Source organism: Embiotoca jacksoni, unplaced genomic scaffold (assembly GCF_022577435.1).
Source record: "Embiotoca jacksoni isolate LCO1_2020_lvr unplaced genomic scaffold, fEmbJac1.0.p SCAF_6, whole genome shotgun sequence".
Taxonomy (NCBI): Eukaryota; Metazoa; Chordata; class Actinopteri; family Embiotocidae; genus Embiotoca; species Embiotoca jacksoni.
The window spans coordinates 22,532,248-22,676,426 of NW_027185414.1; the positions used below are offsets into that span (position 1 = coordinate 22,532,248).

Genomic DNA, 144,179 nt, shown 5'->3' on the forward strand with positions numbered 1-144,179 from the left:
ACCGCGTTTGGGTAAGGTGGGTATGTGACGTGTTGAAGTGACGTCCACACGGATGCCAGAACCCTGTTTTCGCCGGCTTGCCTTCGTTCCCGTATAACGCATCCTGCTGCCATCTCCTCCTCGAGTGAACGCGGTTCATCAGACCACCGCTCCGCGCTCCGGTTCCGACGCTCACGTGCCCGTCGTAGGCAGAAGGACATCTATTCTTTGTCAAAGTCACTCGGATTCTTCCGCTTCTCCGCTTTTCCGGCTTCCAACATCAACATGTAGAACTGAACGTTCATCCCTCCCTTTGACAGGCGTCATAGCAAATCAGTCACTTCATCTGTCAGTGGTTTGATTGTTGCGTCTGATTGGTATATTTGAGACGTGTGTGTAACAACAACTGCCTTTTAAATAGTCTGACTGCATTTACATCGGGTTGTATTTCCGCAGGGCCCGAGATATCCTGTTTAATCACTTTTTTTTTTTTTTAAATGTCTAAAATAATCTTGAACCTGCCTTTTGTCCACCAGATAGCGGAGAGCTTAAGAAAACAAGAAAATGTCAAGATCGCAAAATAATTTAGTTGCTGTCGCCATAAGATTAAATATACAACTTTCGTTATTTATTCACGTCCTGCTTGGGCTCAGGAACAGACTTGTGGCCTTCACAGCTTTATTGTTTTCCTAATGTAAGTCATACGTTGTTCTTTGGCCCGTGACCTTGTGCGATGCCGTTTATACAAGTTTCTGTGTGAATGCAGCCGCACATCTATTGACAGGCTGATTTAATAATTATGCAGCAGCGTGTAACAGCAGAACCTTGAATGCATTTCAGGGCCCTGACACACATCTAAACAGCAAACAGTCAGTCAATGCTGAGTTGTATTATATCTATTATGAAGTTTTTGAAAGGAGCCCCAGAAAGCAGAAGGACAGTGTGATTTCAAAGCCTGTCTGTACTTTGATATAATATGATTGCGCAGAAATCCTTTCCCCACTTTATTTGATCATTAAATGAAATCCGTCTTCAGTTTAAGGATCTTATGATTGATGTTACCTTCCCTGATCCTCCTGCGGTGCCAGATGCATTACCTTCTACCTGACCCCTTTTAAGCATCAATTATTTGTTTGAGGTACACTAAAGGCAGTAATACAACAAAATACCCACGACGAGCCAGAATGCTGCTCGTCCTTGTGTTTCTTTTTTCTTCGTGACATCAATCTCCATTTAGAAAGAGAACTGTGTCTATACTGTTTGAACCTCATGCTGCCAAAGTCCCAGTAAAGTGTTTCATGTTTAAGAAAGTTGTTTAAAGGATGATGAGTGCATTGTCAGCAGTGCACAGTACAGCATCTGTGGAAATCCTTCATTGAGACTCCAGGCAGGAAATCATTTGCTTTTGTCACATTTACTGTAGTATGTAAACAAAACAACCTTGAACACCTGCTGCAGGATCAATAAGAGAGTTGTCCTGCATGCATTGGGTGCACTGCGATGTCGGAGAACCAAACAGCCGTCGTGCCACAGTTCAGGTCGTTTGCAACGAATGTTTTTCCTTCCGACGGTGTTTTTTTGTCCAGAGCTCCAACCAGGTTGATCTGGTCATACTCCTAATATATTTTACAGTTGAATGTTACAAATGGTGAGTTTTTACATCTTTAACACAGGAGCCGTTAGAATTGAAATGATTTAAACGTGTTTTAAGGCCCCGTGAACAAAATCACCTATTTTGTGAGTTTAATAACATTTGAATCAACATGTGATGACAAGTAATTATGTTTCCAAATCTGATCGCAGCCTCTCAGTCCTAAATAGGTAGATCATCTGACCCTGAGTCAAATATTACAAAATAAGAATGTTTTCTCCTGGCTGTAACTTTTATTGTCGCTTATTTGGTCTTGAATATCTCATGTTGGAAAGGTCACACCTCAGATGTGTTGCCAAAGTGTTCAGAGACTTTAAGGATTCAGTATTTTCCCACCGGATGTCCGTTGGATGCTCTGGAAGGCGTTTTTTTTTTTTTACACTGTTTGGTTTTATTCTGCAGACAAGACCCAAATATTAAGAATTAGTCGCGATGTTGTGTGAACCTAAAATCTGACGTGATAACATGACTGCTCACGCACGCGCCTGTCAGACGTGTTGGTTTAACTAAACTGCAGCCCCGCAGGCAGCACTGATGGCGACCAGTCAGTCCGGCAGCGCCGCGGCAGCTCCGCCTGCCATAAACACTTTGTGTGACATGTAAATTGTAGCATCAGATGATCTATGGCGCTGCTTCGTGTGACCTATAGTGATAATATGTCTGGAATGAATATTTGGATGCTCCATGATCTCATCTGGCGGGCCTCTCTCCGGGATATTGACCGCGCTTTGTTTGGAGATGCGTCTTCATTTCTGGCAGTCCGGGACCTTCATATTCCCAAATCCCCACCGAGCTGCGTCCCTGCTTTGTGTCGGCCGATGACCTTTTTCCACAGTAGTCCGACTTGATTAGCACATCAGGCGAGACAATGAGTGGCCGCGTTGTATACAGCCATTACCCAGATCCCTTTATCAATGTCCTGTAATTAAAATGTCACCGTTTAATTTTCGAGCCATCGCTTTCCTCTCGGCGGAATCTTTCCTCCAATAAAAAGTGCAATCGAAATGCTCTTTTCACTGGAAACAAAAAAAAAAAAAAAAGGCTACGAAGAAAGCGTTTAAGTGAGCCGAGCATCGGGGGGATCAATAGGCCCTTTAGTCCGAGAGGAGGATTGATCGGTCTCTAAAATGGGATTTATAGGGGTCATGGTTTTATGGGGTGCTGATACAACTGTTAATTATAAAACATTTGGCCTCAATTGCTGCTGTTATTAAACCTGTCCTGATTGAGGCGCGCTTGATTTATCTTTTTTACATCATATGACAAAATTCAAGTGTCGTGCCATTAAAGATGAAACAGAAAAATATGATCATGCTTCAGCTTCAATCCCTCAAAGGCAAATCAAAAACGAGAGGCATTAAAACACTCTCCTGCTGCCTGTTTTACAGTCTGACGGGTTAGTTTTCCATCCGAAGCCTCTTTTTACGCGCAGGTTTTTAGACACGAGTGCATGTTACAATGTTTTGACGAATCCACAGACACGTTATTTTTTTTCCATTAAGTTATTTTTCATTGAACAGTTATAAAATTACAGTCGATTGGACCAAATAAGAAGTTTGAACTTGATCTATCTTTACTGATGAGGCAATAAATCAATAAATCAATCAAGTTTAAAGTAAAAACAAGCAGAATATTTCCCTTTAATCACCAAATCAGCATCGTTATCACACATCTGTTGACTTTTACGATCGTAAAGTAGCAAAATTATTTGTAGAGAAGGTCAAGCAAGGCAAGTTTATCTGCATAATACATTTCAGTTCAAAGTGCAATACACAAGAGATGCTTTAGAGTCACACTTAAACAGTCACGTACATTACAAATTGAAATAAAATGGAATAAATACAACAAGTAAAAATCATTCAGTCCAACATTTGCTATTTTATTTTAAGTGGGATGTGCTCCAGAATTAACAGAAGGGAGGAAAAACTGATTTTCATGCTTTTCTTATCACTTTGAGGCTTGATAAATGAAAACGAATTAAAAAAAAAAAAAAAGTAAAGACGGGAGTTTAAAAGAAAAATTGAAATAAAGAGTTAATGAAGGTAAAATGGCACAAAATAATGGAGCAAATATCTCCCAAAGTTTTCTAAAAAAAAAAAAAGGGACAGGAGAACTTCCAATGTGTGTTTTGTAAGTGTCTCGACCCGGAACTTTCCAGCCTTGTTGGTGAAAATTAGTAACACAAAACGATTATTAAACGACATCTCAAAGGAAGAAAACCCAACTCTCCCGTCGTGGTAAATAATCCATCAGGTCTGGGTTCACCTGGTGAGTTGGGACTCCTAATGACTTAAACCTGCAGCGCATTAATATTTCAGGTTAAAGGTTTGTTTAAACAATTGAGCGCATATCAATGAGGCCTGGTAATTTGTATCCAACAGTAATAATAAAGAGCTCGCCTAAAATTACCGCTGAAATGTCTAATTAAAAACTCCTCGCTGTTGATCCAGCCACGTCAGCTCACGTTTCCCCGGAATAAGCAGCGACAATGGCTGCATTCAAGTCGGCGGTCTAAATAATTAAGAAGAGGGGAATAATTACAGTATAAAATTGTAATTATTGGCGGGGGCTGCAGGGGAAGCCTCTTGATGGTGAAAGAGGAGAGGATGCGCTTAGGATCAGGTTCAGCATCAATATTGCAGGGAGGTGAAACTGGCGAGCTCAGGCTGCACACGGGCTGATGATACTTCATACACACTCACCTCTTACTCCTCATACACGCTTTATACACACACACACACACACACACACACACACACACACACACACACACACACACACACAAAGCTATCCTCGTGTTATTTATGACAAACTGTTCAAAACCTGATTAACCATTTGTTTGTCTTCTCTTGGTCGCCTTTCTCTGACAGATATTTGTTTATTTACACCATCCGTTTGAAGCCAGAGCCGGACTGAAACTTTCTCGGGTCTACTTTGCTCGCTGCCCCTCCCCCCCCCCCCCCCCTGATCCTCCTCCTCCTCCAAACCCTCCACCCCTCAACAGAAACACAGAGTAACCAGCCAATGGATGACAGTGTAACCCCGGTATTTTTCTGTTACTTCCTTATTGTCTGTAAATCCCACAAAAAGACCAAATTCAGTCCGGCTCCGCATACTATGTGTTCCCAGTTTATGTGCAAAGGCAAATTCTTGAAATATCGTTAAGAATAAATCACAAATATACATTTCATATTTCAAACAAAATGGCAGAATTTTTCACTTTTCAGTTTCACGTTGCTGTTTTTAGCGAATGTCACTGAAACAGCTTTATATGGTGCTTTTTTGGGGGGGACTATTTTCAGCAGCGGATTAATATATACAGTACATTTGGTGTACTAGTGAGTGCTTATTTACAGCAGCAGGACGGTTTATGTGGGCAAAACAAACAACAGTTTTGGACAGCAGAAATCAGAGGAACATCAGAGGGAACTCGTTTGGGTTACTTGAGCGTTTTAATGAGATTTCGTGAGAGAAAATGAAAACTATCAGCAGCCTTATCTTCTGTATACTGTCCCGTCTGGTGAATATTGTCTTATCAAAGCACAAAGGGGTGAACAATGAAGTCCACCACACTTTCAAAATGATTGAGAAGTTGGATAATTAGACATTCCTGATGCTGGTTTGAGTCCTCTCTGATTGTTGTGGCTCGACTAAGAAAACGATTGTTCCACATTTTTCACGCCTTTGAAATCAGTGCTGACAGAATACTTTTTTTAATTTTTTTTTTTTAGATATGACAAATAAAATGACAAACATGTCTGCTGTAAATAATGATTGACTCCAGATGCTGAAAAAGCAGCAGGCGTGAAGATGTGCAGCAGTGAGACAGATGTGGCAGATTTTGGGGTTTTTACTATTTTTGATAACAACATCAATACGAATCATGAATAAATATTGCTTCATACCTGTAATGGGTTATTTAGTTAACTTTTTTTTAGTAAATCTCACTAAAATGTGTCTTTAGTGGAAAACTTGATATCGTAAAACAATGTATTTTGGTACAAAGTGCAGTTTCTAAATAATCAAAATGACACCAATAACCCTGGCCTGTCGAATTAGACCACAGGATGAAGGAGAGGGTCTATTTTATTTCACATAGAATCACGCATTTACATTTATTATTATTTTCACCTTTAATACAGCCTCTTTAATACAACCAGGTCACTGCTGCAGGTGGAAACCATGAGGAGAGGATGGGTCCTGCTGGAAGGTGTGGCTGCTCATCATCACACTTCACACGATGTGGGGAAAACGATTAACTCAAATCTACTTTATTTTTTATCTTCCCAGATCCCACTTGTTCCTTTCCCCAAACATTGTTCAGCTCGGTTAACCGACTAGCCATCGATCCGGTTATTCAAAGGACTAAATCCGGGTCTCCAGGGGTGTGTGTGTGTGTGTGTGTGTGTGTGTGTGTGTGTGTGTGTGTGTGTGTGTGTGTGTGTGTGTGTGTGTGTGAGAGACAGTTTGGCCTGAAGCAGCAGCAGCAGCAGCTCATCCCGGATCCCGGTTCATCTCGGTTTTTTTTTAAACGCCTCCATGTCCACGCGTCTTTTTTCCTCATCTTTCTGTCCGATCAGTTCCTCGTTTCTTGCTTCTCCTTTGTCGCCGAGGTCTCGCATTGATTTGCGTGGAAGCCTGACAGATGGCGGCGTAACGTGATAAATGAGCGCGGGCCTTTTGTCATGCATGTTGCCCTCCGACGAGCCACTCGCTGCTGCTGCCTCTGCACGACGGTTCAACTGCGGTGGGAAATAATACAAGATTACAAACGAGCTGCTCCTTAACATACACACCGCGCCTGATGAGATAAGACCAGCAGCGATGTCCAAAAGGGGGTCCGTGGGCCCCCCCCCCCTGCGGGTCCTTGACTGGATTCCGGCCGGTCGAAATGATCGCTGCTCTAATTTCACTCTGTTTTGGTGTCTTTTCGCAGATATTTCGAAGACTATACCTCATGATGCCCCTTAAGTACATTTATAAACACGAGGCCGAAATGTTTCTCCATTCGTGGTCAGCGTGGGGCCTAATTGAGCGTGATTTCTTTTCTAATCATGTTTGCGCGTTTTAGCTGCAAAATTGTGGATTAACCCATCAAAACTGGTGTTCAGTGGCTCAGCATGTCTGTAAGAGAGAGAGAGAGAGACGGGGACAGAGGGAGAGAGCTATTACACATCAGCATGACAGGAGAGCGAGAGGGAGGAGAGGGGGGGTGGGGGGGGGGGGGGGGGGGAGAGAGGTGCCATGTGCTTCCTGTCCTCACGCCATTCACCTCCCCGGGCTCCAACAGGATGGAGGTCCTGTGCGCTGCCGCCTGAACTCGAATAAACTGAAATAAAGGCTCAGCTTCTTCTGTCAGACAGACTTGGGTTTTTTTTTTTTTTTTTTTTTTTTTGCCATCGTCCCGCTCTGGACTGGCCTTAATTTCTATATTTATATTATTTTTTTTATTATTTTTTTCGTCCTGAACCCCGCTGGAGTCTTGTTTTTTTTTTTTTCAGGAGAAAAAGGTACGTGGCCTATTAATTCATCAGCAATTACACCAGAATTAAACGAGAATTTAACAGATTTGTATTTTTTTAATTTTTTATTTCATCTTATTTTTATTTTTTTTATATTTAGCATGCAGTTTGATTTTTCCCGATATTGATTATCAGTCCCGTTAAAACAGTATTTATTCAGGTCAGTTATTCGGACGCAACATTAAAAGCAGCTGCGGGCTGTTTGCGTGTATTTTAGCGGCCTCCTTACAAAAAGTAAGTATGCACAGGTGAACGTGAGATAGCCCTGCTTCAACCTAATTTCGAGCAAGTGGTTGGGGCTAATCTGAGCAGAAGCTTTAATTATATATAGGGCTAGTCTTTTATTAACAATGCGAGGACGCAGGCTTAGATCTGTGTAATTACCAGCAAAGCAGCTTATAGTTGTTCTTTTCCTCTCCGCTAAGCGCATTGGCGCAGCTCAGGCTGCATTTTCCTTCTGCCCTTATCCGCGTATAAGGATCTTATGTGACTCTTAAGTAGTTTCCCCCAAAGTGCTGAGCCGATTTGAAGATAAAGAGGAACAGCAGATCCACCTCCGCGCAGGACACTGCATCACTGAAAGAGGAGATCGAAAACACGGAGGAATGAAGCGATACGAGAAATAACGAACGAGATTTATGATCGATTTCACTTTTTTTTTATTTGTGCATAAAACTCCCGAAAACGACTCACGTTAGGTATATCTGGTCATCTTTTTTAAAATGCTTTCTATATTATTAATAATATTATTATTATTTATTGCACCCAAAATCAACAATAAATCAACATTATTAGAGCCACGTCTACTGCAGCTACAACAACTATATTATACAGTAGGCTATTATATAGTATACTATACGTTATCATATATTTAACTATATATTAATGTTATAATCAAAAAATAATGCCCTAATTAATTATTATCTCTTGTCTGGATTAAAATGATAAATACCCTCATATCATCCTTGTTTAATTTAGACAACATATTTTATTTTAAGCATATTTAAGTTTTTGTTTTGTTTACAGTCACAATTGTTTTCCCACAAACCGAATAATTTGAAGATGTTTCTCACACTTCTCAATCAGGCCCTCCGGTTCACTCCAGTTTCCTCTTTGATTGACAGGCTTCCAGGGATGGAGTCGATGCCCGGACAGCTTCGAGACGCGGGACGAGACGCCAGCTCCTCCCCGAATTCAAAGCAGGACGCACAGAGCTTTTCCAGCCCCAGCTCCCTCAAACCAAACCAAGTGAGTGAGACATCCTTGTACGGGGTGCCCATTGTGTGTCTGGTCATAGACGGGAAGGAGAGACTCTGCCTGGCGCAGATTTCGAACACCCTGCTGAAGAACTACAGCTACAACGAGATACACAACCGCCGGGTGGCTCTGGGCATCACCTGTGTGCAGTGCACGCCTGTCCAGCTGGAGCTCCTGCGGCGCGCCGGGGCCATGCCCATCTCCTCCAGGCGCTGCGGCATGATCACCAAACGGGAGGCTGAGAGGCTCTGCAAGTCCTTCCTGGGGGCGCACAGCCCCCCAAAGCTACCAGAAAATTTCGCTTTCGATGTGTCTCATGATTGCGCCTGGGGCAGCAGAGGCAGCTTCATACCCGCCAGATACAACAGCTCCAGAGCAAAGTGCATCAAGTGCAGCTTTTGCAACATGTACTTCTCTCCAAATAAATTCATTTTCCACTCCCACCGCACCCCAGAGTCCAAGTATCTGCAGCCGGACGCGGCCAACTTCAATTCGTGGAGACGCCACCTGAAACTGACGGAAAAGAAACCATCTGAGGATATCAACCACGCGTGGGAGGACGTAAAGGCCATGTTCAACGGAGGGAGCCGAAAGAGGACTCTGCCCATGAGCGGATCGGGAATGTCCTCGGCGATGAAATCACAGGCCTCGTCCAGCCTGGCCCCGACCAGGTCCCCGGAGATCCCTCACAAAACTTTACGCTGCGACGAGGAGCAAGGGAATAATAACCTGAGTTTGGCGAGCAGCGCGCGGAGCTACCCAGTCATCCCAGTGCCCAGCAAGAGCTTTGGCATCCTCCAGAAAATCCCCCCACCTCTGTTCCCGCCACATCCTTATGGTTTCCCCAGTTATGGGCTGTGTCAAAAAAAGAGCGACGGGTTGCCTGATGCGAACAAAACCAATGTCTCGGGTGTCTTTTGGCCTGGCGCGAAGGACACTCTCTATCCTGCTTTCCCCATGTTTTGGCCTACAGCTGGCGGCCTACCCATGCCGCCCTACCCGGGGTCTCCACCCAAACCTCTTCCAGAGCTGCCCGGCGTCCGGCAGAGCGAGCTCGACCTTTCAGACCAAAGCGACCGGAGCGCGAACACGCCTAAAGACACAAACCACCTCCCTCACCACCAGCAGGACGGCGGAGACCGCTGCAACAGCTCCCAGTCCTCCTCCACCAGGAACGACGAGGACAAGTCCGGGGACGAGACCTCCCAGAGGAAAATCAGCTACATCTCGGCCTTCAGACCTGTCGTCAAAGACGCAGAGACCATCGCCAAACTCTACGGCAACCGGGACGGCTACAGCGTGCGCCCTGGCTACTTGTCCCCGGATTTTATCAGCGAGAGCTCCAGTTACAGATCGATATCACCGGACAGGGACAGCGTGGTGGACGACGACGACGACGACGACCCGGACGTGGACGTGGAGTCCAACCGAGGACCAGACGAAGACGACCCGATCCAGATCTCGCCGGGAGTGGACCACCATGACCCCCCTGTTCCGGACCGGGTGTCCTCGGGTGGTGAGGACAGCCAGGAGCAGCCTGATGCCTCCAGCCCCGGGGCAGCCGCAGCGTCACCAGAGGACTCCGTTCACACTGGGTCATCAGATGAGGACAGGCAGATGCGTAATGGCTCCCCTCTTCATGAAGTAAGATTAGATGAAATGAAACTTTAATGATCCCCGCGGGGGGCAAGTGAAATGTCTCAGTGGTAGAAAATATGAGAAAAGAGGAGGCCAATAATAAAATATGTAATCAAAATCAACTGGCCTGGATTTAAAAACAAAACAAAAAAAAGAACAGATGTTACATGAAGAATTTGGAAAACTTGTCATGAAACCGTTTAATTACCTTTTAAAATCAGTTTGTACAAATGTATGGTCTATTTCCCCAGTTTTTAATCAGGCTAATTGATTCATTATTAGGGATTTAATTTTGTATTTTATTCCAAGTAAAATGCTTTTGGTGTCTTCCAAGATATTTTACCATCATCAGTGGTTTTTAATGCACAACCTTGTGTCTTTCAAGGACCATTTAACCACCTTCATAACAAATTGCAACTCTCCTGGTTTCTGAAGAAAAAAAAAAAAAAGGAGCCATAATTTTGTGAAGAACTGCAGCAAATGGCGTCTAATTGGTGTCCGTTATTAACCACGATTGTCTGCTCCGTTTTACAGGTGTACGCTCATGAAAAGGACGGCCACGTGCTTCTGAACGAGCCTCCGTCGTTCGGGTCCAAACAATCGAGCAGCCCCCGCAGATCCAACGGTAATTATTGAACCGATTTATGCTGCTAGGTTATTCATGCGTGAGTGAGGCGTCCTGCGTCTTTTATCTGACACTGTTTGTTGCTTGTTTGTGTTTAGGTGTTCATCACGTGTCAGAAATGCAGCACCAACGCAACGCAACCTCCTATCAGGAGCCAAAGGACAGACAAGGTTTTTAAATCATCCTGTTAATGTTTTTATTATTTTTTTACATGTAAAATCTACACACTCTCTCTCTCTCTCTCTCTATTATTTGCTTTACAGAATGTTTATTTGTTTTATTTGATCATTGTCATATAGATGAAAAAGAGTTCTGCTGTAAGGACTTTAATATGTTAAGTGCCATGAAATAACCTGCGTTGTGATTTGGTGCTATATAAATAAAATGGAATTGAATTGAATTTGTGGGTTAAATGTTGTGCATTGTTGTTTTTGCGCAGCCGATGGAGCTTTACGCATCGATATCAGCGTGCATGAAAGAGAACTAGAGAACATGGCTAAAGGTAAGAGGCTTTTTTCAGGCTCAAAAGGAAATAATAGAGAAAAAAGTGATAATAATTACCAGCAATTATTCATATTTTGATTGTAATTTGGGCAAATACCGACCACTTATTCATTTTTTAATTAATTTTAACGAACTACATTTTACGAAATGTAAGTCATTATTTACTAATTAGGTTGAATTTCTGATTAACCCTAATTTAACTCTATCATGTGCCCAGGGTTGTTTAGCTATTAAACGTTTTTAAAAAAAATGTATTAAATTAATATTAAACATTGAATTGCAGCTCGTTTTAAACGGAGCTGAATGCCCACGGCCTACTAAAGATGACGTGCCAAAATCTAAATGTGAATTTACTTCTTCTTTTTTTTTTTTTCAGGCCTAAAGTGTTTTCAGAGTTGTTAACCACTTAATCACGAGATGTAGGAGTTTTGACTTATTATTGTAAGAGGAAATCGTTTAGAGGCTATTAATATTTTAACGAACAGAGCCATAACCCCGAGGCACGCCAGCTAATTATTTTACAACGCTTGGAAAAACCCTGGGACTCCATTATTATCGTCTCCACCTCCGGGCAATGCATGGCAATTACTGTGGCAGCGAGAGAGGAAAGCAGTGAAAATGGTTGTTATCAAGGATGGAAACGCACCTGAAGTCGGTTTACTGAGCTCACATCCATCTTTATGTGCACAAATTCAAAATATATCATAGTAAGTGGAATCAAACTGATGGGAATTAGATGAGGGTCGAGTCTGAAGGAGGAAAGAGTGGGATCTCTTTATGATTTCTGGATGCTCATTTGTGTTGATATTAATGGTTATTTGCAGAGGAATTGCAGAAGCAGCTTGTGGAACAAGTGGAGCTGAGGAAGAAGTTGGAGAGAGAGTTTCAGCATTTAAAAGGTAGGACAAAAAGTGAGTGTATTTTGTAAGAGGAAGCCACAGAGAGATTGGAATTCTGCACCTTTGTTTAGACCCTGTGTTGGCAGCCTATAGAACAAGAAGGGAGATGTTTTGCCCTTTAAATGCATGAATGTGCCTTTAAATTTATCCCCACAATGTCAGAGAGTTTCCGTCTGACGCGGCCTTCGGTACTCTTCAGATAATTTTCAGGATCAAATGAAGCGTGAGCTGTCCTACAGAGAGGAAATGGTCCAGCAGCTGCAGATTGTTCGAGGTTGGTCTCTCTCTTTCTCTGTACTCGCTGCCTCCACAGACTCTGACTGTAAAGCAGATGTAGATCAATGCTCTTTAAGTTTATGGTGGGAAAAAAAAACAAAAAAAAAACCTGAGCCACAAAAACATTTAGATAGCATCAATCCATCTGAAGCAACCAGCCTGTAAACTCAGAGAGGAAAAGTGACACTTGCATATTGAAATATTGACGATTTGTGTCCCAGCTTTTTCCTGTAAAAGCCATAATTTTTTTTCTCCTGCAGTTTGAGTAAATTATTCGATTTCAAAAGGTGAAACTGAAACCTCCCTGTTTTGTTTGCAAAGGTTATTTTCTCCTAAATCATGCTCTGGAAAATTGAATAGACAGACCATTATGTAGTTTTGTATCAGTTACATGCAGTAGACAGCAACTAATGCCACCCGTTAAAGGATTGGTTTAATGTTACAGTAGTTTAAATACAGGGTTCAAGTACATGGAGGGGTCACTCTAAATACCATAGGGGCAAACGGCATACATTACACTCCTCCACCGCGGATGCTACGCAGAAACTCACATTTTCTTTTTGTTTCCTTTTTCATCATTTATTTTTTTAATTTTTTTTATTGGTTTTAATTTTTGATAGACACTTTGTGCAGCGAGTTGGACCAAGAGAGAAAGGCTCGTTATGCAATACAGCAGAAGCTGAAAGGTAATTTTATCTGGTCCAGCAAGGAACATGAATACATGTACTTTTTTATAAACATAAATATGCAAGTGCTACTTTTTAAAAAAAATTATTATTAAACATCTGATTGATATTTACAGTAAGACACCATTAAAAGGTACCTTCACCCTTTTTTCAGGTCAGTCTTAAAGCAATACTCACATTGAAAGCTATCGGTCACATTATTGGTTCTTTCTGTTTGTGCTGGCTGGAAAGAAATTGAGTCCTTAATTGATTGGAACAAAGCTGTGTAAAATATTAAAATTCAACCAAAGCTACGTTGATTTAATCAGATCAAGTATCTATTTTATAAATAATGCTGTTGTTTTTTTTTGTCCAAAATTTATTTTCGTTTGTGACCCACCATCACAGCTCAGCAAGGAAACGTTGTTTGTTACTGGTTTTCCATTGACTTTTTTTCTGCACATTTTTCAATTTGTGTAAAAAGAAAAGAATGTGTGGAAATGCAGAAAATAATTAACAAAACAAATTCAAAATATTGTGAAAAAAGTTTCTACAATTTGCTGATACCGACACGATGTATCGACACAAGCAAGATGAGCCAAACTAAAATGGACTTAAACGTTCACTAAAGACAAGAAAATATAATGGCACAAATATGTAAAGAGCAATAAGGAGACTGTGGCCGTGAAACAACAACAACAAAAAAAGCCACATTTCCTCTTTGTTTTCGACCATTTGACGTTTCACTGGTGCTTTTCTAATTACGTCATCTCCTCGCGTCCAAGTCTTCCTCTGCAGTGGTTTAATGGCACCGACTGGAGAATTGGCTCCACCAGCTGTTTCATTTAATTAATGCAAATTAGTTCTCTTTCTGTTTTACTAGTTTTCTGGAAAATCGGGTTAAAATTTGTTCAGCGTTTGGATGCAAACGTAGAAAGAGGACATTTTATGCTTAAGTTTCACACTGGATACGCGTGACTTTGACCGCTGGAGTCTCTGGTGAGCTTCAGTTGAACTTCAGATGTTTTTACTCAGAGCGACTGTGGATTTTATCCCCCAATCACTCACACTGAAATCATGATAAGAAGAGAGCGCTTTATGACCGTGTATATATATATATATACATATATATATATATATATATATATATATATATATATATGCATGTGAGTGTTGTTTTAAGACAGACGTTTTTACAACATCAGGAACAAAATTAGCAACTCACACCTGTTTAATTCAGCCATATTTTATGAGAGTGTCTACGTTTGTCTGCATGTTCTCACTGATGGACTCGTTCCTTCCTAGAAGCTCATGACGCCCTTCACCATTTCTCTTGCAAGATGCTCACCCCCCGTCAGTGCACCGGAGCCTGCACCTTCAAACCCCCGCTGCTGCCTCCCTAGTGCCCGGCCCGTCCCGACCCGTCCCGACCCGCCCCGACCCGTCCCGGCCCGGCCCGGCCCGACCCGACCCGTCCCGACCCGACCCCAGCACAGCCAAAAAGCAAACACACACACCCACACAGGCCCGCCTCGAGAGCTCTCGTGTGTTCACCTGCCACCTGTAAACCCAAGGATTTACCAACCTGCTGTACAGATACACCACTGATTTTAACCACTTGACTTGAATACGTCGAGACTCGGAGGAAAAAGTTCAGGCAGCGACGTTCTCCTCAGAAAGAACTCTTGTGTCGAAGAGATCCGGATTTACCGAAACGCGGAGTTCGTTTTATCACAGGATTGTTGATCTGAAGCTGCACAAGCGAGGAGTCTCACAGAATCAAAGCTGTCTGCTCTCTAGCTACTCTGAAAAGAAAAAAACAACACTATATACACATATATATCATGTGACGATGTGCAATTGCTTGTATACTTGTGATATTAAGTTGTATTTCATGATTTAGATTTCGTTGCTCGTTTGAATATGTTGAGCTTTTTCATATATTTGTTATTTATCTGCATTTGATTTCATTTATTGTTTAGATTGTTTGTAACAGTGTATATGTTGTTAAGCACTTTAAATGGGCAACTTTTCTGAATTGGACCATGCCGTCTTATACCAAATTCTTTGATGAAACATATGAGGAACTTTATGTTTTAAATAGAGCACATTATTATGAGCACTTACTCCGACAGCCCTTCAGGTTAGACGTGAAAAGATTTTCTTTCGCCGACTGGTGTGTCAAACAAACTTGGAAGTGACGACGAGCTATTTATAGAGATCATGTACAGTTTTAACACAAATCATTTTCTCTGTTTCAGGGCTTTTTTTCTGTCATGACATGCGTCTGAGAGTCACAACAGACAAAAATGAAAACCTGTCATGTGATGGTCTTTTTTATAAGAAGACTGAAACACATGTAAACTGTCACTTACACCAATGGTTTCATTTTCTCTCATTTGCTGAATTTGGTTTGTGATTTTAAAATAAAACCCACAAAGAGCAGATTTAAAAGAAACAAATCCTGGTTTCTGACACATTTGACCTATAATTTTCCCATTTATGTATGTACCCATGTCAATATGAATAAAATGTGAAAGCCACTCTCTCTGCTGACCTTTTGGTTTCTTTCATCGACGCGAGCCTGACACCTGCTGGCCTCCGCGCAGAACAACGCCTCCTCACATAGATCATATTTCCTCTTATTGTATTTGAGTTCAACATGATCTCTTTCATTAGGCGGCCACATCAGTGCATGACGTGTCCAGTCAACTTACAATGTTTGACGTGGAGTCGGGGGAGCAGGCTGATCTAAGAGTGAAATCTAATTCTTCTGATGGGAGGACTAATAGATATTGATTACACGGCTCTGGCTCCCTGGATGCTTCATACTGAGACAGATACTCACATAATGTCACTGACACACGATGAATGTTAATTTTCTCTGAATGTAATTGCCCTCCGTGGCAAAGTTCATTCCCACTGAATGCTAACAAGGCCTGCACAGCTCAACACAACTGAACTACAGTGGACATGATTGGCTGCTTCTCTCTATCTTCATTTAGCTGTTTGATACTTCATAAAACCTGATGAGGGCTGAAAGGTGGTGACAAGCATGGATGGATTATGTGACAATGAGACCCTCGATGCAAAACAACTACAAATGACACAGTTGCATACATGTTTTTTTTTTCTTCCCTTTTTGTAATTGTTTTGTGTCTCTTTGTACTAATTTTGCATTTCTTTGTGATTCATTTGTGTCTTTATCATCATATTGCATCTTTTTGAGGTTATTTTGCATCTTTTTGTGGTTTTTCAGTGTCTGTCTGTGGTTATTTTGTGTCCCCGTGCAGTAACTTTGCATCTTTTTGCTGTTGGTTTGCATCTCCTTTGTTGCTGTCCATCTCTTTGTGGTTGTTTTGTGTCTCTTTGTCATCATACTGCATTTTTTGTGATTGTTTTGCACCTTTTTCTGGTTATTTAGCATCTTTTTGTGGTTGTTTTGTGTCTCCTTGCAGTCATTTTGTATCTCTTTGCTATTGGTTTGCATCTCTGTAGTCACTGTCCATCTCTTTGTGGTCATTTTGTGTTTTTTTTTTTTTTATAAAGTTTTGCACCTTTCTTGTGTTGTTTTGTGTCTCTTTGTCGTCATACTGCATTTTTTGTGGTTATTTTGCGTCTCTTTGTGGTCGTTTTCATTTTTTTTGGGGAAGTTTTGCATCTCTTTTTTTGCTGTTTTGTGTCTTTTTGGGGACCCTGTAGCCACCTGACCTCTTGGACTTGTGTCCAGTTGTCCCGTTCAGTAATCCATCCATGGTGATATGTGGAAAAAAAAATGCCTCATTATTCGAGTGATTTTGGTCTGTTGTGAGTTTAAAGACAAAAAGCCTAGATGCTGCTGGCTTCTGTGATGATAAATTATTTCATGATGATTTCATAATGCAACTTAAAAATGTGTAGCCACACTTATGTGGCTTATTAAAAATGTGTCGCGTTCCCATGCTGCTGCACACACTGGTGCCTGTTGTGTGTATGACACATAAGTAATAAACTGCATGAAAAAATACACAATTTACACATTACCACAACAACTTAATTGTATATATTTATATTACCTGCTGAACCTGTAAGTTTATGTAAGAGAAAAAATAAGAATAAAATTAATAAGCAATAAAATGATGATAAAATGATTTATATGCACAAATATAGACAAGAAAATATGTAAATTAAAAAGAAAGTGATTTTTAAACAGTGCAGTATGTTCTCCTCTCTCACATACAATGATCCACTTTTTGGAAAACGTTGCTTGTCAACAGGCAGGACTGTGATAGGACAGAAGTCGATGTTTGTATGACGTTTGCCTCAATATGATAAAGTACTTTTTTTTTTTTTTTTATTGTTGCAGGTTTAATTTGGTGAAATAGCCAACGGTGGACAAAATACATGTAAATACAAGTGAAAAAAAATGTCCTGAAAATATCACAAGTAAACACTTTTTATGTCGAATAGCTGCCCTGTGTGATATTTAACTAAAATTGCTGGATCATTAATATAGATGCATTCACTTGTCAGTGTTGCAGCTGCTCCTTTATATTGATTGAGTAATTCAATCTATAAAAGTTCATCCAGTTTTATAAACTGATCATAATCTTTATAATTATAAAAGTAACTTTTCCTGTAAAATAAAGAGGAGGAAAAAAGTACCACATTCATATATTTTGAAATGTAACATATGATACATAACACGGGTAGTGCCATAATTAAAATAAGAGTACTCCTAATTACTTTGTATCACTGGGGTCACCCATAAATCTTTATTTTTTTAATGTATATTGTAAATTGATAAACCGATATCATCCATCCACATCCAAATCCATCTGCTATCAAACGTTTTAAAAGAAGAACAATATTTAATCCTCCTGTTGGACAATTGTCTCCCAGTATTTGCAGTCTGCCTTGGTGATTAATTATTTGCTTGTATAAACATGTGGTCAGTGGACACCTGTCCCATCACTGGCTGTCAACAATACAACAGATGGCAGCGATACATAATGATATAATGAAACCTCTGTGATTCTCTTCTGTATGAAACAAGCAGCAGAACTAGTTTGTCAATAGATTCTTTGTGTGAACCTCGAGGGAACGAGCATTTTCTGATAATGGATTTGGGCACAAAGCTTAATGTGTTTGGTGTAATAATGATTTTTTTCTTTTATAGAAATATAAAACCATTATATGAAGCAGCATTGCTTAAGAACAAATAGACTACAGAGGAAAATCACTGACGAGGATGTGGAGGATAAACTCATCTTCATTTGAAGTGATAGGGCGCCACCTACTGACTTTATCTGCACTACACCTTTTAATCCGACCACTGAAAACTGATGTATAGAGATTAAAGTGTAATCAAATGAATATGAACATTAGCATGTTTTACATTTTCATTTTCAGATTTTAGTAATTCAGTTAAAGCCTTAATTCTGTTTTCTGGTTTAGTGAACTCTCCATACTTCTGGTGAGAAAAATGTTGAATCCAAAAATGTTTCTCTAGCTGTCAAATTAAAATATGTTGAGTCCAAAAATGTGGCATTTTATCCCACCGTTTCACTGTTTTAGTGCTCTAATTGTAAAATGCAAGGCTGAAATGTATAGAAACAATTTACGAGGGACACAACGCTTGGTTTGTTTTGCATTCTCATTTTTTGTATTGTACATACACTTTACAAAAAAAGGTTTTCATCAAAAGTATTGCTGTTCAAATCTTATAAAAGGGTACGCAACCAAAGAACACATTGACAGTGCTTCATTTTATCCCACTGAAGGGAATGTGCACTTTAGCAATTAAAAAAAAGTTGGCCAAGGTAAGAGACAGATTAATCAAAGATCAGATAAAATCATGCAGCACAGGTTGACATTCAGTCCTGAATACGATCCACTTTCCAAAAGCTTTTCCAACCTTCGGGAAGCTCCTTCCTCAGCCACAAAAGAAAGCATGCAGCTAGATGGTCTTCTCCATCATAACTAAACTGACCTGGATGTGTCAAACACAGGATGAGTTACCAAGGAAAAGATCAGTCAAAATGTAGCCAGTATTCTGTTTACCCACTGCTGTAGCAGAGGAAGTATTTAGATACTTCACTGTGAGTAGAAGTACTTCAATGTTTACTCTACGTACCCTCCATTCAAAATGTCACTTAACCCTCGTGTTGTCCTCGGGTCAAAATGACCCGCACCTGTGTTCAACCAAGTTCCATTTTATTTCTATATTTTTATATTTGTTGGGATCATTGGTCATCATTCTTTAAAGAAACCCTCACAGCCTCCTGTGATCCCAAAAAATATGAAAATAAAATAGAACTTGGTTGAACACAGCTGCGGGTCATTTTGACCCAACGACAACACGAGGGTTAAGTAAAAGCATTATTTAGAAAAATGTACTGAAAGTATCGCAAGTAAAAGTGAGCCCTCTCGATTTCATGTCATTTTAAATTATTGACTCATTACGACTGATGAATTTAGATATGAGCAGTATTTTATTGTTCTAAATTAGTTTAATGAATAGTTATGAATCATATTTTATAACGGGATCATTCAAATTGTGCAACCATAGTTCATTCACACAGGTGTTTTCACTTAAGTTGTCTAACGCTGCGCCTGACCGACATGCTGCTCATCTTTCTGTTGTTCCTGCTGGATGCAAAAACTGATCCGGTTATTGCTCACAAGTGCGTAGAGGATGGTGAGTAATCAGATACACCTAAAACGATTGAAGTCTTATAATCCTGTTATAAATCCAGCCTCCGTGAAGGTTGTAATGTTGTGAACTGTTTTTAAGAAGTGATGAATTTATGGTCATTCTAGAGGCTGCAGCTTGTGGTGTTATTGAAGTGTGCTACATCATACGGGGGGAGGTTTCTGTTATATTTCGCCTACCCTCGCTCCTGTATGTGGACAAAATAATGGAAACACTTGCCAGTAATGTACAGTTCAATACCACCAAAAACTGCAGGTTTTATTTGATTCTCGAAGACATGAAGGTTGGATTTATTGCAGGACTGTTGTATTAGACTGATTAATATTAGCTAGGCCTAATAAACTGACTACTGATTGTACTAATACCTGGATCAGATTCCTTCAGGTTTTCATGCAGTTTTTACGAGCTCAGCAAAAAATTCAGCTCGTGCACACTAACAAAATCAGACTTTTTGATAGAATTATCCTGAAAATCTTTAACCCTCGTGTTGCCGTTGGGTCAAAATGACCCGCAGCTGTGTTCAACCAAGTTCTATTTTATTTTCATATTTTTTGGGATCATTGGTGACAAGGAGGCTGTGAGGGTTTCTTTAAAGAATGATGACCAATGATCCCAGAAAATATAAAAATATAGAAATAAAATAGAACTCGGTTGAACACAGCTGCGGGTCATTTTGACCCGAGGACAACACGAGGGTTAACTTTCAAAAATGTCTCTCTCTTCTGACAGCTTCTTTATGAAAATGAAGTAAAATTACAAATGAGAGCCAGGTTGTATTTGTATGATAGGGCCAACTCTTAAATCTGATTCATCAAGACAAAGTGGAACTAGACAGGTCAAAGGTCAGGGTGCAAGTACAGCAGCTTTTGAAAAGTTCATAAAAATGTTCATTTTGTGTGAAAATAATTCATCTTTGGGAATGATTAATGTTAGGAATTGACAAAAATCAAGTCGTGGTCATACAAAGTACGAATCTATAAACAGGGCTCACGGGATAGGAAATCAGCTAGTTTTGAATTTTCATTTTGATGTGAGACATTCGATGAAGTACGTCAGAAAAATCCTGAAATCAGGAGAATTTAGTACCACATTGTTAAGTACAGACAATAACGATGGACTGTTTGTTTGCACCCCTGATAAATACCAAAACTAAGAAAAAAAGTGATGTAACATCCCATTAAATAATAAAATGCAAATTATTGACTAAAACAACTTTTTTTTTATATGTTATGCTGCATTTTTAGGTCAGAAGAAGTTTGGTATTTTTTTATTTTAATTTTAATTGAAGTCAAAATTTGTACTTTTACGAGTTTGATAATCTCATTAAAAGGTCCATAAAATGAAGTTCAGTTATTGAAATTATATTGTATTGTATTTTAGAGTAAATTAATTCTATTCTATTCTATTCTATTCTATTCTATTCTATTCTATTCTATTCTATTCTATTCTATTCTATTCTGCAACGTTCGACGCTGCCGTTTTTCCTCCCATCGCTCGTGTTCCTGAACGCACCGTTTGTCGCTTGTGTGCGCGCGTTCACGCGGCGCTCTGCGCGTCCCAATCATGTGACAACACCTCAGCACGCCTGCGCAAAAAAATAGAAGATGGCGGAGAGTGCGGAACTGAAGGTAAGGCGCAGCCTGAAATCATTATAAATTTACTCGGTTCCAAAGCGTTTGATTGTCGAGTCCCTCCAGTCGTTGAGCGATTTAAAACCTCGGGGGGCCGCGATCTTGTCGGATTTGGTGTTTTGCGCCCAAAACGCACCCGCGACTTGATTGAATCCGCGAGCGCCAAAGCTTCGCACCAGCGTGTTTATGTTGATATCGAGACGCGCTGGTTCGGGCTGAAGCGGACCGTTTTCTGGAGCTCCTGCAGGGCGGCATTCACTTCAAACCCGTCCTCCGTGTCTTGTTTTCACACCCGGACTCTTCTTCCGTGGATTGACAAAGCTGTCTCTTGTGCGTCTTCTTGAAGGATTCTTTCTCAGGGAAAATTGAGTTTTTTTTTTTTTTTTAAATTTTAAATTTTTATTTTTTTATTTTTCACGGTTTGAACGTGACGGCGGCGTCACGCTGTCGGTTTCATGTTTGAAAACACGCCACATTGGCAGATTATTTATGACTATAAACTTGATATCGATGCCGCGCATCGTTGTCCCAGCAGAGTCTGTCCGCAGGTGAAGTGACGTTACCCGGTCCGGTGGGGGTGGGGTGGGGGGGGGGGGGGTCCGGGGGAGAGACACCTGTGACTCCCGTTACCTGTTGATACGATATAACGGACCGCTCCTTGTAACGGTGCACCGGCGGCTGCTTCAGGCTGTCGGTCCCCGTGAACATCAGCAGCCGTCAGGGTGAATGCACCTGAATGCACCTGCTTCTCTGGGTCTGTTTGACTGCTGTGGTTTGATTTTTTTTTTTTTTGATTTTTTTTTTTTTTTTTTAGCTTTGTGGAGCACAGTTGGGAGCCTATCTAGCAGTTATTGATCAGAGTCTCGGGGCTATTTTTAGCCTCCTCCCCCCACCCCCTTCCTCCTCATCCAGCGTGCTCCCACTGGCTGTCCGGGATCTACGGATCTATACCTGCTCCTTTGTGCCAGCTGCTGTGCTCACAGTGAATTGAGCAGGTTTGCAGCTGCAGGTTTGCAGCTACACCCTCTGCATCTGTTCACAAGCCAAATGTGGTCTTAGTGTGAAGCTTTCTCTCTCCCCCCCGGTTTCTGTTTATAATTAGCTTTTTTTTTTTCTCCCCCCCCCTGTGCAGTTCTTTGTGGGCAACTTCTCAAACTCGTGCTTTGCTTTTTCTTATTTTCACAGTCTTGTGTTTTCTACTTGGAGGTAGGCTTTAGTATCAGGAGGGTTATTTTCATTGTCAGAACAAATTGTTGTGGCCAGTAAAAAGTCGGAAATCCAAACCATCGACAAATCTGCTTGTTTTTATCTAAAAGCTCACAAGGTTTTCAGTTTACTCCCACATCGAACGCTGAAAGCATTAAATCCTTTAAAACGGAGAAGCTGGAACTCTTCACATTTCTTCTTGGCTGAAACGATGAATTGATTATTGAAATAGCTGCCAATTGATTTCCTGTCAGTCAATGAATTGACTACGGTTGGTTGAATATTCTCACTGCAGGTCACACAAATATACTTTCGAGCTCCAGCAAAGTGCGTTGGACATTTATCCGTTTTTTAATAGAATAATATATTAGATAATAGATAATGAATGTGAGATTTGTAGGATGATGCACCTGTTAAATGAAAGCTGGAGGAGGTTTCTTGTCTAGACTGTTGTTGACTGAGCGGTAATGATAAAGTGCTGATGATGATTCACATACCTCAAGTTTTATAGATGCATATTTTTTTTATATTTCAATGATATATTGGTCGCAGCATCATACAACAGTAGAAGGTGCAGGATGTGACAAAGTGGCCTCAGGGCTTCGTGTCGAATCCAAAAGAAGTGAAGTGTACATTTAATAATTGTCATCTATCACCTATGAATTCCCGAGGACCAAAAAAGCAGCAAACGGACTGACAGAGGAAATTTAACTCAAATTTCAACACCTGGAAAAGCTGTGAGGCAGAAAAGACTCTGAATGTTGTTGCTTGTTGACTTGGTGTGATTACTTTTTTTTGGGGGGGGGGGGGGGGGGGGGTGTCATAGTTTTTGAAGAGTACTCTTTCTTTTTGTCCCAAATGAGAGTATTCGTTAGATCTCTGCTCAAGTGTTAGATCTACAAAAGAAGGCAGTGAATCTGTTTGAAATGCTGGTGTGGACTTTTTCTTCTCAGAGGAATTGATGGTTTGACTGCAGCGTTTCTGGGATCAATATGACTCCCGTGAATTGAAAGAGTTCAACTTAAAATTGAACACCAAAAAAAAAAAAAATTAGTCAGTGCACAGTAACTGTTCAATAAGAAAACAGAGTCTGCAACCAAAAGATTAGGCAATATTTGGATTTACAAAGAGACTCCGAACTGGGGCTCAATATCGTTAAAAGGTTTTCGTTAACAACTGCCGAATGAAACTTTTTTTTTATTACCAATTTTATAAAATCCATTTTAGGAAAAAGAAAATTACAGTACAATATAAATCTTTAGTTTTCATGCATTTTTGAGGGGGAGAGTGTAACCCAGCTCATTTTCTACAACTACAATTTACAGATGTTCCTCTAAACACCTCACAAGCAGACTGTCAATAGATGCTGCGGTTTACAGATGTTCCCAAGACACTTCACATTATGCCACAATTGATCGTCGTTCCCTGAACGTCTCGCATGATAACAAGCCAGATGTTTTTTTTTTGTCTTTTTATTTTCGTATTCTTTGTATTTGTTTGTTGTTTAGCCACAGATAGAAGTCACGTGCAAATTCTTCTTCACAACAGATGTATCGACGTTTTAAGTGTGAAAATCGAAGGACACCTTATATTGACTGAACGCAGTCTCGATGCTGCTGAAGAGAAAGTGAACACACTCAAAACCGTGACGAAGACATCAGACGACACATTACAACGTACTGATTAGGGTGTAAAAATAGAGTCAGCTCACAGTTTGGGTTGATTCACTGTACGCCCACGATAGTTTTGACACAACTTGAAAATAAGACCAAAGTCTTACCAATTTTATCTTTCTTTTTTCCTTTCAAGTTGAAGCTTCTGTTCATGTTTACCATGTCACTTTTTTTTTAATTTTTTTTTTTTTATTTGCTGAAAAAAATGAAAGCCTCGAAAAAGAAAACAAAGCAGCAGACGCGTATCTATATCGGATTAAATTGAAGAATAAATCCTGTCTGGATGAGAACTTTGTCACTTACAGAGCAAATGTCTGAAGCTGGTTCAGTTCAGCTCACTGCAAACCCCAGTTTAAACCTTCACTCAGACTATTTTTAGATTCCCGGATTAGGACAAGGGCACGTTTTAAGACTATAAGCTTGTCATCGTTTTCATGCAGCACGCTGACACACTTGTCAGTGTTGATGACTAATGTGTAATTATGCTTTGTTTCGTTTAACGTATGTAAGCAGAAATGTTGACTTTTCAGTAGGTCTTGAGGCTGTGATGCATTGAGCCAAGATGCATTTGCACACCAGTAAAACTGATCTATCAACGAGAGATTAATGATAATAAAAACAAACATGTTTATGTTCAGAATTATTCAAAGTTATTTATCCCCCCACACCTCTCTCTCCCTTTTTTTTTTTTTTTTTTTTTTTTATGTGGATATACTCTTTGGGACGTAAAAAGATTAAATGAATAAATCAGCCGCAGTAACTCCGGTATATCATCATTTTACTGCTGTTTTACACCTGAAATAAATATGTGCGTTATTTTAATGAAGGAATGTGTCTCTGCTGCACCATGCGGTGATTCGTTCGGTGCATCAGCACCAAACTGGCTGTGATGTCGTGCTCTCGGCTGCTCGTGCTGCAGCTTCTCGGGGTTCAAACACACGGCAGTGAGAAAATTCATGAAAGGGGAAGACGCATGGTAACATTTACTGTTATCGACTGATCTATTTATTTATTTATAGATTCAAAGATCTTCTATTAACTGTCAAGGAAATAGTGTTTCTCCAAAAATGCAGAGATTCAGTTCACCCACAAAGAAAAGCAGCAGAGTTTCGCATAAGATGAGCTGAAACCAGAAGACGATCGGTATCTTTGTGAAAAATGATTGGAGTTTTTAATTTATCATCCGATGAGTTGCTGATTAACTTCCTGTTAATGAATTCGTAGATTCAGCTGTATTACACGATAGTTTTTTGACCTGTCTGCTTTATTGCTTTCGTCTAAAAAAAAAATATGAGAAAATAGTGAAGAAACACCTTCGCTGTGTCCTCAATCTCAAGGTGACTTCTTCAAGCTCCCGCTGTTATCTGATGAACTGTTCAAAAAATACTCCAGAAAGAAGAAACACACAACACGTCTGGAAGTTTTACTTGTAAACCGATCATTTCACCTCATATTTCAGCCAAAACATCACGACCAGTCACTTTTATTAATCATCTAAATATTGCACGCTAAGGTTTCTTATATGCACGTGGAGAACGTGTTGGATGTGTGAGAAGTCGGCAGCTGAGCAACTTAATAAATACCTGATCGTAATAATCAGACGACTTTAAATGGATGCTGACGTCTTGGGGTCGGATACGACGGGCGAGGCCTCCGAATGACCGACGGCATTTTAGGCGCGGGTGGTCATGCTGTTCTGGCTCATGATTGTATATTGCACGTTTTTTTCTTTCAGGAAATCGCAATCAATTCATGCAAATTCAAACAGCCTTCACAATATTTTTGGGGACTTGCAATTTGCAAAGTTCTTATGATTTTGACACGTAAGCTTTCTCAATAGAAGCTCAGCTGATGACATTGTGGTAGACGCAAAAATAACTCTGCGTTTACCGTCAGCAGCCCCCCCACCCCAACCATCACCAAAACGAACCCCCTCGACGGTAAACCAGAGAAAACAGCAAAAACGGGAAGTGGTGGTGGTTTATGGGAAATTCTGTCTTCTCAAGAGAAGCAGGCTAGCAAGATAACCCCCATGGGTCGGTCTCATTATACAAAATGACGTGTGTTTTATACATCCTTCCAGTTGTGGATTGCACTTTGTTTCTGTGTATACAGCACGTGTTGATTTATTATTATTTTAAAAATGATTTATTTCAGAGGATGCAGCCTATTCTTAATGAGTCACAGACGGTCTGTTTTGTAAGGCTAAGTCGCTTTTAATCGCTCAGGAATGATTTTTTTTTTCAGGTTCAGAGAACAAAAAAAAAAAAGAAAAAGATGAGAACTAAAATATTTCCGGCTGTTTCTGTGATGCTTACTTTGCTCATTGTCATAGGAAGTGATAGCATGTGACTCTTTCTTCATTAGGTAGTCGCTAAAAAGAAAATCACGATGTTTTCTTTTTTTTTTCTTGTCAACGTCTCGCAAAAACAATCACATAAAACTTCGCCGATTGAATTCAAGTTTTGAGAGCAGCCGGTGCGAAAACCAAATGAAGCAGTTTGGCGTAAAAACCTCCCTGAAATCACGGCGGCGCCGATATTGGTTTGCAGAGCTGCGCGTTTTGTTCAAGGTTCCCTTAGGCTGTGTATTATTATACTTTATACCGTGAATTGGTGCATAAAGCTGTGTTGCAGTCATCTCCGGCAAAATCTGTGCTCGTGAAAGCCTCTGATGTTGCCAAGCCCCCCAAATGCGTCCTGTTGCATCGCATTTTGTTTTCGCAGGAGCCCCGATCCGCCTCGGCTTCTTTGAACTGTCTTCTCTCTTCTCCGGAGCCGCTGCAGCAGAAACCTGGCAATACAAATAACTGTCTGTGCGCTGGCGGCTTATAGGTGGAGACAGTCTATTTGTAGAGCCTGTGGCTAGGTTAATCCCTAATGATACAGGCCCTCTCCCTGCTCCCTTACATCCTTTCAACACCTGCCTATTTCTCTTATTGTCATTGTCATTATCGCGTCGGCTAATTTTCAGTCTAAAGAGAAGCAGACGCTCACGTGGGAACTGACGAAAGTGGATGATGGGCGTTCTCACATGCTGGTGTGTTTGCAGTTGTGGTGTTCAGGTGTCGATCTGTTCTCGCGCTCGCCCTTAAGAGTTCGATATGGGGCTTTTCGAAGCACCATCCGAGACGTGAAAGTTCCCGGAAAGGTAGAAATCTTGCCAGAGTTGAGATGCACGGCGGCGCAGAGCAGATGGCGTGAAGTCCAAAATGCGAAACATGATACAGATGTTGCACGTCCTGTGTGTTGCAGAGACGTCAGAGGTGTTTAGTGTTGAACCAGCTGGAACAAACTGTTGTAGAAGATTTATTGGCCTTTTCCCTGTTCTCAATATTCAGTGAAGTTTACCAGGTCAGCTGCCAGATAGAGATAACAAACATGCTCTGTCACATCAGGGGACTTGATATATGTTCTGCATGTTCAAAGCCGCAGTCAGACTCTATTATTGTCTGATATTTTGCCCCATGAGAGCACACGTCGTCCGCGGCCATTGACTTTTGTTTGGTTTCTCCGGAGACGGAGCTTTTCTTAACTCCTGTGGTGATTTTGTTACCCGGTCCTGTTGCCGTGGAAACATGTCACATTTGAGATGGACATGGGTAGGCAGCAGTTTGGAGTTCAATTGTGCTTTTCCAACTGGAAGAGGGAGACGTGCATTTCAGTCGCTGGCCACCCTCCTGGCAGGTTTTTGAATATCAGAGATTTAGGTGTGAATTAAGAGCGAAACATGAATAAGAAATGTCTTGTGGAAAGCCAGCCATCACAGAATATTTCTTTATCTTGCTGCAGGCTTTTGGAGTTGGACGTGTTTGCTGGATTCGCCTCGAAGTTAATAAATCTCTCTACCCGCAGCTTTGTTCAATTATTGTGCAGAGTTTGTTACACTCTCACTTTTGTAATTTGTGACTCATAATTCACTTCTGTCCTGCTGCAGCATGGCGTACATTTTTGTGCATAATATTCATCAGGGTTAGCCGGTATTCTCCAATCTATCCGGAGTCTAAATTGTATCTTGGTGCAGTATGTTAGACGTCATAACGCTTGATAGCACCTAAACTTTAGGTAACCCAAATAGAAACAATAATTCAGAAAAGATTTGGGATACCTTCCTGCATACATTTGCAAGTTAATTAGGAAGAAGGTTTTTCCTGAAACTTCTGCCGTCACATAGAAAATTCCTGTTTATAGTTTCTGCAACACAGGACGGAAACATATTTTAATTTACGTTGATAATTAATGCCTAACTGATGATGGTTAATGATATTTTGGTGTGTGTGACCAGACATTGATTATTGCATTATGCTGAGTGTGACTATAGAGTAAAATATCGACATTTAAGATGTTGTATTTCTTGTGTGTATTCAAGGGTGTTTGTCCAGATGTCGCAGCCTTTATAAAAGGAAACAAGAAGTATTCAAGGAAAGTGCACAGAACAATCACGTCCCACCTTTAGATGTCACGATTACGACATTATCTTGAGTATTTGATCTAGCCCCAATCATTTGCACATAATCCTGAGATTCTTTCAATTCAATTTTCTTTACTTGGCGTCAAATCACAGCACAAGTTGGTCCGAGGCACTTAACACCGTAAAGTCCTTACAACAGAACTTTACAACATTATAGAGAGAAACCCAACAAATCACAACAATTGTCACGAGTTCGTCTGCACAAAAACAGCAGAATGAAACGAACACGGATGTCATATTTCCATCACTATTTTAACGTGATTTTCCACAGTTCGAGCTTTGACTGACACCCTTTTAATGTGATTATCTTGTTGTGCCACCTTTTTCTACAATGCTTTAATGGTGCATGATTTAGTGCAACCAGCTGTTTATCTCGAGGCACTTACCTTCGAGCGTTCTGCAGGCAGCATTTTGAGGAGCATCTATTGACATGAATATCATGGATTTAGTTAGAAAGCCAAACAGCACAGTCAATAAATGTCTTCATTAGGTCAATTTAATAAAAAATTTGAATAAAATGTTGTCATTAAGTCATTAACTTAAAAGAAGCCCTGCGGGACTCAGCACAAGCCCAGGTGTGTTCATCCTTTCCTGGAAAACCATTTCCTCTTGCATCTGCTGAATGTCAGTTCAGGACACTCGCGTCCTTCTGTCTCAGGTGTTGACGTGATCGCGGCGAGAGTGAAACCAACTGGTAAAGATGTTTGTGTTGTGTCGCGAGCAGCCAGCTTGATCGGTTAATGGCTAATAATAACAACGATCGCATGCCGTAGCCCCTCCGGTGACCTGTAACCTGAGGAAACGCTTCGCAAGACACCGATTCACCAAACAATCCTTTGGGATTTTCCGTGAGCAGAAAATCCCTCTGAACTTGTAAGAAAACAGATTCGTATGCTCTGATTGAAAGATTGAAGGAAGTGAAATTATTTTGATGATGGTGGTTCACTGCTCACCTGTGGAATCATAGCCCAGTGGTTTATTCTACATTCAGCACATATTCATGTCTGTTATGCACATTTCTGTGCAGTAATCAGCTCTGCGTGGCACCAGCAGCTCAAAACCATGACAAATGAAAACCCCAGTGTAATGTCTTGGAGCCCGTGCTAGCTTTATTACGCCTGTAATAATAATAGATTTCCTCAGATTGCTGTTTGATATTTTATTATTGATATTGGTTGATCAGTGAAAATGGAGACAAGAAGGGACACAAATGGGATAAAACCATTTTATTCCTATCGTCCTTTGATTTGAAGTGTTATTATCGAGTGATTAGAGGTGCACGCATTTTCCAGCAGAGCTGATTGTAGCTGCCGGGTCATACATCCACAGTTATTTCTACTTAGGCTGTTATGAAATGTGTGAAATTTCACACTGTTGTGATAAAGTGGCTCAACATGAGGTATATCTCGAGAGGTAAGTGTAATTATTGGCAGGTAGGCAGAACTCGACATAACACTGGACCTGTATCCAGCACCATTACATTTTTGTTTTTGAGTTTTCTTTTGTACCAAGTAAATGAGTGCACTAAACGTTAGTATTGAAAAAAAAAACAAAACAAGAATTGTGATCTCGGTGAGAAGCCCTAAAAAAAAAAATTGGGATTCTCATTTGGACCAGAATCGTGCAGCCATAGTTGATACTCAACTACCAAGTAACATTAAAACCAAAATAAAATAGAGAAAGAGCATAAATGACAGTTCATGTACAACTGCCACTTAATGTTGACTCTTGTCAGATGTCCATTTCTTTGCAGTTCTAAGTGTTCTCCCCAAATCTACCATCATGATGAAAGTCTTATTACTGTCAATCAGTATTGCCTCAGAGGCAAAGTATTTCCAGAAATGACTTTTACACTTTTCAGTAGATCTGGCAGAGACAGATCAGCTCTGCAGCAGCCCGCCGAAAAACGTGTTAACTTGCGTATTGGGCTTTTTGTGAGATGCCAAACCATCAAGTAAGGATAAATGGATTAAATTAAATATTAAGTTCATATTCATTTTATGTGCTTGTTAAAGTGAGAGAAACAACAGGAATATGGAAATCAGGGATTGAAACGGCTTAAATTCAGAAGCAGATACAACCAAGTGTCAGATTTGACGAGTTTTAAGGATTTTAATTTTATCGTCGTGGGGGAAAGCTGCTAAACAGAGTCTGTATCTTCAGCATGTTTTATCCCCCTTATTATATTTCTCTTCAGAAATCTCTTTTTTTCGCACCGTATTGCACAACTTGCGGCACATTTTCGCCGCCGTGCAGCTGTTGCGAGGTATGAGGCGGAGCGGATTTTTGAATCGGGAGGCTTCATTCAGCGCGCATCGGCCCGGTGCCCCCGTCGAGGCTGCCTCCTCTCTGAATGGAGCCCAGGACCGGACCAAAGCAATGCATTCGCAGTCGTGAGGTGCAGCCCAACATCAGCGAGGCCACTCCGACCGTAGAAATGTGCCTGCGCTCCCGACTCTACCACCGGCGTGTTTGCTGCACAGCCTGCAGTCTGCTGCTACCGTTTCTACTATTCCTCTTCATCTTGTTGTCTGCCGACCCCTGCCAGCTCCGCAGGATTGAAAAGGGTGCAGCGTCGAGGGCGAGTGCGGCGCCTTCGTGTCTTTCGACTCGTCTTCATTTTCTCACCGTGGCGGTACAGAGAGATTTCTGGTGTCTCAGCGTCTTTGTCCTCGGCCTCAAAAAAGCTGCTTGTTCCTTCCTTCTTTCCTCAACAGTGGGGTGAGGTGGGTGATCATCAAACAGGCGTTTTGCTCCTGCTTAAATTGCTGGTGCCACTTTGCCACCACGATTCTTCGTCAGAGCTTTTCCCGCCAGCTGTCTTTGTCCGCCTTCATGGCAGCGAAACCGTGTCGTTTTGGCCGCTACCAGCAGCATGTACCTGCACCGTTTTGGCACCAGATCACAAACGCCTCTGTCATCACAACTTGTGCCATTTCAGCATCGAAGGGGCCCGGTTTCAGATTCACTATCTGCCCCGCGGCAAGCTGGGACGAGACCTCAGTAGTCTCAGGTGTGGTGGCACAGCATTTCACGTACTAATGATTAAAAGAGGAGTCATTCTGAACTCAGTCCAGCCGGGCGGCTTGTTGTGAACCTGCTCGGGGAAGGAGAAGTCTCGGCCATATTTTTTGTCCCAAATTCCGTCTTTTGTTTGATCCACAATGTGCACAGTGGTTTTGATACAACAGAGGCAGGAGGGAGAGAAAACAACGGGCGGAGGTATTTCAGAGTTAAGCCTGAGTCAGAGAAGCTGGAAGGCTAAGAGGTGGGGGGATGGGAGGACAAAGAGGGGAGGAGGATGAGGAGGGAGCTGGCACTCAGTACAGAGCCCTCTAGCCGAGAGTGGGAGCTTTATATAATGGCCAGGTAGTGTGCCCCCTCCCCTCCCCGCCCTCCCTTCCCACTCCCCCCTCCTCCGCCCATCCGCCTACACAACCTCAACACACCCACACGCAAACACACACATCCTGCAGAACCTTTGCAGAAACTGCTTGGCACAACATTATTAGCCTCACCATCTCCCAGTCTCCAGGGACTCCAAAGAACTGCATTACTGTTCACCTCCTCAACACCGAGAGAAGTGCAGCACATTCCCCCCCCCCCCCCCCCCCCCCCCCCCCCCCTCTGCTAGCAAACATGTGGAGCTGAAAGAGAAACCAAGTCGGTTGGCTAAAGGTCCCGATTTAAGGGCCGGCGCCGCCTATGGAGAACACCGGTGGAGGTTTTGAGCCGGTCCGACGCCGTGACACGGGTTAAACCGACGCGGTCTGAACGGTTGGCGCTCACGAGCCGACGTTTGTTTGCGACTCCGGGTCGAACTCTGGTCGGACGCTGCCGGTCTCCGGAGAACAGAGCACCTTTGTTGGGGATGGAAATTTAATTTAATCATATTGACGTTTAGATATCATTTAATAAAATGTATACTGAGGACGGAGAGAGAAACAGAGTGGGCACACGAGCGCTTCAGTTTACTCTTCATTGATTTTTTTTTTCATGTGCGCTTGTGATCAGCTCACCTGTTTGTAATGCAGACCAGCGAGACAAAGGCACGACGGAAAAGTTCAACATTTGTAGTCTTAAAGAACGCTCACAATAAAACCTCTAAATGGGACTCTGTTATCGAAACCTTGACATTTTTGTTATACTTATGAAAAAGCGTCCACACTGGCAGAGAATTTTGAAAACGAGTCCAAGCTTGCATCAAATCTGTTGATCAGTTTTTGATTGAAATAGAAACTTGGATTTTATCCCAGCAAAGCTTTTGAGCAGCAGCTTGTCTTGAGTCAGTAAAGAAAGAAGAAAAGGTTTTTCTATATAACATCTACCAGTTCTCTAATACAGGTATTGTTCTGCCCTAATCTGAGAGTATTTTAAATAATACCCATCTACACCGTACCACACTGTTGTTATTTGAAGGCCTAAAAGGGATGAATAATTTGGACATCTGCTACAGCTTAAACATGAGATCCTTGTCAGAAAGTGTTAGTTTGTACTCCGATGATGCTGATTGCGCTCCGCTTGCATTTTCTTACAGTGTGACCCTGTCCCACCACTGTGTCTGGTAATTGGTAGATTTCCTCATGGAGTTACAGTTGGAGGGTTTGTTTTAGGAAATTGATTGCAAATTGAGCCCTAAAAACCATCCACATGTTTCCCTCCACAGAGATGGATGTTTCAGTGCACCAAGAGGACTGCTGATGTTTTCCTGAAGGTTTAAAGCATAAAATCATCATATTGCTGAAGGCTGTAAGTTTGAGTCAGTATGAAGGCGTGGTCGGGAGACTTGTGTTTCACTGCATTACTTCTCAGTGTCGTCATGAATGGAGGAAAAATATTTAGGGTGTTCTGTGTCACCTCAGGCAGTGTGAAAAAAAAAAAAAAAAAAAAAAAAGCCCCACAAAAAGCATCACCTAAATTTGTACTCCTATGCAGGCTATATTTGTTCCAGGCCTTTTCCATCTTGTAACCTATCTTTTCTTCAGCGTAAGTGGAGTCCATCATCGTTATCAACACTCAGCGTCAGACCCTCCAACACGGAGGTTAGAAGCTGCTCGGCTCTTCAGCTTCTTCGCAGATTTGTTCACACACACATGCAGAAAGTGTCATTGTGCACACGTCATAGGATAGTCATGTGGCTGGACGGTGCATATGAGATTTTACACGCACGCACGCACGCACGCACGCACGCACGCACGCACACACACACACACACACACACACACACACACACACACACACAGCAGCCATTTGGCCAGCACATGCAATCACTGCGAGGTTAATGACCTCCTGTGTTGTGCGTTGCTCCTGATTCTTTCTTTGCGTGTGTGTGTGTGTGTGTGTGTGTGTGCGTGTGCGTGTGCGTGTGCGCCATACCTCTGTGGCATGCACGTCTTTGTGGCTTCCCTCTGCGTGTGTGTGCTCAATTGAACTGAAGTACTTTGCATGATAATTGAAATGTTTAGTGAAGGCTGCTTGTGTGTGTGTGTGTGTGTGTGTGTGTGTGTGTGTGTGTGTGGGGCAAGGGTGTATTTGGTTAATTGTCCTGTTGGCACATGTTGTATCATCCCCTTTGTGAACGTGTGTATTTGCTGATTGTGTGATTAAATTTAAGATAAAACTACTGAAGACATAACGCGGGTGTAAATCTAAAAGTATTGACGGCTGAATTAGGTTTTGTTGAGGCGCCCCGCTTTGCTCATGCTTGCTCCCTGTCACTTTTATGACTTACTGCGACACTTGAATACAACAAAATCTTTGTTAATGTTATTATTATTGAGCTCTGAAAAATAATACGTCAAAACATGAAACCATAAGTTTAAACACTGTAATTTCATGAGGGTAATTTACACTTAATAACAGCAATAAACAACTGCACATATACAAGAAAAATATATTAAGATTGACAAGGAAAAAATAAGACTCAATTATTAAAGAAAAATGACTTTAAAACTAAAAGTCATAATTACCTGTAGACAGAATATATATCAAATACCTTCTTGTTACTTTAGGATTTCTGTTGCATGTTGTTTGTTTTGATATTTTCGAACAGGCGTACAGTCTAGACCAAGACTGATTAGAACTGGACCAATTAGTCAATAAATTACTCAGTTGAACAATCAAATTAATCCGCATCAAAGTTATAGACTGGTTCAGTATTTTAATTGATTATTTGATTAAAGAAAAATTGGCGAAATGCACCCATTCAAGCTTCTCAAAAATACATATTTTCTTGTTTTCTTATTCCTCTGTGATATTAAACTTGATGTTGTTGAGTTTTGGACTGTTGCTGATCATTCTTTGGGAAACTCTGATGGGATTTGTTTCACGATTTTCAGATTTTTTTTTTTTTTATAACAACAGATAAAGAGGAGAGATAATGAACAGACGGTTTCTAATGAAAATAAATGTTGCAACCCTCGTAACCCTCTTCCTGATACATAAGATATGATTTGCTGATTATATTATAATTAGGGCTGCCCCGAATAAAGACTCTCTTTGTCGGCTAATAGTTATCTGTTCAAGCCGATCCGTTGGATTGTCTCTTGCCCGGCTTGTAGCTGCAGAGACACTCTCGTAACGTTGCATGAACTGTATCTGTATTTTTCTTTTCTCGGGCAGCGTACAACATTTGGAGAGCTGTTTTACTGAAACTCGAACTTATCTGCACACTTTATGGCTGATTTCAGAAACGTAATCACCGCTGCAACAACCTGGTGTCACGGCAAAATGTGAAATAGACATGCTGGTCCAGTACAGCAAAACCTTAGACGGCCACGCTTTGGCCTCTCTTGGCTTGACAGCTTCACGTTTTCCTGTAGTGGAGGAAAATAAAACCTTCTGCGTGCATACAGCCATGTGATGTACAGGAAAATAAAACTTTTAGAAAAAAACACATGGTTAGTGTTAGGAAATCACCACATTGTTGGGGTTTGTGACCAAAAACATGGTTGGGGTTAGGAATTGAAAAACAGCTCAAGCTTGACATTGTCACCTCTTGGATTTGAACCTCTCACTCCTGCATGGCAGTCTTTGATTCATGCCATCAGGTCGGCCCTCCTGCCTCCCGATGCTGCTGAAAAATGTCCTCTGTACTTCTTCACATCGTCCTCCGTTACTTTCATTTGCATGTAAGTTAAGTTTCACGCTTACAAAACTTGAAACTGTCATGCCTAGAGATGCCGAAGCGTGGCTATTTCACGTTTTGCTGTCGTGGGCGAGTGTGTCTATTTCACGCTTTGCTGTGATACTGCAGCTACGTGCTGCTAATGTTCCTCTTCACATGTGAGTCGCTCACTTTCCAAATCGAAGGTCTGCTGGTCCGACGTCACCTGTTATCCACAACGCCGCCTTCATCAAAGGTTTTGTAAGTTATATATAACGCCTCTCACGAGGTGCATCTTTTCTTTTACTCCTGCGACTAAACAACTAATCAACACTTGGTCGATTAAGACTTTTCTCATTGCCTAACGCATAGTGGACTACGTGGACACATATTTACTTAGCTGGTGGACAGTTTAGGCTGTTCAGTCATTTTTTTCAGATGAGGTAGAGTTTAAAACAAAACCCAGACAGACAGACATAACTACTGTCCCTAAAATAGAGAAATAAAAGATGAGCGGTGCTCTGGAAAATAAATCATAACACAAGGGAGAGTATGTGGAGCTGGTCACGTGCACTGATCAGGACTTTCTCAGAAAGTGGAGCTCGTTGCCAGCCGGTCTGCAGTTTTGGAGGCGGGTGTTTCTCCTGACAGATAAAACAGCCCATTCAGGGCAGCTCGGCCACCGGCCAGCTCCAACCTGTCTGTCCTCATCAAATGGGCCTCCGTGCTGCCTGTTTCCTTTCATTAGGGCTCCGCTGCAGCCGACCCTGCTAACAGGTGTGTTTACGGTGTAGGTGAGGGTCACTCGGTGTGTATGCGTGAGTGTGCGTCTTGAGAAAGAGAGCGAGAGAGACAAGACACCGAGCATGCAAGAGTTGGTTTGCATGTTGGGGTAAGTTGTGCACGTGTCGGGGTCTTTTAATAACATCTCTAATGATAAGCCTTTTTGTTTTGTTTTGTTTAGTGCTCTGACTGCCTTTTGAGTTAAGAAGTAGGATGTGTGTTATTTCAGGTGTCCAGGAAGTAAAATTCCAGCTAATTTTCTGCAGACAGTATTCGATCACAGACATCCGGGGCACTTCCAAGGCTTGGGCGGGCGTGAAGCTCTTCCTGTTGAATCAACAGTACAAAATCTGAGTAACCTTGTTAAATATATCTGAAGGGACAAGTCTGCAGACATAAAACTTGAGGCAAGTTAACTACAACTCCCAACATGCATTTTGGAAAGGAAACTTCAATCACCAAGCTAAAGATTACACTTATTTGAAATTGGAGCTGCAGCTATTAGTTAACAGAAAAGTAAATCAATCTTTGAGTCCAGCTTCTTCAGTGTGAGGACTTACAAGAATTGTTTTCATCATCATTGCAAACCAAATTTCTTTGGTTTCTGGACTGTTGGGCAGACTGAACAAGACATTTGAAGATCTCAATTTGGTCCCTGAGAAACAGTGAGAGGCATGTTCTTGGTTTCACAGTTTATCAAGACAATAAAGGGCAGTGAGGGCAGAAAAGTTTGCAGTTAAAGTCAGTTTCATTTTAGACTCTGGATCAGTCTGATAAGACATTTCTGTCCCTGCAGAGATAATTCTGTTGCAGCAGCGCTGGCTGGTATCCAGACCATATACTGTAGCTGTGGTGGTTGAGGCTCCTGTCTATCGTATTTATAATGTCACCACCGCCCAGAACAAAACTGTTAAAAGAAGCTGGATTTCTCGGAAACTACGTACTTAAATCAGATGGTCATAACGTAAAATAATCCAAGAAATATTTGTGTTCCTATGTTGGGGAAGCATTAGGTCGTATTATTAAAAGTGTGTCGATGCTGCAAGCAGTTGCTTTGTCTGCAAACCATGCCTGAGTATGTTTACATTATGGATGCACTGTTACTTATTTAGAAAATATATCGTATGAACTGTGATCGTGGCATCTGCTCTTATCCGCACTCTTTTTCTATCTTATATAAAACAAAGCTCAGCGTTTCATCAGTGCAGCATTAGCAGTGTGACCATCACAGATGTGTGGATCTTCTCAGCTGATGTATCCGTCTAAGCTGCCACCTCCAGCTTCACCACCACCCTCCTCCCATCCTTCCTGACCCTCCTCCCCCCACCCTCCTCTCGCCCTCCCTCTCCTCGCCCTCCCTGTGTTTTCACTGGAGCTGTGGAGAATTTCATTCGGTTTGGAGGCTCAGCTGCTTTACTCTCTCCTCCCCATCCCCCATCATCCCTCCATCCATCATTCTCAGCAGCTCTGGACACAGCAAATTATTCCCCCACATACTGCTGTCCAGTCTGACGAGAATCTGCTCGCTGTCTGCAGGTCTTCAGAAGCACTGAATTCAGTTTCCTTCAAAAAGGCCTTAGAAGAGTCTAAAATGTCTCGAATTTAATTTGCAAAATTCATGAATATTTTTTTTCTCTCGCTGGCAGTAATGTTGGTTGTAAAATGTTGTAAATGAGATTCTGCTGAAGGAGGCTGTTCAGTCCTTTGTGTGGAGCTTTATTCTGCCCATCAGACCTAATATATGCATTTAAACTAGTGCCTGCTGCGGGAGTTAGGAAACTCAATGTCTCATAACAGGCCAGTTTTATCAAAATGAGATGAATGATTTTTAAATTGTTTATAAATTCATCCTTTTTATTCTGATAATGCAGGCCCATGTCCATTAATTTAATTTAGTGCAGAGGAATTATTTTCCTTTACCGCTGGGGAATATTAAAACTGTGATATAATAATGCAGTAAATAATTATTTGTCTTACTGTCTATAGTGGCATTCAGTTGCACTTTCACAAGGTCTTGAAAAAGTCTTATATTCAACTCAGAAACTCTGATCTAAACATATTGGGCGAGATGACATTGTTTAGTTGCCCTCATCGAAACCAAGCTCAAACTGAAGGCTAAAAAAATCTCCACGATATAGTGGCTAATTCTATAAAAGACATTTATCGGTTCCATGTTTTGGACAATTAGTAAACCTCCTCTTTCACACTGGACCGCTGAAACAACAGGATACGACTAAATATTATCTTCCTCCTTCTTTTCTAGTCAGCAAACAATCAAACGGCATCACAGACGACATCAGCTCGGTTACTCTTCTGAGTCTCAGCTCATTAAACCTCCTTCCTGCTTTTTGTGGTCAAATGTACTTTTTTTCCAAAACAGCTGAACTCACAATTTACTTATTCTCATTTGATTATTTTCTGTCTTTTATTAGACAACTGCACTGGTAGAAAATATTGAATTTATTGCAGCACAGAAGACCAACCTGTGATCAACTTGTTTTTTTTTTTAAGAGTAATGATATCTGAAAGCTTATATTTTGGAAACTGCCTTAACTAATCCATATCTGAAACACTTTTCTACGACAGAACTGTCAAACAGAGATGGAAAAATATCTCGTAAGACTTTAAAAAAAATTTTTTTTACCTGTGTTAGTTTGTAAGTCAGGTGTCCAGTGTTTTCGTCCAGTGTTTTTTCCTGAGGTCTCAGGGGCAGTTTGGTCAGTCAGCTACAGATGTTTTGGGAAGAGGAAACAGCACGTCTCAGTACACATTACACAGTGCTGCACCTTCTGTAAATAGATTTCAATGTTATTTGTTCAGACAGTGCAGTTGAACTGGGCTTTTATTCTCATGTGGTTTCATCTGTTATTAGCTGTTGAATTTTGTGGTTTAAATACAACATTTGGAGGCACCTCCACTGAGCGTCATGTCATTATCTCTGGAGGTAAATGACACGACGCTCAGCAGTACAAAGATTTAGACGCTTAAACTGGACTTAAAAATATGTGAATTTCGGCGCATTAGACGACACAATGTCAAAGCTAATGACATTTATTAAAAAGAAATACAGCGCAAATATACTTATTCATTGCAAAAAATATAAATAATCCATAATTTAAATGATAAATAGCTCAAATGAAGACCAAACATGTTTGGGACACCTAACAGTGGCTTCAGCAAAGATCACGGTAACGATGAGTTTGCTGTTCTTTGTGCTTGACAACATCTCGGGCTGAAAGTTTCCTCCGTGTTTCATCCAGCACAGCTTTCAGTTAATTCGCACTGGAGCACCAACAAGCTGCCGTTTCTTTTTCCATCACATCCCAAAGGTGCTTTATGGGATTTAAATCAGGGCCTTGGGAGGGACTTTCTCAGACTTTGGTCTAACAGGCAGCTGGTATGGTTTGGATCTTCCTCCTGCTGACAGATGGACTTCTGTCACTTCAATCATATTTTAAGGGATTTCATTGCATCGAACGTTCCTTATATACATTTCAGAGTTGAGGAATTCATTGATAAATACAACTTCACCTCCACCACTGCAAGAAAAACCTCCCCAGAATTTCCTCCTCCGTGCTCTACTGCTCTCCTTTCTCCATATAAATGAATTTGGACTCAACCGACAATAACACATCTCCAAAGCTGCTGTCTTTCTGTGGATGTCCTTTTGCACATTTAATCTATGCTGTCTTATTATCGGAGCTTATCCGTGGTCTCCACCTTGTCCCTGTGTAACCGTACGTGTCGATCCTATTTGAATGGATTGACAGCTGAGTTGCGGCCGGTGAAGCAATCCTTGCTGCTGCTTCTCACCTGTTTTTCTGGTCCTGTAGGTTTCAGTTTTAATGTCACGTGTTGGTCAGATTCGTGCTCATTCTGACGAGAAGTCGACAGCGGTAAATCCTGATCGTTTTTTTTTTTGGGTCACATTTAAATTTACTGGACTCATATTTGTGAAAAATCCCACAGACTGGTAAGTTTGAGGCAACAATTTTCACTTTGGCTTTAAAAAACAAAACAAAAAAAACACTGATATTTGTGCTGTGTGTGTAGTGTATAAGACCTCCCCTGTTACCTCCAGCTCATCTCTTTGTGTTGTATCCTCTCTCCCTCTTTCACTGCCCTCCTTTAGTTGCAGCTTCCCTTTGCACCTACATGTCAAGTTGTGTCAGTGAAACAATACAATGGAGCACATTCTCTCACAAACATGCTTTGTTTAAACCGTGGCTTTTCACCGCAGTCGAAATGGCGATAATGGGATGCTGATGTTTGTGTTTTAGAATTAAGCAAGTGTTGAGTATAAAGTTAAAATGCTTTTCAAAGTTATGTCTTCGAAGAGAGCAGCAAGCAACATATGCCCAATCTTTTACTAATGTTATGACACTGTAATGTCAAAATGCCTCTTTGATATTACTTTAAAACAATGATTTCCTTTCAAATGCTTTGAACAGTGTCATGACTAAACAAGCCACTGCTTCTTTATGAAGTGCATGTAAATTCATGCTTGAGCAGTCAAAACACAGCCTGGCTCCACCTGCCTATCTCTCACATCTTAAATCTTTTCTGTGTTTATAGTCTAGAAACCCTGTTTGCATGAAGGTTCCCTCAGCCACTGTGAAGGGCGGACCAATCAGGGACCAGTGGGCGTGGCTAAGTGTGTTTACGATGCAGTCGAGCATTTGAAGCCTAATATCTAAATAATGATGGGATTATTTTCAGATGGACCGCCACAAAACTAATAATAAGGAGGGACTTAAACGAATGACACCATCATGACATCTGGAAACAATGTGTTGACTTGTATTTCATGAGAGAAGTTGAATGGGAGTCTATGGAGCCGGAGGCTTTCTGGAGCCAACGGGCCAGTTTGAGGGACTTCCACATCGGCAACACTTCTCAGACCCGGAGGCTACGTCCAGTTTTATACACAGTGTATGGTTGTTTACAGCATACATCATATGGTAGCCAGTGCTGATTGGTTAAAGGCTGCTCCAGTAGTGTCAGAATTAACCTGAGGTCTCGGCCCATTGGGCTGCAACGATGGGACACAATCCCTAATGGAGCGTAGCCAGATCCATATATTTATGAAGTTAATGTGGGTCTGGCAGTACCAGGCTAAAACATTTGTTGATTCCACCTTCTTAAATGTGAGCATGTACAGGTTTTCGTTGTCGAGCTTGATGGTAAACTGTTCCGGTCACTTTTGTTGAGAGATGATCAGAAAATGTGGCTTTTGACTCACTGAAGACGACAAACAAAGTTGTATTTTTCCCCTATCAGTTGATCATCATTAAGAAATAGCTTTGTTTGTGTTTGAATAACCTCTCCCCATCCCCCTCCCCATCCCCATCCCCATCCCCCTCCCCATCCCCCTCCCCATCCCCATCCCCATCCCCAACCCCCTCCCTCTCCCCATCCCCCTTCCCCTTCCCCTTAAAAAAATACTTGTCAAATAAATCACTCGGTAAAATAAGCTGGGAGCTACGTGTCATTCAGATGTTGTGTTTGGTCAGTAAAACGGGGGGAGTTTGATGGAGGCCACCTGTCCTGGGAAGGAAAATGATTGACAGAAGAGAGAACAAGAAAAGGAGCGAGTGAGAGGAGTGAACTGGTCATCTATCTCCCCTCCAACACCTCCCTCCACTGTTTTCACTCCTCTGTTTGTTTTCCCTCTTTTTCAGAGGAATGTTACACATCCGCAGTGTGGTGGAAGTGTGTGTGTGTGTGTGTGTGTGTGTGTGTGTGTGTGTGTGCGCGCGCGCGTGTGCGTGTGTGTGTGTTTGTTTGTGTGTTTGTGAGGCAATGTTGGCGCTCATGAGCATTTGCCTCTCTTTTGTGTATTTGCTGTGTTGCGAGAGTGGGTGGGGGGTGTCGTGTGTGTGTGTGTGTGTGTGTGTGTGTGTGTGTGTGTGTGAGTGAGTGAGTGAGAGAGAGAAAAATGGTGGGCAGCCAGTGTCATCATTTCTTCACGTCCCCCCTCTCGTCTTGGACATGCATATTTCATGGAAGCGGTCGTTTCTGTCGCCAGCAGGAGAGTTGCTGGGTCGAACCAATGAGCTGAGTCCCAGAGTGTCGTTCAAATCTTGGGATAGTGACCAAAATAATACTGAATTCAAATCCAGATTATTGTTTTGTGAAAAAAAATAAAAATACGCCCGAATCGTGAAAATGCAAAGACAGACAGCTGCTGCCTGCGTGCTGCACCTGTGATTGAGCTTCCTGCAGCAGGAGCCGTCTGTGTTTGACTGATGTGTTTTTATAACTGCAGCATCGATCAGACCAAAGGCATCAGAATTACATTCACATATGGACGCCTGCCTCCTGGTTTTTGCCTTTACTGTGTGTACTGTGTGTAGTGACAAAAAACAGGTCTACGTCTTGACTGGTAAAATGTGTATTCCTGTGTGTGTGTACTTTTTCTTTACGTAGTGGGGACATACATTTGTTTGCACAGTCACAATGTGGGGACTTGACTTTCTTTTGTGTCCTCTCAACGTAAATCATGACATTTTAGGGTGAAAATGACTCGGTGTATGGTTTGGGTTCGGCAACTAGTCGTTAGGGTTAGGACAAGTCTTCAGGAAACGAATGCGAATCAGTGTAATGTCCTCTGAAGTGCTGGAAACACAACTCTGTGTGTGTGTGTGTTTGTGCGCGTATGGTTATGCATATGTGGCAGCTGTACACAAGATGCAGTGTTTGGTCTGTAAACAGCAGCCTCTGCTCTGTCACTTTGAGCAGTGTGAAGCTTGGTTGGAGCCCAGATTGTGTAAAATGGTCCTTTCCTGCAGCACTAAACACATAAACTGGGTCATCCCAAAACTCTCACCGTAGAATAAAAATGAAGTTTTTGGTTTCTTTTGAATTTGAAATCAAATGAAACAGAAAGTATGATATAACTTTTCATTTCATACTATTTCTATGCAAATAGTGCATATGTATACATGCTTATGCCAAGGTTTTCTATATCCAAAAGTATGTTAACATTACAGTGGAGTTCCTATCTGCTGTTATCATACTTCTGGATGTATTTACTGTACATACCGAGGCAGTGGAAAGGTAAAACCCACGACAAGGAAAATAGCTTTAAGACTACAGTTTTTCTTCTCTTTCTGCCTATTAGTAATTTATTTTTCACATTTTACAAATACAATATATTTTATTTTCTTTGTCTTCATATAGATCCTCTTCTATGTTTAACTAAGTTTAACAAATCCTAAAAAATATCTCTGACTAAAGCTGCTACAGAGCAGAACAAACACAGGTTCTGGATGGCCTCAGATGAAGTGTCATGCTGTTATTTGAAGCAGAAAACGGTTGCACTTGCGGCACTGGCAGGTACCGAAAGCTAGATGTACAAAAGTGAAACAGGTTTTACTGTAAACTGCGACACTTTCGGGGTTTCAGTTCCGTTCAGACTCACTGTTGATATCGTACGTCCGTTTTAATGATCCAGTAGTGAGAAGTTTCTTTCACAACTGGGCCCCTCACACAAAAGAAAATCGAAGTAGAGAACGGCTCTGTCCTCTTCAACATTACAAACAACAGAGGCTCGGCAGCTTTTCAAGTCAAAAGATGATGAAAGTGCTCAGAGAAAGCAAAACAAAAGCTCATGTGTGAGGTAAGGCGTATGTCTTTCTTAATGTATGTCAAATTTGATATGCAGATCCAATATTCATTTCAAAACATTTATTGTTCAAATGGCCTAATTGAAGATATTAAAGGAGAAAAAAAAATAACCTTAGCGGGATCAGTGTCAAACAGGAGGATCGTTAGTTACATGAAATCTGTTCCAGCAATGAAAAAGTGGCCTTTGTGCTTCTTAATATTTATTTTTCAAGTGTAAAAATCTGCCGCTGTGGTTAGGTCACAAGAAATAGCCTACAGCCTTCATATATGTCATTTTAAATGTCAATTAAATGCAGAACCCCAGTGTAGCTCAAGAAGAATATGCCTCATTATAACAAGCAAAAATACAATTTTGAAGGCTGAAAGGCTTAAACCTCTGTATGGACACTGCAGAATACATATTCTGTACATAGAAATTATAACCGCCGTGTGTACATGTGTATATAATTGATTAGCTCAACGGAAATGGACTCACTGGGCACCAACAGTTTTGAGTGCTTTGTCATTTAAGGGGCGTGTGTTTGTGTGCGTCTGTGCTTTTTTATCCCTGCTCTGTCATTACAGGAGATGAAGGGAGGAAGTTTGTCCAAGACTCTCTCAGTCTGCCCTGTAGGTTTGTGTCTGTGTGTTAGTAACAAGAAAGAAAGATCGTGTGCAGATACAGTTTGTGTTCATTTTTGTAGCCCGTGCAATGCAGCTAAGACTTTTCTTTCTTCAAGGTCCGTCTCGTAGCTTTGTTATGAACATATACTGACTGCATGGTTAATGGATGCTACTGATGGCTGCTGAGGGTTCATAAGAACGTTTTCACCCACCTACACCGTTAGATAAAAGAACGTGTGCATAACTCACATTTCAGCTGTATGTCTTTGTTTCCGTCAAATAGTAATGAAACAGAAACAAAAAGAAAGCATTGGCCTAAGCCTAGTTTATGTTTCCTATTTGTGCTCCAGACAAAAATGTTGTATTTATGTTATTGACCTAATTTATGCGTTTACCCGTTTCTTTCTGTCCTCTGATCTCTGCGTGTTTCACAAAGGACAGAGCTCAACACCTGCTCACACTGTGCAGAGCAGACACGCGGTGAAGCAGAGCCAGGGGAGACTGGCCGCTTGTTAGTCGATCATGTTGATGGCGTGCTGCTCTCTGACAAATAACACATTTTTGGGGGGGAAATATTGCTAAAATGGGTAACTAATTATACTTGAGCAGCCGTCAATATACCTCGGCGGTCCACACAAGTTAAGTCAATGTGTGGGAAACACTGAGTGTGCAGTCACTTTTAATCCTCTTAGAATGACTTCAGGTCTGCACCAGGTGCGGGTCCTCTTGTTTACAGGGTGCTGTATTGCACCATTTCTATAGTAGCCTAGAAGGGACAAATCAAACGCCGGCTCTCAGGAGGAGCTTGGGTGGGAGGGTCAGGCAAAGGGTGTTCAGGGGGTTGTAATCTGCAACCTTACTGCTCAGTACTTCTAAAATCAGGGGTCTCCGACCTTTATTCCTCTGAGCTACTAGACTCTTCCAGGTAGATGGTGATCGACTGGTTGGAGACTCCTGAACCAGATCCAGTCCCGATCCCCTTTGTGTTCATTCGTTCACAACTTCCGTCTGTCCCATCCGACGAGCACGCTTCATCACTGAGTCAGCGTTCATTCATTCTGCCAGCTCTGTGCTCACCACACACCTCCTCCATCAGCCTACTACACATCTGCAGCTCATCTCCCCTCCTCCTCTTCCTCCTCCTCCTCCTCCTCCTCCTCCTTCTTCTCCTCCTCCTCCTCCTCCTGCATTAGCAAAAGTGGTTTCTTTGTTCATTTTGTGTTCAATCATTTAAATGTTGTAAACCTTTGGCCCTGCCGGGAGCGTTTGTGAATGTCAGGGACTGTTTGCGTCCTGCCTGAAATCATACACACTGCTCCTTTAAGATTTTTACTTGTTTCAGTGCCTCCCTCTTTTTTTAATTGGGGATGTTCGTGTTTTTTTTTTGCAGGAAATGCTGACGTACAGTTACTGGGGGTTTTACTTAAAGTCTGAAGATTTACCTGACGTTAAAAGTTAGTCTACTTAGACATACTGGTTTATACATACTGCATACCGCTTGTGCTTGCTGTAGTTTGGGCTTGAAGCTAAATACTTTTCCCCCGTGCTCTTGCTGCAGCTCCTCCATCCCACGACCCCCTGGGAGGTGCAGCTTCAGCCTCACATTGAGCTGGAGAAAATCTTTTCTTTGTTGGTTAAAGGTTTTTTTTTCTCTCATTCCAATAAAAAAAAAAAAAAAAAAAAGAAGAAAAAAAAAAAAAAAACTTGCTGCATTGAAACAAAAACTGCACTGTGAGTGCTTTGTGTACTTGTACTTGTACGGGTGCTGTTCTCATACACAGGTTAGAGAATTAAGCTCCTCTCGTACAGAGACTTTTATGGTATGCACTGCGGTGAAATGAAACGCTGTTATGTCAGGAGGAGAACTGTACAGTGTTTGAGGCAAACTTGTCAGCTGTGCCGAGCTCAGGTATTTCAATGTACAGACTCAGCCCAGCCTCTGGTATTGTCGAGAGACAGCGCACCAATGTCAAGCCTGATGAAACCCCAGAATAGTAATGCAACTCATCTAATTACGCTTTTATTTTCTGTTTTTATTTTCATACTTGAACACGTTTGAAAATAAAGCAGCCAAGTGTCTTCATCCACCGTCAATCCCCAAATGTTCCAATGCGAAATGAGCCTAACACTGTTCATGCAAAAGTAGTAGACTGTAGTAGACCGTCTCTGGACTCTCGTAAATCTGTAGCTCTGTCGGATACGTTTAGCGTTTGATTTACGCACTCTGCTCCGACTGGACAGCCGTCTTAGTTCTGCACAGAGCTACTGTACTAACACACAAAGACGTTTTTAATTTCCTGTTGCACGGTTTGTTTCTTGAGTGCAAAAATGCTTCTTTTTTTCCCGACTGTTTATGTTGTTTAACCTTATACCAGACAGCAATCACACAAAAAGTGGGCAACACTGGTAGGCATTGCAGTGCTATATCATGACAGGAAGCGATTCTCCCTCTCCCCTCCTGAAGACAACAACAACATCTCTGTGCTTGTGTTTTTGTGGGAATCAGTCGAGAGCAGTCGACCGTTGCCTGGTTTTTGCTCGCACTGAGCTGTTCTCCACATTCCCCTGTACTGCCACTAGATGTCTTTTAAATCTTGTGGCTCATCGAGCGACTCGGGGCTGCAGCACCAGGTTCACAGTGAACAAGCAACCCAACTCTGCCACAACTTTTGAGTCTGTATGTATGAAAGTCCTACAGAGTAAACCTGCCTAATGTGTCCCGGCTCGGCCCTGTTTCTCAACACGGTAGCTGGAACACCTCCAGAGGGTCGTAGCTGCACAGCATCTTTACTACATGCTCTGAATCACCTCGACTGGCAGAGAGAGGCTTGATTCAGATATTCTCCTGATTTGCTGCACTTTTCACTCAAGTTCCACCCCGTAGAGAAACCTTTCTTAAACAGTCTCACAAGTTTAGTTAATGTTCAGACTTAAAGAGGGAAGAAAAACGCTGGGGGCTGAGTTGAAAGGAGTCTGTTGCCTCAGGGATTGGTGAGACAATGAATTGTGATACAGGAGGTCCAGGCTGAGTAACAGATTTTGGTTTGAAGGATTATTACACACTTCAACTACTTCTCTAAATTTAACTTGCCTGTTAGTTGCCGCTAAGATTGGTATTTACCCCAATTTGCATTAGTCATTTGTATTAGTCATAAGCAACTGGTATTGGCATTGCGACTCAAGAGTTTATTTCTCATCCTGTCTCTCATCCCTTCCTCAATCGCAGCAAATGGTGATGAGCCTGCGGGTGTCGGAGCTGCAGGTGCTGCTGGGCTACGCTGGGCGCAACAAACACGGACGCAAGCATGAGCTGCTGACCAAGGCACTGCATCTGCTGAAAGCCGGCTGCAGCCCCGCCGTGCACATGAAGATCAAAGAACTCTACCGACGACGCTTCCCCGCCAAAATGATTTCCCACTCGGAGCTGGCCCTTCCCGGGCCGCACCACCCGGCCACAGCTGGAGTGGTCGGAGGAGGGGGCGCAGCGCTGCCCGCTGGCCTGACACAGCTGGCGTACGAGGGTCACGCCGGTCACGGCGGAGCCCCGTCGCCTGCTGCCTTACTGCCCCTCACGCTGCTCGGCCCTGGGAAACACGAGTTGACGGGGCTGACGCACCACCTGCCCACCTCGGCCACGCTGCACCCAGTCCACCCAGATGTCAAGCTCCAGCGGCTGCCCTTCTACGACATGCTGGACGAACTCATCAAGCCCACCAGTCTAGGTGAGGAAACGTGTACGAGCGTGTTTTTTTGTGCGAGAGGCGATGTCGGCTTTCAAAATAGTTGAAATGGCTTTATAATTTAGACGTTTTTGTACCGAATGAGAACTGGAATAAAAGAAAAACAGCGATGAGGCTCCAAAGAAGCGTTTAGCTGTTAAGCTGCAACTTTGTCGTTTTGGTTCGGTAATGATTGAGCTGTTGTCGGTCACAGCGGGCATCATTTCAGAAAAAACGCCCTATAAACCCACAGTGCACCGCCTGCTCAGCGCCAAACAGCAGACAGACCAAGTCAGCAACTACCAAGTAAACATAGTCGAGCGTTTAGCAGCTAAAGAGCCAAATATTTGCCTCAGGCAGAGACCAAAAACCGAGCGACAAGGAAAAAAAGTTTGTCCCTTAATGATGTCATGTGAAAATATTGTTTACAATTTGTGTCCGCTGCCCTGGAGGTGTCAAAAATATTGCAAGTTTCTGTGAGTAATGTTGAATTCTCACAAGAATTTGATCAGTTTTTGACAAGATGCCACATTTTTCAGAGCGACCCATCTTTGCTCAATCAATAAAATATCCTTTCATCAGATGTAAATACAGAGTTTTGAAACAGAACCGTGAGTTTATAAATAATATGCTTAGCTGAATTTAAAAGACACTTGTTATTTCAATGTGCCAGATGTATATTTAATCTACATTTAGGTAAATACAGGTATTACATCTCACCTAGTGGTAAAAGTAATATATAGCTACAACATCCATTCAATTTTGGCCAGGAAACGTAATTACATGTCCTATTACCTTCTCCACACATGCTTCCGTTTCGTATCTTTCTCGTCAAACTATCTAATAAATGTGAAAATGCTGGAAAAAAAAAAAAATCTATGAGGAAGTGTGTATTTATATCACTATATTATTGCCATAATAATCATGGCGGCATTCGCCACTGAAAACATTGACATTTTCGTTTCCTCTGTTGCATAAAAAGGCTCCCTGCCTGAGCCGGTGTGTTGTGCTGCCTGCTAATGTGTTGACGGGTCACGGAAAAGTTACTGCAATAATATCTTTTGCACATTTCTCACGAGAGTTAAGAGCAGACAAAGGCCACAGCTAGTTCACAAAGGGTGTGGGGGAATATTTTTAGTGCTTTACGCATTCCTTCATCCAAAAAAGTAAAAGCTGGAAAATGTTCCTTCTCAGATTCTCCTGCAGTTGTTCAAAGACTGAACCTAACAGCGGTAACACTTCACTGGGTGTTTATTTCCATTGATTAGTAAGAAAGCGTACATGTAGTCACAAGCTTCTAACCATCATTTGAAATATTTTTCTTTTTGTGCTTTCTGAGGTCATTATTAGAGTGAACCAGTTGCTGCATAATTCCAGTCTGCATTACCGAAGAATAACGGCTCTTATTTGGATATTTATATTGTTTCATATGAACTGCTAAGATGGAATTTGCTTCGGGACGCTGGCTCATGATGAATTGTCATCACATTTTCATTGTACGTAGATATATCCGGCTGCGAGACCAATTTTACATCAGTGCGGAAACATCGCGTATAAATGAATCACTGCATGTCGACCATCAGCAGCGCGTGCCGGCAGGAACGTAGTTATTTAGCTGAGGCGGCGTTCTCGAGCGCTGCTTGGAAAATAGTTCTTCACCTGCGGTACTTAACAGCATCACATGTTAACTTCCTGCTCGGTGAATCCTGAATTAGAGAAGATCTTTATCATGTGAGTTTCAAAACTGTTTCCTTTCGATTGTATTTAATTATCTTTTATTTTGCCAAAGTGTTTTTTTCTCACAGGCATTTTTATGCCAAAGATAATGACAACTGTGTATTTTTTCCTCGCCAGTTGCTGCTATGTTCTCATAACAAGAACTGCACGCACTGAAAAACTTGTTTTCTCTCCGTTCTATTACATTTACATGTTGAAGTGTGTAACAATCAAAGTTTATGTTTGGAAAATACTTTTTTTGGGGGATTTTTTTTTTATGACAGGTGTAACAGTCAAAAACGTCTCATATCCGCTTCATCGGGGCTGTGTGGGTTTGGTTTGATCAGATTTCATCAAAAGTGGCACCAAAAACAAACAACCAACTGTTCTCAGATTTAGATTCAAATGTCATTATCCTGATTGGTGAACAGATAAATGCTAACTCACCTGTTCCCAGCTGGCCCACACAGATCGAGCCAAAGACAGGAGGCGAACACAAATCACGAGGCTTACATGTAAAATAACCTAAACTGTTCTTCCTCTAGGAGGCCACCACTCAGACACGCTTTAGAAACTCGTTTTTTTCACAGCTTTTAAGTTGAAATATCCAGAATCTTCTCTTGTCTTACTTCATGAAGGTGCAGCGTTTCAGCGTTATGTCATGTTTCCTGTCTGCCCTTTAGTTCACCACTTAAACTGACTTTTAATCTTGGCTTTATCTTGGTTAGATTTGTCACGGCATTAGGTCCACATCCAGCACTCAGCCTGCACTTAGCATAATAACACTCTTCGGGCTTTGGGATATATTGCAAATATATGGAAATGTCTAGATTTTCCTACATTAGCATTTTAATGGAGTAAGAGACCACCTCGTGATTAATTTGCCTGCAGATGTCTGTACAAACACAGCGCCGGCAGCTCTGTCATCACGCCATCTTTTCTCCTCTTGCCTCTCCCTTCCTCGCTCCATCCATTTCCTGCACACGCTCCGTCCTTTCCGTCTTCTGTCTCCGCGGCCGTCCTCGGTCACGATTTGCATGCGGAGGGATGAAAGCGCACAGGCGTACACCTGTGCCCGCAGAACACACCTTCCCCTCATTTGAATCTGAATTGCACGCTCGCGTCGTCCTCCTCGCGCGCTCCTGTCTGCGTGTGTGCGAGTCGAAATGTACTTTCCAATAAATAATGCATGTCGATCGTGTTGTTCTCAGAAGAAGCACGGCGAGAGAAAGAGGATGAGTGATGGGAGGAGAGACCGAGAGGAAGACGCTGCACATCATTACACGAAACTCAGGGCTTAAATTTCACCTCAAAAGATGGAAATCAGCTGCAGCTTTGAGGTGACGACCTTCTTTGTGCTAATAATAATGGAGGGGAGAAATGAAACCACTTAATTAATCATAATTCCCACCGTCATTGGAAAGATTCTTCTTTCTGTCAGCTGTGCTCTCATCACTCAGTGATCACACTCTCTCACAGACTCTGTCTCCTGTCTGCTGTACTTCTGTCTGATCTTCTGATTACTGCTCAGTCCCTCTCTCTCCCCTGTTGTTGTTGTGTCTCCTGTTGCCTCGCCTCCCTTCCTCTCTCCCTCACTCTCTTATTTTTTTCGGACTTCCCTTCCCCCACTTTTTTGCTCGCTTTTTTTTTTTTTTTTTTTTTGCTGGAGAAAGCTGATTTGTTGCCCGGGTACATTCTCAACCAGGATTCAAACAGGCTTTTTAAAGCATCTCAGACGTAACGCTGTGCAGTTGAACAATTATTCCTTGGTCGCTGAATCCTTGTATCTAAAATTGGATTAAATAAATCTTAGTCTGTTTTCACAGCTGAACTGCAGATTATTTCTGAAATTCAGAAAAATGTGATATTTGTTTGGTCTTTGAGTACTTATAGAAGAAATCTGGCACAGGAGGAACCAACAAAAAAATGCAGCAAAAAAGACACTCCTACACTCCTGCACTCCTACACTTCTACCTGTGGGACCCTAAAGCTGCATTCCTCTTTACAAACACAACCTCTCTGACATCAGAGCTATGGCTGCCGTATTAACACCAGTATTATGATCATATATTTTTAATATGTGCTCATTAAATTATTTTTTACATTACATTACATTTCATTTAGCTGACGCTTTTATCCAAAGCGACTTACAATCCAGCTGCAATAGTAGTTATTTAGTTAATAGTTCTGCAACCATTTTCATAACTGATTAACTTCTTTGGGAAAATGCCATACATGGAATCGTTTTAGTAAATTAAAATAGAGCCCGGCTCATACTGGACATTTGGGGCAAATAGAAAAATTCCTATATCAGTATATTGGCCAATGTTATTTATATCTATACATATACTGTATTGACAGTACATGATAACACATCTTTTTCCTCAATGATTCCTCAAATGTGGTCATCAAACACTTTAAACACTTATGAAAAGATTTGTAATGGAGTCAGGATAATTTACAGTTTATTGTTTCCACTGACATCAGTGCACTGAAACAGTAAACTTCACTTATAATTTAATGACAATAAATACTTTTTCTGCCCCCCAACGGGACCTCTCGCCCCCGCTGAACAAAATACGCACGTACTCATTGAACTGGAGTTATGTTCAGTAACAGTTAGTAATCGTGATATATCTGTAATACCAGCGCTATAACGGGCCAGCCGACATATCGGTCGGGCTCTAGAATATACTGTATGTAGGTTTTGGTCGGAAGACATTTGATACCTCAGGCTCTTTTTTCCGACCAAACAGTACCTGAAAAAAGTAGCAGCAGATTAATTAATAATGAAATCTGTTTGAAATCATTTTCTAGTTGCAGCTCTCAATTAATTTTAAGCATTCGTACTTCTTTTTTCCAGTTCTTCACTGCAACTGTTCCATAAATTCACCCCCTCACCAGAGTTATATCCGTATTCCTTTCATGTTGGCTTTCCCTCGTTTTGAAAACTTTTGGACTCTTTAAGGCAGTAATTTATTTTTGACTTTATGTGAATTTCGATGTGCTCTATTTTTAAGAGTTACCAAGTCCTTAAATTTTAGAGCCTTTAATTCAATAAGCAGAGGGTTTGTTGGTTCTTGATAAGTGGATTTGCCTGGAATTCTCTTGGCAGTGTTTAGGTGTATAAAACTGGATTTGTGTTCTATCCATTTCCCACACACATCCCATCACGCAGTCAGTGATGCATGGAAGTGTAGAAACTATCAGTAAATATGAGGTTTGTAATGTAGCTTGATTTCAGAAACCTGACTTGCTCTCGCACTACAGAGTGAGTCCTCTCACTGCAACGTCAGTCCAAATGCTTAAAAACTCTTCGAGCTGCTGCAGAATACATCATTAATGAGATTAAAATATGTCAGCCATGGTTTCGAACATTAGGGAGCGGGGTTGGGGAGAAATATGGTTACTGATCAGCTGCTGGTTTGTCAGGTTTGCAAGTAACTGAAGGAGCTGCGGCGCTTGTGAATGTGTTCTCCGATTTCCTGCCTTAACCTGATTTCTCACAGTAACCGGGTTTTTTTTTTCTTTTTTTGTGCGCATGTAAATGTAGTTATTATCACTCTCACACCATCCTGCCTCCCTATGATTAACCCGCCGCCCCTCACCGGCCCCCATCCTCCCACCCCCCCTCTGTGCGGTCTTGTGTTCTCTGCTGAGTCTTATCAGTCGGGCGAATAAAGGTTAGTCAGCCGAGCCAGTATAAACTGGTCAACAGTCTGCACCAGCTTCTCCTTTATTACCATGGCGACCTCACTGGTCGTGCTCCATTCTCATCTCCATCATTGTCCGTCCTCCATGGAGAACTATGCCTCTGTACTCATAATGGATATCTTTGAGGTGCACATGCATTATACATGATTTAATCACCATATCTTCAGGAAAAGGATGCGAGCTCATTCCGCTTTTGATGAGCATTTGGAGCATAATGACTCGTTATACGAGCAGATTGCTGTGGAGGAAAATCGTGTGGTAGAGATGTCTGATAAAGTCTTTTGAACATCGCTGCTGTCAAAGTTCAGTTAGTTCATGGTTTTATTTTTGTACTCTGGATCTTAAAAACTTCTTGGAAAATTGTTAGGGGGTCATAAATGAGATTTGTTTTTACTGTCAGTATGAGCTGTACTCTACTCAACTCTACTCACTTTTCCAACCGTGTGCTTTTCTGGATTTATTTTCCACTGCAGATGGTGACCCCCTCAATGCAGTGTTGCTGTAGTAACAGCGCTACATGATGCTGCAGTGACGTAATCTTCAGCACACACACACACACACACACACACACACACACACACACACACACACACACACACACACAAATAGAGGAACATCTGCACCTCCTTGATTTACCACAGCGTGGTGTTGCAGGTTGTCCTTAATTGAGCCGTTCAGTGAATAAAAGATACGGCCTGTGTAACCGTGATGAGTTTGCATGGTACTGCAGTGATTGTGTCTACTCTCTCTGACCAATCAGAGGTCTGCATTGTCTTCATGACACCTTACCTTTTAGTATCGGCTCAGCTCGCTTCGAACCTCGTAAGGTGATATCAAAAACAGTTGCCGGTACTATCCACAACTTTCGACCTATGGAAAACTAAAATAAGTGAGCCGAGCCGAGCCGAGCCAGCAGCGGAAATGAGGTTTTAGGTAATAGTCATAGTTGACTTTTTTTAAAGGTCAAGTTGGGAGAAAAACAAATCTACCTTCAGCACTGCCGACAGTTTACTTTGGCGGCAGGACCTGACGCGTCAGTCACACTATAAATAAGAAATGACGCTTACTACAAACTTTACACTTATTAAACATTCAGCTCTCTACATAGGATGATTTGAGTAGATTTTGGAGTGATGAAGCAGCATCTGCCGATGACTTTCTTGATTGGTTTATTGATTGATTGATTAATCATTTTGCTTTGAGGTTGCTTGTTGCTTGTTTTATCCAACTAACAGTCAAAGACCCCTCATTCTTAGAACTTTCTGTAGCTCCACAATTCTTAGATATAAAGTTCATATTCGTACCACATCTGTGTTGTGCAGCTGTCAAATACTGTGTGTTTACTTTAATATAGCTCTAAATATTCATTAGGAACATTAATGGTGTTATTTGCACAACTAGTTCTGCTCCATACATCATATTGATTATCACTGGGTATTATGAAGCTCTAATGCCTCTTCAGCAGAAACAAAACAATTAAATGAATTGATTATGAATACATACAGTTTATAAAAATACATTCCAGTAACTGAATTCAGTTTTGTTGCCTGTGCTGTATTTAGACGATCACAATCTGAATATGTAACCAACAGTAATGTGACATAAAGCACGACCACAGAAAAGTTTATTTGTTCGAGCATTCATTCAGCTGCGAGTTACTTTTTCAGCACACGTCAGGCTGTTTGTATGTGAGCCTGTTTTATATTGTGCGACTGTGAAGTGTGTGAGACAATATGTGTTTGATTTTATACTACATAAGGATGCATTTACATCGAACGGGAACGTGACATAATAACACACACACAGGTATGTCACCACAGCGTTGCCAGTATTTCCAAACTCCTTTGCAATGCCACATTCCTGATTCCTTACTGATTACTGAACAGCTGTACGGACGTTCGAGCAGTCACACTAAAATCCATCCAGTAACACACAGCACATGGTTCACAAAGCACTCGTCTCATCGCGCACCACCAGCTCAAATTGTTAACTTCCCCTCGGTTGTGATGAAATATGCTTTGAATCTCACACAAATTATTTTCACTAGAGTCTGGGACACACTTTTTTTTCCCCTCTTAAACAGTTTTCATGTGTAGTTCAGTGCTTATGGCAAGCCAGTCTGATTAAGTTGATGACTGCGGCCTTAAGATACTTTTTCCTCTTTCTTTCTTTTTATTTTAGTGCCTATTGTTTTGTAAGCACTTTGTCCTTCAATGAATACTTTCCTTCTGTGTAGCTTTTATTGATTCTTGGTTTTTGACCTCTGTGTTTGGGTAGTTTTAGGATATCTTTATATTGGTTTTTATAGTGTTATTTCTTGTTTTTAACTTTCTTGTACGGCACTTTGTAACTCTGGTTTTGTAAAGTGATTTATAGATAAAGTTCACTTACTTACTATTTTCTAATATTACATTTGATAAAGGTTGGTGGACAGGCTTTAAACACCAGCGCAAATAATGGAAGTAAGTCCAGGACTTCATCTCCGTTTCCCCCCGTCATGTCTGATATGCTGCATTTTATAATTTAGTCAATAAACCAAACCAAATAGGAAACAGGTGACCAGAACCACGCCTTGATTTAAGACAGGCTGTCATCAGAGACAGGCTTTCTAATGAAAGAAGCCTTTCTGTTTCCTGATCTGCTCCTCTTTGATGTGTGAATTGTTCTGTGCTGCTGTTTTAAGGTGAAACACTTTCAGTAGTTCAGAAGCAGTAACTCCTGCAATTTACTTGGAGGATTTTATTGTGAAAGATCTGCAGGAAGTGCTTAATTACATGCACACTTTTATAAAGAAGGAACTGTAAAGTATGATAGATCTTGAATAAATAAATGTTTGAGTAAAGAATTTGAGGTATGGCAATCATCTAAGATCACATTAACAATTCCATAAATAGATCGAATCCAGTGTGTCATTCCTCGGCCATCTGGGAATAACTCGGCAAGAGTAAACGTCAAATATACACTTAATTATTTGATTTCATTACATGTCACAAGGCACCACTAACAGGATATCATGATCAGCTAGACGTCCTGAGTTCAAGTCCATATCACAACAGTTATCCACCCTGCTGGAGTGTCCTTGAGCAAGCACATTTAATCAGTTCAAATCACTTGTCTCGTACGTCTTGTTTTGCGCTTCTGCTTGTAAGCAGGAATATGTCTCCTCAGTAAAGATACTGTATCACATACATTATCAGCTATAAGCAGCTCCTTCTGGTGGTGGTGTTCCCAAACATGTGCGCTACAGAAACCGCCGCCTCCTCACTCAACATCAAAACACAACCTGAGATTTACCAGCTCATACTCCGACCCCTGCGTGATCCCGAGTAAAATCTTTATCTCACTGTAAACAACTCAGCCTTCTCACAGCAAATGAACATCAACAAAAGTAGCCTTGGCTGCACTCAACTATAAACACGCTGCACAAAATGGCTTCCATGCCTCTGAGCCTCTTAAAGCAGCGTTATTTCCCTCTCTCTGTCTGAGTTGGTGCATCTTTATATCCACAAGTTCCTTGATTAAACAAACCCAAACCCTAATAACTGTAAACATCCGTGTCTCTTTTAGATCTCAAAACTAAGCGGCACTGTTCTTTCTACATTCAACTCTTCATGTTATGTCGACTTGGGCGTGGCTTATAGTGCACGAAGACATTGTGAAATGCCTACTGCACTGTATACATTGATAGATACAGCAGGGCCAGCTAAACGACCAGGAAAGTTAAACGGCAGTCTGAGCAGCACATGAACACTGGAATGTCTAAATGAGCAGTATGTAACTTTACAACACCCCGATGCGGATTATAAAAGGTAATAACTGTTGTTAGGGAGAGAGCGAGTTACTGTTCTGGAAAGTTTTCACTTGTCACTGGGTGTGTGAGTGTGAGCACGACATCCACATCTGACCTTTTGTTGTGGATCCTTCTAGTTTTGTAGTTGCGCTTTGAGTAACGCTGAAAGGATTTTTGTCATTGTTCTGCCTGTGAATGTTGCTGTGCCTTATGTGTGTGTGTCTTTCTCTGCATACGTGTGTGTGTGTGTTTGTTTGTGTGTGTGTGTGTGTGCCTGCGGTGTACCAAACAGAGAAAAAGTAGCAACGCCACTAACAAGTTAATAAACTCCAGCTGGGCTTTGTTGTGCTGAGGACGGGCCATAGAGCCATAGAGCACATTCTCTGCTGTTTAGCTCACACGTCTTCTCTTCGAACCAGAACTAAACTCAGAACTCAAGTTTTTTAAGTCGGCTTAGTCAGAAATTTCATACTTCATTAACCAGTTGACATTGGGAGCCACAAGTGAGTCTGCTGATTAGTTTAAACCTTTATTTTCACTATGAAATACATTTAGTACAGGCACGTAATTTTGTAGAAAATATAGGAAAATGTCACTGTATTGTAGGACTGCACGATTAATTGTATTTAAAACGCAATCTCAGTTCATACCTCTATAGGATCATAGGTCATTTCTAAATGAGAACAGTTCTGCTACATTTTTATTCGGGACTTCAGCTACATCAAAACAAGCGCTCCTACTTTCTCCCTCAACAAATGACAGTGCGGTATTACAGGTGATTCAGAGCAGCAGAAACTGTCAGTGAAAAAACAGAGAGACACAGGCGAAAAGACAATGGACAGAAAAATATGTGTTCGAAGGTTGTGTTTAACGAGTGAAGACGAGATTGAAGTTGATTGTTTTTATGTTCGGTGTCAGATTCATGAAGCGTCCGCATTTGAGCTAAACACAAGAGCTTCCTCTTTCTATTGTTTAAAGTGGAAGTGCAGGTGTTATATCATCCACTGTCATATGTAATTGTTGTGTTTCCTTCTGTGTCAGGTAAATGACAATAATAGACATTTATATGGGGAAAAAAACACGAGAGAAAAAAAATCATACAGAACTACTGTATTGTAAGAAATAAACTGAAACTAAAACTGCTCTACTAAACTGGAACATAAATCTAGTCCAAACATAAATATGCAGGGTACAAAGTTTGTGTTATGTACTGGGTTTATTCAGTGTTGACACTTTTTAGTTAGTAATTATCATTACAGACCCAGCGTGTCCTTTTTTAAAAATTTGAAACATCAAAGTTGTTCAGCATGCAGTTCCTTGTTAATGGTTGGCTCAGTGGTGTGAGGATATCCCAACCAATCACGTCCCATTTCCACCTCCTTATAAAACACATTAATAAAATAACTAACCTATTTATAGAGACCAGCGAGTGTATATTGGGTATTGCAGCAAATAGTACACTGGAATTCTTGTCGACAGGTGTCGCTATTATTTTGTCCACCCCATTTATATCAGCGAAGACATAATAGATATCTCATCCCAGTGCATTTCAACAGCACCACAAACTGTGGCTGTAGTTAATATTATTATGATTATTATTATACTGAATTTCAACCATTCCTGTGTTTGAGATGCACAAAAAATATTAGAAATGCTTCTCAGTATAACTTATACACAAGACCCAATAAAACGGCAGCTGCCTGTATATTTTGGACCCTCCTTGGTTTACTTCCTCCTCACTGTAAACATCCACCTATTGAAGGTCATTTTCCCATCTGTCACTCCTCCCACCATCTGCCTTACATTCAGTTTACACTTTACGGTTAGAAAACAATGTAAAATGCAGCATAGTGTCAGGAGCAGCAGGGGTTTCTATCTGTGTACCATGAAGGACAGAGAGTCTGCAGGTTTTTGTACCTTACACTCACTGCACCTGGCTCTGCACTCTTAAATCCTTGATTCCTGACAATGACAATGTCATTTCAAAGCAGCTTCAAAGCTTGACATCCATCACAAACTGCAAAGAAGCTCGTCCTTATTTTCTTCAAGACAGCGTTAAAAGAACATTTTCCTTCAGCTCTGTAATATCCATGTTACACCTTTAGAAACGTGCCCTCAGCTGTCCCCCTCTCCTCCGATGACTGCACCTTAAACCAGCGAGTCAAACGAGCCTCTGCTACTCTGAGATGCTTGGTTGGAGATTTGTACCGATAGAAGCTCTTATTTATTTAATGTAATTATGCTTGCATCTCAAAATTAATGTCCCAATGATTTATTAATGTTCATATTCTCATAAGCGTCATTAAACAGAAATAAGATTGGATGCCGTGCCAAAAATGTTCGTAACAGTAATTAGAGTTCTGCTCATAGGATCATTAATTTTATTTCTTATCTCAGTGAAGAAGTAGAAACTTCATCTATTGAAGTTGTTCTGTGTGTGGTGTCGTCAACTTAAAGACCCCCTCCATTGAAAATCAAGTTTCTAACCTTGTTACCATATCACTGCTTGAACAATGAGCCATATCAACAGTCAACGCTGTGGCAGAGCATTTCCTCTTTGGAACTGCGGTGAACGAACGGAAGTCTCAAAAACACCGATTCAGACAGACGAGGTTTCATACATCACAAACCCGAGGAACCAATCCTGTCAATTTGCAGGTCGGCGCTGCCAGCTGGAGCTGCAGGCGAGCAGCGGACAGCTCGGTGGAGATAGAGGCGGGAACTGTTAGTTATATCTGAGCCGCCTTAAAGCATTAGGGGATTTATATCTTGGAAAAAAACTTGTAAATATGCCATTTTAATGAGCATTTGGTACATTTTTAGAGGTTTAGAGACTTTATTTATTTTCGAAAGCAAGACTATTTTAACTTTATATTATTATAATAGTGGCCTCTTTGGCCATTATAGGTAATTGCAGGATACTGGATAATTAAATTCTGTTAGATCTTGTGCCAGAGCAGTGCAAACAAACACAAAATGTATATATCAGTATAAAGCAGCAATTATACTTCCCAGTTATGTCAAGTCAACATACAGCTACAATGCATATAACATAATAACCATAACCAAAAACAAGCAGCATCTGACTGAGTGACCAGCCTGAGGGACATGTGTTTGTTCTGTTCATAATGTGCTAAGTTACATATTCTCTCAGTTGTCTGGTGTTAATGTGTGGAGCTTCACTCTGTTGGCGACCAGCTGAGTTACAAAAACAGTCAGAGAGCTCGTGGTCTTAAATGAACTCTGTCAATTACCAGGCAGGTTACCTATTGACCAGACACCATACCGATGAATTACACAAGTCAACGCCTGGCAATAACTGCTGTTACTATTAGTTGCAACATTATGACAAAAATAAACTCAGTCATGCAGCACTACGAGGTAGTTTATGTAGACCCTCCTTTTATTGATGCTCACGTAAAGTAGATCATCTGCAGGTGGAAGCTTCACTTCTTTCCATCATGTTATTTTTTTTTTTTTTTTTCTCCTGTAAAAGGGGAACAAACTTTGTTCATTAGTGACCTTTAGCACAGCTGTCAGGCACATTTTGTCCTGGTTGACAGACTCAGGCTAACAGTTTCCTCCTGTTTTCAGTGTTTATGCTAAGCTGCGCTAACCATACGCTTTTCTTTTTTTTCCAGCCATACAGAAGAAAAGAAACACGTCAAACTCTTCCTTTTACTTTTGTGTAACACGAGCGGCCTTATAAGGACTTTGCTTTAAAAAAAAAAAAAAAAAAAAAAAAAAAAAAAAATACACTACAAATGTGGCACAATGTCATTTTTCCATTTTTTTTTTTTTTTTTTTTTTTTTTTTAAGATGCATCTTCGACCACTGGAGTTCAAGAAGCCACTGTGTGTGTGTGTGTGTGTGTTAGGGTAGAAGTAAGTGTGTGTTAGCAAGAGAGAGGAAGACATCAATCATAGCTCATTTCAACCGTTCTCATATCTCTCCTAACCACACACATTGAAACACCAGAAACAAATCCACTGCCAGAGAGAGAGAGAGAGAGTGAGTTATAGAGTGATAGGAGAGGGAGAAAAGAGATAGAGAGAGGGAGAGGTAGAGCAAGCGAGGACAGAGTGAGAGAGTGAGAGAGCACTTTCTATTTATAACCTGTGTGCCCAGAGAGGAGGAAGACTGTTGTTCGAAAGCACACCCGCGTATGATTTTGTTCTGCAGTGCACAGGCTGCCGCTCAGAAGACACAGGAGCAGAGACGCACAATAAATGCACGACATACAAATTATACACCGTGTGGGTGGTGAGAGATGGGTCATTACTGGGAAAATTAACGGCTGTTAGAAAGGCCGATGAGAGGAGGAACGTGATTGGTCCAGTAATCATCCACAGGAACAACAGACTTTGTCCCCTTCAACAGCCAACATGGAAAGAAATTACCTTTATGTACTTTATCCTGCTGAGTGTGTGTGTGTGTGTGTGTGTGTGTGTGTGTGTGTGTGTGTGTGTGTGTGTGTGCGCGTGTGTGTGTGTACATGTGTTTTTTTTTAAGCAGCCACTTGCGACAATTCAGCATTGTTTTAAGAAATTAAAGCACAAATTACAGTTTATCCTGCCTCCTCACTTCTTCAGCCATCAGGAAAATATTTCCACGAGATTCAGCAATTATGTTTCACAAAATACGACACACACACACACACACACACACACACACACACACACACACACACACACACACACACACACACACACACACACACACACACACAAAGGGAATAAAGTATCACAGTGTTTTAACAATGGTTTTTGTAGCCTGTACCGGCACAACAAAGACAGTTTCTCTGGAGAATTTAGCTGGTTTCACTGTTGAACCTGTTTGTTGTTGAGAAGGAAGTTAATCATCTCTTCTTTGTCTCACAGTGGAAATAGAAAACTGGATTTTTATGGGACTAACACATTGCTGATACTGAAAGCTAAATCTTGAAATAGTTGCAATTTGGCAATTAATTGACGCGGCAGGGAAGAATACCATACAAATACAAGGCAGGCAAGGCAAATTTATTTGTATAGCACATTTCAACAACAAGGCAATTCAAAGTGCTTCACATAAATCCATTAACCGCATCAAAACATAAGGCAAAAGAAGAGGACATTTAAAAACAATGAAGAACAGATTAAAACATTAAAAACAGTCATTCAAACACTTAAGCAAGCTAAAAATAAGATAAAAGTTAAAGTGCAGTTTAAGACATCCTCAAATCTGGTTTAGTGAAAGAATATAATATATTTGCTTCTGGATTGTCTTTGGTATCAAATTAATGTGTCAACCTGCTTTTTTTTTTTTTTTCTTTTTTTTTTTTTTTTTGCTGTTTGGCTGTTTGTTAGAAAGATATGTCTTCAGGCGTTAAAAAGCCCAGAGTTACTTTTTTTATTTTAAAAAGAACAAAAACAACATTAAATCACAGATTAATTACTGGATTCAGGACTTTATTACCATTATACGTACTGTGAAGCAACAGAACATAGTTCACATGTTGTGTCTTGCCAAAGAGAGGAAAAACTTGAAGGCAGCCTCAAAACTGAACTCGAGAAATGAAGAAGCCTTTAGGATGAGTCAAAATGTCTTTAAGAAAATAAAAGATGTTACATTTACCTTTGGATAAAACCTGAATTTACCATGACATGGATGACACATTTTAACTAAAAAAAACATCAAACAATAGACTCATTATAAATAGTATACAGCACTGAATGAACTGATAAACTGTTGAGTTTTTAGTTTTATTTCTGACTTCACTCGCTGTTATTTTGTGTGAAATGCGTCAAATCTTGTTCATCAAGAAGTCGTTCCTGTACAAAACTCACTCTAAAAATGCAGTTTTTACATTTCTGTTTGAAAACAAACGAGATACAACAGTAAGTGAGTTTTTTTTAACAGCGTTGTTTGAATATTTTTGTATGTAACTCTTAGACAGACTCAGGCTTGCCTTGATCCCAATCTACAGATATGATAAACGCCTCTAGCTATGATGCTATTAATCTTCTTTTTTTTTTGTGTTATCTCCCTCTCATGGAAAATACTGAAACATATTTTCCCCAAAAAGTTGAACTATTCCTTTAAAACAGAATTTGAACCCTCACAGCTCCCAACACAAACTTGTCGTGAACCTGCTGTGTCTCTAATGGAGGCCGTGTTAGTAGCACCAGTTATTTCCAGCATCTGTGGGTGGGTCTATAAATAGAGCTCACACTCTTTCTCCTTCTTCTTCTTCACCTCAGTGTGAGGCCTGGTTTTGACATCCAGGTGGTCATTTCATGCATTCAAGGTCCTCCGAATAAACCTGTTGTTTATGAAGGAGAATCTATCTGATACTGTACGCACACGTCGACACCTGTTTTCTTGCCGTTTTAAATGAACAGAGTGGTTTCCTGTACCTACTATGTGTTGTAATGGTTGGTCCGTGGATGTGGGAATGATGAACATCATTCCTTCCTTTTTTAATTTTTTTTTTATATGTAATATTTACTGTTATTAATTATTTTTCTCCCTCTTCCATCTCTGTCTCTTTCTGCAGCGTCAGACAACAGCCAGCGGTTTCAGGAGACGTGTTTCGCCTTCGCATTAACGCCACAGCAAGTTCAGCAAATCAGCAGCTCAATGTAAGATTAACACGGCTCCTTCAGCGCAGGCTGCGGAATTGTTTGTAAATAATTCATTAACGTACACGGTTTCTGCGTATGTGCGGGGGATAAATCTGTTTCTATCTTTTAAAGGGACATCTCGGGGACCAAATGTGACTTCTCAGTTCAGGTTCAGCTGCGGTTTTGCCTGTCGGAGACGAGCTGTCCTCAGGAAGACCATTTCCCTCCCAATCTGTGCGTGAAAGTCAACGGGAAGCCGTGCAACCTGCCGGTGAGCAGCACTGAATCAACCACACGATCAGACGATAAAACATCTTTGCCGTGCCACTGGATTTGAAAACTTTAGATCTTCATGAGACTGATAATGTTTGTGATATTTATCTCTGAATTCCAGGGTTACCTTCCTCCAACCAAAAACGGTGTCGAGCCCAAGCGGCCCAGCCGACCCATCAACATTACCTCACTGGTCAGATTGTCCACCACAGTCCCCAACACCATCGTGGTGTCGTGGACCGCTGAGATCGGAAGGGTGAGAAGCCTTTTACAATTTCTAAATGATTGATGACACTGTGGATGCTTGATTAATTATTGAATTCACACATGTTCTAGTTTTAGCTTCCCAAATTTAGAAATTGGCCTGCTTTTCTCTCTCTTTCTGTAATTCTGAAATTATTTTGTATAATATTTCATGGTTAATAAGTCAAAATAACAAATTTTTTTGTTGTGTTACTTTGGGCTCCAGTTTCTTGTCACGATCTTATTTTTTTACATTTTATATTTTGTCTTATTATTGAGTTGATCATGCAAATAATTATTAATTCAATCCACCCAAATCTGCAAATTACATAATTTGTTCATACATTATTTGATCTATCCTCACACTTGTCTCTGAATGATGTATGGATGATTTTAATATGAACACACTATTTTAAAGAAGTTGTTGGAAAATTCATGAAAATCTTTGTTAATCCGGATTAATATGCAGATTTATGCAAAAAAAAAAACCTGCCAAATCTGATTGGATTATTGTCGCTGCATGAAGAATCATCACAAGTTATTGTGCTCAGCCACACACACACACACACACACACACACACACGCACGCACGCACACACCCCTGTGACAGGGAAAAGGTCCACAAACATGACAGAACAGAAAACGGTCTATTATAAAATAGATGTAAACTGAAAGAACACTTCCATTATTTACAGAAGCTTTACATTCAGTTTGAAGGCCTGTACGTGACATTGTGTTTTATTCATGGCTGAAAATCAAGAGAAAGTCAGCATTAATTGGAGGAGCAGAGTAGAAATACGTACGGGAGAGCATTCCCATGAAGATGCATGCTGAGTGAACCCTGAAGGTGACAGGCGGTAGAGGGCAGTAAAGGAGACGTCTCACAACAGAGGAACCTGCTATCAGTGTACGGTGCCCTAGTTCTTCCTTCCCACTCTTCTTCCGTCTCTGGCTCTGCTAAACATTGACTTCACATTAGGAAGACTGTTGTGGCAGCATAGTCTGTTTATGAAAATGGACGTCTCAGGATCTTAGAAAGACATTAGAAGCTAAGTCAGTTTTCAAATGCATTAAAGTGCAATACCAACGACGGCCACTAGAGGCTGGCTCCAAAAAAACCTCTGGCTCCAATAGACTCCCATTCAAAAAGCATCAGCTTCTCTCATGAAATACAGTGTCAATAAATATTTTCCACACATCATTATGGTGTTATTCGCTAAATTCACTCTTTCTGATTCTGATTAGTGTTCTGGTGGTCCTTCTGAAAATTAACCCATCCTTAATTAGATATTAGGCCTCTAAGAGAGCTATGTTTGGGGCTTGTCTGCTTTGATTGACATGCCTGGGCAGCAGATAGGTTTCCTGTAACGGTGAGCAGGCCGTAGTGTCCTCGGGCTCTCAGTCAGATCTGCCCTTCACTCCTCCACAGCTCATCCAACTATGATCTCTTCTGGCTCCAAAACAGCTAAGATGGCGAGAGCCAAAATGACTCGAGGCTTCAAGATGGTAGTTTACAAATTGTCACTGTTGGTTGCTACTCTGATGGCGAGCATCTGAAGCTACATTGAGTAATGCTGATCAAGGTCATTGGATCAAGGTCTCTGTATTCCACATTGTTACATTATGGTCTGTATTCCTTTGTGTCCACAGAGTTACTCCATGGCAGTATACTTGGTGAAGCAGCAGTCGTCCACGGTGCTGTTACAGAGACTACGGGCAAAAGGCATCAGAAACCCAGACCACTCCAGAGCGCTCAGTAAGAATATCAAACTCTTTTTTTTTTTTTTTTTTTTTTTTTTAAGATGAACTTATCCAATAAACTGAATCAGACAAATTACTGGAAAGTGGCAACAAATCAGGGTTTCTACAGTAATTTAATTTGTTTGAGTAACATTTTAGTTTTTCAGGACCACAACCAACTGTGGCTTCATGTTATCCTACATTTAAAAAAAAATTACTCAAATGGGTTTTATGCAGTGATGTGTACAGATTTTTAAATTTAGGGAGAAAATAATGGGTGTCAAATCAGAGTTGATGTATGTAGACTTCCTGAATTTGAAGTTTTAGAAAATGGTATTAAGAGAAAAGAAAATTGGGTCCCAACACTTTTTCACTACGTTAATAACTTATCTGTGTCTACGGCCCCATAAATTCAAGATATTAGCTGGCCATTATATAGTTTTATAAAGTCTGTGCAACATGTTTTTACCTTTTTATGATTTTATAGTGAAATGTGATTTATGCTCCTTAAATGATTAATGCTTCCTGGTGAGCATTGTGTGCAGTGAGGTTTGGAAATCTGTTCTAAGCTCGAGCCTGAAACACATCTATTGTTCTTTCTGTTTTTCATTCAGTCAGGTGATGATATATTTATGTATTTTACTCCGTATGGGAAATGAGATAAGTGGATTCAGGTGCAGGGTGGACGGACAGCATGCGGAGCTCTTGAATTTATTTACAGAGTGGAGTTACAGTCGGACAATGTGACCTTGTATGTTTGTGTCTTTTACCTTTTATTCTGCAGTCAAAGAGAAGCTAACAGCCGACCCAGACAGTGAAATAGCCACGACCAGCCTTCGAGTGTCGCTGCTCTGCCCGGTAAACACGCTCACTGCTCGTCATGAATTTCAGACGGCGGTTAGGGATTCGGTCGTGTCAAAACATGTTTGTCCATTCTTTTCTCTGTATGTGACTCAGCATGCCCTCATGCACGTAGCTCATGATGTTCGTGTACGCGATCCGTCTGTCAAACTGTCTTCTCGGCCCCTATCGTGTCTCTTTTCCATGTGGGTTTGACATATATGTGACATTTATTTATCCCATATACCCTCCATTCCCCCCCCCCCCCTCATCCCCCCATCCCCCATCTCCCTCCTGCTGCGTGTGTCCTCCTCATGCCCTGACGACATGTGTCTGTGCTCACCGTGCAGCTGGGGAAGATGCGGCTGATGATCCCATGCCGGGCGCTGACATGCTCCCACCTGCAGTGCTTTGACGCCACACTGTACATCCAGATGAATGAGAAGAAGCCCACCTGGGTGTGTCCCGTCTGTGACAAGAAGGCCCCCTACGAGCACCTCATCATCGACGGGTGCGTCGGCCGACCCTCCACGTGACCTCTTTGACCTGTTAGGAACGCAGAGAATCTTCAAGCTGAACTTCAGAGAGGCGTTTTTGAACGTGACGGTTAATTCGTTTCATTAAAATGGTTTTTAAAATGAACCACTCCAACTGTTTCTTAACTAATATGCTGCGATCCAGTTGCATAAGTCAGGAATGCTTACACAGCTTGTTTAAATTTCTTCATGTTATGAGCATCCTGTGGCCTTCAGGGCAGCTTTGGTTTGTTGCTTTGGGGAGGACAGCAGCTCCAGTCAGCCTGGTTTCACAGCAGAGACTGTCGGTCACGTCAGAAATTTGTCAGAAATATTCCGAAAACCAGATGCTTGTGTTCCAAACAATCACTGAATATCAAAAGGCCTTTATGTGGAGTGTTTTAGGAAGTGGTATTCATTTAAAGTGGAACTTCTCTTCCACTGTGCTGAGCTCATGTACTTTCCCTCCACTGTGTGTGACGTGTGTGTTTGTTCTCAGGCTTTTCGTGGAGATCCTCAACAGCTGCATGGACTGTGATGAGATCCAGTTTAAGGAGGACGGCAGCTGGGCCCCCATGAGGTCCAAGAAGGAAGTGCAGGAGGTCTCCTCTGCTTCCTATAACAACGGACTAGATGGTGAGATATGAGCATAAAGGATGAGTATTGACAGGGTGGGGTAAGAAAGAAAAAGTGTGATTTTTACATTAAGACAATGTGGAGAGGATGGAAATAAAAAACAGGATTAAAGACGTGGTGAGAAGAGAGAAAATGTACGTTTAGGTCCCCTCTTTGTTTATGCATTGTCAGTTTTAATTTGGTGAAGCATCAATCATAAAGCCATTGAGTAAACTGCCCGTCTCTATAGTAACAAACATGCTTTGTCTCATGAGAGCCGTCTGTGCATTGGAGCACCCTCACAGTGTTGAGCTGTGCTTCGTGTTTCTTTTTTTTTTTTACTGCCTAGTCTGTCAATCATAAACACTTTTGTACAAACACAAATACACGACGCTGCTCCTGCAGGCTCGTGTCGGACGTCTGCAGGCTCAGAGCAGCGCAGCTCCTCGTCGTCCAGCCACGGCGGCAGCAACAGCAGCAACAGCAAGAAAGTGGAAGTGATTGACTTGACACTAGACAGCTCCTCAGAGGACGAAGAACAGGATTCGCCGCCGCCGCCGCCCCCACCGCTGCCTCCTCCAATCAAAAGGGCATGTCCCTCTCTGTCGCCGCCCTCGCCACCCGTCATCAACAAAGGGTGAGACCCACACCTGGGACTGTGATTTCATCTCCGAGGACAGTTTGAATCTCATTAAATGTGAAATTGAGGATCATTTCAGCTGCTCTTATGGGCTGTTGTGTTGTGTAGATGTTAAATGATTCATGAGTTTTGCACTCGAACACACAAGTATCGTTTGACATTTCACATCAGCGCTCTCAGTAGGTACCCAAGTGTGCTGACCGAAGAAACATTTGAGTGTGATGAGATGTGTGAATTTGCAAAAGGAAAAAAACGTGAATCTCTTCACTTTTTTTTTTGCACAAAAGCATCATGAACCCGGGATTCGAGTTCATCCGGTCATAATCCCAATCAAATAGAAGATTTAAAGATGGAATTAAATGCTTGACAAACCCCTCAGGATCAGGAAGGATTAGATAACTTTTTCCGAAAACACACCTTACTGAACATTTGAACTCTCCCTAAAACTTTAACAGCTGCATTTCCTGCCAAATTAAAATTCATTAAGTGCATCTGCTGCCTCATTTGACTTTAATGAATCTTGTGAGTGTTCTTGTTCAGAGGTTTGTGTTTCGAGTTCAGCGGAGGAGACAGAACGCTCTGTGATTTACCCGACAGATATGACAGGAGATAAAAGGCTAATTGTGAGTTAAGTGGCCCCCTTATCTCTTCCTCACCATCCCTCTTTCTCCTCCTCCTCCTCCTCTGTATCTGCCTCCAGTGTGTTGAACCTGCACCACCAGGCCTCCCCTGTGAGCCGTACTCCCAGCATGCCAGCGATGGACACCAGCTACATCCCTCCTGTCCCCCCACTGATCCAGGACTACCGACCGTACTACCACACCCCCAACGACCTCTCAGGTAATGACACACGTGCAGACAGGAGAGAGAGAGAGTCTTCAAAACAACCATGTGGAAGTAACATGACATTCGAATACATAATACACAAATTTAAAGCTGCACTGTGGTACTTTTACATATGAATGAACACGTGTTACATTTAAGGCCTTGTCAAACGGGTTCACATAATGCCGATGAACACATTATGACCTTAAGTGCCCTCTAGAAAATAGAACGGGATGCCTTAAAATATACAAAGTCACTGTTTGAGAACAACCTCCTGAAATCTGAAGGGTTTTCTTAAATCCTGACAGAATCCTTTATGTTTACTAAAACCTTAATTCTCCACTGATGTAGGGGATGGAAACATGAAAAAAAAACCAGCCCAAACTTTTTGCTTTGATAGACCTTTTTCACGGCAGACATTTTAAACTGTTATTGTAGAGAAAGCACAGGTGTATTAATGATGGCTCAGTTCTATTAAGTGTCCCAGTAAACCGACATGTGCAAAAACAGGACGTTGAATGTGGTCATCATTATTACACTTGAGCTTTTCCTTCAGTGACAAGTCAAAATGTCTACTGTGAAGAACGTCTAATAAAAGTAATTAACTTGCTGTGATGTTTTTCAATATTTTAGAAAAAAAAAATCTATAAACAAACAAACTTGTTGCACTGCATTTAGTGTTTGGCTCTAACATGTATGAAACATGAGAAGGTTTTTAATTTGAAATGAGGGTTGTTGTTGTTTTTTTTTGGTTTAAATGGATACAGGAAGTTGCAGTATTTGGCAATCAGTGGTGTAACTGCAGCCATAGATGGCAATAAGGTCTGATAAGATCATCTAAAATGCGCTCACGTCACATCTACCTCCAGAGAGAGAAGCACACAAACATTGCATTCTTTCTGTGAGGTATATAAACACAAATGTTTTTGGCATCTGGCCATGATGAGTTAAACTCCCCTCTGCCAGATAAATCTCTTTGTATTTCAACATCTGCAGAGTTTTTAAAACGGGTGTCTGGTCAGACATTCCCGTGCTGGCACGCTGGTAGTGATGCATTTTGTCACCCAGCAGTGATTGTTTTGCCAGAGCTGCAGGGGAGGGGGTTCAACATTTGTGACCAATGTGACGGAGATAAGTAGGCCGCAGCAGCTAAATGTGTGGCAGAAAAACGTAATAAGCTCCTGTGTTGAACAGGGGAAATACCTCTAGGCACACATCAAATGAGCACACCGCCAGCATCTGCAGTGTTTTTGTAATTACTCTCACAGCCAGAAGGGGTCGACAAAAGTTCCACACATTCATGGTAGGCCAAGTGTTCAAATTTTCTCTAACTTTATTTAAAATTCCACTGTAGGTCCCAATTTTTATAACATTGTTCACTGGGCAGTTGTTTTGATGACAATGTAATTTGGTACATTTATGCAGCCATTTAAAAAAAAAAAAAAACGTTACAGCAGCCCCAGACAGAGTCAGAACAAGCATTTAAACTAAATGGGATAAAGTCCCACAGTGTGGAGGTAGTATTAAGGCAGTATTATAAGTATTAGAGAACTTCAGGGGAAATTTAATACGTTCACAAGGTCAAAGGTAGTCTTAGAATAACCGAATTTCACCCTTTTATTATTTTGTTACAATCCTTTTTTATTTTTATTTTTTTTTATAAAATTATACTCCTCTAGCAGTATATGCTTCTGGATTTTATTTACTTTAATACATGTATGTATTTCCATATGCGTTGTTGCCTTTTAATATTGACCACTGACTGTATTTGATTTCCAGAGTTGAACTTCTTCTCTTTTCTTCAAGGCGACAATCATCAGGTACGTACAACAATGCATCATCTCATGTACATCAAAATGATGCTGAACTTTGTAGTTTAAACACTCTTGTTTTCGGTGATAGTGTTTAATTTTAAGATAATATAAAAGCACTGACTCTGCACTCTTCTTGTGCTTACTAAAAAACAAAGCAGCAAACCATGCTCTTTCTGTCCCTTGAAAACAAACTTCCTCTCTGCAGTACCCAGATCAGTGACTGAAGATCCCTCCTGCAGAGTCAGCCATTTAGAAATAACCAAAAAATATATTTGAAACCTGACGTTATGTGGAATTTCCCATAAAATGTTTCTGTTACACAGTGTTCCTGTTTTTACCGCCTGCAGGCTGTATTCTCTCTGTTTAAGCAGACATGAGAGAAAGACGTCTGACAAATGGGAGTTGTCACTTACAAAATACATTGTCTCACTAACCATAAGCGTTTCAATATCCAGCTGTTTTGGTTTTTGAGATGTCTGCCTCTTGAGATTTCTGCTTCCAGCCCGGTGCACTGAATAGAATTTCATATTATTCATATCAGACGCTATTAAGTAGAAATCAACTGCAACTACATTTCCAGAATCAGAAACCCCTTTTACCCTGGTTAGTCTCAGACCTCCCTCTGAGCACTACTCTCTCACGACAAAACAATCCCTGTGAAGGCTGCTTCATTGCTGTGGATTAACGGGACATTGCTTCCAGAAAGATGCTGCTGAATTTTTTAAATGTTGTATTTTTTATGCCCGGAGCAGAGAAGCACCAAAGAGAGGAAGCAGAATCAGATATCTCAAAACAAAGACAAATAAAATCAAAACCTCCTGCACAGCTGGATACCAGAAGAGTTTGTTAAATATATATTTTTGTGATTTGGGTAAATACTGTTGTTATGCTGTTATATTTGATGCTGTGATTTATTGGGGACAGTCGAGATCTTCAGTCTAGTGTTTGGAAAACTGGCGCTGGATGTACAAAGTATCTTACATTCAATACTAAATCGCAAGTGATTGATTTATATAAAGGGATGTCTGTGTCAGTGAATAAGAAGTAATGTATCAGATTAACATTAACAATGGATTTAAAAAGATAAACAAATATTTTAATGTGACAAAAGTAAAATTGTTAAAATACTTTTTCCAATTTAAAACAGATATTTAGTGCAGCTATTGACCACAAACTGTCCTGAAAATATATTCTAAATACCATCAGCATATTGTTTTGCTGTGGTTGTTTTCTTCATATCACGGTCTTGCGAGAAACGAAGATAAGCAGGCAGTAACGTTCACTACAGTCTTAACCAACGGCCATTATTTTAGTTGACACATTACTGCGTCCACGTAATCTAACTGTAGAAATATCAGTTGCGGAAGACGCAAACTCCCAACTCACAGCAGGGCAGGAACATCTATTCTACCAAACTGTGAGAGCCGGTGTCACTGATTCTGTTACCTGTCCTGATATTACTGTCCTCACTTCTCGTGCCTAAACCCGATCAACACTGTCAGGATCTGATGCGTCACAGATTTCAGTGTAACCGTGAACTGAAGGCCGACTGCCTGAACGCTGCAGTGACCGTCAGTCTGGAGCTGTCTGACTAACACCCTCCACTCTGTGCTTCTCCCGCCCTTCAGCATTACAACATGGTCATGGCGGCAGCGGCCGCTGCCTCGGCCTCCGACGACCACGAGCTGCTTCTCAACCGCTTCCTGCCCTACAGCACCTCCTCCTCCGCCTCCCAGCTGTTCCTCGACCAATCGGGAGCCTCCTCGGCCACTTCGCTGACCGTGCCGACCAACGGGGCGAGTAACTCGGGTAGCAGCAGCAGCCTGATCTCATCCAGCAGCCTCCGTGACACTCACTCCACACACTCGGGCTCACACTCATCACTCACACATCCCGGGGTGGTGGCCAGCCGGAGCAGCACTGAAGCAGCCGTGGCAGCTATTTATGGCGGGATACCTGACGTTATATCGTTGGACTGACCCAAGATGAGCCACGACAACGACCCTGGGTCCAGCTACAATCCAGTAACAAACCCAATCACACACTGAGTGCAGGGTAATGTTTTGATCCAGAAACTAGACACAAGTCATCCAACTCTGAACGTTTGTGGAGTCGTAATGACGAGACTGCCTCAAGAGGAGCACTAATAATGAGAGAGGGTAACAGATGTAAGGGTTGCCTTCACCGGACTGACCTGAGTACATTACTGTGTCATCACTTACAGGGGTCAGCAGTGGGCCTGGTGTTGGTACAGTGACTTCAAATCAGAAACCTGACCAGCATGTGAACCCACGTCACTGCTACACCGGTACCAACCTGCCACAAACAGGAAAGATGCTACCTGAGCAAAAACACAAAGAAGGAAGGTTGTTTTTTTTTGTTTTGTTTTTTTTACAAAAACAAGGAGTGGCACCGTGTACAGAGAACAAAATATATTTTCCTCTTTTACTTTTGTATGTTGAATCGGGGACACTTTCAGTCTAGTGCGCTGCTTTAATCGCTGTTTGTAGGTGGAGGACTGAGTTTGTTTTCCACTCACATAAGCTTATACATATGCCTGTTGCCATGTGGTTATCTTTTTCTTCTCCTTTTAGTTCTATTCAGTTTTGAATTTCTCTATTTGCTTTTCTTCGGTATAAACTTCAGTTCTCTCTCTCTCTCCTCTTTTTCTCCTGTTTAAAATCATTGTTTATCGATTCTCTTTTCAATGACGAGAACTTTTCAGACGCTGAATTTACAGTTTATTCATGTGCTAATAATTTTATTATGCTTTTAAGTTATGTATGATATTTAAACAGTTATAAATATAGATATATAAATATATATATATAGATATAGATATATATCTATATATATCTATATATATAGATATATAGATATATATGCATTCCCTTTGACCTTCAGGTTAATGCTGTGGGGAGTGTGTAGGTGGAAAGTAGCCATCTCTGGTTTTTCATTTTCGCTCCTTGATTTCCTTACAAAGACTCTGCCGGCATACAGCATTTAGAAATGAGACTATTTATACTTGCCAATTTAAAGTTTTGAGCTGGAAGAGTTTGTTTCCTTTTTTTTTGCACAATGCCAAAAAAAAAAAAAAATTTAAAAATCAGATAAGATAAGGTACGGTACGTGAACAGGGTCACGAAGATCAGAGTGCAGTTGCTTCTGTGTGCCACAGTGTTTTCAGTCAAGTGTCCACTTCTTCAGTCTCGGCCGGTGACACGTGAACTCTGTCCCTTTGTGTCTTGTCTGCTCAGCCGACTGTTAAAAAGCGAAGGCCGAGCTGTCGTAGCAGCGTCGGGCCCTTTTAAAGACACAGGCGTCCGTAACATGTGACCAAGTTTTTAACTAGTGCCTGTTTATGTGCGTGCTTCGCAGCACGTTTGGGAAAGTTAAATTCATGTCTTAAATGGTCACCCGCAACCAGATTCGACCTCCGACTGATATCTTTAACCGTCTCGGGAGTTAGCTTTGAGAAAAAAAACACTTGTGGAAAAGCATAGGTTGGTGTAAGCAGGCTGTTTAGTGCCGCAGTTAAAGAAGGCCAGTTTAGACAGGGCACAGAGCCAGAAGACTTAAAAATACACGGCCTGTCTGGAACTGAAACTCCCTACGAGGTCGTCAGCGTGCGACGTGGGGATTTCAGGACACCTCGACGTCGTTCAGCCGAGAGGGTTTTCTCATGAATGTATTGTACAATTCTACGACGGGACGCACTCGTGGTCCTTTCTTCCGTTACAGTTATTTAACAGAGCCATGTTGCGGTCAGGTGACACACAGTAGACTTTGCGCCCCTCCTGCCCCGTCTGCCCCGTCTGCCCGCCCCTCCTCCACCCCTCCTCCGCCCCTCGGTGTCCTTGAAACTTTCCCAGAGTCCCGTTATCAGTCTCTCTTCGATGTTCCACTTCCAGACGTCGGAGACGGGCAAAGTCTAATTATCCCCACCACCATGAGATAATCACTCCTGACAGCCGTCCCCTCCACCTCATGTCCCCTGTCCCGTCCCTCCACAACTAAGTGGGAGACTGTAGATGACCCAGGATGACCCCCCTGAACGCCCGGCCCCCCCCCTTTGCTTTTGGCATTTTTATTTTTTTATTTTATTCCCCGTTTCTTCTTATGGGAACCAACCCCGTCTCTTGAAACGACTCAGTCATTTTTCCGGAACAAGTCTTGTTTATTTCCTGCATTGTTGCAGTATTTTATTTATTTTGTATTCTTATTTCTGTATATTATATTTTTTACAAATTGTTTAGGTCCACGGCTGAGAGTGTGAGTCACTGCCACTCGGGAGCTGTGCTGATATGACTTTATTTAATATACGTGTCATTATTCTTTGCCAGCAGCACAACTTCTCCAAAAGCTATCTTGTGATTATTCATCGTGGAAGTGCGTTTGTTTATTTTATCGGGAGCTGACTCGGGTAACTCTTTATAACAAGGGCACAGAACGCCTGCTTAATCAGTACGTGCATGATTCACGATGATTTATTTTCGTATGAATGAATTCATGAACTATTGTGAGTTTGTGTTGCTTAGCATTAAGAAATGATCAGGTACCTGGGAGTTTATGTATTCAGTTAGCACTGAATGGATCATCAGCTAATGGTTCACTCACAGTTACCTCGTACATGAATTTAAATTTGACCATATTAGCTGGAATCCAGGAGAAGAAGAGCAGAACTGATTCTTCCAGAAATATAAATCCCTTTTTTTTTTTTTTTTTTATCAAACTTTAGGTCAGAAGACTTGACCTCCAGATGGATTATTGTGAAGTTTTGTACAGATATTTATTGTTCCCTGACAATTGAATCACACCATCAGGTCCAAAATTTTAGTTTCTCCAAAAATGTATTAACCAATTACCTGCGGAACAAAATACATTCCCATCGACCTCTGCTGTTTATCAAATGCTGAACTATGATGGCGAATGTCATACCTGCTAAACATCAGCATGTAAGCATCCTGACGTTAGCATTTAGCTCAAAGTACAGCCTCACAGAGCGGCTCACGAGGCTGCGCAATCTGTGTCACCTTGTTACAGTGAAAACTGTTGATGTAAACGTGTCTTGTCTGTTCACCCCGTTTTACCAGCCGGCACCTGCAGGAGGATTTTGGATTTAGCGCATCTCCTCTTTGGTACACATATTTTTTTTCAACAACAAAAACACCAAAAATATATGAACAACATCAAACAAACAAAAAAAGACGCTTACCTCTAGCTTTTAAATATGACATAAATAGCTGTTTGCATTGAGTTTAAAAGCTTTGTATTTCTGTTAGAGCAGGTGCTGTTTTCAGAGAGACTGATACCTGCCCATAGAAAACATGTGTTCATGTATCATTTTATGAATTCAGAAAGATGTGAATCCTAAACCAGGTCCAACCTCAGGACCCATATTTTTCCTCAGTCATTAAGTTGTGACCCAGATTTTTTTAGCCAATCAAATTTATCTCACAAAATCATTCTTTATTGATAAATAATGCCTTCTTGCATTTTAACAACATAAAAAAGTACAAGTACATCTAAAAATGCTATTTAAACAAGTTTGAACTATTTATGCTCATCAAGTTTCAAGAATTTGAATTGAACTGTATGAAATAAAAAGGTGGACTTTTCTTAAATTAGATAAAAAAGGAAGACTTATCTAATCCTAAGATTGCTTACAAATGCTCAGAAGAGTGCTAACTACTGATGTGACGTTAGTTTGTGTTGTTACATGACGACGCTGAAGGCAAACGGCACGCGCTGCATCATAGAAAACACGTCCTTGAAGTAAAATCACAGCTACAGAAGGTCGATTGGTCACAGGCCAGAAAAACATCATGCGAGAAGCAGATATTTTGGAGACGACAACAATGACCCACATTAGATCCAATCTAAGCTGTGTTGTGAGTTAAACCCGTCTTGACTCGTCACACGGACTCAGTGAGTTGATCATTTCTTTATGGTGAGCGGCAGGAATTATTGAAGCGTGTGTGTTTGTACTTTATTACAAAGTGTTACCTGACCTGCTAAACTGATGAAGATGTTGATCCTTTAGTTTCTATCACGTTAGTTTGAGTATTAATCACCAGTATTTGGACACTTGACGAGACGGTCACAGTAACTGAGTGCATTTGATCACCATTTAATTTATTGACACTTCTGTCCTCATGCAGCAGATTTATGATGACGTACTAGAAGTGACAGAGCAGACCGTGTTGAATGTGTTTCTGTTGAAGTACTCTACACACAGGGGTCTGTATGGGATTACCAAAAAGTCAGATCCTCCTTCCCTTCATTAGGTGTCCACCGCTATCTCCTGTGTGTTTTATTCGTATAAATGTTTGTTTTAGGGACAAGCAGATTGTTCGTGAGTTGGATTTTCTTTTTTTCACTCTCTAACAAACCGGCTTTATTTGTTCGAAAATGTCATATTGCATGCAGGGATGGATAAGCACAGGGCTGTAGCCACCTCAGTCCCTCCCTGACTTCAGACTACAAATAAATATATATAGCATTTTTTTGCAGAAGCATTATGTGTTTGGACACGGGGCCAAAACCAGCATCTGCAGAGTGAAGTGAATGGAATAAGGCCACTTTTATCAGTAGTTACTCTTCATGGTGTTTTCAAAGACTCCACAGGCAACCTCGACAAGCAGCTCAACTCTTTGGTTGTCATGACTGCAAAAATAAAAGGGAAAAGTAAACAATGTGTAAATTATGTCTGTGTGGCACCCTGAAAACTGAAAGTTCAGATCCAAACGTGGGTGTTTGATGTTCGTTTGTATGCTTTTGTGTGTCAATTCAGAGCGAGAGAATAAAATAATTTATATATTTTTTAGAAAATGGAAGCTGTACTATTATTAAAAAAAAAAATGACTGTGGCCAATAAAGAGTCTCACACAACTGAAAATGATCTCAAGTTCAGACTCGAGTCGACATCTGCACTCACTGCCTTACAACATTCACAGGTTCTGTTTCACAGCTCCGATCTGAGTAAAAATCGTTTTTAAAAAAAAAAGAGGCTTTTCAAGGAGGGAAAGAAGAAGACAGTGTACAGTAGACCCATGTCACTTTGTACAAATATACCAAGTGAAAAAAAATATTTATTACCTGCATTGGAAGAAATTGTTTACTTATTGAATGTTACCTGTTTATGTAGAAAAGTTTAGATGTAATAAAATGCATTCTGCTATTTCTCTGTGTGTTTCCACTTATTTTAGAAAATGGGCTTCGTCTCTGCTGGAGGAACATAGTGCAGTTTAACGTGCTACACTTTAAAATGAACACTGGGTGGCAGCAGAGAGTCGTTTTAATCAACTTTTCCTCTGCTGTTGAACCCAAAATCAGTCAAGCACGCTTGTTTTTAAACTCCATCTGGTCTCTTCTTGGCTGCGACGCAAGCAATACATTAACATGAACGAGTTAATTATAAAGTAATAATAAAACTGCTAATTACATGTTTATTTTGGGGTTCACAGTGATGGGAGACACTCGCGCTCTGAGGAGCCTCCTTTACGCACAAGACTGATCGCATCAAACCTAATGTTCATCAATAAACATCTCAGCCCCACCCGCAGCCTGAATATATGAGGGGTGGTGGGCGAGGCGTTCTTGTCGTTCTCTTCAGAGCTGAGAGCAGGGATGGAGGATGATTACGCGTCGCGGAGAGGAGAGCAGAGGAGGGGAGATGACAGGACAGGAGGGAGGAGTGCATACAGACAGAGGAGTTGTGATGGCATCACTGTTGTGGCTCTTCAGATCCAATTCTGTTTGGACACAAATGTTAAATATAAACTGCACACCGGAATCTAGATTGTCTTGAAGTTTCTTAGAGCTGCGGACATTATGGCTGAAGAAAATGAGAGCGTTTGTTTGAACAGATCACTGACGGAACTGGACCTCTTCAGCAACCTGGAGGATATCGACGTGACAGCTGACGGGAGCCCAATCCTGAGGTTCCTCATCTGCCTCGTTTACTCTGTCGTCTGTGCTGCGGGTCTGGTTGGCAACCTGCTGGTCCTCTTCTTCATCAGGGTCAAACAAGAGAGGAGGAAGTCCCGGGTGAACTTCTTTGTGCTCAACTTGGCGGTGACGGACCTGCAGTTTGTTCTCACGCTGCCCTTCTGGGCCGTGGACACCGTGCTGGACTTCAGCTGGCCGTTTGGAGACGCCATGTGCAAAATCATCCTCTCGGTCACCGTGATGAACATGTACGCCAGCGTCTTCTTCCTCACTGCCATGAGTGTGACCCGCTACTGGTCACTAGCATCTGCTTTGAACAACAGAACTGTGCAGAAGTCTTGTTCCGCTAAATGGATCTGCGTAATTATCTGGACACTGGCGACTCTGGCGACTGCGCCGACGTCGATTTTCTCAACAGTCAGCAATGTGACCGGTGAAAAACTCTGCTTACTGAGGTTTCCCGGTGGACAGTATTGGTTAGCAGTTTATCACATACAAAAAATAATTGTAGGTTTTGTTTTGCCAATGTCCATTGTGTCCATCAGCTACATCATGCTGCTGCGTTTTATCCGCAATCGGAGTTTGAAAACAAGCAATCCCAAACGGAGATCCCAGGTCACAAAATCTATCACCATCGTCGTGCTGTCCTTCTTCCTCTGCTGGATGCCAAACCACGCCATCACCTTGTGGAGTGTGCTGGTCAAACTGAACGTTGCAAACTGGGACCAAGCTTACTACATAGTCCACACGTATGTGTTCCCACTGACCGTGTGTTTGGCGCACACTAACAGCTGCCTGAACCCGATCATTTACTGCCTCATGAGGAGGGAGTTTAGGAACAAACTGAAAGGTCTGACACACAGAAAATAGTGGTGTTGGAGCTCTGTCGTTGATTTAACAGAGCGCGAAATGTGGTGACAAACAGTAACCAAGACGCACTTGGTGCGCACAGATGGCACACAGAGAAGAGCCCTTTCAGAAAGCCCAATCAAGACCAGTCACGTAGTGACAGGATTCGATTCTGTTCACAGCAGTGTTACATTCATCAGCGCTTCAAGTCTTGTAATTCCTTGCGTAACGTGGCTAATTTCTGTACAAAAACGACTGTAGCTGGTTTAGGATTACACGCATAGGAGTTTCTTAGTTTTTGTAAAAATATCACATATGTGACCACCGTGACATTGCTTGTTAAATAATCACGATGTGGAGTCTCTGATCCACACTGCGTGCGTAATTGCGCATGAAAATTACCGACGCATTGGTGTGCCAGCGTTTGAACCGAACAGGTGAAAAGTGGCTAAACGCTTTCTACATCCATATGTGAATGTCTAGGTGTAACCAGTGTAAGATAAATATATTGATTAGAAAATCATGGATTCCACCTTCATTGTCTGAAAAAAAAGTGGCGAAGGTTCCAGGTCATGTTTTGAAACATGGATAACTCATTTACGCTCCACTGATAAACTCAATAGTTTGGACACAAAAAAACCACCAATGTATGTAACATGATTATTGTAAATACGCAAACATCTGTAACCTCTATGTGTGATAATAAAAATGTACTCAATTTCCACGTGTGTCTGCTGTAGTCATCAATGACTAAAGTCTTTAAAAAGTGGTAAAATTTTATCAGAAGGTGTTTTGACTCATGAATTAGTGATGTGAAGCTGAGCAGTTTCCTGCAGCTCAGAAGCTGATGAATTCAACAATCAGCGAACATGTGAGAAAAAAACAGATTGTGATGGATTTTTGTATTCAAGAATCCTCCAATATAAACTGCAATATATATCAGAGGAAAGTGTCTGCCTGCATGAGCAGTGCACGCGCTCAATAGCCTTATTGAATGGTGGTTGAGAGCTGCAGCAGCACACGTGCACACAGAATATATATTATGTGACCACAAGCTACACATCCATCCACATCCAACAGCTGGACACTGACTGTGGACTCATCTGACCTGAATTTAAAATGTTGAATTGAATAAAATACAAAAGGACCAATTTCTTTAGTTTTTTTAGTTTTTATTTCACAGTTGGAAAACATAAATTTATCTACACATCCAAAATGCACCTGTGCAACATTTGTTTGGCAACAATAAATCATTGTCCCTGATTGCAAAGAAGTAAAATCACACTAACATCCATATATGAAGTGTGTACATTTATATTCCATTGAGAAAAAAAAGACACCTGGTTACGGTTCCTGTCGTGCTACCTTTCAGTAAATGTTACAGATATTCATGATGCAAAAACCTTCAACAGGCAATTTCCATTTTTTGCATGGTAAATAAAGAGTATTAATTCCAGTGCTGTCTTTTACACTGTTTCAAACTTTCAAACTGTGTATACTTTCATAGGATAACTACAGATACACAAACACAACTGTGAAGGAGCCAAGTGTCTTGTTTTATTGTCCGTTGGCAGATTTATTAATGTATTATCCAGTGAACCAAAATTATTCCCCGAAGTTATATATATACATATATATATATATATATATATATATATATGGAAAGAATTTCAATATTTTACTGAGTCATGTTCCTGGCTCAGGTTTATTATAACAGGAACACTGTAATTTAACAGGAGGAATAATGGCAAGAGACATGAACAATGTAAGAGCAGCTCTATTTATATATATATATATATATATATAAATAATATATAGAATTTATATATATATATATATGTTGACATTCTTTCCATTTGTTCAGACAGTTTATGACAGCTTTGTCTTCTTCTTTGTCGTCTGTGATATCTTTGGCATCAGGAATGCTGTAAGGAAGGACTGACGAGGTGATGAGTCCCAAAGAGCCATCAGCTAGTTGGCAGATATTTAACATTATTTTTATTACTATCCTCAAAATCTGTGATGATACAGTATATTGTGTAACAACGTAAATATTAGGACTAAATGTCATGCATTTAAAATTTCAAAAGCGAGACCAAAGTATAATCAGCAAAATGCACTTTAAGTATCAAAAGTAAAAATACTTGTCCTTTTGACTGATAAGTTATTGTGTTGCAGTCATGTACTGTATAAGTAATATCTTACTGATATAAACTGGTCGATGAGAATTCAATTGAATTTATCCTAACATAATTGACCTCAGAGCCCTTTAATACCCTTACAATCTGCTCCATATAATAATAATAATAATAATGATAATCTTTATTTATATTGCACTTCACATAAAACAAGCCATTAAAACAAAAACAACGTTTAAAATCAAACAAGGCTTAAAATCCAGCAACACAGTGATCATATAAAACAACTGTAAAACAAATAAAAAAATTTAAAAAATGAAGTTGATCACTAAAATCAACTAACATCAGCAAAGGCTCTCTAATATAAATATGTTTTAAGGCGAGATTAAAAAGATGTCACTGTCTCTGTTGACCTAATTTCCTCAACCTTTGTTTTTCAGCCGTGCTTCAGGAGATAAATGTCCTTTTGTCTGAGGATCTCCGGCTGGTATGGAACAATGAGGTCAGCTAAATAGGATGAAGAGCCCTCGGAAAGTCTTGAAAGTCAACAGTAAGCTCTTAACATCAAGGGGCCAATGCACGGAGGGTAAAATTAAATATACAGTTTAGTGACTTCAAAGGGTCTCAAAATAAAACTAACTGGGCCATGAGACCATAAAAAAACAAAAAAAACAAAAAACAAGTCTGCTGCAGTCACTGGTTAAAATAAATAAGGTGGATGATAAAATTTCAAAACTAGCCGAGGGCTTAAAGGGTTAACGGCGATGCAGTGAAACAGTTGCTGGTTCATGGAGTAAAATGTAAAAGGCTCTCAGGGCTTTATTTGACAGTCGTATCAGTTTGACAGATGTCTTGAACATTGTTTTTCTGTTCCCTTGAGTATTTTTCACAACGCATTAATTTTTTTGGGGGCCGTTTTACATGCAGGCCCTCATTAATAACCACGCCGGGATCTTTTTACATAAAGTGTATATTTTCCATTTCAGCTCACTTTACCTCCTCAGTAACTGATAAACACGATTTGAAAGGCTTAAAAGATGTTTACTGGTCTTGGAAGGGTAATTCATTTTACACAGTAGGGTTAGAGTTCGGGTCGGGTTCAGGTTATGTTTGTTGCTGTGAAAGCTGGTTTACAGTTGCAGCTGGTAGGAACTCAGTAGGTTTTTCTATATCTTTCACCAAAATAGTCCATCACAGAAGCTTGAAATGGTGTCTCTGCAGTGGCCTTCTTCATTTGGAATACATATCTTAGTATTCAAAGTCACTTCCCGCTTGTTGTATAATTGCAAAACATGTGAAAAAGAAAATTAGATTAGCAGTTTGATATTAAGATGATGACATGACGGATACATTGAAGTATGTTGTGATTCAATTCACATGACAGTATGACAACTCACGAAGTTCAGAGTTCATGAGAAATCATTTGTGACCTAAAAAAAAAATGTGTTTGGCGGCCAGAAAAGGCTGAGAAACCCTGTTGGGGTGACTCCACAAAAATGTCCTCTTTCTTCACTCTGCTGCTCAACATGAAAACAATTCTCATGACTAGGACTTTTTAAAAACGCTTTAGTGAATTTTGGAAACCCTTGGGAGAAGGTAATCTTACATTCACACACGTCACACTAAAACCACCTTTTTTGGTGCCAAGATAGGTCGAAGGTCATGCTGCATGTGTAGAAAGAAATTCCCCTCCCATAGAAGCTGCTAGTTTGTGATTAATAGAAATTAGATTAACAGTGATAGGTGGTTGGACAACAGAGGGCACCGTGTCACTCACATAAAGATATCACTCAAGCCAGTAGAGCCCGCCATTAGTACAAGAAACAGCAACACCATGTAAGTGTTATTAATTCAGTACCAGATGATATACCTACGTGAACAAGCAAAATAATATCAAATTAAAATTGCAAGCAGTGATTTGCGGGCCCTCGCCAGCTGCACGTCGGGGATCCAGCGGGTCGGGGCCGCCGGCTCCCCGACGTGCAGCACGACAGGGTCAGTATATTCCCGCTTGCAGTTTTAATTTTTTGCTCGATCTCGCTCCTTATTCTTCTTTAAAAATAAATGCCTTTTTTTGGCGGCTTTAACATCTTCAAAAAGTCATGAAAGTTGATGCCTCTGACACGTGTGCAAAATTTCACGACGTTTGGAGCATCGTTTGACCTTAAACATCAACTTCCTGTGTCACGGCGAAACATCAAACTTAGCCGCATCGCCCTGGCTATACTCTATACTCTATACTATATACTATATACTATATACTATATACTATATACTGTGAGGAGGCAACTTCTAACAATGAAGAAAAAAGTCTCTTGGACTTTTTTGTTTTTTTGTTTTGTAGTAGTATGACTGCACTTACAAGCTGTGTGGCTTACCCTTAGAGGGACTCACAAGGTTCATGGTTTACTGAGGGCAAGTCCCTCTAAGCGAACCTTTGTCTTCATGAGGTTGTTTTCCAGCATCATAGACCGCTGGACTATCTTCAGCATCGGAGGATGTATCGCGGCAGGAAAAAGTGTTTCACGGAGTTCACTCAGAGCTTCCAGTGACTCAACCGACAATCTGGTTAACTTAACAGGTAAAAGATTCGACTTCACCGAGGTTGATATTAATGGTTCAGATTCCACCTTGGTCTGTTGATGGTGATTAAACTTTTAGTGAAGTTGAAATGTTTGGAGAAATAGGAAAAGTTTTGCATACACTACACATTACAGGAAGATATTTAATATCACTGCAGACCCCCTTGAAAACACGTATATCTACTATCCAAAGAATGTCTGCGGCAATTTTGGTCACATTTGAATGAATATTTGTGGACGGTGGAGTTATAGGTTGCAGTGAGCCAAAGATTTGTCACAATGGAGGTAAGCCCCTGGGAAGAGGTGGTGCAGTGGTTAGTACTGTTACCCCACCTCCCCCCCCCAGCAAGAAGGTCGGTGTTCGAGCCCCTGCTTCCTCATAATAATAATAATAATAAAAAAAAATATATATGTATGTAGTCCAAATTATTTTGGACAACATGCCATGACTTTTGGGTCACTTTTTGGCTGAAACGGGCACACCTATCGATGAAAGATAATTCTTATGATAACTTTTAATTCCTTGGCCACGCCCACTCGCGACTCCACTAAAACACGAAGTTTTTCACCGGGAGAGACGCGTGTACCAACTTTCACGAGTTTTTGAATATGATAAAGCCTCCAAAAAAATAAATTAAAAAAAATGCAGTTGTTTACGGTGAATAATAATAAAACGGAATAATAATTCCTTGAAGAACAATACGGCAATCAGTGCTCGGGTATCAACAGAGAACATTAAAAAAAAAAAAAAAAAAAAATTAAATAAAAAAAAATATTGTTTTGTTTACAATGTAAGAAACAATACCTGCTAAGTCTGTTATATATTTTGGTTTCGATATTCTGTTATAAATCTTGGTTGTTGTTTTTTTTTTTTTTCCGAGTTTCGGGAGGAGCACGTGAACGCAGCGCAGCTCCGAGGCTTCATGGTGGTCAGGTGACCCGCAGCAAAGCAGGCCATTCTCGGCTTCTCCTTCGCCCTGGCGCCGATGTCGGAGGTGTTTGTGCCTGGAAGAAGAAATGGACTCTGGCGATGCACGAATTTGATCATTCAGAGATTCGATCAGTTGAGTCTGTGAATGGCGCCAAAACAGGACCCTAAACCTAAATTTCAAGAAGGTCGGTACCCGGAAAGAAAAAAACAAAAAACAACAACAACAACCCCTGAACACGGACGATGCCCTCGTTAACGGCTGGAAGAAGGGGGGCGGGTTTGTTGTTGTTGTGGATGCTGCTGCTGCTCGACAAAAGAAGTTATTCGCCAGTCGCCGGTTATTATAGCCTAACAAATGTGAACGAGTTGAATTAAAACATAACCCCCCACACCCCAAAAAAATCTTTATCTTCTAAAAAAAAAAAAAAAAGCTCGTTTAAAGGCAGACGTTAAGGCTAAGCTAACGGTTAGCTAGCTTGTTTAATGCTGTGTATTGGCTGCAAAAACAACAACAACAACAACAAAAAACAACCTGCGTTAAAGTGACACAAAAAGAGTCGCTGTGCTCCTTCGGTTAAACATTTATGTTCAAAAAAACAACGTAGCTGAAAACCTTCATTGTGTTATGTCGAGTTGTTTCACGCGAACATGTTGTGGTTATTCTGTGTATTATGGTGTGTTGTTGTTGTTGTTTTTTTTCCTCCTCACGTTAGTTTTCCCTCCTTGCAGGTGAAAGAGTCCTGTGCTTTCATGGGCCATTGCTTTATGAGGCAAAGGTTTGTTTCACTACTTTCTCTCCCTCTCTGTTTGGTGTATTGGTTGTTCATTAACTGCTGCAAAACAGAGCCACCGACTAACGCAGCCATGTGCGTTTCCTCGTTTCAGTGTGTCAAGATCAACATAAAGGATAAGCAGATTAAATACTTCATTCATTACAGCGGATGGAACAAAAAGTGAGCAGCTTTCTGTAGATACAGTTTGATTTTTCTGTCTTTGCTTTTTTTTTTTTTTCCTTTGGTATGTATGTGATGTGAATAATATCTCCTTGCAATTGCAGTTTCAAGGTGTAAGATGTTTATTTCTTTTGCAGCTGGGATGAATGGGTTCCTGAAAGCAGAGTTCTCAAATATGTGGACAGCAACCTTGCGAAACAAAAAGAGCTTCAAAAGGCCAATCAGTAAGTGTACCTGTTTGTGCAAAAAGATTAGAGTTTTTGAGACATTTTTTACTTTATATAAAAAAATAAAATAAATACCTGTTATGTTAATTGTTTGTAAATCATTTTCTAAAAGCTCTTCAACAAAACAACATCATTTGCACTCAATTTTAAACCTAAATTTTTTTTATTTTTTTCCCTGCTTTAAGAGTTAAAACATTCGGACAGTGCAAATGGTCAGTAAAAGCAATCCTCACTAATTCTTTTTTCTTTTCCAGGGACCATTATGTTGAGGGAAAGATGAGGGGTTTAGCACCGAGCAAGAAGATTGCTGCTGTGCAGCAGAAAAATGTTGATCTGTAAGTGTCCAGAGTGTTTTCCTACCTCTTGTCAATTCATCTGACAATAAACAGTGTGTGGAGTAATGTATGCGTGCTTGGACTGGATGTGGTGTCTGTACTCAGGCTGGATGGTCAAATCTAATATCACAATGTACTTGACCAACTTCCTCGCTACAGATGTTACGGCAATATTGTAGGAATGACTGCTGGTGCTTTCACATAATATTAACCCAATACGATTTTTGACAAATAATGTGGATATAAAGACTGAGTGGCTACAAACAAATAATACAACAGTCAGGTAAGTTCAGAAAATCACTTCACTTTACTGTAATGCAGCCTTTAAAAACCAGGAAAAAAACAACACAATATCTAACATCGAAGACAATATTGAGTCTCTTATCCAACCATTATCTATTTCCTGATCAAGGTCACAGGAGGCTGGAGGCTGTCCCAGCTGACTTTAGGTTCACTCTAGTCTCATATAACAAAACTGATATGATATTTCCCAGCACTAGTCTGTACCAAGGATCATGTTTAATATCATAGTATCACTTAAAATGTCCTTTTCTTGCATCCTAGGAAAGTGAAAAAGGCGAAACAGAAGAGTAAGTAAAATATTTGTACTCAACACGTTTTTCATTAATAGTACACCAGAACTAGACAGTAACATTTGAATATTTGAACCACAGGCTCATGCACTATTTTAGCTAATACCAAAATATCTAAAAATGGCAAAGACATCCCATCGTCTGTGTTTTTGACATTTATTTTTGCTTGTATTTGCCTTTTATTTTGCCTTGTGAGCACTTTAACAACAATACAGTATATGTAAGATGTACTTCATGACTGACTAAATTAGAGGCTGATAGATTCTTTGAAAATCACCCGGAAAAAAAATGTATTAACAAATAACATGTGTTGAAGTGCTGCTTTCTGGGAGCCACGGATATAGAATACATTACAAGCAGTTGTTTACGTGCTCATCCATTATGCCTGAAATCACTGTGGTATTTAGAGATCCTGTTATGGATCTGTTCTGAACAAGGAAATGCTTTCACTACCTTCCAATTGGATCTCACGGAACTTTTATTAAAACACTTCTACATAATTCACAAGCTGTGGATGGGTGTCTCGTTCAGCCCCAGGGCCGGGTGAAGGCACCAGCAGCGGAGAACCGCCCCAGGGACCACGGAAGAAGAGGGCTCGGGTTGACCCAACCGTGGAGAGTGTATGTATCATCAGTTAACATTGTGGAGCCACATTTACACGATGATGTTGCTTAGACCGTTAAAGGCATGGCATTTTATTTGTGGATAAAGCTGGAAAAGATTTTGTGTTTGGGAGCCACTTCACCACTTGGCTTTTGTACGCAAACCACAACTGATGATGTGACTTGAGATTATTTCATTAAACTGCCAGCTGAGCTTTGTTCCTGAAGTGTGAGCAGAATAATAAAATATTGAGATATCAGGGTTTGAAGGCCCGAAAGTGTTTAAAATGACAGTGACATTTTAAATGAAAGGCTCTACAGCGGTCCTTGATCTTTCTCATTTCATGCTGCTCAAGCAGCAAGTTCTTTGTAGAGTCAGTTTTTCCTTTATGATTGTGACCGATGTCCCCTGTGGGTCACAGTAGGTCTTTCACCACAGAGTTTCACAATGTGGCCCATCTCAGGTGAATAGAATAGCCTCATGTTCCTCAGAAGGAAAACGGAAGATAATATCGATAGCATGCAGCTAAGAGTAGAAATAATTACTGTAACTGGACACAAACCAGGCTGTCAACAAAAGATAACAGTATTCATGTGTGCATTGAAGCTGATATCAGTCACAATTTCCTGCTGTTTCATTTTGGAAAATTCTCATCACACAGTAGTTTTTGCAGTAAAGCTTTTCATTTTGTGTTCTTGTTTGTGTCTTTGTAACAGAAATTTGAAATGTTTTGTAGAGTGAAGTAGATGTGGTTACATGTGTGTGTCTTCTGTGTTCAGGAAGAGATGTTCACCAACCGTGTGGAGGTGAAGGTGAAGATCCCCGAGGAGCTGAAACCCTGGCTGGTGGACGACTGGGACCTCATCACCCGACAGAAACAGGTGAAACAAACAACACAGCAAAAGTAGAAGATATATATATATGTGTGTATATATATTTGATGTATCTTGTTTATAAAAGCTACCTGTGAGAAATCTAATAATGGAAATACTTAATTAACAACCATTTGTAAACTTAATGATCTTTAAATGAAAAAAAAAAGAGTGGAAAAACAACATGTCAAAAATCAACAAAAATCCTCAATTCTTTTGTCAGAAAATGCTTAAAAGTGCAGATTAATTCCTTCTTTTGTTTTTCTTTAGAATTCGGTAGACTTTGAAATGATGCCAAAACTTACTAACATTGTTTCAAAGTCAGAGCAATACACAGGAGGCATTAGCTGAGCAATGTAACAATATTTATTTTACTTATGCAAAATCACCAAGGAACATAGTCCCAATATACTTTACAAATAAACACAAAAAAAACCACTACATTAAAATATGAAAGTCAAGGAATAATAAAACAACATGCTAAAACATGTTATATTATATTTATCAATTAAATATCAACGTTAAAGGAAATGTCAAAAACAACACGCAGTAGTGACAAATGCCTGGAGAACTTAACGAGGGGAAGTTCAAGGTCAAGTTAGCCGGCCGTAATTGTAAACCTTATTAAAATGGAACGTTTTGAGCTCAGTCTTAAAAAGTTACAAAAGTCTTTTCCCTCCATTTTTGTCCTGTAAAGTCTCTGAATCGTAAGTAGGACTGCATCCGGAGAGCGGTGAGTTCTTTTGGGATAACAGGGTACAAAAACATCTGTATTGTAAGAAGGAGATTGATTTCTAAGGCTTTGTATGTGAGGAGCAGAATCTATTCTTGATTTTGTGTGAAGCCAATGAAAGTGTTTCTATACCGCTGTGACGACTAAATTTCCCCACTGTGGGATTAATAAAGTCTAAAATGAAGCAAATATGCCCTCCCTCCTGAAATTCCATCAGCACTCTCACAGCAGCCTTCTGAATCAGCTGGAGGCCTTTCAGAGAGCGACCTCGGCACCCTGACGATACCAAATTACAGTAGTGGAGCCTGGAAGTAACAAATGCAAGGAAAGATTTCTCCACATCGTACCGAGACAGGATGTCCAAGATCTTGGCAACATTGCAAAGATGAAAAAACACAGTCCGAGAGACATGCTTTGTACGTGAGCCGAAGAACATGAGTTTTAAGAGGTCATGTTTTGCTGTTTTATTGTGGATTTTGTATATTTTGTTGTGTATGCTGCATTTTAATGTTTGTGAATTTGTACAGCTGCTTTCTTGGCCAGGTCTCCCTTGTAAACGAGATTTTGATCTTAATGGGACTTCCTGGTTAAAAAAAAAAAAAGAAAGAAATAATATGTAGGGATCCTTGTAATTTACCTTCAGTGTTGATGTTTTGACAATTTTACCAACCTGAAGGTTTTTGACTAAAATAATAATTTTTCGTTGCTTCCCAGTTATTTCACCTACCCGCTAAGAAGAATGTAGAGACCGTCTTGGAGGACTATGCAAACTACAAGAAATCGAAAGGAAACTCAGACAATAAGTAAGTAAACACCCCGTAGTTCTCTGAATAATGTCAAAGTAGAGAAACCTGGTGTCCTGTAAAGAAAATGATTCTGACAGTTTTGTGCAGTTTACCTCAACCTTAATTACACCCTGTGAAATTGTATAGCATTTAAATGATTATGATTATTTTACAGCAGATTATGTGTTCCTTTTTCCTCTGCATAGATGTTTTTTTCTTTCTTTCTGTCTTCTAGACTGCGTTTTGGTTTTATTCATTTCAGTGGATTATGAAAATGAACTCGCTAAAATTAGATTCTTTCTTCAAAAACAATAAAATACAACGAAAAGTACCCCTGCTGTAATCTTAAGCTCTGGTGTCGTTGTTCAGTAACGGAGTCTTGTAGGACTGGTGCATTCGTGTGCTGTCTCAGATAATTAACAAGAACAAATTTAAGGTAAATAATAATAATAATAATAATAGTAATAAGTAAATAGATCTGGGTCAGAGTTCCTTGTCACCTCCGAATGCAGCTCTCTTCAGACAAATATGTAACTCTTTGTCCTCTTAGGGAATTTGCAGTAAACGAAGTGGTGGCGGGGATTCGGGAGTACTTCAACGTCATGCTGGGCACTCAGCTGCTGTACAAGTTTGAGAGGCCGCAGTATGCCGAGATCCTAGCTGAACACCCAGACATGCCGATGTCTCAGGTGTACGGAGCGCCACACCTGCTGCGTCTCTTTGGTAAAGACCCGTGAAACTCCTGCATTCTGTTTTACACATTAAATGCCGCCACAGGCGATCAGCATGCATGCAGCTCACACACACACATGCCAACACTGAGGCATTGTCTTCCATAGAGTGACTTATTAAAAGATAATGAAATTATATTATTAAATAACTATGACTTTTTTTTTTTTTTTTTTTTTTTGTTCTTTTCTATTTCTTTGTAAAAGAAATGTCGACGACTGAGAAGCCAAATTGAAGCATCATTGCTCTCAAAAGTTCATTGAAATAATCGTCTTTCTTGAAGTGCAGGCAAACTTCAAGTTAACAATTTAAAGTGAGTCTTGTAAAATGGAATATTTGTTTTCTTCCTTTTTTTTTTTAGCTGTTTTGTCCAGTTGTAAAAAAACTTTCTGTCTAAAATAAGTTCCACTGTACAAGCAGCAAATTGATTTCAGACCACATTATTCTATCAATATTGTTGAGGCATTAAAGATTACACACAGTGCGCATCATAAATAACGCATGCACAGTTACAAGACCCCACAATTATACTCAGGTCAACAAACAGAAATTATTGATAATTTCAGTTATTTTTCTTATGACTAAAATGACCCATCTGGATTCTAAATGGTAATTTAGCTCATTTGATAATAGATGTTATTCATTAGATACAAAGATCTAATGATAGGCGAGCATAACATAACCGTTGGAGGATGAACAGAAATGAATATCTGATGTTGAGCTCAATGTGTTGGCACAGTTACGGAAGAATGAAGCTGATCTCTCTTAAAAACATGACTCTTTATGAATTCTTCAGATTTCACAAATATTTAAGCAAACACAGGTTTTGAAATTAACTTGTCATATTGATGTTAGATTTGATACTCCAGTGTTACATTTTAAACCTTCAAAGGAACTCAGGTATTTCATTTACAGAATTAACTAGGAAACTACTGAGGCGCATTGCAGTCACAAAAGACCGCTCTCGTAATTATAGTGAGAAATGTTCTCAGAGAAATCATCTCTTCCTTTCATCTCCGTATTACAAGATAATAAGTCTGTATAAATAGGTAATTTGGCGTATGTAATTTTACAAATTATAAAACCGGACTCATCCTGCTGCTCACAGAGCAACTCGGTGTATCCATGGCAACATTATACTTTCTGTTTTTTGTAAAAGTTTACAGTTGATCACACAAATTCAAAAATACCCAATTATAACATAATTATACAATTAAATGAATTAAATTAAATACAATTAATACGACAGCTCACCGATAACCCAAGGATTATAATGTTCAGTTGCTATTCAGTCTGATTTTGACCTGTACTCTGAGGTGTTCCTAATATTTTGTCGACCCAATTCATTTCAACAGAGGGACAACATATTAGGAACACCTCTCAGGATAACCCAGTGCAGTTTAACAGCACCGCAAATTACAGTATCCAAAAATGACCATTTAAATAAATCAATACTTCTCTCAATCAGATGAATTACAATTAAACATGATAATCCTCACAAATGGAGGATTTATTGTTGGGTTGTTGTTTTAAACTTCACGCTTCACCTGTCAGTGGTTTTAATGTTTTTCAGCTGGAGTATAAAAAGTAATAGTTAGAACATTTACTGTAATCTGTGGTTGCAAACAAATGGACAAACAAACATAGGCGTTTTTCTTTTCTGACGCAGTTTTACAGTCACACAGTTTTAAATCAGTCCTGAATCTCCTTCAGCCTGCCGTCTCCCTCTGCAGCGCTTCTCACATCCGTTTTCTTCCACCAACAGTTCGAATCGGAGCCATGCTGGCCTACACTCCACTAGACGAGAAGAGTCTGGCTCTGCTGCTCACTTACCTCCAAGATTTCCTCAAGTAAGGTTTAACTCCCAGCCGACCACCAGAGACTCCATGTCATGTTTCGCTGATTCTCAACTGTCTTGTTACAGCCACAGTCTGTTAGTGCAGTCAGGCTTTAAAACATAAAGACATGAAATAGATTTTCTGCTCCCGAGAGTATTTTTTTGTTGTTGCCGAGACTGACTGCACCTGTCTCGGCGCATTATGACTGATAGAGCTTACATTTGGGTAGTTTATCAGAATGAATATTGAAAATAGTTGATTTTTTTTAAATCTTTTTGATCGTTTATGTAAAATCAAAACAAAGACAGAAATTGTTTCTGAATCCCACTGCGGACACAGATACACTGACTGAGCTAAATGCAGTTCTCAGGCAGTTGAATGGTGACATTTCGTACCATTACATTACCTATAGCACACGTTTTATGTTGCATTTTCAGAAAGTGCACAGTCTGTAGGTCGTGGCTTATCGGCAAAAATAAAGATAAGAGTTTTGATGTTTGTTTTTTTTCATATGGAACTGAAGTCTTCAGCTCGAGCATCAGACTAGAAAATGTATGGATTGTGAACATGCAGAGTTTTTTTTTTTCCGCTTCAATAATTACACTGTCCTTTCATGCGGACGTCAGCATTTTACTGCAGCTCTATTCTCATTTGTCATCTGGCGTATTATCCTTCATACTCATAAAGGACCAGACACATCAATTTATCTGTCCAGAAGAAGGGACAATTAACTTATTAAAACACTGTACAAGCAAGCTGTCTGACATTTTCTGAAGTAAAAAGTGTTATTTTCTGTAGAGCTTGTACATTTTTTTGCAGCAAGCACTGGAGATTTAGCCTCGAGCTGCCTTAACCTGCCAACAGTATGCTCATTTCCTCGGTTTTCCACAGTTTGTTTTTTTACAAAAAGATAGGGGCAAACAGGTTTCACCCTTTTATCGTTCAAAATTCCTTTTGTACATATCAGATGTTTGTTGGTAATTAGAAAGTAATCTAAAACACGACGACCACTGAGCTTTCAGCAGCAGCCACTTCTCTCTCGCTCCACAATGACAGTCAATTGTCGATTTCCTTCAGGTACCTGGTAAAGAACTCGTCCACCCTCTTCAGTGCCAGTGACTACGAGGTTGCCCCCCCAGAGTACCACCGCAAAGCTGTGTGAGAGCTCTCAGCGCTCCTAGCGAGACACCCCCCCCGTCCCCTCCCCGTTTCCTAGACCACAAGTAAAATAACCATCGCCACTCTTTTGAGTGCCGACTTGAATATTTTTCACATGAACTGATCCATTTCCTTCACAAAGGTCTCAGGAGTGTGTCACTGCTAAGAGGAAAAAAGCAGATATTGAAACCTTTCACTGAATCACTTCCCATTATTTTTTTTCCCCTCCCGTTTTCATTTTATATCACTTGTTTGAAAAAAACAAAACACAAGAACAAAATGTGTTTTTCTGTCGTCCGTTTCCACAAGCAGCTCTTGGGAGGTTTTGTGCATTCCAGCTAATAGATATTCGTTACGGTTGCATGTGTGTATTTATTCGTGTTTCTTCTGCCACATCAGGTGCAATTCAATGCTGGACCACATGGGCAGCACTCAGCAGTCAAAGGTTTTGTATCTGTATCTTGTGTATTTGTATCAATTTGTAAAAAAAGAAAAGAAAACGTGTCTCTACACATTCTCTACATTGTTTACTGTGTTTTCTTGCTCAGATCTTTTTCATTTTTCGGTGAATTAAGCTGGGAAATAACTCTTTGAGCACATTAGACATCGAGGACTCACTGTAGAATATGATTTCACATTCATCTGACAAGACAGTCACGTGTGTTGAGTTATTGAAAAATACACAACTGTAAAAGTGCCGCTTGAAGGAAAACTTATTAATTTAAGTCTCAATATTTGTGTTGAATATGTAAAACATCAAAATGCCTGCAACCATAAAACCCATTATGATTTTAATATTCTTTGTAAAACTTTCATGATGAAGACAGGCACTGCTGGCACGGAGTTTTTGCATCAAATGACAGACTAGAACATACAGTATATATCTGAGGATTAATATGGATAAATGAGCATGAATCAATTATTAAATAATAAATACATTCAGCAATAGAAATCCAGATCATGACGTGCAGATGGTTTCATTTTTGTGGGTCACTAAATGAGACTGGTGGACTATTTAACAAGAATATGTGCTGGGAAAAATCTTTTTTTTTAAATTTTTAAAAAAAAATTAAAGTTAAATATAATATATGATAATATATATAATGTAATATATAGATAAAGTCTGGATTACTGTCATACTGGCTTTAAGGTGGGTCATTTACATACATCCTTTACATAAGTGTAGCACAGTGATCATAAATGTAAAAGTGCTCCATGGTAATGTAATTACACATCATACACGTGTTGGATAACAGTTACTGACACCATCATGTGTAAGCAGCACTTGTGTAGTTGGTTGCGAAACAAATAACATTACAATTAACATTATTGATTGTATGTTTTGTGTATAAATTTGCTATCTTATAAAGGTCACGGAGTATTAACCATGATATTTCCCCCTGAAACCGTAGTTAAAGGTTAAAGTTGACAGGAGCATATAGCGGAGCTTAATCCAGCTATGATATTGGTGAATATGTATTTTGAGTGTGACACAAAAACGAAATACTTCCAACATTTTTCTTCTATACTAGAAGCCGTAGAAGCTGCAAAAACAGCTGTTGAAGCACGTGTTAATACCATTTCATAGGAACTGTGTGATTGGGCAAACAGCCTCAGCAACAGATCCATTTATATTGCCCATGTAGTGTTAATTTTACATTTGGACACGCTGCAGGGTTTGATAAGAACATGCCGTTCAGTAATTGTTTGAACCCGGACAACAACCTCAGAGCTGCAGAGTCTGTGATGAACAGTCCCACACCCATTGTCAGGGCAGTGTGTCTCGGCGCCTCCAGCCCAGACGGACGGACGGACGGATGGAACTGCGGTCTCCGTGGCAACGCCTCCGTGGTAACGCTGTTGCCATGGGGACGCAGACGAAGGAAAACACATGGGAGGAAAGACACGTTAAGAGCAGAACTTTTTTTAAATGCAACGCAAAACAAAGAAACGGCATTTAGCCGAGTTGATTAGATTATAATAATAATAATTATTATTATAATAATTATATTATTATTATAATAATTATATTATTATATAATAATATTATATTATAATATTATATTATATAATAATATATTATTATTATTAGATTATAATAAATTAGATTGGCGTTCGACAGTGAGTTAATGTCAAATATCTGTTAACAGTTATTGATTTCATGATAACACTTTTACTCATAAGAGCTTATTACTCATCTATTAATTTACTGATTAAATGATTTAGTCGAGCAGAGCGGGCAGGGATGATGAACGACCACGAGGGGGCAGCATTTAGCCCTCCTTTTGATTCAATCTCCCAAAATCTCTCAGGTCCACCGGTTGTTTTAACGCACTTCACAGGAGATTTTATTACAGCTCAGTTAATATATTTATAGTAACTTCGAAAAAGTAAGCAAAACATAAACATACAAAAAAAGTTACAATCTGTTGATTGAAAATATGTGCTTAAATATTGATATTATTATGATATTTAATGTCAAATGGTGTTAAATATTATTTTTTTTTAAACCATTAGGCTATTAAAAGAACCTCCAAAGCGTCTTAAATCAATGGTTAAAGAAACAATCGCTGTTCAGCTTTAACATGAGTTAGTGGACACATGTTCTATTGTCATATTAGATTTTAATATATTGGTCTGAGTTAACTTAATTGTTTTGAGGTATAGCCTACATATGTATATACGTACAGTGAACAGCATGGTAATGGTCCATTAATCATATATAATACCAAGTAATAGCTAACTCAGAGTAGGTGTAGCTATGTATTTAGATTTTGTCATGGTGTTTATATTAGATTAAACTGTTTGTGTGGGTAATATTTGCTGATAAAATGAGCAGTTAATATAGCCTCGGTGTTTACTGGATGTTGGAGATTCCTTTCTATTCCCTGTAGCATTGAAAACACCATTCTGCTGCTTCACTGATTTAACAGATGGTACAGGTGTAATCAGTGTAAAAAAAAAAAAAAATCTAAATCCTGAATTGAACATACTTAAACAATGCATTAATCAAATACACTGACTAATATCAATTTTCTCACTTTGTTTTCTGTATATGGCAGGTGGAGCAAAGAGATCAGTATTGAACAAAGTAAAAGAAAATGATATGAGCTTCTATATACATACAAGTCTTGAGTGTATACTGTTTCCAATTACGAAGGCTTTTTGGGGTCCCAGAAAGTGGGTATACGTGTTATTTTTAAAATCCGCATTATGGCCCTGAGTAAAGTGTCTGATGATTTCTTCTGATTTAATGATGAAAAGAACTGAGGTCTTTGTTTACAGTGTGACATTCAAATCCAATAAGTTATTTCCTTCAAACAAATGTTGTTTTTTTTTGACGCTGCAACTGTGTTTTTGGTTTTATTATCATGGGGAGTGAAGACCTGCATGTACACACACACACAAAAAAACAAAAAACTGCAAGTGTTACACCAGGTCAAACTAATGTTTGCCCTGTATACACTGAATCCTATGATGTTTTGTGAGTATTGAACTTTGTGCTAGATTAGTAAATGTTATTAAATGTGAGATTTAAAAAGTTAGAAGTCAATCCGTTCAAATTCTCGCCGTGAGCCTGAAGGGGCTCCATAAAAAAAAAATAAAAATAAAAATAAAAATAAAAAAAAAATAAAAAACAGATAGTGGGTGTTTTATTTCTGGTTGTTAGTAGAGTTGTGGGTTCTTATTCCAGGTGTTTCGGCCTTCAGGTAAGCCTTACGTCAGGTCAGGTTTTTTCCTGCTCTGTCCCAGGACGTCTCCAACTTCTCCCAACTGCACTTTGCAAGGAAGTCCCGCCCTCTTCGATTGCCGATTGGCTCAAAGGTAGACCCGGCCGCGCATGTTCCATTGCGATTGGCTCACAAGGTTGTCAATCAAAGTGAATCAGAGTTGCGGTTAGGCGTCAGGTGAAACTCGGTCTGTAAGGAAAAGGGGACAAGATTAAAAAAAAAAAAAAAAAACTTACTTCGGCTTCACTTTCTGGGAAGTGTTCGGACTATTTATGAACTTTTTCGGCAAAGGAAACTTTTAACACCCGGAGCCGACACGTTTCAAGATGAAGAGCCTCAAGTATCGATTGAAAAAACACGAAGTTACCATCACAGTAAGTTGACAACCGTTGTTGGCTTTGTTTTGCTAATATCCCGTCTCTTAACGTTGGATTAGCGAGCTATGCGTTTACCGGACGATGCCAACGCGGGGCGTTGTGCTTTCACACCGGCCGCGATTTGTTTGTAAACCCGAACTTCTTCCACGACCACGTTTAACCGCGGTCACGTCCCCACGGCGGCTGTGTGGTCTGCTTAGAAAAATACACCGCCAGCAAGTTTTAAAAAAAGCACCTGCACCTTCGCGCAAAGTGGAGGATGTGTGGCCTGGCACAGTTTTTTTTTTTTTTTTTTTACTACACTGCATGCATTAAAGGTTCAGGTTGTTTGTTTTTTATATGACCGGGCCTGAACCTGCAGCAGCGGACCGTGTTGTTGTTGTTGTTGTTGTTCTCAAAACGCTCAAACTAATTCAGTAACTTCAGTCACCTGAAGTAAATGAAGATTATGTTTATGTTGCAAGTGTTTTAGCGAAGTTGTTTAATCTCCTCCAGGATCATTTTAGTCTGTGGGTTTTCAATGTTTTGCCCAAGCAAGTTATATATACACGATGATATTTTCAGTATAAGACAACAGTACCACAAACTAGAGATACTTATTCACTCTTAAGTAAATGTCCAATTGTTTTCTATAGGAACTAGTTTGTCTACAAAATGTGAAAATAGTGGCAATTATAATCTCACTGAAGCCAATCTTACCTTAATCAAACTATATGGTATAGTACGTAGTACCAAATCTTCTCACTTGAGCAGATGAGACCAAATATATATATATATATATTTTTTTTTATTCATTTAAAAATGACTAAAATGATAAACCAGTTATTAAAACACTTGCTGATGAACATGCCTGTAACGGATTGGTCCACTTGAGATGACCGAGCAGTATAACCTGCAACAAAGGTCAGATTTAATGAATGGGTAATGTGTTTGACTTTGTTGGTTTTAGCTCGGTGCACCTCACAAACTAGCATCTGTGTGTATATCCTTATCAAAACGTAATCCTGCATAGAAAAACTGAAGGTTAATAGAAAACCAACACAAAAACCTCACATTTCTATAGTGTTGTTGCCAGTTGCCATGAGGGCTCCACGGCACCACGGATACACCAAATGTCCCTCCAGGAATGTAACAGTGTGCATGTGTTACAGCCAAGAACACAACAGGACAGATAGTCGGACTCTTGGATATCCATCCGGTCTACACTTTTCATCGAAATTAAGCAACTTAAATTGGCCTAGAATTAATTCTTCGCTTGAACTTCTATTCATATAAACTTCGCTTAATAGACAGTCATTACAATTCTGTACAGTTCAGCTTGCAGTGGGTGTTTGGCACTGCACTCTGTTTTCAGCTCCCGGCAATTACCATGAGAAAGGCACAAAGCTAGAGGAGCTGTGTGTGGTAAACTATCTGGCCCCCCCCCCCCCTTTTTTTTTTTTTTTTTTTTTAGAGAGAGAAAAGAAGCCTTTCAGGTTTAAAATGGTATTGTATCTGCATTGATAACTGTCTCACTCCCTCAGTCAGAGGCAGAGACAACCATTTACAAATCGAGGAAAAAAAGCCTGCTAATTACCCTGCAGCACTTCTGTACCCATTTTTTTTTTTTTTTTTTTTTTTTTTTTTAAAAAGCCACCTCAAGAAAAGCTCCAAGTAGACTGTAATGAGGAAACAGAGGAAGCATTTATACAGGTCTGCGTGAAGTTTTGGTTAAAGTTCCCGTTGCATTCTTCTGTGAAAGCAGATACCGAAGGAAAAACACTTCTGAATGTCTCAGCTGAGTTTAAGTGTGTATAAAGACATTTGGTACCTTAGATAGGATTTGTGTGCTGCCAGGGGTAAAGGTATAGTTCTTATTCATTGTATAGTCGGACCAGGTGCACCTTTCCCAGTTTCATCCTGATACCTTAAAGATCAATCAATCAATCAATCAGTGAACAAGGCATTATTAGGTGAACAGCATCAAGCCTTATTGTACATATTTTATATTCAGTCATTGGTACACAAAGCCTGGGAGGTGAACTCGCTCACTTTTTCCTGGAGGAGTGACTAACAATTAAGAAATATGCCGGCATTTTTTGAGTGGGAGCGGCGAGGGAGAATCCAGAGGAAACTTGCTTTTAGTGCTTTTAGTATGTGAACAAACTGTAACTGTAATCTGGCCAAAGAAAACAAATCAGTGGAGGAAACAGTGACTTCTTCCACTTCTCCCGCAGTGTTAGTTTATTATTGATTCTGTCTTCTCTTATAACGATTGGGTGAGTTATTATTGTTTATTAAAGGAACCATAAATGTCCTCTTTAGACATTATCGTCGAGGAATATTTGCTTAATTCATCTAAGGAATTCTAACTATGGCACCAAACTGTTTAAGGTAGCTGAAAAATAAAGCTGAAAACCTCGTAACCAGGATTCAAAATGTCAAGGCATTCCCTTAATACCAGCCGTAGACTCAAGACAGGATGAGGTCTGTTGGTTTGGCTCAGGTTTGCACCAGGCATGGCTCCAATTTCTGTAATTCTTTTGTTTAGAAGCCCAGTCTTCTGTTAAGTTACTAATCACAAGGCTTCTCTTGACACATGCAGAATCGCCATACTGTAAAGAATATATGGTATACTGTATGACTGCAGCTTATGCTTATTTTCATTATTTATTTATATATTTATCTGTTGATTATTTTCTTTATTTCAAAAGCTCAGCAAATGTTATTAGAAAAATGTTTCCCACATCTCAGTCTCCCACAGCCCGAAGGGACATCTTGTTCGGCCAACAGAGAAAAGCAGCAAATCGTAACATTATAGAAGCAGAATATTTTTAATGTTTTTTTTTTGTTCATTAGCATAAAATGGACAAAAATAAAGCTTTAATGTGTATCCTTAGTGTTTGATAAGTTGTGTCATTGATTTTGGCCGTAAATTAAAAAGCGCATTCTTCTGTTGAAAATAAATTAGCTTCATGAAAAGCAGATCCTTATCATCATAAAAACAAATATAAAGACAATATCTGCATTAGAATGTCCATATCGATCAAATATTGGGTTTGACCTACAGTTCTCAAACAACATTCCTCTGGCCACAAACCCAGAATACAGATGTGCTGAAAATGTTTCAGCTTGAGCGAAGATTTTTTTTTTTTTTTTTTTAGAGATGTATTTACAGATAAAAAAAAACTCTTGAAGGAAAATAGGGGAAACTGGATTTCCTGGTTAGTTTTGAGATTAGTCTGCAGTGTCACAGTCACTGCTTGTTGTCACAGCAAACATCTGTACTGTCAGCTGGGGAACTCCAGTGTTTTGTGTGCACAATATAGCCAAATACACTGAAACCACTCGGTTGCACAAAGTGAGCTGGTTCATATTACTGTCTCAGTGAAGACGGTACTAAACTTGTCATCAGTTCGGCCTCCTCCGTGAAATGAAGTCTGATGTTGATTCATCCATGATGGCCTTGCCAGACCATAATGAGGGCTGAGGGCTGTTGTCGCAATGTTTTTTTTCGTTCTCAAGATCCAGCTATCGAAAGCTTTACTTAGATTCTGTTCACTGAAACTAAACATGCTAAAATGTTTTCTATTAGGCTTTTGCTTCACTGTAATTTACTCTACTATATTAAAGTCAATTCATTTGAAAGATTTACTAACATTGAAAGACACTGACCTCGTTTGAAAGACCAAAAAAAAAAAATGGTCTGAAGAGAGCTGATTTTGCTGGAGAACATACAGTTTGTAATGGTGTCACTGTTACAGAATTACAGAAAAGTCCTATTTCCACTGAGATGCAGTGACATTTGTTTGCCATACTGTGTTGGCCTTTGAGGGTCGGCATCGGGACAATAACCTGAGAGACCGGAAGAGATTTTGCCACGTTGTTTGTAACGTGGTACTTAAGCTTGTATCTAACCATCTTCGGCGATCCTGCAAATAAACAAGCAAGGTTATCGGAAAATATTTGAGTTTTAGAAGATTTGGAGTTAAATGTGATGACGCGTCTTGATTTGTCGCGTATTGTAATTTACGTCATCGTCAAAAACGCATCAGTCCTGACGGGTTACCTGAATGTATAAACAGTTTGTCAAATGTTTTTCCACAAAAGGTTCAGTATCACACTGAATACAGATATCGCAGTATTTTCTTACAGAGAGCAGGGTTGAGGATATTTTGTACATCACCCAAGCCCATCAGCCAATGTGCAGCAATTACATGCGAGCATCCCATTTATTGAGCACATGGTAGTGTTGTAAGTCATACATTCTGGTAATGTGCTTCTGATGGTTATTGTACAGATTAGGACTGTCAGCAGTAGATTACTGTGTGTTTGTAGTAGATTGGAAGAAATTGGAGTGGGTTGAAATGGAAGTCATTCAGTGTCACTCCCTTTATGGTTCACTGGCATTTGGGTTAATCATCAAAAAACATGTTGCAATGCAGCATTCCCCGTATGCCACATGTCAAGGATTGTTTCAGTAAAGATTGTGGTTCTATTTGGTTCCAACTTTCATCTAACTAAAAAAAGTGATGACGCTGAAAGACGATTTTTAAAAAAAACATTAACTTAAATTATTATCCATATTGGATAATTCTGACCAGCCTCTCCACCACCTGCTGCAGGGACAGAGGAGCACTTTCTCCAAAAGACTCCTCCAGCTCCGCTGTCACAGGACAGATACAGGAGATCATTCCTGCCCACTGCAATAAGACTGTACAATAACTCACCTCTGGCAAAATCCAGCACACAACAATAACACTGTTGTCTGTGTTTCTTGGTTGTTTATATATATATATATAAAAATATATATAAAAAAAAATACTGTATATACTGTGCATTTATATTTAAATTTTTTTTTTTTAACTGTTATTTTATTGCTTTTTATTGTTTTATTGCTTTCCTGTATGCTGCTGTAGCAAAAAGATTTCCTCTTGGGGATTAATAAAGTAACTACCTAACCTAACCTAAAAAACCCATTACGTTAACAGAAATCACGAGGTGCTCTGTGACGCCCTTCAATAATACAACTGATATTCCGCATATCTTTCAGCAATTATACTTAGTGCCTGAGCATAATCACATTAGCTTAATCATTAAAGTATGGTGTTTCCATGGTTTCTCATAATTCGGCTTTGATCTCAGCTGTTATAAGAAAGTGATCAGGAATCCTTATTTCTGCAGCTCAAGTTTTTATTTCAGTCGTACATCTCCAGGAAGTTCAGCATAAAAACAGAACTATTGTTATTAGAGAGCAGCGCCGCTGACCAACGCTACCTTTAAGTAAATATGGATTTCATGTCTTGCTCAGGGGCACGCCAGTCGAGTGTGTCCTGTGAATACAGGTGAGGGACAGTGTCTTTCTGTAATGCTTGTATAACTAGTGAGGAAAAATATCTGGTTTGGTGTGAAGTGACAGAAGCTGCGACGACTTCTGACCCGCTTCTTGTTTATTTTCTGTCTGTGTTCCAAGAATCGTAGAATTTTATGTGTTGTTTTGTAATATTCAGTCATTCATCGGTCTTCTGAGACTGTTCGGTATTTTCTACAGCATTCACTTTAATTGTACCTTAATTGACATTATGTCACTGTTAGGGCAGAAAATTAAAGACATTTTAACAAGTCATCATAATTGTCACTCATTCTTGCCAAAGCCAACGATATCTCAAAGCCACCAAGTCTGACTCTCCAGACCTCTGCTACTTGGTTGCTGTTGTCACAACAGTTCTAACTTTTGATCGATTTAAGAAAATAAATGGCACATTAAATCACAGTAAATGACAAATAATAATTATTTGTAGCGCTGCAAAGGATCCATAAACCTGATTGGGTTTTGTTATTAGGGCTATTAACTTTAAAATGGCCTGGTAAAAGCCTGTGTGTGTGTGTGTATATATTATCTTCTTTTTGCCTAACCCCTATTAGTCACATGTATTGTGCTAAATCTAATTTTACCTGAAGATGCAATGAGCAGATTGCTTCAGTTATTATTTTCGACAGGCAGTTGGACGCACACGTGTTTTGTAAGATGAATTCTCCTGCCTGTAATTGTAAAACACCGCTGTCAACGCTGCCTTTGGTAAATTAGCTCTGATGGTGGTTTTGCCAGCAGTGCAGTTTTACAGAGCTGAGCAGCTCTCATTCAGCAACATGCTGTAGGTCCACGTTTGTTCACGGTTACTGTTGTTTGAGTCCGTCGGCTTCTGTTATTGAACAGCTGTGTTGTGTCCCTATTATATTTTCTGAGACCGTGTTCAGGTTTGTCAGCTGGGAAAGCCCTCCTCAGCCTTCTGACGGGTTGAACACTCCCCTAACGAGATGATTCCCCAAGGTAAAGACACGGCAGCCCTGTTTTAATGAAAGGGGTAAATCAAGGAGAAAGCATTCATTCAGGTATTTGCCTCCTTACTACTGTAGCCAGCCTTGTTGTTGAACTTTATTATATTAAGGCTTTAAGCAGCAAATGTGACTCGCAGACTTAACGGCAGCCGTGCTGTTTATTAAATCTATATCTGAAATCAACATTGGTCTTTGTGCTGCTTTGTGGTCTTCGGGCCTCACAGTCAAATTGTGTCTGGTTTTTCATAATTCCTGCCTCCACATGATGCATCATCAACTCTCATGGGCATATTGTATAGTGCACTTGGATTTTTTTCAGAAGGCAGGATTTCAGACTTGGCGTTCCCTTTCATTTCTGAGGGGAGTTTGCTGATTGCCTGCATATTTCCTTGCCTCTTTGTGTTCCTGATCACACCCACTTTTCTTCTGTCTTCTCCCCCAATGGACATGTGCCTTGAGGGTGAAATGTAAGAGCCTCCCTCACTCTTGAAGCAGTGTTATTTTACAAAACAGGGAGCAGGGCTGGGAGGTGTTGATGATGGCATAATACTGCATAGAGGAGGTAGAAATAGTTGGAATGCATTGTTGGGAAGCTGAAACAAGCCTGATTTTAAAGTTGTTTTTAACAAAAGGAGGGTGTGGATGGGAGGAAGGAGAAAGGAGCACAGTGATTACTATCTTCTGTTTCACTTTTTTCTTTTTGTTTGTGATGAAATTATAAAGTAGGTATGAGTCCTCAGATGATCTAGAAGGCTAACTTTAAAAATGTCATTTCAGATACTGCCCACAATGTTGTAAATCCTAATCTGGTTCAAAATGAGAATTTGTTTTAAAATAATAAAAAACGGGAATGAATTGGGAGACATGCTTTCTTTCTTTCTTTCTTTCTTTGTTTTGAATCTTTTTTTCAAGTATTACATTATTCAAGTTTAGACCATCTGCGTCCGGGTTTTACACCATCAGTTCTCAACAATGAGAGACATATTTTGTGTACTTAGAAAAGCCTCAGTGGGACATTTTTGTTAAAATCACACTGCACCACAATGTGTGTCTCTGTTTGTATTGAAAGAAAAACATTTCAATTGCTCATTTCAGTTTATCTGAACTAATTTTTCTACTTTTCATGTGGTTGTTTTTAAAACAGACAATGCATCAATCAGTAGCAGCCACTTTAGCTTTGATCTGTATTGTGCAAGTTATAAAATGAATGTTGATTTTATTTATTTCTACCTGCACACACACTCGCACTACTACCACTACAGTTAGCTAAGAGCTCTCATCTAATCTAATCTAATCTAACAAGCCATGACCTCCGTTCAGCTCCATCAACCAAGTAAGAGGACATAATAAGGCAGTGAATTGTAAAATCTGTTTTAATGTATCCTTTTTGTAAACACTGTATTAACAAAGCTCTGAATGTAGTGATGACAATATTCACAAAGAACATTTTCATGCAAAAGATATGAAGTGTGTTTGACATGTTAAAGTATTCTGAGCAGCTTTCTACAAAGAAACGTGTTTTTCATATCTCCAGTTATTCACAATGCTCCAAAATAAGCTATTTTTCATTACCAGAAAGATATTGCTAATGGAAAATATAATTTTAACTGTTTGAATTGATGTATTGAGAATCCAAATCAAAAGTATAGGAGACCTCAGACTGAAAAGACAAATCTGAACTGATCAAATCTGATACCAACCCAAACTACCAGCTTGCTTTTTGTTAGTGTGGCATCATCAATACGGTACAACAACCTTTTTTCTTCTGTCTCCCACCTGCCTGCTATCGAATGCTGAAGCTTTTAAAACCTGTGGTCAGTGCGGCTCTTAAGAGAGTTGTGTAATGGTCCACTGCTGCGATTTCAACCTCAGCAGTGTGCTTGGTTCGCTGCTGCTTTTCTTATAAATCCTCTCGGACAAAATAATTGCAGAAGAAGATGACACATATCCTTTACTGTGCTGCTGTACTTTTCTGTTCGTGATGTAGGAAAAATAAACATGCACACCCTAACATATGTCACCTAGGCAGTTAACTATAGTACTGATGACTCTCTGCGACATGTAAGATTGTTTTCACATATGCAGAAATAGCATCTTACCAACGTGGGAGCCAAAGCAGAATGATGCCTGTGTGGGAACTTGTTTTGTAGCCTTCTAAAACCTCTGAGGAATCTCACTCAAGCTGTTGAGCAGCCCGAGTACCTACTTATCAAGAAGAAGCTCCTTCAGCAAGTTGATGCTCCAACTCGGAGACACCCGGCAGGCGCTCTTACCCCTCTGCTGGTGGGGTCGGGATTTGATCAAATCCTCTTTTCCTCTCTCCCTCGTTTTCAAAGTATGCGCTGTGTTTGCTGTTTGGGGTTGAGTTGTTTTAGACTGAATGTTAATTTCTTGGTCAGACTATAACGCTGTTCAAATTTTCTGACAAGCGCCTGTCAGACTAAATTACCGGTCTGCATGCTGCTCTGTCAGAAAGATGTTCATGCAATACAATGGTGCAAATATTACTGTCACAAGTGAATACCAGGCATCTCACAGTACCCAATTTTCTAAAACATCTTCCTTTTCATCTTGAACAATGAACTTTTACTTTTAGAAAATTGCTGTGTTGTCTTTTCATGGCACAGAGGCTGAAGGTGTCGCTTCTGAAATGATATGCACAGAATAATTTATCCGCATGGCTTATTGTTTCACGAGATTGTATTTTTATACCAATCTCAACTTCTGTAAAAATAAAGGTTTAATAACTACTCTCGGATGAGCTTTGAAATTGCACGGTAGACTACTGCTAGCTGTCACTGCCAAGTAAACGTCACGTAAACTGTGAAACACACTTCAGGTAAATGGAAGCCAAACTAGTGATATGAAGAAGAATGACGGTGTAAAGCGAAGCCGCTGTCCCCCAGAGGCTGCAATGTTAACTGAAGAACAATCATTTGTGCCAGTGTGTTACAAAAAGTATGATCTTTAACATTCAGGAATTTGACCTCTGCATTTAACACAAACACTGAGAGCCGTTGGGGGTTGAGTGCCTTGTTAAAGGGCCGTAGATATTTTTTTCCTTGCTTGTCCAAGTAATTGAACTGACAAACCTTCGATCCCAAGCCTGTTTCTCAGCCTCCAGGCCACAGCTGCTGTAAACCAAGCTACTGAAACCAAAAGGTTTTTTCACCACTCGGCTGTCTGCCTATTACATATGTAGGTGATTTATATTATTATGTATTTAGACTGTTCATAGATGCAAAGTGGAGGTTTTGGCTTGACGGTGGTGTAAGAGGAAAACTTGGAGTGGAGTGTTCATAATTATTTCTATGGTGTGTGATCTGCCCCCCAGATTTTAAGTGTGTCTTCAGGGCAAGTGTCAATTTGCCAGATGGTGTGAACCTTTGGGGGTCAGCAAAGTCATTTAAGGACCATGAATACCTATATCAAATTTCATGGCAGTCTGGCCAGTAGTTGTTAATATTTTGCAGAGACCAAGTGATCAACAATTATCTCCATTCTGTATCAACTTGTATTTCTGTTTTTCTTTAGGTCTATTTCTTTCCCCCCCTCAAAAAGTTTGCTGCGTTTGTTCACACACATTTGACTGGGATTGACCACAGGAGGCAAACTGTCAGACAGGATCAGCGCTGGTTTGCTTTAGGCTGGATGTTGTGTTGGCCGTATTGTAGGTGTTAGAGAGGCGATCTGTGTTTTTAGGATTAACGTCTGGCTCCACAGGGGCAGCCATGAGGTCATCTCGGCAGCATTACCCGTCTGCGTTCCCATGCTGTGCCCGCGACGGCCCGCACGGAGCACAGAGCTCCGGTCTGCGTCGTACCCACCCGGGAGCAGAAGTGTACGCGTGTCTTTGTTTGTACCATGTTTGTTTGCCGTGCGTAACGCTTGGGTGCCGTGTGTTCAGTCAGATCGTTTAAAACTATGAACAGCGAGTGCGTGTTGGGTTACTGATGCAGAGATTAGCAATGTTGGGAGAGGGGGGGGGGGGGGTCTGAGTTTATTGACTGACTTTGGGTGGGCTGAGGCTGACATCAGCCTGTTCACGCACACGCACACGCACACGCACACACACACACACACACACACACACACACACACACAGTCAGTCAGTCATGCTGAGCAACAGGAGCACGACGATTTTGCTGATGAGAGACAAACTGCTGTGCGGCGGCTCAGACTAAGCCTCATCAAGCTGTGCTCTCCCGGTGTTCCTGTGTTTCTGTCTCTCTGCGGATCAGACATGTGTCTGCCTATCACCAAAGTGATGTCAGTTACACATTTGGAGAGTTTTGATACTTTTTTGAAAAAGTCACAGTACAGTTTGTACCGTGTGAAAGAGTGGAGTCGACGATTAGTGCCTTTGTCTTCGACACCACCGCTGGCTTCAGTTGAGTCTTCAGGTTAACGGCTGTCACTGGACATTTTTTTTTTTTTATTCTTTAGACATTTAGTTAACCATTGCGTAGGAAACGGCCCTTTTTAAGCTGTCACATCAGTCGGTATGAGCTACAATAATGAAGTTATGAATAATTCAAGATCCATATTTAAAGGAAGTCCATTAAACTCAGCCTCTATAATGGGACTTCTTCATTTTACCATTACCTCCTGTCACAGTGAGAAAAACCACAAATGACTCATTCTTGTTCGCTGTTTTCTAACGTTTTAACAGCCTAACTGTCTGATACGTTTGTTCAAGAGCTTTTGTTAGCAGCCGTCTTGCATAGAGCAGACCGTTACTACATTTTGTGAAAAGCAAAGCAAAATTCCTTTAGTTACCACTGACGTTCAGCTGTCTTTGTTTTCATTTCTACATGTTTTCTCTCTTGGAGGCTGCTTTTGGCTGTTTGGTAAGTTTTGATGAGAAACAAAAATGCAGCAGACTTTATTGTGATGTTCTTGTTTAGTGTGGTTTGATTGTCTTGTCTGTTGCTTTTTGTAAATGTCTGCGTATATATATTGAGATGTGGGAGGAGACCTGTCCAGGAAGACCCGCTGAGTCAGATGTTGGTCATCGTGAAGAATAGGTGCATTTGACTTGTCAAAGGGGCAAGTCACAACCTGCTCTGTGTCTACCTGATCTTTAACCGCCATCATGGGATTCAAGGTTTTTCTTTACAGCAGCTCAAATATCATTTCTACATTTTAATTATATATATTTCTTTATATTACCTACATTTATGTATTTACATAGTTTTTGTTTGCTCAACAAAGGGCTGTACATACAAGTCTCAGCAGATGTTTTAGATGCTGTAGTGTGTTGCATCTCTAGCGGCTGTGGAAAATGTCTGACTCAAGGGATTTGTAACAGCACAGCAAATTCACATAATACCACTGCGCAGTTTGAGTGTATGGATGTTTTTATGAAGACGAGTCCATTTGAGCAACCCTCCAGTCACATTCCTAACCCTGCCCGTGTGTGCGGTGACTCGTGAGTGCCGGCCAAACGAGCGTCAACACCGGTATTTGTGCCCAAGTACCAGCATGCCCAAAGAGCTCCTCGCTTAAACAAATACAGGCATTTAAGGCAGAAGACTGCTGTGGTTTCTTACCCTAATATTGCCTCCTCATTTTCTTGAGGTGAGATCAAAACAGCAGCCTTCATTCTTCACAACGCTCCCTTCAGCCAAATATAATTGAAGTTCCACTGTCACGTGTATAAACTTGGATGGTAGACAGTCAAATTATTCTGTCTGTGTTTGTTCCTTTCTCTTGTATTCACACCCCTAAAGGGGCTGAAAATGATTTTTTTTTTTTTAATATATTTTTTTTAATTTTTTTATCCTCTTTAAAAAAAATGATTTGCTCGCTCGCTGATTGGAAATCATTTCATAGCCCCGTGGCTCACTGTGTGTCCTGTTCATTAGACCAGCAGGAATAATATTAATCATAGCAGCAGCCATCTACAGCCAAAACCCATAACCCAACATGTTTTTCCTTCTCCTGCTGGGGGACATTGCTATTTCAGTGATGGCTATTAAAAAGTGTCAGCGAAAGGCTGCTGACATTTTACAGGAAACGGGTATTCAAAAGCTATAGAACTGTTACCTTCGTAATAATTCCAACAATAGTTGCCTTAAATTCTTTGGAAATTGATCTATTTGATTTAGAATTTCAACAAGAACACGTGACGAAGATTCTCACATTTTATTTTTGCCATATTTAGACAAAGCAGTTAGGAAGAGACTTCAGCAATTTTATGAAGAAGATGAAGAGTGTATTGTCACACTTGTCACTAGCTGTGAGGCTGTGCTCAGATAAATGCTAATGTAAATGTTAACACACTGATGTTTAGCAGGTCTAAATGTCTTCCATGTTCACCACCTGAGTTTAGCGTGTTAGCATGCTCACATACATACAAGGCTGATGAGGAATTTGCAGGCATTTGGTCAAACTGAAGGCTACTGGACAGCTTTAAAAGTTTGACCTGATGGTTGAACTAGAAGTCAGTGGATCAGTAAACACGTTATCTGTGGATGTCTGTAGCCGTTTCATGGGATCATGGCAATGAGCAGCTTGATCATCAAAAAAATTAAGAGATTCTATATAACATGAAAACTGGTAACTTTATAATGGTGTCAGATGAAAAGTAAAGGGATCACCAAAGTCATTTGGATTCATCATCTTGTCAATGTTTGAACAGAATTAATATTAGGCATTACATTATGTAAATATATGTAAATGTGATGGACTGCACAACACCCCTGGAGCCCCGCTGCAAGCACAGCTCAAAATTAACTAATTCATTATGACTTTTCTATCAGTGTCGTTCCACTACCCGAACCACATTTTTATATTAGTATATTAGTATATTTATAACGGTATCGACCTCAAATTAATTTATCCTGATTTAATAGTTGGCCTTATTTGTTTTTTAAGGTATCAGCAACTGATAGTGAATTACTTTTACCTCTCGCTCCTAAACATTTAAAGGGCTGTTTCTCAGAAACTATGTTATAACCTTCCCGTTTTTCATGATTATGATTTTCATGGAGTTGACAGGGGCAAGGTTCAATGGGTTTGGACAACTGGAAAGCTACCCTGGCAGGAGGTCTCAGAAGTAGGGGGAAATAGCAAGGAAAAGCTTTGCCCTCTGGGTCATAAGTCATCTAAAACTGTGTGACCTAGCAGCTGGATGGACTAGTCTCCATGTTGGGTCTATGGGCAACACAAGATATATTTAGAGGAACACCAGGAAACTCCCAGTAATCCACTTTACCACATGGATTTTATTGTGTTTTCAACTGTCTTATCTTATCTGTTTTTATCAGTGGGTGAGGGCAGCCTGCTCAAGGCAGAAGTACATGTGCAATGGTAGATTTGACCATACTGTACTCTGAGTGATAGTCGGTGCCTTTGAAATTCTCATGTATCCTTTTCAGGTTGGTGGTTTTCAACAAACTTGACTTTGTGATTCTTATTATGTGATTACGAAAACCTTTGGCTGCACTGGTGAGGATTCAGGTGTCATAGTACAAAGGTTGCATTCTTGTGCAATTGGTCAATTTATGTTCTGCATTTGCACTTAGTTTAAGTCAATATGTTGAGATTTGATTCAAAGAATCAAAGATAAATTCGCATTGCAGTTTGCAATTTGTAATAAATTTGCACCTAACTTTCAAAATCATAAGATGCATTTGCTTCAGATCCTCTATTATAGGATAGTAGTTTTACTGCTAAACTAATGACGGTACAAAGAGACAAGGGCATTTCCTGTAATGGGGAATATAAAGGTGAATGATTATTGCTAATCACCAGGGCTAACGATCATGAAATTGTAATTCACGATTATCCAAATAATTGTGACTAATGTAATTGTCTATTTCTGTTTATATTATGACACTATTATAGAGTAAACCACAGTTTAATAATGCTCCGTATGAATAAGAGACATTTATTGGCATTGAACATTGAAATATATAAATAGACATTTCCATTTGTCCTCTGCACTTTGTAGACACAAATTGCAGAGGGCTTACATGACAAAATAACAACTTTTTTTTTTATGTAAAGACATTATTGACAGTGACAGGTACCAATAATAAGCAAAATGATTCTGGTTCAGCTCAAATTGTTGCGATCAGGTGATTATGCAAAAATTGTGACAGGTCACCCTTTACTTTGTGTAGCAGCATACATCTTTTGTGAAGCGGACCTGCTATTTTTCTTTTCACCACCAGAGGGTGTGTCTGTCTATTCTTGTACAACCAGTCCAGGAAGAGTGTTTCTGTCTTTAGCAGCTACGCAGATATGCAAGTGCTACATGTTCATACCAAAAAGTGATTCCTCTTTCCTCCAAACACTTGGCCCGAACCATCAGTGGGCGCTCGGCCCGATCCGAGAGGGGATTTTTCTGTGAAGCGTCGACCTACCTGTCTCATAATGACTGACTGACTGCAAGCATGCCGTGTCTTGTCACTTTCACACTTCCACTGCTCACCATATTTGTTTATCGCACATATTCCCTGTCTTTCTGTCCTCTGCCCGTTCTGTCTCTGCCCCTGAGGGGTTTCTGTTACACCCTACATACCCAGACTGTTGCTCAGTTCACCACTTCATGCGCAGGTTCATGGTCACAGATTAGAGGGATGTGTGCATTGGGGTGGACGGTGGTATAAAACTGCTTGTGCAAACAGCAGTGCCAGAAAAACCCTGTTTATTTTGAAAAGGTGGCAGTACGATGGGGAGAGCTGTGTGTATTTATCCACAACGGAGAACATTTCCTGAGGAAAAAAGGTGTCCTGATGCATCAGTGATAGTTGCCGTGCACTACCCAGTGATTACATCAGAAGAAATGATTGAAATAAACGCTGTTTGCCCGTTTCCCATTGAATTTCAACTCCACATTGTGTGTCCACTAACAGCTGTGTGACCCATATGATTTCTAGAGATTTCTTTGGCACAGTTTCTGCTATTTGAGCTTTCTCTTCAGGTTCTGATGAACAGTGATGCAGCTAGAGTTGTGGGTTTTAATTACCATGATATATTGCACTAATAAATCAAACTGTCGCCAAGATATTCACACAGCATGCAGCTATCTTGATGTCAGAAACGGGTACAGTATCTCTGGGGATAAATGATAAAAATAGAAACAGAAAACAGAAACTTCTGGGCCTGTTCTCAAACCAAAAGTAAAGATTTTAGTGTTTAGTATTGAAAATTGATATTGGTCATCATCTCTGAGGCACCTGTAGTTTGTTGGATCTCATTTTTATTATTTGTTTGTGTGGTATCAGTATGTTCATCTAATACCAACTATCACACAAACTAGCCAGTAAAGCAGTGGTAAACAGAATTATTTGGACACGCTCTTAATTAGACACAGCATTACTAGATACTTGCAAGAAGCTGTACGCAGAATATTATGAAATTCAGGACAGGCTCTGCAGGTCACAGTGTAAATGATTATGTTTCGTGTTTGTGCTGATGTTCGAGGTCGTGACTAATGGTTGTAATCTCAGTTTGGGTTTGGCCTGTAGGACGTGTGTTATAGCAGTGTTGCTCTCAGTCTGTCCACCACTAAAGTCAGACTGAAATAGCTCAACAACTTAAGGACTGGTTCGCCATGAGGGTTTGTACATATATTGTTAATTGTTCACTATCCTGTAGTGCTACCATGGAGTTGACAACAAACAATTTAGTGAAATTAACTAATTGATTGACATGAAATTTGGTGCAGACATTTATTTGCCCCATTTGAAATAGATTTTGTGATCCCTTCACTTTTTGTGAAGCGGTTACTTTTTTGACTTCTCCAATATTTTGGTTTGTGATCTATTCATGCTAATTAGAAAATGTCAGCATGCTAAAGAACTAAACTAAGAAACTAAGGTGGTGGGTATGGTTGACATAACACCTGCTAACATTAGCATGTTAGCATACTAAACTTAGCATTCAGCTAAAAGTACTGCTATGCCCAAGTGCAACCTCACAGAGCATGGCTGGAGACTCTTGTGTTAAACTGCTAACAATATCTGTATTGCCTCTATTGCCGAGTCACCCTGTGGATACAAATGATGATGCTGTGCTAACAGAGGCTTACACATGCATGCTCTGGTCTGGATATTCAAATAAAAATGGCAAGATACATATATCTCTTTATAGCGCTTTATCTCATGTAGTTCTGAGTATTAAAGTTGAGCAGTTTGGTGTGGTTTGTGTGTTATCCTATCAGCCAAAGTATGATAGCTTCAGATATTTTAAGGCTGTCTTAATCTTATGCCCGTATGCATAGCGTATATGTTTCTGGTTGTTGTATGATTGTTAGCGGCAATAGGAGACAGCGGCACAAAATTGTAATAAAAATGCATTAAAATGCTCTTTAAGCTTTCTTGAGGCTAATATGAGGTCTCAAATTAAGTGGGTATGTTTCAAAAGTTACTCTCTTTTCAAAACTTTCCAAAGTTTGGGGGGAACTTGACCACACACACACACAAAAATAAATACCCATCTGATTTTTTGAAGCATATAGAAGTATACATCTCTGAATGGCCTTTTTGGAGAGAATTAATGACGACACTCAGTTCACTCTTTTGTTATGAACTTTAAGGCAGACTTCTGAAAAATCTCAACTGGTACTTCAGGCCACTTGAGTGTGAAAAAGCCCTTTTTCCAGGCATCGTACACTTATTTGAACTTATTTTCATCCCTAATTAAAGGAAAATCGTTCTGCAAAAGGTCTGCACTTCTACATACTTTGCTAGAGGTGTGGACATTTCTCGATTCTCATATGAATTGCGATGCGGACATAGAAGATTTTGCACCACGGAAGTGATTAAATTATAGCCTATCGTCTCCACACATAAGAACTACTTGGGTGGCCTGCGCAGGTAGATATAATCACTTGATTTCAACTTAAGTAAAGTTGACATTAGAACTCGTTACCTCATTCTTTTCAAAGTCATTTTTGGTCGCTTACCTGTCTGAGTTGCTTGCGCTGCAGTAACTAAGTGGGGACTGGGCATCTAGTGACAGCCTGCGTGTGAGGCATTTAGGGGACATCTGTAAATTCTAGTGTCTACCGATACCCTGCATGCAAGGCATTCAGGGGACATCTATAAATTGTACCTTCAGAAAATAAGCAGGGTTACACTCTGAACTGCATTGCATCATGCAATCAAATCGTTGGCAGGTGAACCGTAATTGTATCGTACGGCCAGCGAAGATTCACACTTCCACTTTGCCCATAAAATCTCAACGGTTTACATTTCATGCCCTAATGTCTGTCTCCTCGCAGATGTCTCCAAGGATCATCTCCATAGTTATTATCACATGAAACCACCTCAGTAACTGCAGTTTGGCTTTGGACACGACTATCACTTGACATACTGGCGTATAGCTTTATGTTTTGGTCTTCGCTTCAGTCTGTTATCCGATGACCTGTTAGATATTTCCTGCTGATGAGTTCATCCGTGAGGACATTAGAGACCCATTAGTCTGGCCAGGGCCTGAGACGGGCAGGAAACTGAGGTGTGAAAAGAGTTACGGCTTGTAGAAACTGATGGAAAATCTGAACTGAAAATGACAAGAGTCTCTAACTGAAGTATTACCAGACACCCAGAATAATCTGTGTAGACAGGTAGAGGCCAAGCCTGCTTTATCCAGTGTCAGATGATGTTGTGTCCCCTCGGTCAGTGTGTTAAAATAGAAGCTTTAGGTAATGTGTTTGTTTCAGTCAGACACAACTGGAGTGGGATATTTTTTGGCATCAACAACGCAATGTATTTATGTTTGACACATTGATTGAGAAGCTGGCTGCTCCAAGCCTGTTTGTGTTCTTTTCATCTCTCAGTGCCAGCGTTTCTTCTCAAATTCAACAAATTATAAACTCTAATATTTGTAGGCTCATCACAGCCCTTGAGATAGCAAGAATTAAACGGTTATTTCCTCCATTGCCATGGTTTTCAAACATTAGTTTTGAATATTAATGACAATGGATTGCCATGTAATTTGGTCCTGATATTCAATGGTGACCAGTAGATGAACCCAGATCACAACGAGGTTTTGACTGAAATATTAGGGCAACTATTGGATGGATTACCTTGAACTTTGGCATACGAATTTATGTTCTGCTCAGAATGACCTATGATGACCTTGGTGCTGCCTTTACTTTTCATCAAGCATCATTATCAATACTTCCACTTGAATACCAGATTTAGTTGTACATTGTGTTCAGTGGAAATTAAAAAAAGAGCTTTTAAGAGCAGACTATTAGTTTGTGTCTTACTGTTGACAACGTTCGGGAATCCTACATGCGCACTGATTCTGTGAGGAATCAGATGACCAGTCACATAATGGATTACAACATGCAAAAAAACATCCAATGTAGATTTTTTTTGCATCTAACTTTGACAATGGTAAAAAAAAAAAAAAAAAGTACTTCAAAAAACATGGACAATTTAAGCTGCAAACCATTAAAGCTGTAGTTTGTTTTGGTAAAACTTTTAACAACAACAAAAAAAAAATCCCAATCTTCATAGTCCGCTAAAATTTTTTGAATATCAACATTATTTTTCCCAGCACCTTTTAGCCCTACACGTACCTCCGATTGAATGTTAAAGCTTGAATTTGTGCCTAAATTTGTTGTCATCAGTTCAGCTGCGTCCGGTTCCAGTACATAAAAGCCAAGCAGGGAGATATTTTGACATCACATTGACATCATGATATGTAACTAGATATCGTCATCTGTTATTGTCATCGTCTTTACTGAACTTAAAGGATGCAGGACAGGAAAGCAATTCAAGTTTCAGTCATTTGACTGCTTTGAGTAAAAAAAAAAAAAAAGAAAGAAAATCATGTCTAGAAACTTTCCTCAGCAACCACATCACCCACACATGGGTTAGACCAAACACTTTATGTTATGATGGCACAAACAATAGTATACCTTTTATATATGTTTATGATGCTATATTTTAAAACCTATCATATTTGATTGTGTCAGTATCGACCATCTCTCTTTGAAAAAGACTGTCTACTGCAGTGGCAACTCTTGCTTGCTAACAGCCCTATTATTAACTAGTACATAAACAGATTCCCAAACAAATACACACACACACCATCACACCCATGTGAGATATTTACGTGACCGATGTATGCAATGGCTAGGTGCCATTTTGGCGCCTTTGTCTCCATGCTAGGGTGAGCAGCTTTCGTAAGTTGACACCTACTTCTTCATATGACATGACATGTCATGTGGAGAGGGTCTTTTTGCATGTTTGTGGATATCAGTGTTGCTCTGTTAACGCCAGTCTGGCAGCGGGCAGTAACACGAGCCCACAAGGAGCTGATGCAGTGTGTAAATTAAACGGGTCTTCTTCTTCTTCTTGCTGGCTCGGGACCTTTTCTCCTGTGATGTTTTTACCCAGTGAAAGTGAACGTTGCGCTTCTGGTAGTGTGAACCATGTAGCTGTGATTTTCAGTGAAGAGGCAGAGTTGTAGTTTTTGGTGGGGCTGCAGTCTCAGACAGTTGGTTGTAAAAAGGCTGACATCTAACCTTGCTACCGTGCGGCACGGATCAGGGGGCTCTGGAGCCACACTTCCCTCTCTACATGGACGGGTTAACAGCAGCTTTTGGCCCAGTAGTGTCCTTTTGAGGGTCAGTGCCAAGACCACTTCAAATGTGCAAACCATAATCCCCCCCCTGACATTAATATTTTCAGATGGAAGCAGGGAGCATGGTGGGGGGGCGGCAATGTAAGCAAGGTCTTTTTGGCTGGCCTTGTTTCATGCTGGCAGTGGTGATAGACGCTAAAGCCATTACTCATGGTGCAGGCATGTCCAGAATGTATTCTTAGCCCCCGTCTTCCTATCAGTCACTACAGAAAGGTTGGAGGGTCAAAAAATAAAGAGGTAACCAGTCTACAGGGCTGTCTGCACTGCTGCTGTTTACCAGGGAGGGGGTGATATTTTAAACCTGGGAGAGCTCACATATTTACCCCACTGAGCCTGACTGACCTTGCCATTTGGTGGGGTGAAGAAGCTGGAGACCACTGATAGAGGAGGGAAGAATCAAAGAGAGAAGGCCTTTAGTAAGCTTGCAGCTTTTGCAGACAATCCTAAAACACGAGGAAGAGGATCAGAACAAAATAAGACTGATTCAAGCAGAAGATTGAAGGATAAAGACGAAAATAGAGGGAAGGACACTTGGGAGAGGCGAGAGGCAGCCAGGCTGAGCTGACTTTCCCCCCAGAGGAGGAGTTGCAGTTGCCGGCCAGGGCAGGTCCCGGGGCTGGCAGGGCTGGCCCTACTGCTTCTCCACCTCCATTCCTTTCTCCTCTCATACTCCTCCTTCTCCTCCCTTTAACAATCAACCAAGCTGCTGTGCAGTGATGAACTTGCAGGCAGAGCTCATGAGCAACAAAGGAATGCTTAGAAAATCCTGCCAAATGAACTTCTCTGCCTCAAGTCAGGCAGACTCCCGAGGTTGATCCTTCCAAAAGAGGACCTCCATTGTAGTTTAGACTCTCACCCTTTGTCTTCTCATCCATTTTTTTGTTGCACTCACTGGTTGAGTGCACTGAGAGACGGAGGATTTTTTTTTTTATATACTTTTTTTCTCTCCTTTTTTTGCCTTTGTAAACCGGAACAGTGGCAACTTTTTCAGTAGCACGGTGCAAGGACCAGCTCCACTCACCCAAGATGAGCCGCTGGCTGAAATGCACTTCCATGCACTTTGTAGGTATTCATTGTCAGTGATTTAACTTTGTCACCTAATGCTATTTTCATGGTTACTGTTTCCTCTACACTCATGATTTAATCGAGAAAGTTGAAGCTGTGCTTTAACAAAGAGTTAATGTGAAGGAATTCTCCCTGAGGGATCGCAACAGTTATTACTGATGCATCAGTTTGGTGAAACATGAATTGTTTCACAGCTACTGTGTATTGTACATGTTGTCAAAACCATATATATGTGGTATTACTAATTCTTTTATTATTGCATTTCAGTTCATTGTTGTAGCGTCCATGCAAATTGCTTGTGTTTGAATCACAGTTAAAGGTTATAATTTGTGCTTGTGTTCACTCCATTTTGACCTCGAGTATAAAGCACCAGCCTTAAACGTGCCTGTCAGAAGCCTGCAGAGTACTCTGTTCCCATGCTTTGTAGCCATCACTCATGGGGGGACTTAGTGAAACTGCAGCACAGGACATTCTTGGCACGTTCTGCTTTAACTGCTATTCTCGTCTATTATTGTAGTAGAAACTGAAAAATGACACTACCATTGTGTGTGTTGTCATAGTTGTGTCAGAAATGGACTCTGTGCTTCACGTGCATTTTGTCTCGGTTGCATTTGTTAGCCAGCTAAAAGAACTAAAAAACAAATATAGGTATTACTCTACTGTTAAACTAAGTGCATACTTATGAATTTGACCCTTTTGTTTGGGCAAAACTGTCAAACGTACCGTGTGTCTGATGGCCCACTATCCTTATTACCAGAACACAGACTGGAACAAGTATGATGACCGGCTGATGAAAGCGGTGGAACGAGGCGAGGTGGACAAGGTGGCCGGTGTTCTCAGCAAGAAAGGCATCATCCCCACCAAGCTCGACGTGGAAGGACGCTCTGCGTGAGTAAACAGACACACACACACACACACACACACACACACACACACACACACACACACGTGTCCATGCCCAGTATGTTGACATAATGGAGTCAAGCACGTGAATTTCCACAACATGCCAAACAGGTAAGACCTTAACTGTAATACACTGACTTAAACATGTACCAGTATGTACTTTAGTACAAAATATGCTGACATATACTTATGTCGGTTTTCTCTTGATTGTTACGATCCCAGCATGTCTCTTTGAATATTTGTAAATCTAAAAAAGCTTAGCATTAGGAATTCTCACCACCACATGACATTCCTGATCCCGTATCCAAGATAAAGCACCTTTAAGTGGGAATTCCATTATAATTAGCTCACTTTTACTTGAAAATAGTTTTACCTATTACCTCCTTTTACGATATCAATGCCAAATATCTCTGTATGATCCTCAAAAAAAAAAACCTTCGATCCAGCTTTTCTGCAAACGAAAGGCATTGCAGCTGCATAATCATCTCGAATCATCTCCATTTTTATATCTGAAAAACGTCCCTTTCGGTGTCCATCTCACTGGAGGTCAGTGTGGGAGTCAGTGTAAAGAATGTTCTCGGCCACTGAAGGCTTGACCACATTGGCCGGAGGCTGTTTATGTAGTCCCCTACAGGAAATGACTCCCTGCAAATTCAGATCAGATCCACTGTGGTGCTCGCAAGTAGTAATACATTTAGTCCCATCCGCAGGCCATTATCAGGATCAGTTGACATTTTGAAGGACTGTGTTTTATATGGTAGGATTTTTAGGGATGTTTTAGCATTTCAAACAGCTGGATGGATTTCATTTGTAGAAGACGTTAAACAGAAAGATAGGATGGCTAGAAATGGAAGGTGTGGGGAAAAATAGGTCAGTCTAACTGAAATATGTACAGGGAATTGATGTAGCATGAAGGGTGCAGATGTTTCAGGTATCTCACACAGACCTTTATTGTGGCCCTATTAATGATCATAATGGCCCGGGCTTAGAAAACAATGTAGTAAGCTGTTTAAAAAAGCAGGTACTTTGTTTTCTTCCTAAATTTAACCAGATTCCAACACCATCATTTTGGGAGACCCGGCGCCCTCAGTTTAATCCCAGATATATGAGGAAGTCACCGATCTCTAGCCTGCGCTAACTTTGTTAAACCATAAAACTATGGAGCGCCAGATCCCAGAAGCAAAGTTGCAGAGTATTTTCAGCAGTGTGTGAAATTCTCTTGTGGCTCCATCACATAGACCAATGATTGTGTACATGCATGCATGTGAATAAACAGAATTATACACACAACCTGATAAATGCCTGGTCTCATAATAAGGTGATAGAATTTGTCAGAACTAAATCCAGAACCGGGGCTGCCAATTTTGCAGTGACAGACCGCAGAGGTTGTTTTACCCAAACACAGTCATGCACATCATTTGGTGTTCCGCTGCAGGCCAGACAGACGAGAACTAGGTAACAATATCAACCCGACTGAATATTTAGGAAAAGAGGTGCTTTTTGCCGATCCTACCCAAAACAAAAGGGAACCACAATCGCTACTCAGCAAGTCTGCTTATAGTTCAGCGGGCCACACACAGACAGCATGTGTCTATGGCATTCTGGTCTTTGCAGAAGCCAACACAGGAATGTCGAACGGCGATTCCTTGTAATCATGGACCTCTGTGGGGAAACAAATTACAAACTGTTACCCTCGCTATATCATTTAGTGTGCCCTGGATTGGCCTCGTTGTGTTCAGCTAATGAATTTAGCGCTAACTGTTTTATCACGGCTTCCAGCTGAGTAAACAGTTTACATCTCTGCCATGGCATTAAGCTGGATCCCAGCGAGCTAAGCCCACCCATCACTCCTGCTCATTGTGGGCAGTTGTGATAGCCAGCTGACGGCAGCAAGAGAAGACCACATGACGGCACACCCCTCGAGACTGCCCCTCGCTTGGCCCTGCAGCATGAAACTGGCACTAAGTAAAGACACTGCTGCGTGCCCGTTGTTTGTCAGAACTAGCAGTTATTAATTTTGTGCTCCAGTGTCTATTAAAACTAACAATAGCAAGATGGGCATTTCACGGCTGATCTGCATGATGCTGAGCCTAATCTTATGAAAGATTGAGAACCGACTGTGGGTTTTATTTTTTTAATTCAAATAAAATTCTATTAATAGTTAGGTGGACTTCATTTATGACACTCAAAACATACTTTCAGTCTTTATGTGTTTCCTAACCACAAAAATCAAAGACTTGAATCACACTTAAGATTGGTAATGCTGTATATGCTACCAATAAGTCTATCAGCATGCCTCAACTAATCCTTTCAAGCTGGTGGTATACTGATACGTTTGTGTGCCGGTGGGCAGCACTAACTCAATCACTTCCTGTTTTGTAGAAAAACAATCAATGCGAAAGATCTGTATGACCTTTTGAAATGAATTATGGAGGTGTGTATGTTTTATGAAAGCTGCAGCAGTATATTTTTATCCTCTCTGGGGTAAAGGAGTTCAAAACACAATACTGAAACATTCAGCACTTCAACAGCTTTAATATGACACATTAACGTTGCTGACGTTTGGTTTTAATGTGACGATCAGTTGATTCATAAAAAAAGCGTATTTTCTGAAAACGGTACCGCAATCATATGGTGACGGATTAATGTTGGTTAGAAAGAATTAGGACGAACATGTATTTGGACTTTTCAAGTTATACATAGAAGCCAGTTTATATGTAAAGTGTGAGGCTGGGCGAAAACACTGCACACTTTAGTCAAGCTGTCAGGCGGCATAAACACAAATCAGTGTCTGAACAAAGAAGTATTTGAAGCATTGCCGCCACGGTGTTTTGACTGTTGTGCCCTCAAGAGACACACCGTATCATATATGGTTCAGCTACCAGCGTATACGCTCTGGTTTACTCTTTCCTTTCCCCTCTTTTAAAAATAGCAGCCATATCCTGTATACTGTCAACCTGAAAGCTGCCCGAGGAGCAGGTGTGAAGATGAAATGACATTGCTGAATGTGCTCTCCTAAAGTCAGACCCATTAGTCTCCCAAAATTCATCTCACCATTTTACTGAGGTCTCCAGAATATTAAGACGTGTATGTCTTCATGGAGACAATTCTTTGTGTTTGGTCAACGTCAAACATATTTTAAGATGAATTTTTGACATTTCTTTCCTTTATTTGATCAGAAAAGATGTGGGGGAAGAGAAGAGAATGACGTGCAGCCGGGAGTCGAGCTGGGGAGTCGCCTACTAAGGCCAGTTTAGCCCATTTGGTTCGGGTGACTCAATGTGAGACAATTTGCTGTGTTCTTGGTATAGCAGTTTTCTTTTTAAGCCGTTTTAGTTGTGCTCACCTCGGTTAACTATTTTCTGGGGATTATTTCTGTGATTTTAAATCTAAAAAGTGTTTGATTTTCAGTCTTAAACACTGCGGTTGTTGTTGGTTCCCCGCGCTGTCAGGCGACTCATCATTACTGCTTCGTCATTATCATGAGGAAATGCACAACCTCAGTTCAAGTTTGCAATTATACATCTTCGACTCTGTTCAGAAACATTCCTTGAGCAACTCCTTAGCTCCTTGAGATAAATGCTGTGTCTCATGAACTTGGAACACATCACTTATATCCCCTTAACTCGGATAGTTCTGGTCTGCTTCCCGTCTGCTGTTTACCCCCGAGAAGTCAGAACCCTCCACTGCTCCCCAGAAGAACCAGCATCTCCCGGCCATCAACACGGCTTTTAATACCCGCGCCAGTGTTGAGGTGACAGCCTAGCTGTCTCCTTGGCAGATACCTCGGGGTTAGTGTTTAAACAGGTTCATGTGGCTTAATGTGTGACAGACTGAGATTAGTTTACACACCAGTGCTTTGCTGAGCTTCGTGGCTACTCGTGGCAGTGCTGCTGCAGGTTAAGTCAGAGAAGTGGATCGGGAATGTTTCTAGCCTAAAGGGATGATTAAAGACATGTTGGCAAACGCACGCCGTGGGAAACTGCTAACTAGGCAGAAAATTAACAAGAGAACATGTGGACTTTGTGGCAATTAACCATTAATAAAAGAAAACTTGCAAAACGATCACATTTCAACTTTCATCTGGGATCTGTTGTGGAGCTTTCAATCGAGTCACAGGATCCTAATTAGGAAATGAAGTCTGCTCAATTTTCATGAAAATATAGACGTTCCAATTAGATTTTTTTCGGAGCATTTTAAAGACTTCCAGTCCACATTAAAAGTTGAGTTAGTACAAATTCAGCTGCTGAAAGTTCAAGAGTGCTCTAAGAATATTGAGGTCAGTAATGAGGCGAGTTTGTAATCATTTTTCTTCTTCTTCTGTTACATTATGAAAATTATGACGTGACACAGAAGCACAAATGTCATAGTAATAAGATTATTTTTTAAACTTGAACACTTGTCAGTATCAATGTAATATTTCCTCAGTTTGAATATGACCAGATGTGGTGCCTTCACTGACAAAAGGGCCACACAGAAACAAAAAAAAAGTGCTGTACCAGTCATGTTTTATCATTTGATAGTGCTCACATTTACAGTGAACCTGATACAGTAGGACGGTGATGTTCGTGTAGCTTGTTGTCATGGAGTCTTTAGAAACTCTTGTTATTTGCTTCGAGAATGCTGATCTTGCTGATTGCACGGAGCCAGGCGTCCGTTTGCAGTCCCTCTCTTGTCCTTAAGTTTCAGCCTCGCCCCGCTTCTCTTTACACCCGATCACTTTTTCACTTGCCCTTTTCAACTCTGCGGCGTCTACTCTTTGCCATATCCATCTGTCTCGTGCTCTGTCAGTCGGTCCCGTCTTGATTTTTGTCTCCATCTCGTTGTTTTCCAGGTTTCATTTGGCTGCAACACGAGGACACCTGGACTGTCTGAACCTCATCCTGGGACACAATGTTGATATCACTGCAAGCGATGCCACTGGTGAGTTCAGGTTGGATAAAAGCAGCAACTGGAGCTGCATTCGTAGTTTGCTTTTAATATTTTGGCCACATCCATGAGATCAATTAGACTTACTCCAAAATTCAAAAGAAGAAAGTAGTCGTTATCATACAATTCAACAACACCACAGGCCACAAGTGTTTCATTATGACTGTGACAACCTATGAAGTCTTTTCAAAGAGTTTGTGTTTTGGTTTTGTCTGATGATGAAAGATAAACCAGACTGTGCAGCTTGGGCTCACACACAGTAGATGACATTTCCACCTCGTCACATTTTCAGCTAAGGTGCTCTGTGCCACATTTCCTGTTTTAATGATGGAGCTGAGTATGTGTGAAGCATAAAACTGGCCTCATGAGTCGTCTGTTTGTATCACTTTACTACTGCTCAGCTGCAAATATCTTCATTTTCTTCATTAAGACTGCATGTATAATTATATGTGAAATCAGACAAGGCAGTTATTCATAAACAATTTAAAGAAACTATTCAAGATATAGAAACAAGAAGCTGTTGTTGCACTAATGAACAGTCTTCTAGGTCTAATTTGGTGTCAATTTCTTGTATTTTTAGCTCAATGTTTTCATTTTCATGTCATCCATGTCAGGCTACCGTACTGCAGGTTCTTCATAAGAATTGCATGACTAACTAATGGATAATATATTGGTTAAATAAAATGTTATACATGAATAAAATTAAGTTATTTAACGACAATTCAAAAGTCAGGCAGCCATAAAAAGATGAAGAAGTAGCTGAAGAGATCAATTAATGACTAGCAAGTTTAGTTTCAGAAATATTACTGTCACGTTGTAGTGACAGGACTGTAATGGAATTTATTATTAAAAACTGGGAGAGTAATACATACTGTATTCTATAAAGTGTGGTATTACGGTTTTCCTTGGTTATATGATGCAACTGTACAGACTCTATTCATATAATACAACATAATTTATAACAAGCTGCAACTCAACAATAGACTCGTTAGGATTATAACCCATTATATGTAAATCCAGTAAACTTTAAGATGCACGTCGAGTCGTACATCCGCCACGGGGATAATTGCACAGTGTAACGTGGCTCTAAAAATACATATGGGGTAAATATGAATGTAGTTCATTCCCTAATGGCTGCATTTATCGTTTTCAGGTAAAAACGCTCTTCATCTTGCTTCAAGGAACGGACACTCTCTGTGTGTGCAGAAACTCCTGCAGGTAAAGTGCACGTCTCTTATTTGGTGCTCAGTGAGTTTTTTTGCTGCTCATGTTGGTGTGTTGTGTATCTACACACTCCTGTATTTCTGTTTCGTGGAGCAGCTTCCCTTTCTGCCCCTTAAATAATTATTGGCAAACAGCTGTGGCAATAATCGGTCGACAGCGGGCCCCGTGGAGCCACTGTGCCCCCACTGGAGGATTTATGTGTTTACGATGAGGAGGCTTTCTCTGCGACATTGTGCTCTCACAGTGTTGTAGTGCGCCCCCGCCCCATCTCTCTCATGGCAATGATCTAATGGAGGTCGCGGCTGTTGGCAGGGGGTTGTCAGCGGCGTTGAAAAAGCCGACCCTCCTGCAAACCTGCCGTCCATTCTTAGTGCCGTCATCACACCAGACATAGCAGTTGGACGCCAACACCCACCACCTCCACTATCTCCCTCCGTCAGCCCCAACCCTCAAGGTATAGGATATCCCCCCCCCCCCATCCCCACCCGTGCTCTACCGTCAGCTCCCGTTGCTGCTCTAACACCCCCCCTCCACCGCCCCTTCCCCTCCTCTTCGCTGTGTCATTTGAGTGTGCAGCTCATTTTTGGCCCCTGTTGCTGGAGAGAGTTGGGTTTTTTTAGTGGGGGCACAGAGCTTTGCTGGCAAGCTTACCCAGCAACATCAGGCCCCCTGTTAGCATTGAGTCCTCAAGGCTTTCATAGCAGGCCCTCATCACCACAGTGGTACAGCCGCTGGTGTCCAACCAGCTGACTGAGTGTGTAGAGATGTCACGAGCATATCAGCACAGCGCCACTTATCCTAGTATGACCTGCCTGCTGTTGCCTCTCAGGTTCCCCTACTAACCACTGGTTGTAAATTATGTTTTTGATGACATTTTCTTTCACAACAACAATATTGAAACATATTGAAAGCAATTTTTCTTAATAATTACTGACATTCAGGTGTAGATTGACTTTGAGTTTTTGTTTCGGAATAATTGTCAACATTTTGTTTTTGTCACACCATCGGTGTTTGCCGTAGGTTGAGAATTTACTTGTGGTGGTGGGCGGCAACGCACCTCTTATCGGTGCCGAGGCTTATTGATACTCTTATCTTAATAAAGACGTATGGAGATCTGACAAAAGTCAACAGTATTTTATCAGTTCTTTTTTTGGCTGAAATAATTTAAATATACTTCTTGCGTTTCCTGTATATACAGTGAGGGAGGAACAGGGTTGGATATTTTAAAGATTTTAATGAGACTGTTGTTGAGTTTGTAACATAGACTGTAATGCAGATAGTCAACCACCACTATTAGGAGTAACTAAACAAAATCTATATCCAGTAATTTCATTATTTTCCTGGACCACCACAACTACGATTGAGGCCCTTCAGTTTTGATGGCACAGTGCTGTGATATTCTACTACATGAAGACTGATCCATATTAGTAGACGTGTGATGTGGTTTCTCTGAATCAGTTTTTTCAGGACAGATTAGGGTTCATTGTTCCATATTTTCAATTTTATTTTCATAATACATCTTTTCAAAATACAAGTATTGATTTTCTTGATATATTTCAGACCACAGGAATCCGGAGATATTTTTGCACTAATAAAATCAATTGTTAAAATTCACCACGTTGTGTTGGTTATTTAACAGCACAACTGTCCATTTGGAAATGTGGACCTACAAGGAAGAACCGCTCTACATGATGCTGGTAAGACTCAACTCCACTTTACTCTACTCTAGTGTTGACTCGACTGTATTGTAATATCATGCTTAGTACACACTAAAACTGACTGTGTTCTAATGTAATCTGGTTATGATTCTACTGTAATCTACTACAACTGATAGCACTCTACTCTACTGCCACTGACTGTATTCTACTTCAGTGGATGTGCTCGTGTTTCTTGGTGGTAAATAGCATGAAATGATCGCAGTTGTCTCGACTCTCTTTCTCCACAGTCATGGCAGGCTGCTCCTCCAGCGTGAAACTTCTCTGTGACAGCGGGGCTTCTGTGAATGCCAGTGATTTTGTGAGAATTGATATTCCATTTCATTTCACACAGTGTTGAAATAGCCAAAGCCATTTTTTTCCCCCTCGTGTTCAGTAGTCATTGTAGAAGAGCAGATTTGTCTGCTTGCTCCTAAAATCATGTCACCCTGCTAATGGAAATCATTAACTGCATGTATAGTCAGTTAGAAGAGCACAGCATTCTTCACCTAATATGAACTCCTACCACATGAATAAATGCTTTCTGCATTCGGCTGAGCCTTTCAGGTGAGAGACGCATTGATGCTTTGAATTTCACTGCATACATCTGTATTGTGTGACAACTATGATTTTTTTTTAATTTTTTTTTTTTTTAATGTGTTTGTGTGTATTTATGTGTGCATGTTTTTTTTTTTTTCAGGATGGCAGGACACCTCTGGTGCTTGCAACCCAGATGTGTCATCCACGCATTTGTCAGCTGCTGCTGGAGCGAGGGGCCGATATCACCGTCCGGGACAAACAAAACAAGTGAGAGACAGCAGTCCTCATAGTGTTTGTCTTTGACAGCATTGGCAGGCATAGTTTTTTTTTGATAATTGAAAATCCAGGTTGTTCACAAATGGCAGCTCCTGTCAGGTTAAGAAATAGGCCAGGTGACTATTGCAGTGACAGTTCTTGTGATAGTCCAGCTAAATGTTGTATATACAGTGCTAGCTACAAACATTTATCAGAAATGAATTTCAGCAACATACCTGGCAACGGGGGATTGAACAAACCTTTTACCAAAGCCAGGGTAAGGCAGCACATCGATACAAGTAAAAGTTGAAAATGTAAAAAAAACCAACACATAATTTAAAAGATGTCATGATACATTTAATACATTTGTATATCTGCTTTCAAATATGAAATCTTCATACATCAGTGTGTATGCCTGCTGTGCTGAAGTCCTGGGCTGTGTTTCAATTCGTGTACTACTGTTAGTGCACCTACATGTTTGTAAACTTACATGTAGTACACTTACTTGCATGAATTTCGACACGGTAATTCTGTCTCAAATCTTACATTGCCATTCTCCATGTTTCACAGATCCGATCAGATTCTTTCACTGGAAGTCAAAGTCAATTTTATTGTCAATTCGCCAGATGTACAAGACATACGGAGAGATTGATGTATTGTTTCTCACAGTCCCATGTTGTGCAAAATATGAAGATGAAACAAGAAAAGTATAAATATGTTACAATAAAAACAGACAATAACCAGTATATATATATATATATATATATATATATATATATATATATATATATATATATATGTACAACATAGTGCAAATACGCATCCATAGTGCAAAAGTTCAGACTTTATGGGGCAAGGGGGAGAGAGGGGATGCAGTAAGCGCAATGTGAAGGCAGTAACACTTCTTATTTAAACCAAAAAGTTCTGCTTTGTTCTCATCTGTCCAAAAAACGTTTTTCCAGCAGTCCTCTGGCTCGTCCTTGTGATCTTTAGCGAAGACAGGCAGAAATGTTGTTTTTTGAGAGCAGTGGACTTTCTCTTGCAACCCTGCAAACCTTTGTTCTTCAGTGTTCTGCTGATGGTCGATTAATGAACATGAACTTTATCCAATGTGAAAGAGGTCTTCAGTTGCTTAGAAGGCAGCCTGGTTTCCATTATGACCTCGCAGAATATTAACTCAAAGTGATCTTTGTTTGTCAACTCTCCTGGGGAGAGTAACAGTGGCTGGGAATTTCTACCATTTATACACAATCTGTCTGACTGGATTGTTGTAGTCCAAACTCTTTAGAGGTGGTTTTGTAAGCTTTTCCAGCCTCATGAGAATCAGCAACTCTTTTTGAATAAATAGGTTATGAATCGAGGAAAAACAAAGGAGTGCCTGACGCTGTCTTACATTACTATTTAATACAAGTTTTGCCTGACTTATTTAAAATGGTTTCTCGGCTGCATTTGTATCACAAAGCAAAAACAATCCTTTAAAATGCAAAAACAACTCGATACGATAAGAAAATCAGGACAAAATAATCACCACAGCTCATCTACGACAGCAATGAATTATTCAGAGATAGTTAAACGAAACACATGTTGAATTGTTGTTGTTTATTTACATGTTTTTTAACAGCCTCATAATCAATGACTCAATGGTTACAAAGCTTGTTTGTTCTCTTGCTCTTGCTGTCTTTGTGGACTCCTTCAGGACAGTGCTGATTCTGGGCTGTGAGTACGGCTGTAAGGATGCAGTGGAGGTGCTGCTGAAGGGTGGTGTTGATGTGAAGGCGGTTGACGGCTTGGGGCATGACGCATTTCATTACGCTCGCCAAAGCAAGAACCCGGAGCTCGTTGCGATGGTCAAAACTTACCTGGACAAAGCCACCAGAGGTCAGAGGGCAGAACATCAAAGAATCTTGTAGCCATTTGTTTGGAATAAATTCAAGAGAGCATAATTAACACGGCCATTAATGGCAACCATGACTTGTCCTTCGTTTCCTTTGAACTTGTTATCAGTGAACACTGTTCTGTAAACACACCTGTTTTTATCAAATCTTCATATCAAATAGGAGGAAAAATTAATCTCAATTTGCTGTTTTATCATTTTGTTACAGACAAAGAAGTTGCAAAGATAGAACAGTGGAAGCGACAGGTGAGCAGCAGCGTTCAGTCGACTGGCTCACATCATCCATTAAACCTCATCAGTGTAATGAAGAGCATCTGTTATTCTGCATACTAGTTGACATGTTTTAGAAGACCTTCGTGTGTACATGTAGCATTATGGAATACAATAGAATAACATCCGTGTAGTCACTTTGTCATTTTTAGCAAAGGGACAAACAAAGGTCAGAGCTGCTTGCGTCTTAAAGCACTCGTTGACATGAACTCTGAATCATTTCTGTCAGAAAAGTTATTTTACAGAGTTCAGAAAATAAGTGTTGAAAAACATCCTCTTTTCCTGTGTTTTCTTTCAATGTTTCCTCATTTCAAATCCTTTTCTTTGACTCTGTGCAGCCTTTTCATGGTTCAGTCTCGACACTGCTGCTCAGTTGCACATGACTGCCATCTAGTGATAACAAGTGACAGTTGTTTCACGCGTTCAATGCCTAATGTAATGTTGCATCTTGTCTCCTCAGCATTCGGTGGAGAGATCAGAGGCTGCTGAGGCTAACAGAAGGGATCAGATCATCATATATGTAAGTGCTGTATAACTTCAGCTTCCTTTTGCTGCACAGACATACATTCACTTTGCTTCTCTAATACAAATGAACAACTTTGACAACATTACAGTCTGTTTGCTTCAATTCCTCGTGTTCAAGGTTGAAATAAATCACCAAGACAGACATAATTTATGAAGTACTGATGCATTTAGCAGTTTTATTTTGATAGGTTGAAGTTTTTATGGTTATGTGTGTGTTTGTAGGATCTGGAGAGGCAGAATGAGACCCTTCAGGAAAGTCTGAGGAAGTACCAGCAGGAGCAGAAAGCTCTGGTTGATAAGGTCAACATGCTGCAGCAACAGCTCACACAGGTCAGTCTACTCAACAGCACAATAAACACACCAAGCATCCGAGTCCTTTTATTCAGTGCACATGTTAATAGATCTCAGGGTTTAGGTGAATATTATACATGATATCATATTATTCTTATGTTATATAATATAATATAGAAAGTGTATTCATAAAATCAAAGTAAAGTTGCACTGTAATAGCTTTATATCACAGTGCCAGGTTCTGCTAATAAGGGATTCATAAATGTAAAATCATTTTCCAACCACAGGAGTTCCTCTCAGAAAAAGCTTTTAATCCTGATCGCTCATGTCAAAGATTGTTGACTTAGTTTGAGATGTTATATTCAGTGATCTTAATAGGTTCCTTACTGTAAGCTGCCAGAACAAGTCTCATCAACAGGAGAATGAGTGAATTTAATTAAATGAACTTTATTGATGCGTGGTCTATTATTAATCCCTGAATTGACTGGAAATGTAATCCTTTTTCATCTGCAGGAACAAATGGCCGTTGAAGACACTGAAAAAGAGGTATGAAACCGAAATTATCCCTCGGACATGCTTTCATCTATACATTTGATTTGAAGAATCTTAAACTGGAAACATGCAGCAATAAATATACTCAAAAAGAAAACAAAACATAAAGGCAGCCATCATGAGTGCAGTGTGGAAACAGTCTGAGGTTAGAACACCTCATTTCTAAATATAAGAGCAAATAAAAGACTACAAAAGGTGTATAAGGTTGATCTTGGTGTTTTATTAGGTAGGTAGGTAGGTAGGTATTTACCTTATTAATCCCCGAGGGGAATTTTTTTTTTTTTTTTTTTTTTTTTTTTTTTTAACGTGTAAAGGTACAGACAGTCTAAACTGGATGACATACCTTCAAAGTCCATGTATTCACTGATCATATTCACTTGAGTTCAACAGCATTTAAAAATGTTATAATTTTACAGAACAAATCTAAAAGAAAAAAAGTTAGCTTCACTGTCTTGGTCCTGTTGAAAGAAATGAAAAGCCCCAAAATCCCCACAGATTTCTTCTTCTGTGTTGTGCATGTACAATGTGTGCTTTTGTTTGTTTTATGAATGAGGTAAAGTTGCTGCTTGTGAAGTGATGTGAGCAGTAATATCTGGGAGGCAGATTTTAATGCCTAAGGCTCTTCTCTTCATGATTTATCAAAATTGCTGTGAAGCTGCACCTTCATGTAAAGAAACTGCTACTGAAAGTATTACATTTTGTTTCGTGTTCAAAAAAGTGAGAACTCCTCTTCCATTCAGGCTGCAGATGCCAAGTTGTCTTTTGCCTTTAACTAACTTGAGGAGATTAACACTGAAACTTGAATGAACTTGAAACAACAGTGACAAAACAACAAACCATAAAACACTGAATAAATTAGCAGCTAGCTGATATCCAAAAGAAACCAGAACAGATCACATTATGTGTGAGATGTATAGAGTTTGAGAAGTCCTCGTCAGATGGTTTGTGGCGGGCATTTTCTGAGCATGTCTCGAATCTGTAACAATAGTGATTTGTATAAGACCTAAATGTGTTTTGTATCGATTCAATTAAAGTGTACGTATTCATTTTTGATGAAATACGGACTGTAAACTGATTTTGGAAGTGAACCCAGACCCCCGCTGTATTTGCCATCATTCAATCAGTCACTCATTCATTTGACTGTATCCTGTTGTTGTTTGACTCATTCATTCCTTTTCTCTCGAATGAATCAGAAGGAGCATCTGAAGGTGTTATTGAGCACCAAAGAAAGAGAGGATGGAGCTCGAGGCCCGGAGACGGTCAAGGTCCAGCTCCGGAGCACTTTGGTCAGTGACATTTTTTACATATTTGATTTCTGCTCCGAGGTTATAACGCTCAGGCAAATTAATACATTTAAGATCATTTTTTTGGAGTCGTAGTTTCACTTCAAAGTTCTTTCCACTTTAACATGTACATTCAGGTGTAGCTAATAAATTAAGTGTGTCTACTTTGAAACATGGTGAACATTACAGCATGGTTTTGGAAAAAATCTGTGTTTCTTAAAACTTTCTGTAAAGTGTTAGAATGATTATTTTATGTCTTTTAAATGTCAGTTGAACTGTTTGTGATACATCTGTATTTCTATATGTTTTTGCAGGGGGAGTACTCTGGCCAGTCTGTTATCAAAGGTTAGCTTCTTTCTGTGTTTTTGGATCATAAAGAAAAAGTTGAAACCATAGTAACAACATGTGTGCTGTTGTTTTGCAGGTAAAGAAAACATCTTGGTCAAACAAGCTCACAGCCTGGAATCCGACCACGTATGTGTTTTCTTTGTTTTTGTTTTTCCTGTGGACCAGTTTCATATGATGTTCAAAATACAGTGTTTGTAGTTTGTATCTAAGAAGTCTGAGGTAACAATGATGTGTTTACCGAATTTTTTTTTTTTTTTTTTTCATTAAAACTAACTATAAACTAATACTAAAATAGTAATCAGAACCTTTTTGGTTTTCTTTCTGGCACTCAGTAAAAGAGAACTCATTCACTCCATCATGTTTAAGAAGGAATACATATTTTGCGAAGAAATACAAATCAATCAAAATATGACCTTACAGAACCATTAGTGAATACAAAGCACAAATATTCTGTACTCTCAAAAAAAGAGGACTAATTGTTATAATTCTGTACCAATATGTTTTTCCTCTTTCTCTGCAGAAGCCCCAGAATCCCCCCATGTCACGTTCGCTGTCCAGACCTCCGGAGAAGAGTCTGGCCACAGCCGGCTGGGACCTCTCCGATCAACTGGATGCACTCCGACTTGAACTTGAGGCAGTAAAGAGAAGACAGCAGGCAGCGGAGGAGGAGACGGCACACCTTCAATCTGCCCTGAACCGCAAAAACCGAGAGTGCCAAGAACTGGTTCAGAGCCGAGAGTCCATCCAGAAACAGGCTGACCAGCAGGTTCAAGAGCTCGAGGACGCCTTGGGGGACGTCCAGACGAGAATGCTGGATTCTGAGTGTAAAGTCAAACAGTTGCAGGCCCATGTGGTGGCTGTCAAAGAACACTTAGGAGGCCAGGCGACAGAAGAACTGCGTGCTCAGCTTCAGGATGTCAAGGCCAAGTATGAAGGTGCTTCCGCCGAAGTGGGTCGCGTTCGTAACCGCCTCAAACAGAGCGAGAAAGCCCTGGAGGAGTACAAGATCAGCGAGAACCAGCTAGCAACGGAGACAGAACGGCTGAACCAAGAGATGGGAGCTCTGAACGCAGAAAGAGATGAACTTGCAGAAACCCTCTTAGAAATGGAAACCCAGTTGAAAGAGGCCCAGACCAAACATGGCAACACGGTACCGGCTGAGAAGTTTGACAACATGAAAAACCTGCTGACCAATGCAGTCGATGAAAAGGAACGGCAGATCGCTGAGCTGAGGGAAGATTATGATCGCGTGCTGGAGGAGGTGGCGGAGCTGCATCGAAAGCTCGACAGTCCGTCGTCTCGGGGAGCATCGGGAGCAATGTCTGAAGAACAACAGAGGATACGGGCAGCTCTCGAAGAGCAGAATGCTTCACTGAAAAGGAAGCTGGTGGATGTGACTGCCAAAAGCCAGGCTCTAATTCATGAGGTGGAGGAGAGTGAGGAGGAGCGAGATTTACTACGAGAGCAGCTGGATGAGCTCAACAGCAGAATTGAGATCGACTTTATCCTCATTAACGACCACGAGGCTGTCCGGAAGAACATGGTGACGGCTCTGGAGGAGCTCGAGGACAAACTGGTGGAAGCCGGTGAATGTCACGGAAAAGCGGAAGCACAAGTCCAGCAGCTTCAGTCCGACAGGGCCACACTGCAGGAGAATATCAGCAGTGCCACGGAGAGACACCACAGTGAAATGGAAACTCTGAGGTCTCAGAACGTTGAGCTGGTGAAGAAACTTGAACTGTTGCAGAAGAGATGCGAAGACGGAGATAAAGAGTGTGTGCAGCTGACGGCGCAGAGCCAGACTCTGAAGCAGAGCTTGGAGGGACAGTATGTTCCCAGACAGCAGCACGAGCAAGTGAAGATGGAGCTGAGCTCCACTTTAGAAAGCGTTAAAGCTGAGATGTTGAAATTGGAGACCAAGGAAAAAGAAAGTGGTGAAGAATTGAAGAATGTGAAAGAAGGAAATGAAAAGTTGCAAGAAAACTTGGAAAAAGTTCTGTTGGAGATGAAAAAAGATTATTTGAGTGTAAAAGACCACAAAACTGTTACAGACAAGTTGAATGCTGCCGTGGTGGAGGCGGAGAGTAGAGCAAACGAAGCGTCAGCAAAGTATGTTTTAGCTCAGGAGGAGACAGTCAAGCTCACTCAGGAACTGGAGGCCCAGAGGAAAGAACTAGATACCATACAGGAGGCTATTCAGTCCAAGTTTGTCCCACTGACAGCGGCTGAGGAGAAAGAAACCTCCTACAGCGCCCAGGTGAAGGAACTGACGGTGAAGCTGTTGGAAATGGAAGAAAAGTATAATAAAGAAAAGTCGGCCAGAGAGAGCAACAAACAGGAGAAAGAGAAACTAAAAGTGGAGATCGATTCTGTTCAACAGAGACTTGACACTGCTCTGGTCACCAGTGAGAAGCACAAAGAAGAGGAGGGAGAGCTCAAGGCTAAATATGAGGAAGTGACCCAGAAGTTGGTCAACTTGGAGCAGCAGCACGAGGAGGTCACGTTTCAGAGAGCTGAACTTCAAGACCAGAACGCCCTCAGCAACACTCAGATCCAGAACCTCCAGGAGCGTCTTAAATCGGAGCTGACTCGGATAGCAACATATGACACGGAGCTTAAAGCCCTCCATGATGCCATGCAGCAAGCCCAGGCCGACTGCAAGAAAGCGAGAGAGGCCCAGCAGGAGGAAGCCCAGAGGGTTTGTGCCTTCCAGAACGAACTCCAGGAACGCCGCGGGGATCAGGCGTCTCTGCTGCAACAACACGCCGAGGCCAAAGAAGTCCTGGAGGCTGAAGTCAAAAAGCTTCAAGTGGCTCTCCGCGAGGAGGAGGAGAACAACGCTCAGAGGGCCGAAGACGTGTCCGCCCTGCAATCCGAGCTCCTTCAGGCCACGCAGGCCCTCGAGGAGATCCGCTACAAGGAAGACCAAATGAGCCAGCTGAAGAAGGAGAAGCAGCAGCTGGAGGAGGAGGCTGCCGATCTGAGCAGCAAGCTCCTGAGCTCAGCAGAGGAGCGCGAGCAGGCTCGCCAGGAGGCAACGAGAGCGAGAGAGGCAGAGAGCAGGGCCGGGACAGAGATGGAGGCGGTCCAGGAGAAGGGACGGGCCATCGAGAGGGAAATCAGGGAGCTGAAAGAGAGGTATGACGAGTCGCTCAGCACCATCTGTGATCTCCAGAGGAGGATTCAGACGTCAGCCCAGCAGACCGAAGCCAAAGACAAGAAGGTAAAAAAGTTTCACATCGTAATCAAATTATTAACGGGTGGTTTTATTATTTAAGCTACTTTTGACACAGGTAATATTTGTGTTTCAATATAGTTAGATGTGACCGCTATAGATGCGTAATGCGATGATCCAACACTGAAAAGAATTTGTGTCTCTTTTGACTCCAGCGAAAGAAAATCTGCATCGTGTGTTTTGTAGATTTTTTTTTTTTTTTCTTCAAACGTTCGTTTAAATGGATAAAATCCTTTTTCCGGTTTGCGTTCCGCGGCTGCTAAAATAATACAAACGGGCACCGATGCTGATATGTGCGTGTATCTTTGCGTGCGTGTCAGATCACGGAGCTGCTGACAGACGTCGAGCGATTGAAGCAGGCCCTGAACGGTCTGTCCCAGCTGGCGTACACAAGCAACGCGCCCAATAAGAGACAGACGCAGCACATCGACACACTCCAAGCCCAGATCAAGAGCCTACAGCAGCAGCTGGCTGTGAGTGGGCACGCATTACACACTGAAACATGTACCGCAGAAAATGATCAAATATATGCACCGTCGGCTTTATATTCAGCTCGGTTCACTGCACAGCCGCATTCGTTGTAATGATTACGTTTTTAATCTCCATGCATTTTTACACTGCGGTATATCATGCGCCGAGTTGGCAACATTCAGGCTTCACTATCCTGAATCTCCTCACGGTGGTCAAAGACCGGAGGAACAAACGTGTTATGTGGTACATATTATGGCTGATCAGGCAGATGGAGCATAGAATAAAAAAAAATACAAATACTACATGATGTGACTGATTTATGATGGTGATCACATTGCGAATGTGAAAATAAGAATCCAGCCTCTCCATTGCTGCAGTTGAATCTTTGCCTGCAAACATCAAGACTCGAAACTGCAGTTAACCCTAACCCTAATCAAACAAAAGATGGCTTCTGTTCTCATCCTAATATTTAATAGGATTTATAGTGATGTATTAGAATTCAGTACCTGCACCACATCACTTTCGTGTCTTTTTCCCTCCCTTCTGCTCGATAAGGATGCTGAGAGGCAACACAGAGAGGTGGTTTCAATTTATCGAACTCATCTCCTCAGTGCAGCGCAGGTAAGTTCCTCCCAGTCACCTCTTCTGCAGTGACATATTTCGTCCTTAACCTCAGCACACCGTCTTCTGAGAAAGATTGGACCGAAAAATGGTCCCAGTTAAAGTCGTTCAGGTTCTGTTCCCTCTCCACTGATGGTACCGGCTCTACTCTCATTAACTCTACTCGCTTTTGTCATCAGCCAATTTTCTACAAAGTACCTTCTCAAAACCGGCGTTACTGTAGCAACACCGCTGCGACCTCATTTTCAAAATTGCCGTCGACTTGTACAGCGAAACCTTTCACGGAAACAAATCTCACGGTCAAAAGTTCACTGTGGTCTTCGTGTGTCTCCGTAGCACTTAAAACGTGAGACCACAACTCCTCAGGGCGAGCTTTGCGCTGAACATGCATCCAGTTCCTTGTTTGCAGGTGGGCGGGGCTTGTGGGAACATTATCGAGTTCAACACATTGAGCACACACTGGGTGCAAAAACTTCAGGATGTCTGAAGAAACATGAATCGACCCGCAACAAACTGCTCCAGTGAGGGACGGACGCAAACCTCCACGAGTCCGTCACCCCGCGGAAGCTCGTTGGGCTGCATTGTTTTCACGTCACCTTCTGGCATCAACTCGACTCATCTGGCACGACGGAAGCGACCTCTAAAATAGCACCAGATAAAATTTTTAAAAAAAAAGCGCGTAGAGCCGAGCCGGTGCCGTCAGTGGAGACGAGGCTTTTATTGATGACCTCTGTTTAGAGCAACAATGATAAGAAGGGTTGAACTCTGAGATTCCGCGATTAGATTACGTGGAAGAATAATTGAACGGATGCAAATCTTCCTCGATGTACTTTAACTGCATAAAAGCCGACTGGTATCATTAAAAGCTGAGACGAAGATCCATTTCGGTGATCCTTGTTGTTGTTGTTTGGTGTTTATCCTTCAGTTTTCAACATTAACCTGCAGCATTTCCCACATCTAACTTGTTGTAAAAAACGTCCCTCCACAAATCGTATTGGTTTTTCATGCATATCCACCATCCCTGTAGATGTGGAGGTAAAAACAGGAGCTTCAAACTGCTCCAACGTCTGAGAGCTGAAACTGATCACTGAGGGCTTGTGTGACACTCTGGCAGTGCTCATTGAAACAGTAAACAATCACACAACTACAACCAGCGAATGACATGTAGTAAGCAAGGAAAACGGGTTTAGGAACTCATGCCCGTTGCTTTCAAAGCAACTTTGTCACTATTCAAATCAGAGTTCTTCAGACGACATTCACACTAAAGTGCCGTGAGGCCTTTGAGGCTCTCTTCAGATTAATGGGGAAACGGGATGTCGGAAAGGCTGAAAATTCATTGATCACAACAGGGGACGTCGAACAGTACGATGTCCAGCAGATTGATAATTGCAGACTGAAATGCAAAACTGATTTCTGACGTGAGGAATTTTCAACAGTGAGAAAATACGATACCAAATGGAATAACTCTTTCTCTCCCAGGGCCACATGGATGAGGACGTCCAGGCCGCCTTGCTCCAGATCATCCGCATGAGACAGGAGTTTGTGTGTTGAAGCTTCCGAACACGATGCTACCTGCTGACTCGGATTCACTGTGTTCACGTGTCCTGCTGTAAAGTGTCCCTGCTGTGGCCCCTGTGGGTGCCCTAGTGGCTGTTTGTCCACCAATTTATCCAAAAAGGCTGTCCAGAAGTCCATTATTTTTTTTTATTGTAGTATTTCCACAGTTTAATCCCCAAACATCAAAAGTCTCTGCAGGTATAAATGTGTCCTTTCAACCCAACGCAGGAAATGAAAACTCTACGTGCTAGTATATCAATTCAAGCCGACATCCTGTATCAAACTGACCAGCGTAAACCGAATCATCTACTAACACAATTCTATACATTTCTGTCAACTCTTTTAGAAATGATAATGCGAATGTGTGCATGTTTCGCAGCTTCAACCCTTCAGATGCAGTAACGAAGAAGTTATTTGAAATGTGGATCCCTCTCCTGAGTTACACGCTCCCTAAAGCTGACCTGTGAACTGGACATGAACACAAAGACCACTTTTCACATTCCCACCCGACAGTCAGTTCTCACGCCGAATGCTTTCATATTTAACAGCGTCGTTTGCTTCAATTTAAAGGACAAGTTCACTTTTTTTTTTTTAAACGTCAAATGCCCAAATGTACTTTCACGGAGTTGAACTCTGCGCTGTAATCATTCCTCCTGCTCACACTGCTTTCTCAGCGTGAAAACAGTTACACAGGCATTCAATTATGAATTGACACCCAGAGAAAAATTACTAACGTAACAATTATAGACATTGTTGAAATGGGTAGTTAGCAGCCGCAGTCTAGGTGTTGTCATCAGTCCATACAGAAGCTCAACAGAGCTGTTATTCTGCTGTGGTTGTTTACAAGTCTGATGGCTTCTGCAGTAAAACAAAATTGCTGTTTATTTTATATTTAGGCAATGTAAAAGTTAAGCAGTTGAAGACGAAATGGTAATCGAATTTGTTTGTCTATTTTGTGTCTGTTGTTACAAAGAACTTAAAAGCCAGAAAATAATTAAAGACAAAATTCTTTCAGTAAGATGAAATCCTTTGATTGACTCCATGTACGTTTAGTTGATGCGGGCAGGAGAGTCTTTTCACACTGAAATCTGTATTTTCTCTGTTTCCTTTCCAGTGTTCCCTTGCTGAGCTGCGGGGGAGGCACGGAAACAAAAAAAGAGTCCGTTTTATAGTGAAATCACTGTAACTTAAACACTGTAACTAAAATACTCAAACCAACTCGGGACTGCTGACGCGTCGTATTAACCCTGGAGTTTATTTCTTAAATGAAGATTTCATCACTGGAACAGCTTTTGAGAAGGATCTGCTCGCAGGCAGTGCGAACAGAAGAAATGATTACAGCTGTCAGAAAATCAGTCGGTATACACACGGGCTCGTGTTAACAGTGTTCAAACCGATTTAAAAAAAAAAAAAAAAAAATGTGAACGGATCCTTTAACCTGGCTCATGTCCGTCGTTACACTTGAGCTCTTCTCCTTTTGAGTCCCGACTCATTTTGTGGGACGCGTATCGTCTTCCGGAGGTCCAAACTAGTCGGATACCAAAGACCTGACGTCGATCCAAATCCAAGAACCGCAGGCCGTTATTTAGTAGCTGGAGACAGTTTGAGGAAGAGTTGGGGAGAGCGCTCGGTCACGTCTGTCCCACAGTCAGCTGACGTTGAGTCTGTGCGTTGGTCACGCTGGGTTTGAGTGGAGGCGGTGTGAAGTGTGTGTGTGTGTGTGTGGGGGGGTCTCTTGCTGTGTCCTACAGTTTGCAGTGGCACTTCGTCTTTTCTTTTTTTTGTTGTTGTTGAAACCAGAGTGTCCTCTAGTGGTGAGACTTGGCAGGCCAAGTTGATAGAAATGGTAATAATCACTGCGGCCCGGGAGGGGGGGGGTAGGCAGGCAGCTGTTGTTTTTGGAAAACTGTAATATCTGCATATACTCTGCAAATTTGTTAAATAGCTCACAGATGATTAAGAGAATATGAAATGAGGAAAAAAAACCCCACTAAGTTGTCTTTATCTTCTAATAGTTGTTGCTTTGCATGACGACATTTAAACCAAACTCACATTGAACTTCGCAGCTCTCTGAGAGCAGCGGCTGCGTGCCCCCCGAGCCGGCTCTGTGTGACTCCTGATGGTGTTGTGTAGTGGTGTTGTGATTGACGAGCGAGTCTCTTTGTGCCTTTACACCGATATATATTTTTCATAGCTTTGTACTACTTTAATTACTGTACTACAGTGTGACAATTCTCATATTCAGCAGGTCTGGAAGTAGAGCCGCACAAAACATGTTCAGGGTAATGTTTACTGTAGGATGCCGTTTGATAAGAATAGAACAGATCCCTTTTATTTATGTGGATAAACTTCCCCCTTAATGATTAGATATTTGAAGCACTCCTGTCTTTACCTTTCAGCTAACACACTTCACTTTAGTCAAATTTCTTTCCTTTCTGTTTTTATACTTCGGTCAGAAACTCTGTTTACACCAACTGATTGCGTTTTGTTCTGCAGATGTTCAGGATTAACACGTGTTGTTTGGATATTTCTTCCCCGTCGTCCCTCCACCGTTAACAGACTATCAACTGAATCCACTTAAATCTCTAAATCTAAATGTACCTTTAAACAAATCTGTTTAAACTGGATGTTTTCCTTGGAAACAATATTTGTGTTTGTTAATCAGTCAACAAAATCAATAAAAGTACCTAACATAGAAAACTACAATATTCTCCGTGTATTTTGTTACTTACACTTTAAGGGCACTAAAAAAAAAACTATTGGGAACATTTGGCCACACTCGCCATGTGGAGACTGAAATACTAACTCAACATTGTACTGGATTAAAATGTGGTGTAGACTTTTGTGTTCACCAAAGGAGGAATCCTCCTGCTCTTCAGTTACCTTCTGACTTTTCAGGACTCTAGCGCCACCAGCTGGTCAAAGCCTTCAACTGTATTTTCATCTGGCAACAGGATGTGGTCAAATTCAAAATTTTGTAAGGTACATTGGTTTACGACAAAACATCAGCCAAACTAATGTCACCCCCCCACCCCTCCCCCATCAGCTTCAACAATATTAACATGCTAAAGCGCTAAATTAATGAGGTGAACATGGTAAAATATTCCATCTGCTAAACATCAGCTTGTCAGCATTGTCACTGAGAGCATGTCAGCATGCTAAGTACAGCCTCACAGAGCTGCTAAGCACAACTGTAGTCTCTTAATTTGGTCACACAAAAGTCACAGCGATAGAAAAAGTATCCTGACATGACGTGGCATGTTCAGATTGTTCTTATTGAGGCATCAGTGTGTAAACAGCATGTTGTAGCTGCTTTATATCCCATTTTTTTTAATATATATATCCTACAAGAA

At 40.7% G+C, this 144,179-nt stretch overlaps 5 protein-coding genes and 1 long non-coding RNA gene across 12 annotated transcripts; 5 read left to right on the forward strand and 1 right to left on the reverse strand.

The window, feature by feature from the left end:
- The first annotated feature begins 8,286 nt into the window (after nt 1-8,286).
- Nucleotides 8,287-14,967, forward strand: skor1a (SKI family transcriptional corepressor 1a). 4 transcript variants are annotated; one of them, XM_069173899.1, is made up of 7 exons: nt 8,287-10,053; nt 10,582-10,672; nt 10,771-10,842; nt 11,112-11,174; nt 12,001-12,087; nt 12,275-12,349; nt 14,322-14,967. In XM_069173899.1, the coding sequence occupies exons 1-7, from the start codon at nt 8,287-8,289 to the stop codon at nt 14,417-14,419; spliced, it is 2,253 nt and encodes a 750-aa protein (XP_069030000.1). In that variant the 3' UTR covers nt 14,420-14,967. The 4 variants fall into 4 exon arrangements, with proteins under 4 accessions (XP_069030000.1, XP_069030001.1, XP_069030002.1 ...); XM_069173900.1 differs by having other exon boundaries at nt 14,325-14,967; XM_069173901.1 differs by having other exon boundaries at nt 12,001-12,075.
- Nucleotides 14,968-21,295: 6,328 nt separating this feature from the next.
- LOC138212920 (E3 SUMO-protein ligase PIAS1-like) lies at nt 21,296-79,030 on the forward strand. Its single transcript, XM_069173601.1, has 13 exons — nt 21,296-21,338; nt 48,037-48,532; nt 64,285-64,369; nt 64,484-64,622; nt 64,746-64,880; nt 66,518-66,623; nt 67,392-67,465; nt 67,798-67,958; nt 68,462-68,598; nt 68,983-69,214; nt 69,918-70,057; nt 71,822-71,862; nt 73,485-79,030. Exons 1-13 carry the CDS (start codon nt 21,315-21,317, stop codon nt 73,833-73,835), a joined length of 2,121 nt encoding a protein of 706 aa, XP_069029702.1. The 5' UTR covers nt 21,296-21,314; the 3' UTR covers nt 73,836-79,030.
- Nucleotides 79,031-79,471: 441 nt separating this feature from the next.
- Nucleotides 79,472-81,810, forward strand: rxfp3.3a1 (relaxin family peptide receptor 3.3a1). Its single transcript, XM_069173602.1, has one exon. It carries the CDS (start codon nt 79,690-79,692, stop codon nt 80,674-80,676), a length of 987 nt encoding a protein of 328 aa, XP_069029703.1. The 5' UTR covers nt 79,472-79,689; the 3' UTR covers nt 80,677-81,810.
- Nucleotides 81,811-86,310: 4,500 nt separating this feature from the next.
- LOC138213357 (mortality factor 4-like protein 1) lies at nt 86,311-95,653 on the forward strand. Of its 2 annotated transcripts, none has more exons than XR_011179517.1 (12): nt 86,311-86,491; nt 87,036-87,082; nt 87,192-87,259; nt 87,397-87,483; nt 87,741-87,821; nt 88,386-88,411; nt 88,946-89,034; nt 89,797-89,898; nt 91,337-91,425; nt 91,958-92,130; nt 92,343-92,449; nt 93,902-93,989. XR_011179517.1 is itself a non-coding variant. In XM_069174411.1 (12 exons), exons 1-12 carry the CDS (start codon nt 86,452-86,454, stop codon nt 95,134-95,136), a joined length of 972 nt encoding a protein of 323 aa, XP_069030512.1. In that variant the 5' UTR covers nt 86,314-86,451; the 3' UTR covers nt 95,137-95,653. The 2 variants fall into 2 exon arrangements, 1 of the variants encoding a protein (XP_069030512.1); XM_069174411.1 differs by lacking the exon at nt 92,343-92,449 and adding an exon at nt 95,052-95,653 and having other exon boundaries at nt 86,314-86,491; nt 93,902-93,986.
- A 272-nt stretch (nt 95,654-95,925) lies between these two features.
- On the reverse strand, nt 95,926-116,548 carry LOC138213358 (uncharacterized). Of its 2 annotated transcripts, XR_011179518.1 has the most exons (3): nt 116,477-116,548; nt 98,854-99,052; nt 95,926-96,989 (listed from the first exon to the last, which is right to left on the reverse strand). It is a non-coding gene; the product is annotated as an uncharacterized lncRNA (long non-coding RNA). The 2 variants fall into 2 exon arrangements; XR_011179519.1 differs by lacking the exon at nt 95,926-96,989 and having other exon boundaries at nt 98,482-99,052.
- Nucleotides 99,008-143,532, forward strand: uacab (uveal autoantigen with coiled-coil domains and ankyrin repeats b). 2 transcript variants are annotated; one of them, XM_069174409.1, is made up of 19 exons: nt 99,008-99,237; nt 120,992-121,122; nt 125,972-126,060; nt 127,220-127,284; nt 128,930-128,987; nt 129,236-129,306; nt 129,685-129,791; nt 131,476-131,657; nt 131,882-131,919; nt 132,404-132,463; nt 132,691-132,798; nt 133,273-133,305; nt 134,505-134,597; nt 134,909-134,939; nt 135,019-135,068; nt 135,463-138,165; nt 138,498-138,650; nt 139,204-139,269; nt 140,749-143,532. In XM_069174409.1, the coding sequence occupies exons 1-19, from the start codon at nt 99,190-99,192 to the stop codon at nt 140,818-140,820; spliced, it is 4,158 nt and encodes a 1,385-aa protein (XP_069030510.1). In that variant the 5' UTR covers nt 99,008-99,189; the 3' UTR covers nt 140,821-143,532. The 2 variants fall into 2 exon arrangements, with proteins under 2 accessions (XP_069030510.1, XP_069030511.1); XM_069174410.1 differs by lacking the exon at nt 138,498-138,650.
- Nucleotides 143,533-144,179: the final 647 nt, after the last annotated feature.

What these genes read in the sequence shown, in the direction of transcription:
- skor1a (XM_069173899.1), top strand. Translation starts at nt 8,287, where the DNA reads ATGGAGTCGATGCCCGGACAGCTTCGAGACGCGGGACGAGACGCCAGC. An exon ending in GGAGCCAAAGGACAGACAAG is followed by an intron (nt 10,843 to 11,111) that starts GTTTTTAAATCA and finishes GTTTTTGCGCAG; the next exon opens with CCGATGGAGCTTTACGCATC. An exon ending in TTTAAAAGGTAGGACAAAAA is followed by an intron (nt 12,088 to 12,274) that starts GTGAGTGTATTT and finishes GGTACTCTTCAG; the next exon opens with ATAATTTTCAGGATCAAATG.
- LOC138212920 (XM_069173601.1), top strand. Translation starts at nt 21,315, where the DNA reads ATGGCGGAGAGTGCGGAACTGAAG. An exon ending in GAGCACCTCATCATCGACGG is followed by an intron (nt 67,959 to 68,461) that starts GTGCGTCGGCCG and finishes GTTTGTTCTCAG; the next exon opens with GCTTTTCGTGGAGATCCTCA. An exon ending in CACCCCCAACGACCTCTCAG is followed by an intron (nt 70,058 to 71,821) that starts GTAATGACACAC and finishes TTTGATTTCCAG; the next exon opens with AGTTGAACTTCTTCTCTTTT.
- rxfp3.3a1 (XM_069173602.1), top strand. Translation starts at nt 79,690, where the DNA reads ATGGCTGAAGAAAATGAGAGCGTTTGTTTGAACAGATCACTGACGGAA.
- LOC138213357 (XM_069174411.1), top strand. Translation starts at nt 86,452, where the DNA reads ATGGCGCCAAAACAGGACCCTAAACCTAAATTTCAAGAAG. An exon ending in CATTGCTTTATGAGGCAAAG is followed by an intron (nt 87,083 to 87,191) that starts GTTTGTTTCACT and finishes TCCTCGTTTCAG; the next exon opens with TGTGTCAAGATCAACATAAA. An exon ending in TACAGCGGATGGAACAAAAA is followed by an intron (nt 87,260 to 87,396) that starts GTGAGCAGCTTT and finishes TTTCTTTTGCAG; the next exon opens with CTGGGATGAATGGGTTCCTG.
- uacab (XM_069174409.1), top strand. Translation starts at nt 99,190, where the DNA reads ATGAAGAGCCTCAAGTATCGATTGAAAAAACACGAAGTTACCATCACA. An exon ending in TGCAGCAACAGCTCACACAG is followed by an intron (nt 132,799 to 133,272) that starts GTCAGTCTACTC and finishes TTTCATCTGCAG; the next exon opens with GAACAAATGGCCGTTGAAGA. An exon ending in GCCTACAGCAGCAGCTGGCT is followed by an intron (nt 138,651 to 139,203) that starts GTGAGTGGGCAC and finishes CTGCTCGATAAG; the next exon opens with GATGCTGAGAGGCAACACAG.